General features: G+C 42.0%; 5 protein-coding genes across 8 annotated transcripts; all 5 read left to right on the forward strand.

Annotated features, from left to right (window-relative positions):
- Positions 1-5771: 5771 nt before the first annotated feature.
- On the forward strand, positions 5772-11557 carry dpt (dermatopontin). The gene is made up of 4 exons (XM_044044570.1): positions 5772-6118; positions 10110-10235; positions 10993-11100; positions 11185-11557. Exons 1-4 carry the CDS (start codon positions 5844-5846, stop codon positions 11249-11251), a joined length of 576 nt encoding a protein of 191 aa, XP_043900505.1. The 5' UTR covers positions 5772-5843; the 3' UTR covers positions 11252-11557.
- A 23140-nt stretch (positions 11558-34697) lies between these two features.
- zbtb11 (zinc finger and BTB domain containing 11) lies at positions 34698-42124 on the forward strand. Its single transcript, XM_044044837.1, has 10 exons — positions 34698-35218; positions 35943-36190; positions 36279-36510; positions 36595-37595; positions 37824-38138; positions 39128-39542; positions 39653-39770; positions 39847-40005; positions 40213-40388; positions 41196-42124. Exons 1-10 carry the CDS (start codon positions 34909-34911, stop codon positions 41729-41731), a joined length of 3510 nt encoding a protein of 1169 aa, XP_043900772.1. The 5' UTR covers positions 34698-34908; the 3' UTR covers positions 41732-42124.
- A 926-nt stretch (positions 42125-43050) lies between these two features.
- On the forward strand, positions 43051-60540 carry edem3 (ER degradation enhancer, mannosidase alpha-like 3). 3 transcript variants are annotated; one of them, XM_044043176.1, is made up of 21 exons: positions 43051-44533; positions 44630-44675; positions 45417-45517; positions 46042-46081; positions 46264-46376; positions 46533-46686; positions 47583-47717; positions 49647-49752; positions 49963-50060; positions 50524-50649; positions 50737-50820; positions 52749-52832; positions 53076-53200; positions 54025-54199; positions 54280-54425; positions 54548-54692; positions 55873-56064; positions 56317-56482; positions 56802-56987; positions 57393-57440; positions 59406-60540. In XM_044043176.1, exons 1-21 carry the CDS (start codon positions 44445-44447, stop codon positions 59753-59755), a joined length of 2709 nt encoding a protein of 902 aa, XP_043899111.1. In that variant the 5' UTR covers positions 43051-44444; the 3' UTR covers positions 59756-60540. The 3 variants fall into 3 exon arrangements, with proteins under 3 accessions (XP_043899111.1, XP_043899113.1, XP_043899114.1); XM_044043178.1 differs by having other exon boundaries at positions 43052-44533; positions 57393-57407; XM_044043179.1 differs by lacking the exon at positions 57393-57440 and having other exon boundaries at positions 43052-44533.
- A 1708-nt stretch (positions 60541-62248) lies between these two features.
- On the forward strand, positions 62249-94786 carry zgc:92140 (uncharacterized protein LOC447854 homolog). Of its 2 annotated transcripts, XM_044043181.1 has the most exons (7): positions 62249-62530; positions 80402-80531; positions 88479-88564; positions 90358-90422; positions 91703-91763; positions 93305-93383; positions 93663-94786. In XM_044043181.1, the coding sequence occupies exons 2-6, from the start codon at positions 80441-80443 to the stop codon at positions 93350-93352; spliced, it is 351 nt and encodes a 116-aa protein (XP_043899116.1). In that variant the 5' UTR covers positions 62249-62530; positions 80402-80440; the 3' UTR covers positions 93353-93383; positions 93663-94786. The 2 variants fall into 2 exon arrangements, with proteins under 2 accessions (XP_043899116.1, XP_043899115.1); XM_044043180.1 differs by having other exon boundaries at positions 80379-80531; positions 93305-94786.
- Positions 94787-108284: 13498 nt separating this feature from the next.
- On the forward strand, positions 108285-131108 carry LOC122780987 (procollagen galactosyltransferase 2-like; the record flags this gene model as incomplete). Its single annotated transcript, XM_044044457.1, is given in 9 exon segments — positions 108285-108597; positions 125147-125257; positions 126089-126205; positions 128760-128799; positions 128801-128896; positions 128997-129201; positions 130171-130290; positions 130844-130917; positions 131016-131108. Coding segments are annotated over 9 exon segments (1098 nt in total), but the record flags the coding sequence as incomplete, so codon positions are not given.

Below are 131108 nucleotides of genomic sequence, written 5' to 3' on the forward strand. Positions count from 1 at the left end.
GCTTACTTTGTGTTTCCTGCTTTATTTTGGTAACCCTTGTCTTGTTACTTTTCACTTCCTGTCAAGTTTCCCGCCTCTTTAATGTGTTGCTATATTTAGCGAGTATAGTCAGACCCCTCTAGTCACTCTTTTTCAAAAGCAGGAGATATTCACCCCCCCACGTCCAGACTGCAAAATGAATTGCGTGGAACCACCACTGGCTAATGATATAAATTATGATAATGAAATAAGTTAAAAAACCTAAGTAACTCCACCAAAGTGTCTCTTCTGGGTCAGATTTGAAAGTCCGGATAAAGGATGAGGGTTAGAATTGCGTCCTGCTTGGACACTTGTAATGATTGGAGTTTCCCATATCGCGCTCCCTGTTTGGCTTAGCATGCTGCTCGGTCAATCCAGCTAAAGAGCGGAGCCACCAGTGCCAAGTCTAGCTGCAATTCCATTTATTGCAATAAATGGTTTAATTATGGACACTCAATTGCCCGTAGGTGTGAGTGAATGAGTGAATGGTTGTTTGTCTCTATATGTGGCCATCAGTCCTGTGATGGACTGGCGATCTGTCCCGTCTTTCGCTCCAATATCAGCTGGGATTGGCACCAACAGCCCCTTGACCCTCATGAGGAGGATAAAGCGGTAGACAATGGATGGATGGTTTCATTATGAAAACAGAGTGATTGCTGAGGCAGCATCTTATACCACCACCTGAAACCCTTGGGCCCTGATTATTTTCATTCCTGCTCCACTATTATCACTCCTGTTTGTGAGGCTTATCTCTGCCTGCCTCACCAGTCGTGGCTCGAACTCGTCCTCCAAGCATCTACGACACATTGTTCTAATGAGGTTACGGCCAGAAGCAAAAGGATTTGTTTTGCAGTAGGTATTATTATGGTGGCCTTTTTGCTGGCCCCCTTAATTTCATCAGTGAAGCACTATTAAGCAGCAAAGGTCTCTAAGGGAAAAATGGACCGTGCTGAGAGACCTTTTGACATCCTCATAGTGGCAGTTGCGTAACCCTGCATACCAGAGATAATCATATTTTTAGTTAAATATTAAGCTATTGATTTTTAATTAGAGCCTCAGATGTGGCAAATTAATTGTTATTTATATATATAAATATATATATATATGTATATATATATATATATATATATATATATGTCTACTTTTTAAAAAAGTTATTTATATTCAAAAGATATTATTCAAAGCAGGCAGGACAACATAACAGGTATTGCATGTTCAATCAGGAGTTGGTATAGCAGTTGGTGAAAAGCAAAAGGTTTTAATGTAACAGGAATGTTTTGATCATCAGCCGCAATCAAGACGGGAATGTGTTTGCAAAGCAGTAAGAACTTTTTCCTCCTCCGAGGAACAAACAAACACTGTTGTCTTTTGTTTTCTCCTTATATAGTTTATCAAGTCAAGTCAACTTTATTAACAAAACACATTTAGAAACAAACTGCTTTACAAAATAAAAGGTACTACAACAACAACAACAACAACAACAAGGTACAAAACATAAAACATGATAAAAGTAAAACGGTAAAAATAATAAAATTACAAAATCGTAAATAAAAAAAAAAGAACATTGGATTATCTGTTTTATTTTGACACTTCCTGATTTGTTTACTCACTGCTTATCTCAGGTCACTTCACCACTCCCTGGTTTTTTCCCCCGCCTCTATAATGACCTGCTCCGCCCTAATTGGCTTGACCTGTGTCTCGTTGTCTCCCCATTCCTAGTGTGTATAAAAACTCTCCCATTTCCTTTTATGTTTGGTCAGATCTGGTCTGGTCAGTGCTTCATGTCCTGTTATTCCTCTGGTTTTGTTACTTCTTTCATTTTTCTCAACCTCCATTACCAGATTAAACTCCATACATTTTTACCTGCACATAATCCTGTGTTGTTACCTTCATTGCACATTGACAAGACTTTGTTTGGACTGCAGCCCAAATCGGATTAGTAAGCAAATCTGATCAGAATCAGATCTTATAAATTGTCACATTACATTTTAAAGTGATAAGATCCAATCTGCATTGTATAGTCTAGTCTTCCACATGGATTTCTATAGTTACAAGCCAAATATGATATGGATTCAACATGGGGACTTTTATTCTGAAACAAATGGACACTTAATGTGTTTGACTTCCTGTCAAAACGGAGTGACATAACAACAACGGAGTCAGTATACGACACAAATAGAGGCGGTGGAAGTGGATGCGTATTACTTCCAATGCCGCGACAGAGGCGCTACACGACGGATACAGAATCCCATTGGAAGACACTTTGAAATCCAATGTGAAGGACTGAGATGTTCAGATTGAAACAGATCTGTAAAAATATGATCAAAACTACATTTGAAACCACCTCCGTGTGTGGTTTGAATCAACTTTGGGAAAATCGCATCTCTTGTGTTTTATAGCTGTTCAGACTGCCAGAAAATCAAGCTAGATACAATCTGGATATGCTTAAAAATCTGATTTGGGCTGCAGTGTAAACAAGGCCAAAATCATCACTTGGGATATCGAGTTTTAACACATGTTTTTAAGTTAACAGCACCTGATCAGTAATCTATGCTGCTCTCTAAGGTCATAAAAATAGTTGGACTGGGTCATCACAAAAGGCCTCACAATACAAGTGTTGTGTGTTGATCTCACTTTGGTCTCGCATTTGTCTTCATGAATGTATTTATATATACATATATATATACATATATATATATATATATGTATATATGTATATATGTGTGTGGGACCCATGTATACATATAAAGAATAATCTCCATTTAAACGGAAATTCATATATTTTAAAATCCACCTTTTACGCAAAACAGACATTTGATGCAGTGAGACTGACTGCAGCAGATAGACCATAATGATCACAGACACACACATTACACATCATTTCCTTTTACAGCAGTGCTTCAAGTGTTCATGGTCAAATAGGCTTTTGACAGAAGTAAGATTATATTGCATGTGGGATAATATGGGAAGTATATTGTGAGCTTGATCTTGTGCTTGATCTTGAACCTTTAATACTTATATATAATACTTATTTGTCACATTTCTCTGTTTGCTGATTAAATATGTTCTCTCCACTCAAGGTAATGTCTTGATAACTGACAAACAAGATTCATTTCTATAATGACATGCCCCAAACAAAAATTGAAAAAAGGAGAGTTGTCCAATGTGTTTCATAATAGGAGCTTGTTGTGCTCCCTCAAGGATACAATCTCCAGATGACATACTGTATTTCTGAATGGGACACTATGTACTTGGCAACTCCTCCTGCAGCCTGATTTGAACACATACTTTACCACAATTAATGTCTCAACTGCTGAAACATGGAAGCTGTTCAGTGAGACAGTGTCTCTGTTATTACTGCTGTACAACAACTTGGATGTTTGTATTGGACAGTTGGATTGATCTCACACTAAAAGGAAGGTTTCTTTAATGAGGGGATTTTCTCTAGACAGAGGAATACCAGGTTAATCGCTATAACCTGTGCGTTTGCTTTCAACTGGCCACTTTTTCACCTTTTTCTCCGCCGAGTACACCACTGTCAACGTCCATTAACCCCTACCAAGTAAAGGTACTGTTCTCAGTCAAAATGACCATTCTAAACCATACCGTACTGTACCAAACCCAACCAGGATCAAAATATGGCCCTCGGGACTTGACATACTGTTGTACTTTTGCCCTTTGGTCAGCGAGCAGCATCCACTACTGGCTGAATTTGGCCCAGATTTACTCACATCAAACAACATATCATTTACAAACTGCAAGGAATGTGTTTTACAGGAACACAGTGTGTTAAACAGGAAGTCAGCCATTTTGAATTTAACTGCCATATTGCCATAAAACAGGAAGTGGCCTGTAACTTTGCCATACATTGACCGATCTGCACAAAACATCATACCTAAGACAAGAGACCCGGGCAAAAAAGTCAAGAGCACAGCGCGACTTGGCGGAAGCACGGAGGCTACGAGGGCCTACACAATGCTGTTTGCAGCTTTCATTTTAAGTTTTTCCTAAATTATTTAGAACATCTTAATTGAGGCGTCTTATTTATGTAGAGATAGATTAGAAATAGACATTTGTTTGGCAAAACCTGCATCATGTAATTGCATATGATCTGTAAGCAGTTTACATCTCACTGGTTGTTTAGAAGAGAGATATTTTATTTCAGGCTTCAGTCAAAGGCCGAGCTGCCTCTGCTGTGTGATCTTTGGCACATTGCTGCCTGTATACTGTATGTCACAGTTCTCATTCTCTAAGTGCCAACAGCACTGCTCTAAATAAAGATTTTTTTAAAAATAGACAATACTGCCTATTAATAACTTTGAGTTCTGCTCCATTTTGACTTTTGTGGAGCTCCTGGCGCAGTGACTGACTCACTGTTCCTGAACATGTGCTGTTAGATATTTTTAGATGCTTTCAGGATGATACATAAGTTGGGATCAGATTCTTAAGCATGCAGTCATCAAATGGCTCTCTCTCTTCCCTCAATCCATGTCTCACAAAGCAACCCTTTAGCTTACTGTACGATTACGGTCAGTGTAATCTGTTATGTAAAATACATTCATTTCACTACGTGAATTGGCTTTTCAAGTATCTCACCACACTTAATCCAAATAAGGAGCCAGAACTCCATAAAGAGGCAGTCCTCTCTCATGTGGTTAGGCTGAATGAAATGAAGGCTAATGGCAGCAATGCACTGGAAGTTAGTTGAAATCACTGTTTTAATAGAAATGAAAGATTTTGAAAAATCAAGGTGCTTCATTAATATTTAACAAAATATTTAATTTAATAAAACTCCACTAACCCTAACCCCCATGAATGTATACAGAATGTTCTAAAGCAACTTATTGTATCATGAGCACTGCTAATGAGGCACTGAATTTCATGATTAATATGGTCCACTGAAGCCTTCGTGATCAATATTTCATCAGGATATAAAAGATGGCCAAATCCAACACCTGCACACATTATTCCAACACCATGACTCTATCAATAATGTGATCTCATCTGTCAAAGCCCTCATTTGTCTGCAAGGCGACTTTTAAAAGAGCTCTCAGCTTCACAGCTCTTTTCCACACCTTCTCCTGTTCCTGTGAAACAGAGAAGAAAATGCACCAGTGAATATTCAGACATCAGTTTGTCTTTAGCTTCCACTGAAAGTCAGGGTCATTCTAGCACTTAGTGTGTAAAAGGCTTATAAGCTACAGTGTGTGAATTATTCTTTGTAATCTACTGGTATACAGCAGAAAAGAATGAGGATATGGATGGTGTTATTTTATGTTTTACATATTTACAACATCTGTCTTTCCTCTATCCTGCCCCAAGAGCAGTAGTTCTAATAATAGAGATGTAAATCAGGTCAGAAATATGTAGTTTAATTACTTAATGAAGCTAATTTGAGGTTTATGGACTGACTAGCTAAGTGAAGCTCTTTGATTTTACACTTCAAACAGAGGTAGATTTAAAAAAAAAGGGCCTCCAAGCTATTGGTTTTGTTAAATGTTTAAACATTTAAGAGTTGTTTAACAAGCTGAACAATTAGATGAAAAAAACATGAACACATTCTCCAGAGTCAAATAAAGCACCCCAAAAATATTTGAATTACATGTCATTTGTAAGAGTTGTGTTTTAAGGAACACCGTTGTCTATGATATGATGTTGTGAGCACTGCATCTCAAAGTCCACCTTAAAATGCCAAATGACTCTGGATTTGAGCCGCAAATTACACATCACTCCTGGAAACAAAACATCTGGACAACAAAAGGCTCAGAGGAGTTTTAACCGAGGCAGCTGTGAGAGAAGGCAGCAGTCCCACTCATTCCTTCAACATGAATCCTGCTCTGGTAGTGTTGGTGTGGTCACTGCTGGTCACAGTCGCAGCTCAGTCTCACGACCATCATGACATGGGCTGGATCAACCAATACCGCCAGGGCTTCAACTTCCAGTGCCCGCATGGAGAAGTCCTCGTGGCCATCAGGAGCTACTTCAGCGAGGAGGAAGGCAACGACCGCCTGTGGAGCTTTGAGTGCCAGTCTACACCTGAGGGTCTGGGGGTGCCCACTGACTGCTGGTGGGATGACATCAACCGCGCTGGGTTGGAGTGGTGGGTCCTCTAGTCATGTTTTACCCTTTTACTCACTTGTTACCACCTGTTCATCTACTTTCTCTTGACTTTTACAAGAGTGAGCTCTGGCACACTGGACGACAGTCACATCTGTTCAAGGTTACGAAAGAAACCTTGGCCGGAGTAGCCTTCATTTATAGAATACAGAGCACACTAAAAAGTTTAGGCAACCTGTCTGGTGGATTTATTATATTATTAACAATCCCAGGAAATATCATTTCACTGGCTGTCATGGTGAGAAATCCATCCTGGGGAACAAAATTCACTTTTTGACGAACTGTAATTAATCTAAGTGCAGCAGCGTTTGTTTGTGGCCAGTAGAGGTTTACTGTAATTAATCAATAATACTGAATGATGTACAACTTTAGTGATACAAAAATATACTGAAAGAGCTAAGAACTTGTTCTCTGTACAGCAACTGTGAAGAAGTTTGGGTTAGTTCAATTGACATATGATATTAAAATATGCATGAAAAGTATTTCGATTGCCGTTTGTAACTGAGGAAATCCACGATAGCCACGTACTATGCACATCTTTGAGTCAGTGAAGGAAGGAAGTACACAGATCAAAGATGGGGAAAAAAATGCTTTCAACTAATAAGTTATGGCCCTTTATCCTGACGCACACTGTGACGAGAAACACAGGCTCTTAAAGGTCACCGCTGGCAGACAACAATGGCCCATACAAGGCCTGTGTGCAGTGTACTGCTCCAACTGTTGTATGAACAAAACCTCATGTTGCAGGCAAGTGGGTGACATACACAAACGTGGAAGAACTCCAAAGCTCATCAGGAGCATAAACATAATACAGCTGCAACCAGTCTGTGGTCATTTGAGGACCAGATTACCAACATACATGCTGACACTCAAAGCCTCATTGTCATTTGTAAGAATATAAACTAGAATTTGGGCCTGAGGGTGTTGCTCTGTTAACAAGCTGCTCAACCACACAAGCTTGTGGAAAATGTTTTACTAAGATTTATATATGAATTATAGCAGGTTTCAGCTAGTTAGTTTCTGTGTAGCTAGTGACCGAACTGGCTTAGATGACACAATATATAATAGCTTGATTCTATATAAACTATAATCTGTTACTAAGGCCCTATCCACACAGAAACGGCACAAAATGTAGACAATCTTTTGAAAATGTTTTCCAGCATCGTTTCAGGAAATGTCTCCATCAGAACCCCCCCCAAAATGTGACGCTGTAATGCTACAACAACAACAACAGAGAAGAAGACGTTACGCACATTATAGCCACAGAGAGACAGAATGACCTGAGCAAGGGGAAAGAAAGGGAACTTAAGAAAGAAAAGAGAAGACACCACACTACAGTCTTAGTGACTTTATCACTATATTCAGTGACTTTATAGACCCCCGGCAACAACAACAACAGTTCTTGACAGTTCTGCTACACGAGTGAGCTTCATCTAGTTGTATTTACTGTGGGCGGAGACAAACACCGTGACCACACAGACAACAATGAGCTGTGGATGTGCAGTGCAGCAGACCGTGTGCGGTACAATCACGTATCACGTTTGAAGAACAACTTCCTCTTCTGCTGTCGCATTGTCAAGAAAATACTCTTGGACAGAAGGTGCTGCTAACACACTGCTTCCACTACAAAGGTTAACTTGAGTGAAACGTTTTTTTCCATCGGGCTGGTGGCCGTGCAGGTAATTGCACCGACTGGCTTAGTTGACAAAAGTCATTTTTATTTGATTGTTATCATGACTGTGGAGTCATATTGATCACACTGTTTAATAATTGTGTCACGTCAGAACATCTTTAACTTCATTCCACAAAAATAACATGATACCTAAATGACAGGATAGCATTGTCAGATATTTCACAAGGCATATTCCTGCTCCAGTGTTTCCACCTACCGCCCTCACCCCATCCCGGACCTTTCAGCGAGCTTTTTCTAATTATAGTGTTGTCAAAGACACCAAACTGATTTTTCAGGTTTTGTGAGGATCTCTTAAGCTGCTTTCAGCCCCAAAGTATAGTCTGCAGATTGAGTGAGTCTAAAGTGAGAAATCAGCAGGAAAAAACCCAGGTGATCCAAAGTGAGTGAATGGGGAGGGGGGGGGGAGGTACTGCACCATTCATCCCTTCACCTGGAACCTCCTGATAATATAGTAAATATACAGAAAATAGCAAGTTGAAAAGAATGCAGGATGTATTAATAATTCACTTATGAGTCTCGTTGCAAAAACTTCGACTTGAAGAAAAATCCACATGTGTATTCTTCTGTTTCTTCCATTAAAAAATTGAATTGTGTCCACTACTGATCCAAAGGAGGCCAGGTCCTCCTAGGCCCAAATCACTGTCCCACTCCAGTAATCATGAATATGTAACTCCAACAGATTGTTCCTTGGAACACAACTACCATACCTCATGCAAAACTTAACAAGATTCATCCAACATCCCCCGTCAGTGGCAGATACATTGGATGTGTCACTGTCTTTAAATGCCATTCAGAAAAGAGAGAAACTACAAAACCTCTGCAAGAAAGGAGAAAAAATAAGGTAATCTAATTTTAACCGACTCCAAATGCCAGTGCTCCCGTAAACGTGTTTGACTAACCATCAGCTGCACTAAAAGGTTGATCTAATTAAAAGACGACCTTTAGAATTCCTGTTTTCCAGTGAGAATTGTAGCCTGACATCTCTTTGTAAACAGCACCTTGAATCGTACAATTTAAACATATCTGCTCTACTTCAAATGACCTCGACTTGGTTTGAGCTTTATTTTGTGTTGAAATCGACTGCAGCCAGCTCACTAATTCGAAGACAATAAACACTCTGAACACTCTTTATCACAGCCACGCCTGCTGCCTGTTTGAATTACACTGGCCAGGACATTACCCTGAAGGATAACTACCCCCACTGGTTGAATGGCTGAAGGCTGTGCCCATGTTGCCATGACAAAAGTCTACACATGCTGCAGCCCCTGCTGATTGGGCCTGGTATTCTTGAATGTGTTGTGGCGACAGTGAAGAGTAAGGGCCATAAACAAACAACAATCAACATACCAGTATTTACCTAAAAAAAAAAGCGTGTTTAAATGCAGAAAAAATGTAGGTCAAATTGTTGTAAAGCAAATGTACAATTGTGGGATAAAAACTGAACAGTTTCTCTCCGGCAATCTGAACTAAAGTTAACATAACTCCTCAAATTCTAATGATATATAAATACTCTTCTATACTGCTTTTTTTTGTATACTACTTCAGAAGTATTTGCCTTCTGCAATGTTCTTTAAAATTCCTAAAGATAGAGGAAACAGCACCAGTTACTTTTCCCTTGCATTTCTTATCCAAACAATGTCAAAAATTGGTACAATTGGAAAAAACTTGGTAGTGCAGTGTGTGGGCTGTGTGTGGGCGTGGCATTATACTGGTGCAATGACAACAAACTACAACATTGAACGCGACACAACAGACAACAATGGAGGACATCCAGCAGCTCTTTTTTTTTTTCTCAACAAGAAGTCAGGCTGACTGTTGTGGACCGTACCATTTTTAGTCAAGGGAAGGGTGCCCAAAGACTGGAACAGTTGGGGCTGGTTATTTTGGTTCTATTCCTAATGGAAATACAAAACCCATACCGTACGTAAGTCTGTCAAGTGATCAGATAAAAGACAAACATCACTCACATTTCTTATTCAAACAAAGTCAAAGTCGACGCTGCACACACTGGTGAACGTTCAAAGTTTGTGATTTACCAGCATAGTTGCCACGGTAACCCACATACGGATCAAGGAAGACGAGGGCAGTGTCTGTCTCCATTCATTTATCCATGTGTCACGATTCTGCCGATATCTCTTGCATTTCTCATCCAAACGGCGCCAAAGACGACACACATTCTTAGACATTAAGTCTTAGACGTTTTGGATTCTTTGTAAACGTATGCTGTGTCACTTTACCCTTGTCAATTTTCATGAACCATGATGTTTTTGTGTCTTCGCAGGACTTCAAGTTGTACCCGTAACGGCCTGGTAGCGGGGGTACAAAGCAAGTACTTTGAATCAGTTCTCGACCGGGAGTGGCAGTTCTACTGCTGCTATTACAAACGACGCTGTCCTTACTCCTGCATGTATGTCACATGAATATAAGCATGTAAGCGGTTAACAGTTTCACAAGGGGGGAGATACACATGTTCACTTTCAGGTCAAAAGCTAATTACAGAGCAGGGAATATCCAGACTAGCCAAAAAAACGCAAGCTGAACTGTACATTAGTGTTTAGTTTAGTTTGTTTATAAAAATGCTTTAAAAATGATAACAATCACTTCCTGGTGTTAGAAAAACGTCACATGTCACACTTTAGCTATGACACCAGGACCTCACTGCTCCCGACCAAGGCTTAAGTGAACTAGTGGCACTTTTCCATTTTACAGTTCAAGCACTACTCGACTCGACTCGACTCGACTCGACTCAGTGTGGTGTGAAGTACATCGTTTTCCATTACTTCACAGTTCCTCCACAACGTGAGCAGCGTTGTCGTTGTTTTACACGGGAAACAAACACACAAACTGTTGTTTTCAGTGTACTGAATCATTAGAATCAGTTAATTGATTTGGTTTTATTTTGGAGTGAAAGTTTGATCATTTAGTTTTTAAACCCAAAGTCCTTAAAGTGGTTCACTTATTTGGTTCAATTCAGTATCATCACCTGTACAAAGTACACATTAATACAAGGCCTTTATTGTGATTTTACTGCCCTCTGAGATTAAAATAAATAAAAGTGAATATGTGTGCTTCCCAAAATGTCAAACTGTCCTGCTGAAGGTTTACACAATAATACTTATTATTGTAATAGTTTTTACAATAACGTGTTGTTTGTTATTCGCCAGGTTGACCAGTGATGTTCCTGAACACTACAGAGAAGAGGCAGAGATGGTGATTCCATTTTACGGCTACTTCATCCGAGGTGCCCAGACCACCTTCAGTGGGGTCCTGAGGTTTGTGCAGAAACATCTGCTTTTAGAATCTATGCAACTGATAACATGGGAACTGACACCATTTTGTGTATTACTGTGTTTCAGAGATCGGCAATGGAAGTACACCCTGTGCAGGATGACAGAATTTGACTGTGAATTTGAGAATTTATAGATTGGTATGCATGTTTCCTTAATCATAAACAGTTACAAAAACATATTTACTCGAACCTATAAGCAAACACATACCACTGGTATTACACAGAACTGCTCTAGTTCCTGTTTTTTAGTCAAGCATGAAAAATGACTGCTCATATCGAAGGTAACTGAGGATTGAAGAGTTTTTTTCTTTAGTAGCTTTGGCAACACGTGAAAGAGGTTTTTACTAAACAAACTCAATTACTTGATGATGGGAACTATGCTGGGCTGTACTGCAAGACCTCTTGTTGATGATCATAAAAGAAATAAAAGTATTCAGAGAGCTGCTGCGTGTGACTCATTGGGACGTTGTAATTGTGAATGTGTTGGAAGTAATAAGAGGGGCTTGCAATGAAATGTGTCTCACCTGCTTTCAATTGACATCACATTGCTACTGTGGTCTTGTTCAGTTAAATACTGTACCGAAACTCATATGACTGTGCTATTTATGTTGCAGAGGATTTTGCATTCAAGGTGCTGGATAACATAGTGTAGAATATTTCCAAGGGAAAGATTGTGGGAGAAAGGATAATCTTGCTGTGTGAGAGCGTAAACCTTCCAAAAGAAGATGTGCTCGGCCGTGACGATGTCAACAACCCCTTTGGGCTATTGCTGGCTGAAAGTGAGCTGAACTCTACATGTTGCCATAACAAGAAACTTGGAGAAAGTGTGTGTTTGTGTGCTTACCTGACCTGACATCAAGGATCACCATATCAACAGCTCATCAGTTATGTGAGATCCTGATATTTTTATGTGGATCTATATATAAACAACAGTTTCATGTGAGCAATCTTTAAACCTTTTAAAGAAAGAAAACTATGCAGGGAAAAGCATGTTTACATCGAGGCTTCACACAGCGCATCACAGCGCATCTTCCACATGTCTTGCCCAAGGACACATCGGCATGTGGAGCCGGGAATCAAACCAACAACCTTAGAGTTGGAGGAGGAACCGACCGTCATTTAAAAACGTGCTAATTCAATTTGCAATGAGGAAAAGAGAACTCTGTGGATTGTTTATATTGATGAAGCAAAAGTTTTCCAAATGAAAGTTTTCTCTTTTTCAATACGCCTAAAAGCATGGACATTCAAGGTAAGTAGTAACAGGAAATTCCGTGGCGAAAGTTTGATCGTGCCGATTTTGGGATATTTTTGATGACGTACTTTCGATCCAAAATGAGACAAAATGTGATTATTCCTCATTAGGCACTAATGAGGAAAGAAATATAGCGTCGAGGAGCCACTTTGACTTGATTTTCATTCTACTTACTTTGGAAAGGACAAGCACTATGTCTTTTCCAACTCTATGTGCTCTCCAAAGTGCTGTTAGAATCTATTCAAACCTAATGGAGTGAACGGGTGGAAGGTTAGCAGGCTCGCTGTACTGTCTTGAAAAGAGCTGGGGACTGGGCCAGTAGTTTTCAGCACTGTTTGTTTATGGCAACTGCTGTCGCTGGGCAGACGGCCAGACACAGCAGCGTAACACAGCTGTCCCCAGAGCCAGTGACCGGTGGCGAGCCACACGCCTGCAGAGGCCTCCTGCCCACAGGGATCCACTGTCCCTGTGGTGGAAGCCTATTTCCTGAGCTGGAAAAGAGGGGGGATACATTGTTCCGCTCTATCATCTCCGCCCTCCAACACATTTTCATTACTGCAGGATGAAAAGCGATCCTTTCAAAACAATATTCACACTGGCTGTAATTATAGTTCAGAAGGGGAGCCAAACTCTTCGCTACAATCACCTTTGGAATCTGTAGTTGGTTATCATATAATTAAGGGCTAAGGATACATTTATGACAACAATGTCCCATAGTAATGAGGGATTTAAGTTGTGACGAAAACTGGCTCCTGTTGAACACTGAGCTGCTTCAGCTGTTTAAATAGATTCTGATTTCACTGTTGTGGATCTACATTCCCAGTAGATGTGGATTACATGTTAGGATATTGCAATGTGTTCCTTAAAGGTCACCAGTCTTTAGGAGAAAAATAATAAAGGGAAGTCAGTCTCCGTATTAGTGGATGCCACGGTGGATTATTCTCAATTTCGAGCATCTCTCCTGTCCACATGTTTTACAATAAATACCCTTCCTTATGCAAACCTCACTATTTTCCCAGCTCTGGACTGACACAGAGATTACACTTAAAGCAGAACTATGCAGGATTTTATCCTAATTTAACAGCTTCAGAGTGACTGTGACGGTTAAATGTCTTTCTGTCTCCGTCCCTCCTACTGTCTGTTAGTGGAAAATCAGCCTTGCAACCCAAAGTCGTCAGAATCAGGAGGTCTTGTGAAGTCTGCTTCATGGCACTACACAAACAACACCATAGCCAGGTACCGGCTATAAGATCAAGGCAGTGATACTGTTGTTTTCAACGTTCATCGTGGCAGAACTCTGTTAAAAACAAGTGGGGGGAGTATAAAGCAGTAGACCATGGATGGATGTTTTCAGGCTGGATTGGACAACATACAACACATTGTACCTGATGCCAAATCAGAAGTACCACTCCTGGATATGATGTCCAGGCTTCAGGTTCCCAGGGCTGACAGACTTAGCGGTGGGGTGCTCATTGATGGAGACAGTTGCCTCCAATACCCTGGTGGAGATTTATGACTTAATTTATGATATTTCTATTTCTTATTAAAAATCGTTTTTGCTGGTTTGACAGGAAAAACACTTGTATGAATCATAGAGTTTACAAATTATTACACATAACAACCCCTGTGTTGCAATAATTCTATGTAAACACAAATCATCTTTGATTTAATGAGAGTGCACACGGTGTTTTTGTAGTCACAGCCAACCCCTGAAAAGCTGGTGCCGTAAATGCCCGAGTTCATTATCTGTGATCCAGTGAGTCTTCTGTGCAGCCAGAGCTAAAACCACGACCATAACAGCTTCACAGTGTGAGAGGGCCACGACACTCATAAACAACTTTTGCTCTGTTCTCAGAACTCACTGCTGCATTTTACTACACTTATCTTTTCATGGCTGAATATGAATGCAGAGACTCGGTTGATACTCGTGTTTTGCAGAGATTGTGACCTGACCCAGAACTTAATGTGCAGTTGATAAATGACAATAAACAGATATTGAACAGAGCCATCATTAGAATCAGCAGTTAGAATCAGTACATGTGGCGCTTCCACCCTCCTTTAAGTTTATTATAGACAATACGAAGCCGATTGGTTGTACTGGTTCTGAGTAGAAATGTCAAACTCAAGGAAAGAAGTAAAAAAGTAGGAAAAAAACTGTTCAGTCGTGGGTGGACACTAGGATTTTAACATTATAACACACTGTTCCATCATGATATCGCAATAAAGGTATTCATGATGATAATCACAGAATTTCAAAATAAAAGTGTTGTTTTTGATGATGTATACTTCACAGTAAAAACCTAAAATTAACTCAATAATGACACGCTTATATTGACGTTGAACGTAATGCACTTAATAAAGTGATAATTACCAACCAAATTATTATTATTATAAAAAAGTTTACTAACAAATGTATTTAATATTACGAAATTAGGAAATTGTACATGTGCAGAATGCCAAGTCTGACTCCAGCGTATATATGCATGTATAATCGTCACATTATCCAGGTCTGTTAGTGCGACTAAGACGAGCTCGATCTTAGTTTTCTACTGTATTACTGTCTTAGTCCGACTACAAATGGACTTTTAAAATGCATGTAAACACAATGAGTGTTGTGGAGAATAACAGGAACTCTGTTCTGCTTTCACACATGGTTTGAGTTTTCTAATGATGTCTGACACTGCAACGCAAACGTTAGATGAATATGAACTGTACTTCCCAAAATGAATCACTTGACATTAAAATGAGATGGGAAGAGGTGCTTGGAGTTGGAATGGCGACCCCCTTCAGAGCCGTCGAATCAGGCAGTGTAATTTTTCAGACTTCTGGACAGCAAGTTTTTCCAAAACACTGTTTTAACTCAAGGGAGGTGATCTGTTCTCAGCCAGTGAAGACGTGATGAGGGGCCATGTTTTGGACGTGGGCAGGGAGAACCAAAGTGAGTGTGCACCATGGAGTGTGACCCTGACCCAGCCCTGGGGCTGCACAGATAGCCTGTTTATTTTAGGGAGCCTCTGCCCGCTCTCACTGCTCTTACTTGAGGACAAAAACAGCTGCCTCTTTTCATGTCTGACAACAAGGGGCGCAGTGTAAGAGAGACCCAGCAGAACTCAGTTTGACCAAGTTTTTACTGCACAAATATCCTGCTTTTCTAAGAAGACGTTCACCGTACACAGTAAAGTATATCAAACTTTCGAGGGAATTTTAAGGGTAAACAAATCAAAGCTATCTTTCTCAAAACTATGAGTGGAATGTTATGTGTAAAGTAAAGCTCTAATGTCTTTAATCCCAACATTTTTTCACAATGACCTTGCTACTAGGGCCCCGCCATACTTGCCATGTTCCATGCGTGCAGAGCTGCTATGCATTTCCGCTTGCACATAGATGGCTGTGGTCCATGCATGAGTACTTAATCTTTTCATTTCATTCCAGTAGTCGACTATTCTCACGTGCAGGGATTTTGCCCACATTTGTATTCTTGGAGTGACGTGAAGGGTTGAACAGATGTGTGTACTAACAAACCTCCTCATAGCCTCTATTTAAAAGCAAGCGTCCATGCTCATCGTCTTCTTTGCCGTCTTTGACTAAAACAAGCGTGCGCCACAAACCTGTGTGGAAAGTTGTTGATAAATTTGACTTTAAATGGAAGTGAAATCCTTTGACTGCCTATAGCTACGGGCAGAGAACACTGGATTTGACGTTCTGAACATTTAATTGCTTCTCATTGAAGCAAGATGACGTGGTTTTCACAAATAAATAAATAAATAAGCCACAGGACAATCGCTCAGTGAATTTTTTTTTGCCTAAAAAGAAGATTTTTGCAATAAAAAGAAAAAATGTCTAACTTTGTCTAAGATGAAATAGCCTACGTTGAGCTTGGATTACAGCGGTTTGCATGTAATCCCCCATCATTGATTATGTGTGTGCAAATATAATACATTCTAAGGCATAAATTCTTAAATTCGGCTTAATCGAGTAAAGGAAGACTCATTTTAAGTAAACATTTCTTACATGACAGAATTTCTTTGCTTGTGATACATACACATTTCTTAAAATTTGGCCTGTTTTGTTTTAGTTTTTGGTCATTTTAGGGCACATTACAGTCTGAAAGTAGTTTATTTGACTTATTTCTATAGGTCTCACTCAGGGGGTTGGCAAAAGGGGGTGGGGCATAGTAGTAACATACAAACCAAAGTTGCACCATGTGACTTTAACAGCGGCCTCAGGATCACCACCACAATGGGTTTTCATTTAATGGCTGCCAGCCGACCTCACCTGCGCCACATGTGTAGACATGCACAGCACAGTACTGTGTGTTCTGTACGGATCTCTTTGTCTTTGTTCGGTGCAGTAAGATTTACAAATACAGAGGTTTTTGTGGGAGAGTCACAGAAGAAGAAAAAAAGCATGTGTAAACCTGTGGCATGTTGGGCACAGCTCAGGTTTACAAGTGTGAGGTGTGTCCTCAGGTGTGATTCTGCTCCAGGTCATATCTCACCAACTGTAAACACGCTTTTAAAGGTCCAGTATGTCACATTTAGGAAGGTTTCTATTGGCAGTAAATGGAATATGCGTCCTACATGTATGTTTGAGAGAGGGAATTATTGCTTTAAAATCAAACTTGTTTCACTTTTATAGCCTTTAGTGAAGCCTTCTAATGTACTTTAGGCTTTATGGAGGCTGCCATCCTCCGGCTGATGCATAAAGAGAGTGGAGACAGTTGTGCAAGAGTCCTCTCTGGTATGTAAAGGCCACCTATTGTTGCACTCTGCAGTTTCTTCATTAGATTTCACTAAACCAAGAAATTACCATCACTGTTTTATCATAAAAAAACACAACTTATTGACTTATTTATTGACTTATATTTTCTTTGTTCTGCTGACATGTGCGTGATGTATAGACTGACTCACACCACGACAACTCAAGCAATTTGTATCATGATTTGTACATAGACTGTACAAGTTTGAGTAGTTTTAAAATATCTTTGAAGATGAAAGCTAAAGATATCATCATGTACATCACATATATGTATTGATAGTTGTCTCCTTATTGTCTATAATGTGTTAGTATGATGTATGAAGTATGCCTTTTAGTTTCCACATTTGCAAATTAGCTGTATAGCTAACTCTGGTATAGGATTTGTTCAGTAGAATAAGCCGTGTAGAACTTGGTACAGTATGGCACATATTTTCCATTAGGAATAGTACAAAAATAACCACCCTTCCCTTTTGGTACCAGAGTAAAATGGTACGGGACAGTCAGCCTACAGCGGAATAATTGTTCGTTGCTGACTCTTGGGAAATATTCCTTGCATCGAGGATTCGAGCTCTGCACTTGTTTACATAGTCAACTCATGTTCGTCGTGTGATCTTAAATTAACGGTGTGAGATGAAAAGAAGTTGGTTGGGTTTTAAAGTTAAGAATAAAAGCTTATTCACCTTTTTTTTTCTATGGGGCAAAAAAGAGTTTGTGATTTGGGAAGGCAGCCAATGCATTGTGGGAACGAGAGGTGTAAGGCGAGCTCAGTGACCTACTGGTTCCCAGCCTTCCCTTTGGCTTTCTCACTCTCTGTGCTTACAGCACACCTCCAGACAAAAGCATCATTATTACTCTTGGATTCCTCACTGGTGGATTCTTGTGAGTGAAACAGCACTGAATAAATGAGATGCTTTATGGTCTGTGATGATGAGAGAGCTGAATGGATCCATCGCCATCAAAAATCACATCTGGTGTTTCCACTCATTCAGACTCTTAGCAGGAAATGTTACACCACAGTATTTATAATGGCAGCCTCTCTCATTAGCCATGATGAGCTTGTGGCTGCATTTCCTGGAGGACGACACCCAAAGAGACTGTATTCTGCTTTTCAACTGTATGTGCCTGCAGGTGAAAGGTCAAGACTGTGAGTGTAAAAGATGTACTGGGGCTTGTAGGTGTTTTAATCCGTCTGTTGGCCAGAGGCCCAGGCAGAGAGAAGAGCAGGACTCAAACAGCATTGTGTTACACATAACAGGCTCTTCTCACACCATCGAGCACATGCTCGTGTCTTAGTGGAGTGGAATCCAGCCGTGACCCAGAGTTTAGATACACTCCTGCAGCGTCTGAGGATATAGAAAATACATCACAAGGTACAGAACAATTCGCATGCAGGACACATGCTGGCATTCTTGACGTGACAATTTCACTCATGAGTTTCCTTTAACTGTACAAACTGCTACTCTAATAAATCTAAGTGAAAAGAGTCAGCGCTGTCAATCAGAACAAGAGCAAAGGAAATGCACATTTATGCTTCACATCGTTCACAAAGATAAGCAGTAGGTGGCACAAAATCCCACAGAGGAATAACAAGGCTTGACATGATGGTTTATATAAAGAGCGCCATGGTCAGTAGTAGTGATAAAGTTAATCTACTTCCTGTTTACACCAGCACATGCATGACCACTGGTTATGAATCATGGACATTGAATGTTGGTTTGTTCATGTCTGAGCCGCGGGATTTACTGTCCAGGTCAGTTCTTATCTGCCGGATGATATTTATAGCCAAATTCTAAAAAAAGAAGCGATGATGCATTCCTCCTATGAAAAGCCACAAGTTAATCTCCTCCCCCAGCCCCCCCTCTTCTCTCTCCTCTCTCCTACCCCAACCTGTCGAGGCAGGTGTCCGTACACTTTTGGCACTTTTCCATTCTACAGTTCAAGGACTACGCGGCTCTACTCGACTCAGTTTGGTATCAGGAATGTCGTTTTCCATTACTTCATAACACAGATGTAATGCCGTCTTATACACGACTCAAACAATGGAGGACATCGAGGTGATGAGGACGGACCACGGTGTATTTTTGTGGACACCATTTCTCCATGGAGAGATTAATTGGACACACTAAATTGCCCATAGGTATGTGAGATTGGATGGTTGTTTGTCTCTGTGTTGGCCCTGTGCCCTGCCCTGTACCCTTAGGTCAGCTGGGATTGGCACCAGCGACCCTCATGTGGAGGATCAAATGAAAGACAATGAATGGATGGATTTTTGTGTTAATGCAGCTAATGTTACCAATGACTGGATGCTACTGTGAGGTCATCTTTACTGTCGTGCTACATATTAGCATTTAGCGTTCTCCTTATCTTCTTTATCTTCAGTGCCAGTCATTCCTATCAGTACCTGTTGACAACTCTGATAGAAAGATGAAGCACAACACCTTCAGGGAAGGAGAAGATAGAGAATAAAAACCACAAGCGGGAACAGAGGTGCCCCAACAGGACAGTGCCCCCCCACCAATGTAAAGCCCCCTGTACATTTTCAATAAAACAAAGCCCACCAATATGCAGATCACCACTGTTAAACCCAAAAAGAGGCCCCTTCTTTATTAGGAGTGTAGTGCAGTGGCACTAACAAGTGGGCCCCCGAGAGCCGGTTGTCACAACCGAACAAGGACTTGAACCCAATAGCACGACTCAGAGACAACTTCCAAAAATACTCTAATTTATTGGACAAAGTAACAAATAAAAATCACTCTCAAAGGGAGGAAAAGTATCAACAGAAAATCACTCTATCGAGGAATCACTAGATAAGCAAAAGGCCAAAGTAACAAATTATAATCACTCACTGGGAGGAGACAAAAGGTCTAGGCAAGGTGCCAAATCAAAATCACTCTTCACGAGGAAAAAACTCTGATGGCTCAAAAAGGGACAAAACAAAGTAGCAACTAAGAAAAGCAAAAACCTTACAAACAATTGACGTGGCATGGATTGGCGTGGGTTCTCTGGCATGACAGACAAGACGAACTGACGCAGGGCAGAGGGAAGCACAGGCTATATGTAACTCAAAGTAAATGGGGAACAGGTGGAAACAATCAGGGCGGGGAAGATAATCAGACTGGCGGGAAAACTACAGGGGAAGGGCAAGTTATCTGAAACGAGAGGAAAGAGAGATGTCAAAATAAAACAGGAAGTCACAAAACAAATAGAAGGCAAAACTAAACATAACTTAACACAACTTTCTGGATATGACAGTACCCCCCCCTCTAGGGACGGCACCTGACGGCCCAGATAACTGAGGGTGGCGTCTGTAAAAGTCTGTGATGAGGTCAGGATCCACAATAAAGCTAGCAGGAACCCATGATCGTTCCTCTGGACCGTAGCCCTCCCAATCCACCAGGAACTGCCTGCCCCGGCCCCTGTTGCGCACAGCCAGCAGAGCCTTGACTGAGTAGACAGGGCCGCCGTCGACCATCTGGGGAGGTGGAGGGGGTGCGGCTGCGGGCACCATGAGGCTTTCCTTAACCGGTTTCACCCGGCTGACGTGGAAGGTGGGGTGGACTCTCATGGACCGGGGCAAACGCAGACGGACAGCGGAAGGGCCGATGACCTTGGACACTGGGAAAGGCCCCACGAACCGTGGAGCCAACTTCCTGGAGGCGACTTGGAGAGGCAAATCCCGCGTAGAGAGCCAGACCTTCTGGCCAGGCTTGTATACAGGCGCAGGTAGGCGCCTCCGATCAGCAGCCCTCTTCATGCGGTCCACACTGCGTAGGAGTGCCTTACGGGCGGCTGCCCAGATGCGGTGGCATCGCCGGACCATGGCATGGGCCGACGGGACGATGATCTCCTTTTCTGTCTCGGAGAAGACAGGGGGCTGGTAGCCGAAGACGCACTGGAATGGAGACATGCCAGTTGCCGAGGTGAGAAGAGAGTTGTGGGCATATTCCACCCACACCAGCTTCTTGCTCCAGGAAGCCGGATTCTGCGACACCAGGCATCGAAGACAGGTCTCTAACTCCTGGTTGAGACGTTCCGTCTGGCCGTTGGCTTCTGGGTGATAACCAGAGGTGAGGCTGACGGTGGCCCCGATGAGCTTGCAGAACTCTTTCCAGAACCTGGATATGAACTGGGGCCCCCGGTCTGAAACAATGTCTTTGGGAAAACCATGAATACGAAATACTTGAGTCATCATAATCTCTGCCGTTCTTTTGGCAGATGGAAGCTTGGGTAATGCTATGAAATGAGTCATTTTAGAAAACCTGTCTACCACTGTGAGCACAGTGGTGTTTCCTTCAGAGACCGGGAGCCCCGTGACGAAGTCGAGTGAGATCTCAGCCCATGGACGAGTGGGAACAGGGAGTGGCTGCAGCAACCCCATCTGCGCTCTGGAGGAGGTCTTGTTGCGGGCACAGATGGAACACGCCTCCACATACTCCCGAACCTCCCTCTCCATGGAGGGCCACCAAAACCTCTGGGAAATGACGTACATGGTCCTCTTAACTCCTGGATGGCAGGTGAGCAGTCCGGTGTGAGCCCAATGGATCACCTGTGGACGCATAACAACAGGGACAAACAAGCGATTCTCCGGACAACCACTAGGTGTCGGATTCTCACCATTAGCCTGCTTCACCTGAGATTCTATCTGCCAACTCACCGCTCCTACCACACGGTTCAGTGGTAGGATGGGCTCCGGTTCCTTGGCAGTAGGCTCGGGGTCAAACAGACGGGACAAGGCATCGGGCTTGGTGTTCTGGGACCCCGGCCTATAAGACAAAACAAAGTTAAATCTGTTAAAAAAAAATGTCCATCTGGCTTGGCGAGAGTTCAGTCTCTTTGCTTTGCGAATATATTCCAGATTCTTATGATCTGTCCATACAATGAATGGGTGCTGTGCGCCCTCTAACCAATGTCTCCACTCTTCCAAAGCTTTTTTCACTGCTAATAACTCACGGTTCCCAACATCGTAGTTTCTCTCTGCCGGCGAGAGTTTATGAGACAGGAAGGCGCAGGGATGAAGCTTGTTGTCCTTCTCAGAGTGCTGGGAGAGTACTGCCCCCACTCCATTATTGGAGGCATCCACCTCCACCACAAACTGCCGGCTGGGATCAGGAACTGTGAGAATGGGGGCAGTAGTGAATCGCACTTTGAGCTGCTGGAAGGCCTCCTCAGCTTGAGGGGACCACAAAAAGGGAGACTGAGGAGAGGTAAGTGCATGTAGAGGTGCAGCTGTGGCACTGAAGTTTCGGATAAACCTCCTGTAAAAGTTAGCAAATCCTAAGAATTGTTGAACCTTTTTGCGGCTATCAGGTGTTGGCCACTGAGCCACAGCGCTAACTTTAGCCGGATCCATTTGCACCTTTCCAGGGGCTATGATAAAGCCAAGGAAAGATACAGTGTCGGCATGGAATTCGCTCTTTTCTGTCTTGACATATAATTGGTTCTCCAGCAGTCGCTGGAGAACCTGCCGTACATGATGCACATGAGAGTCTAAATCTGGGGAGAAGATCAATATGTCATCTAAATACACGAACACAAAGTGGTTCAGGAAGTCTCTCAGTACATCGTTGATCATTGCTTGGAAGACAGCAGGAGCATTGGTCAACCCAAACGGCATGACTAGGTACTCGTAATGACCACTAGGAGTGTTAAAGCCTGTTTTCCATTCATCCCCCTCTCTGATCCTAACCAGATGATAGGCGTTTCTGAGGTCTAATTTAGTGAAAACCTTAGCTTGCTGAAGCTGATCAAAAGCTGATGACATTAGTGGCAGAGGGTACCGATTCTTAACAGTTATGTCATTAAGTGGTGCATAGTCTATACATGGTCGGAGTGTCCCATCTTTCTTTCCCACAAAAAAGAACCCTGCCCCCGCTGGAGATGAAGAGGGGCGGATAAGACCAGCCTTTAACGAGGACTCAATATACTCGGTCATAGCCTTCTTTTCGGGGCCAGAGATGGAATATAGTCTACCCTTAGGAATAGGGGACCCCGGGATCAAATCAATGGGGCAATCATAAGGCCTGTGGGGAGGAAGGGAGGTTGCCTTCTTTTTACTAAATACCTCACTCAACTCGTGGTAACATCTTGGGACTGAAGTCAGGTCAGGAGTTTCAGAGTCTGTGACATGAACAGAGGCAATGTTATCACTAGTTTTCACATTATGACAAGACTTTAAACACTTGGTTTTACATTCTTCTGCCCAGTTCAAGACCCTCCCAGTACTCCAGTCAATGTGCGGGTTATGTTTCTTCAGCCAGGGAAAACCCAAAATGAGAGGATACTGGGCAGAGTTATATAAATGAAATTGCATAAGTTCATAGTGGTTATCAATGATAACTGTGAGCAGTTCAGTCTTGTGCGTCACTCGAAAAATCAGACTGCCATCGAGAGCGCTGGCCTCTATAGGCTGAGATAATTGTTCTGTTTTTAGCTTGAGTCTCATGGCAAAATCCCAGTCCATGAGACTTTCATCAGCCCCCGAGTCAATGAGAGTCTCCAAACTAAGTGTGGTGTTGTGATGCCTCACCTTAGTCTGGGTTAAAGCTCGAGGAGGGAATTCCGTGGAGGAGAAACGTCTCCCCAGTACCCCCCTGTCGACTGGTGAGCCTGTGCCTTTTGCCGGACACGCTGCTAGCAGATGCCCTTGCTGTCCGCAATAGAAGCACCTGCCTTCCTGCAGGCGACGACGGCGCTCCTCTGTGGACAGTTTGGTTCGCCCCAACTGCATGGGCTCCTCCACCTCCTCGGATGGCCTCTCCCTCCGGGTAATGGGTGATGGAGCACGTGAGGAGCTCCGCCAACTGGGTGTAGTGACAGCAGCGCGACCCTGATGACGACCAGCTGCAGAGGCCATTCGGCTTCGTTGTAGCTCCTGTAAGCGGTTGTCTGTTCTTATGGCCAGAGTCATTACTGAGTCTAGATCAGAAGGCAAATCTAGGGGCACTAACAAGTCTTGAATTTGATCTGAAAGTCCCTTGAGAAAAACATCATACAGGGCCGTGGTATTCCATCCGCTATCCGTGGCTAGGGTGCGAAAGCGGATAGCATAGTCACAAACAGAGTCTCTATTTTGTTTGATGTTGCTCAACTCACGTGCTTTCTCTCGGTCGGATGAGAGGGGATCGAAAGCCTTCCGCAGAGCCTGTTTAAACTCCTTGAGGGATCCGCAGATCATTGAATCCCGAGACCATTCAGCCGTAGCCCATGCCCTCGCCCTCCCGGTGAGGTGGGAGATCATGAATGCCACCTTCGATCGTTCCGTAGGAAAGGCTGAGGGCAAGTGTTCATAATGCATATCACAGTCCACAATAAACGCCCGACATCCTCCTGACTCACCAGAAAACTTTTCTGGGGGGGAAAGGCGAAGAGTCGTGGCATGGGGAGCTGAGATCAATGAAGCTCTGGTATCCGCCGGAGATGGTGTGGTCATGGTGTCTGAGGGAGAGGGATCCCTTGTGAGATGAGCAAGGACTTGATGTACTTGGTTTGCCAGGAGGTTAACTTGGGCTGTCATAGAGGCTTTGAACTCCTCCTGACTTTTAGCCATCCCCTTCACACCACTGTGCAGAGAGGCCATGTGCTCCTCCTGCTGAGTCAGGCGGGTGTTCTGGGAGCGAACGGCCGCTGTCAGTTGTTCTGAGTCGGCTGGGTTCATGCTGGTCAGTTCGTAATGTCACAACCGAACAAGGACTTGAACCCAATAGCACGACTCAGAGACAACTTCCAAAAATACTCTAATTTATTGGACAAAGTAACAAATAAAAATCACTCTCAAAGGGAGGAAAAGTATCAACAGAAAATCACTCTATCGAGGAATCACTAGATAAGCAAAAGGCCAAAGTAACAAATTATAATCACTCACTGGGAGGAGACAAAAGGTCTAGGCAAGGTGCCAAATCAAAATCACTCTTCACGAGGAAAAAACTCTGATGGCTCAAAAAGGGACAAAACAAAGTAGCAACTAAGAAAAGCAAAAACCTTACAAACAATTGACGTGGCATGGATTGGCGTGGGTTCTCTGGCATGACAGACAAGACGAACTGACGCAGGGCAGAGGGAAGCACAGGCTATATGTAACTCAAAGTAAATGGGGAACAGGTGGAAACAATCAGGGCGGGGAAGATAATCAGACTGGCGGGAAAACTACAGGGGAAGGGCAAGTTATCTGAAACGAGAGGAAAGAGAGATGTCAAAATAAAACAGGAAGTCACAAAACAAATAGAAGGCAAAACTAAACATAACTTAACACAACTTTCTGGATATGACACCGGTCCTAATTGTATATTTTGCAGTGACATCCATGAAGCCCCTAAAACCCCATTAATATGCAGCTCACCACTGTTACATCAAAAACTCCTTAATGGGGCCCCATCTGACTTACCTCAGGTCCACCATGAGCCAGGAAATACTCTCAGGACTGGCTTGAACCTCTGTTGAACAGGAGGTCAAGAGATCTTTGGACTTTTGCTGCAAAAAGCTCACAAAACTGTACATTTAGATCCACTGTTTCTGGTCAGCGACAACTGTTTTAAGTGTGTGTGTTTGTGTGTTGTTCATGTTTAAAAATAAATGTCATGATGATTAATGCATTTGCATTTTTATGAGGGCTTAAGGTCCTGATAGACATGGCACGAAATGAGTCATCAATGCACAGGGCAGATTTTGGAACAGTGTGCTAAAAGCATGTTGGTGCACATGGATATGCAAGCCTTATTGCATATCTGGAAGTATACCAGGGCCTTTATGGTGTTGCCCTCCAGAGTCTAGGATCGCCTCTGTGTGGGAACTGCAGTCAGATAATCATATTCTGTTCAAGTTTAATATCAGCAAATAACAGTAATGGCAACTCATTTCTCTTTCCTTTGTTGCTGACCCTCTTTCAAGGGGGGGGTCAACGCATCTCTCGTCAGCCTTTGCGCATTATGAACATTAAATTCAGCAATTTGTTAACTGCTGCCAGGAAACTGTAGCTTGGAAAAAGATATTTGTGTGTCACCAGCTGTGAGCTCTGTGAGGACCGACACGACGAACCACATTCTCTCTGGTGACATCATCTATGACTTTGCTTCAAGAATGTGTAGAAAAAGGAATATTTACACACGTTCACTCTAGCAGATGTGTGTTTGTGTAAATGACTGATGCTGAAAATGTGAAGGGAGACAACGTTGCCCAAAAGTCTTTGTAAAGTGTAGAAAACTGAATACTCATGGTTTGTTTATGTTGCCTATTGTACCTAAAAAACGTGTTTGTTTACATGTATTTTCAAAGCCTCAGGTAGATCAGAGCAACATCTGCTCTTCTTCTTTATCTCGCCTTGTTTAGCAAACTTTAAATTGTTTTACTGATTTGTTTTGGCTGCTTTACAATGTGTCCACCAGTCAAAATGCTTCAACATATGTGGCCTTTAAAAGTTTTATTGTGTTATATTGTGCCGACTGTTAAAATCTGGTTTATTTACCTTGGAATTATCTATAAAATAATGTTTAACAATTTGGAAGAGAATCAGTTGATCTGCAAATCATCATTGATTTTTTATGATGTTTTGGCCACTCCTACTGTTAAAGTAATGGCTCTTTTCCATTATACAGTTCTATCACTACTCAGCTCGACTCGACTCGACTCTACATGGTATCAGGCATGTCTTCATAGAACCTCCTTAACATTCATGGTCCTCATAGCACGGCTGTATGTGATGTTTCTTTATGCACAAACACACAAACTAGTAATAGTTTTCAGTATGACTGAATCATTAGAACCAGTTTATTAAAAAAAGATTAGTTCACAGAATTGTTCAGTACGGGTTGTGATGCGACTCATAATCTCTGACTTTCAGCAGCGCTGTTCTATTATAATATTGAGATTTTTGACATTTCCTTGCTAAATGTTGGAGATTAACGAATGGATTTTTCAGTCTTTTTAACTCACCTACAGTTCAGCATTGTTCACTTTGATTCTTGTGTCGGACGTCGCGCTCGTGTCTCTTCCAGTGACGACACTCTTTGACCAATCAGTGGCCGGCACAGTTTAGTATCGGCTCACCAGAGCAGGTACCAAAGAAGCAACAGGTACCAGGTACTATTAATAAAGGAAAAGCAAAAAAACGAGTAGAGTGGAGCCGAGTAGTGCTCGAAGTGTATAATGGAAAGCCATGATGAGCTTTCATTCTTACTGTCAGTATGTGTTCGTTGAATCTACTCATCTCTAAAGGAGAAAAGCTATACTTTTGTTGAACTCTGCTCATGGACTGCCTTATTAAACCACATAAGTGAATGGTGTTTCCTCAGGAGTTCAGGGTGTTTTGAGGCCTGTTGAGAAACAAGTGTAGCAGTAACGTTACAGTTACGTCTCTAAAGAAGTACCCATGAAAAAACAGTGACTCGTAGCCAGCCAGACAACAAAGGTCTGAGGGAAATGTAAGTGGAGCAGTGATTGTGAGCTGTTACGTCATCGTTCGTCATCCTCTCTTGTCTCTTGACAAACTGTACTGATTGCATGTGTCCTTCCTCCACGTTTGACTTCCCTTCTTCTGCATCCAAAAATGATTTAAACAATAAATTATAATTACAAAAAAAAAACAGATCATTGTGTACAGATGTGCCTACAGTATCCGTGTGTGTGTGTGTGTGTGTGCCATAGTAACAGCTGGCACAGAGACTCTACTGAGGTCGGTGTGCGATGGAAAAGTACTGCAGTGCCAGAGGAGCCACAGAAAGCTCTCTATCACGATATCTGGCCTAGGGCACAGCAAGAGCAAGACAATGAAAGATAAGGCCGTCTCCACTCGCTTTGTTCCCCTGCTGTGTTTGTCCTCAGACCAACAGACGACTTTTATCTTGTTCGGGTGTCTGGGTCAGACACGAGATCGGTCTGACTGCCTCTGAGCTCCACTTCACAGTAATTACTGTAACAGGACAGACAGTAGATTACAGATTGAACCTCAGGCCAGTGATTTACTACTTGTAATTGTTCCTCCCGATCATCCATATGCATCGTGTATTTATGTGGTTTGGTTGCACGCAGTAGTTACGTTGTTTCAGCAGTAGGACTGGCAACATGTATCTTTGCTGCAATCGCTCACTATCAGTTAAATCAGAGGTGTCAAAGTGGCGGCCCCTCAATCGGTTACATGTGGCCCACCACTTAATATCATGTTATAATCAAAACATGGCCCTTGACCTCCTCTTGCTTTAAACACAGCACGTGTTGCCAGTAAGATGATAGAATATAAACAGAATATGATACTAAATATGTTTACCAGCAATAGTTTTATAATAGTAACAAGGCAAATCAGAGATGGCAGACTTCACCGCATTCACGCAACAAGCCTCTGTCGGCCTCTGTTGGTCATATTGGCAAGTGCAAGTGCGGAAACACAAACAGACAGACAGACACACAGAGCCACTAAAGTAATAACAGGACATTTGGTTATAATTATCACATTTAACATTAAATTACATATACTGTGTATGAGCTTGTTTGGTGTTTTAATAACAGTTTTTGCTTAGATTTTAGATTTATTTTATGTTTTTAATTTATTTTTCATCATCTTGTTTATATCAAGCGAATCTTGAAATTATATCTAAATGATATCATCATGAATAGCTTACTTGTGACATCATGATCAAATATACTGTTGTAGTTTTAAGCTCATGTTGCCCACACACACTGACCAGCTGTTTTTTTCCCTTGTTTTTGACCAGACTAGACGCTCATTGGCCCCCCAGGTCATGACACCGCTGAGATGAATAATTTAATTTTAACTTTTAATTTGTAGGAGCATTCTTGTTATGTGCATGTGTAATTTACCCACATTTTGTGTTTTTGGAGCTTTCATAAGGAGCTTTAAATGAAGCTGCAGAAGGCTTGGTTGCTCTAGTTGAAGAAGACAATATTGTCAGCATAAAAACAGACACTCGAGTGCTCATTTGTTTGCTTTTCAGAATACATAGTAGAAGCACCAATAGAAGAATGTGGTACACATTCATCAACAGGTGATAATTGATTTTTTACTTTTGTTAATGTTGATATTTAAAGACACGGAATGTTTCATATTGGCATTTATTTTTATTTTTGTTCACATACGTGCACTTGTTAATAACATAATTACATAATTGCATCATTATCATCGAAAAATGCCTGATTATCTCAAAACAAAGACGCTTTATCTTATTTTATATATACTGTATACCATACCCTTTATTCCCTTTTATTATTCTCTTTATTTCATCATTTTATTGTAATTATGAATGTTATTTCTGTTCCTATTTTAAGTATTGCTAAGATGATTGTCAGAAAACAAAAAAACAGTGGTAAATATTGTGGTTCTGCCTGAATTTACTTGGAAATCCAGACTTGTGGGCTGAACAAGAAACTAGAATAATTCAAATACGATTCAAAATGTCTCCTTCAAGGTCTTCATGTATCTACAGGAAGAAACAGCTGCACACGAGGATCAAATCTACCAGCGACATACCAGCTTCAAAAAGCACCAGGTGATGAGACGTGACGTCATTTAAGACACCAAATACCAAAGAAAATTGATTATAAGTAATTAGTGCACATAAATAAAGTGCAAGAAATAACTTGCAGTAAAGTATACATTATATATGAAGAGACATTACAGATACTAAGCTGGCTTTAAGTGCTGAGAGCAGATGAAAGACTAAGAGCCACACTTATCGATTCACTCTGTTAAAATGATCATCAACAAACAATCATGTGGATTTTTCACCAGAAAATCTCGACCGAGGCCTAATGCATTCATCCTGGTAACAACATAAACTGACCCTTGACTAATACGGGGGCAACAATTAATGGATTATTTATCGATTGATAAATTAACTGTTTTATTCCACTGTTGTCATTTTTTCCCCTAAATATTTTCAGCCACTATTTTAATTTTTTTTATTTAAGACAAATATAATACTGCTGCCTTTGCAGCAAAAGGACGGGGTTCATGACCCAGTTGTGACAAGGGTCTTTCTGCATGGAGTTTGCGTGTTCTCCCTGTGTGTGTGTGTGGGGGGGGAGGGACTCCCACAGTCCAAAAACATGCAGGGGTTAATTTGACACTAAAGAGTGAAAGTGAATGGTTGTTTGTCTGTCTCTGTCCAGGGTGTAACCCACCTTTCACCCAATATCAGCTGAGATTGGCACCAGTGCTTTATCCTCCACGACCCTCATGTGGAGGATAAAGCGGTAAACAATAAATGAATGAATGAATATGAATGTCCAAAGAAAATGTTCAGCTTCCTGTCTCGACCAGTGGAGTTACTGAATTGTGGACACAGACTCTCCAAATGGTGTCTTTTCTTATTCAAGGGCAGTGAATTTACGATGCCTGACAAGATCTGATCGTTTAATTTCAAGGTCAAAACTTAAGATTCAGGATAAACAGCTGAAGATTTATTCTTAGGAGATAAAAGAAAGGCTCTGTGAACACTCAATGGTGGCTTGTTTCAGCAAGAGAGAAGGAAAACAAAAGATTCAACAGCAAATATACAATGACGGGCTGAATGGCCAACCATGCGGGTAATAGGGGCACTGATCAGAACTATTTCTCTGACTCTAAAGCGCCAGAGGCAACGTTCACTTTGCTCTCATTTCAAGGTTAGAGAATGACGAGGACGTTACTTTGAACCATGTTTTGGCTGCAATATGTCACATAAACACGACAGACGGTTGAAAGACTGCAATAATGTCTTTGATGAGTGTGGCAGCGTTTGGAGCTTTAATACAGGCTTTCAACTCAAAATGGACGACTGTGGTTGGATATCACATGAATTGCAATTATGGGAGGCTTTTTATGAGAAACGTTTCCTCTCTGTAATCCAACATGAGAGTGATGGAGTCAGTGGTGAGGACGCTGAAGTGGGTAATGTGTTGTACAAATGCACACGAGAATTTGCTGCATGGGGAAAACAAATGCATGTTACGACACAGAACAAGTTACAGCTACTGTTAGAGACAGATACAAAGGTTAGTAACAATATAGAACAGGAGAAATCCTATATTGTAATACCTAAATATGTAGAGCATACAGGACAGGTCACTCCATACTGTTTTTTTTGCATAAATAGAATTGATAAAGTTGTTTAGAATTTTGAATTCCTGCGTTCGAATATAGGAGGCACCACCGACGTCTGCAGATAATCACTTTATCACAACCAGCACTTACACACAGACCTGCTGTAGGTCAAGTGTGACAATGTGCTGTTTAGAGATTATTTTAAGTATAAGAGAAAACGTTATTTTACCGTGTGTTACTCATGGATAATAGCTGTGGTTTTCCTGTGAAACATTTTTCAGTATGTGGATTGTGTAGATCTACATAAGAGTTTTAGTTCCCCTCCATTCCTGATGTACGTTTAAACAGATGTTACCCATGTGCTCTATACAAGGGTGTGGTTTCTGTGTGTGTGTGTTTGTTTTATCTCCAGATAATTGAAGTTTTAATAAATATGGTCTGAAAAGCACTTTTTCCAGTGCTAACAATGATAGACAACCTAAAGCTTACATTGACCTGGAAAAAAAATCCTTTTCATATGCCACATTTTCCATGTATCTCTGTGTGCTACAGGTCTATAGACATGATGGATTGAAAAGTAATGAACGATCGTATGGCAGTGTGACATCATCATGAAGTCACCATGAAGTCAGAAAATGATGTTGCACAGTGTACCGTGTAAACTTCAAACAGTAACATTGGAAGCATAATCTAAAGCTCTTATTGAGATAAACCAATTATTCATCATCACATGGTATAAATGATGTCAAAAAGATAGCATTGTCTGATTATAGCTAATGCCATTATGGCTTGTGACATAAACGTCACCTATACTGTGCAGTGTGGAATTCAACCAGTGGGTGGCAGCAGCTGTCCACTGACATTATGCAGTGCATATTTCAAACATTTTCATTAACCTTGCTGTTGTTGTTAATAAATGAGACACAGTAGTAACTTCTCAGTACATATGTTTTTTCTTTAATCTAACTGTGTGTTGTAATTTGAATCATCCTCTTTATCGTGATACATAACAAGCTTATACCCAGTCCTAATAGTATGCTAATAGTATGTGGCCGTCACATTTTCCTCCTCTTTGCATGTTCCTCAAACCCTCCACTTGAATACTTTTGTAAATTTGTACTTTTTTCCCTCTTGTGTTATTGAGGAACACATGCTGTCATCTTGGACCAATAAACCTGCACAAAAGACGGAGCAAATGAATGTTAATCCAAACACTTCCTTGGGAGGAAGTGAGACGGTGTGCAGAGTCGCTACTGAGCTGCTTGCAGTGACAGTGAGACGAAACAGAGGTCAGACATTTGAATGCACACAGGTTAGATTAAACATTAGAAACATCAGAGACAGAATCAAACACACTGTACATCTGTCTCGGCACTGAATCTTCAGTGACACGTGGTGAAGTGTCTGCCAACTGAAGGACTGAAGTGTTCACAATACTTTTTTTGTCTTTGCATATTCAAGTATGATTGAGCTGAGGAAGAAAGTAAAGCAGTAAAGCGGGAGTTAACGGCTGACGTCTGTGTTGAGCCGCAAGTTTATTCAGTGAGTCAGAGATTTGTGGTCGAGGGTTGAATTCAGGCCACTGTGGCAGATTCTGAAGCAGCTGAAAAGAGCAGTTAGGAGACTTTGGCTGACAAGACATGACGACAGGTGGACATTTGTTTGACTCTGAGACAGTGGACACTGGACAGAGAAGTGATTGCACAAGAGTGACTGTCTCCATGTGATCAGGATTTTTCTTTTCATTCCCAGGCAACAGTAAATAAAAACATAAATATGATGTTTTCATAATGCAGTATTTGATTCATTCACCCGTCTAGATCTGTGATGAGATGAAGACATGAATAATCTCTTTTTGCAAAAGGAAACCTACTGGAAACCTACTGCACTGAGTTGTTCCTTGAAGTTTTAGCAAAAGCAGAACAGTCATGTTTTTTCAGCACATCTGTAGCATCTGTGTGTGACTAATAGATGGAAAAAGTGAAGCTGATTCATACTCCCTTGGTTAATTAAATTGAGCAAAAATGCCAGACATTTGCTACTTCCTTCTTCTCTGACTTTATTATTCACATGTTTTTCCACCTCTATTTTATGATAATAAGCTGAATATAATTTTAGCATACTAACACTGAAATAGCATGGCAAACATAACAAATATTATTCCCTCTAGTGGACAGAACATATAAGAACAACATGCTGACAGTAATACACATTTTATTAAAAACTTATTACAATTTTAAAAATATTAGCCCTGCGTTGAGGATGATAGCATGTTCATGCTACATAAGCATTTTAAAGCAAAACCCTGCTTAACAGCTTCACAGAGCAGATATACAATACTACTAGTCCTGTTATTAAATATTAATTAATAAAACAATTATCAATAAATTGAATGTATGTGTTTCTCTAACATTAAGATGAAGGGATGGGTCTAATGTGACCTCCTTTCATGTTGACTGATACAAAAAGAACTTGTGAATGAGAGAGAGAGAGAGGATTTAAATTTCTACCAGTGCAGGAAAACCTGACAGTGTGATGTAAACTGTTCCACAGCAGGGGGCAACAATGGAAAATGTTCCCTAGTCCTTGGATTCTAACTTGGACAACAAGAAGGAGAAACTTCAGCAGAGTGTCCGTGAGGTAAATTGAGGTAAACTGAAGAGGTCAGAAAAATAAACAAAAATTACAGAACATGACTTTGAATAAAAGGCTGCACAGAGCAGTCACTGTGAATTTACTCAGTCGTCCTCCTTACTTACTTACTTACTTACTGTAGCCTACATATTCACTGTGGTTTGACATTCAGTTACCTTTGTCTTTCTATTGTAGGTTATAGGCAACTTTAATGTGCACATACTGTATAAGCATACATTTAGTGTGAGTGCACTGTTCAGAAACTGCAGGAGAGATGACTCAACGATTCTCTGTTTAACTCACACATGTATATGTGGCTGCCACCATGAATTAGACCAGTCATTCCAATGACTGGGATGAGACCCACAGGAATTTTGGGTCGTGAGACTTTGTTTTCCAGCGTTTTCAAATGTAAGAAATAACATATATGCATACAATTAAGTTGACATTCAGTGGACACAGTTATATCCTTTAGAAATGTCCATGAAAATTACAGTGAAAATTGTCATATTATGCACAAATGTACTCTTATCACAATGCACTATATTGAGAATTTGGTCCTCTTTAAACGGGTATAATAATAATGATAATAATGTGTTGTTATTTTTTATTATAATAGCATGTTATTATTATTATTATTGTTATTATTATAATTATAATAGTAGTGGGAACAGTAAAACGGCATTTAAATGAAACACATTAATGAGTTAAAATAAAAGTAAAATCTAAGGAAAATCAAAACAATGATTAATGAAATAATTTTTAAAAATGGAGGAGAAATGGAGAAACACAACAGAGTGACTCGTTCTGTGGCCAATTAGTTCGTACATTGCGTCCTCTTGCGGTGGACAGTGATGGCAGTGTACTTCCGTCATTGCTTACGCAATATCCGGTTGTGATGCAGCCATTTTGTCTGCTCGGGTAAGTCTACCCCGACGGTAACGAACTGAGTTCCACCCTTAGAAACAATTTTAAATGTTGTTGCCGCTTTCTCAGTTTGCGCTTTATTTCATCTGAATAAAGCATAAAATTTATATATCAATTTTACATGTCAGAAGAGGGCCCCCCTCTTTGAGATAAACCCTTATTATACGGAAAACCCGTGTGTGAGCGGCGTAGACATGTCGTGTGAAGAAAGCTACTTGGCTATCATTCGCTATCTGACTGATGAGCGGGAGCCGTACGCGCCGGGGACGCCTGGAAACACCAAGAGGAAAATACGCAAAGCAGCGGCCTGCTACGTGGTGAGGAACGGAACTCTGTTTTATCAGAGGCGCTTGAAGGGCCAGAATGATTTCACAGAGCTGGAGGTGGTGCTGCAGGACGGCCGGAGGAAGGAACTCATCAACCAGGCGCACATCACGGAAGAAGGGGAGCATCTGAACCAGCAACTCACCTGGGAGTGCATCTCTCAGAAGTACTGGTGGAGAGGTGAGGCACACCGGCTCTGAGTTCGGGACCTGTTGTCACCGGGAGGCAGATAGAGTCACTGGTGAACTGGTGTTTACTTACGTCAGGGATTAATTTACACGTTGACCACCAGCACCTCCACCATCACAAACTAAACTTCTCTCGGTCTCCATCTAGTGGTTGAAGTGAAGCGTGCTCTTTCTGTGTGTCCATATTTTTGCTGTTACCTTTTCATAATTGCATGTGAACGAACCACTTCCTGTTTCTTACTTTCATTTAGAGACCAAGCAAATAATTAAAACTAATAATGTCAATGATAGAGCTTTTACAGCCCCACTAGGAATGGATTTGAAATATTTCAATCCAATATTGATAAAGAACACATTATAAAGCGAGTTAAAGTGTATTTTCAGACTGTAAAAATGGTATATCAACACATATTTCATTTTTTTATTATATCAGGATAAATATTTTTATTATCTCCACGAAGAAGGTTATGCTTGGCAGCGTTTGAGTTGCTTCATGTAAACGCTAAAGGAAAGACAGATTTGGATGTAAATTTATGGGGATATAGAGCCATGGAGGGAATAGTAAACTAGACTAGTAGATTTTGATGCTGATCCGGTTTTGGATTCTCTGCATTTGCCCAACCCGAAGCCTTGCTATGATTTAGTTGACCTTTGTTGATGTATCTATACTGGATGCAGTAAAACTCATTGGTACATTCCTTTTTGTGATAATGCAGGTATCCAAAAGCATGTGAAAGACTACATCAGAGAGTGCACTCAGTGTCTGAGCAGGAGGACGACTGATGACGGTTCTGGACCTCGACTCTATTCCCAGGGGAGGAGACACAAAGGGAATGCCAACATGAATGAAGAGGACGAGGATGAAGAAGAAGAGGACGCAGAGGATGCTTTAGTCTTCTCTGACTCTTCCTCTCACCTGAGATCCAAGTTGTCCAAAACGCCGGCCAAGCATGAACTTGTGTTTGTAAGAAATGTATTTTCCCCCAATAACAAAAATGGTGGGACTTTTTTAAAGGTCTCTTGTTAATGTTGTGGGGCTATGTGCTTTCCAGGTGGACAGTAAGGGCGAGGTGAATCAGTTCCTGCCCAAACATGGTCAAACCATATTAGGCAAACTCAACCAGCAACGTCTCAGCAATCAGTTCTGCGACATCACCCTGTTGATTGAGGGTGAGGAGTACCGAGCACACAAAGCTGTGCTGGCAGCATGCAGCGAATACTTCCACGAGCTCTTTTTTGAGAAGGGAGCCGCAACCACACATGAAGCTGTGGTTGACCTCTCTGGTGAGTTTCACTTTGTTTCATTCTGTGCAGATTTTTCTGTTTGTCGGCTCACTTTTTAAACTCCCGCCCCTTCTCTGTCTCCAGGTTTCACCAAAGCCAGCTTCCTCCCACTGCTTGACTTTGCATACACTTCCATGCTCACGTTTAATTTTTGCTATATGGCAGAAATTGCCAGCCTTGCCCGGCATTTGCTGATGACTGAGGTGCTCCAGATTTGTGAGTCTGTACATAAGCAGGTGGAGGAACAGAAGCTGACGGTGTATCAAAGAGGAGACGTGCATACTGTGGTGTCGAGCCAGCTGGCTCCTGAGGAGGGCGCCAAGGATGAGTCTGGTGCGTACGTTGTGGCTATAGAGACTGACGACAGTGGAGTGGTCACCCACAGTGCTGTTGCTGTAAGTGGCGAGTCCTTGGCTTTTGTTACACCTTCCAAAGAGGCTTACATCGAGCAGCCACTGGCAGTTGTTACTGAAGCGATAGAGGAAAGTAAAGTGCAAGGAGGGGAGGCGGGTGATGGCGAAACAGTGACTCTGATTGCTCACGGTGGACATGCCGAGTCGGGAGAGACTGTCACTTTGATCTCACGCAGTGAAGAAGGAGCAGAGGGGGAGACGATGACTGTGGTCACCCACAGCGGACAGGCCGGAGCCAGCGAGTCCCTCGCCATGGTGTCGGCCTGCCTGGCAATGGAGCAGCCACAGGTCGCTGAAGCTGAAGCCTTTGTACTGAATGTGGAGGCAGACAAAGTTAACCCCTCAGAGGTCATCAAACTGGCAGCTGAGGCAGCAATATTGACTCCAGAGACGGTGGATTCAGCGCCGACCCCTCAGAAACGCAAACGAGGTCGTCCAGCCAAGGCCAAGAAGGAGGTTGAGTTTGAGGAGTATGTACCCATGGAGGAGGAAGACCCTTCTGCTAACGAAGGCCTTGCAGACAAACAAGGGGCGGCGTCAGATGACCCAAACAAAAGACGGCTTCGTCAGCGATCTATCGGCGAGGGTGGTTATGCTCGTCTCCATATGGGGCTGGAGGGTGAAGAGGAGGTGAAGATGAGCACAAACCTGCCTCGTGCCACAACCCCTAAGGTACATAATTACACTATAATACTCTTACCATTTACTCAATGTTGTGTTTTGTTCTGCAGATCAATTGCAAAGTTAATTGAAATGGGGACAGAAGTAAAAGAAATACAAAATAGTAACCTCTAGATTATTAGTGTAAGCTTCCTGTTCCTGTTGTTGTTTTCGTTTTTCGGTACAGCGTAAAAGAGTCATTTTTACACATCATCACATTTTCACATCATGTATTTTCAGGTCGGTCCAAAGCCTGGGAAGAGAGGAAGACCACCAAAGCAACCAGCTGAGATTCCACCTGAAGGACAGTCTGACTCTGGCGCGGAACCAGAGGCCAACGCAGTGGAGAGCATGGTGGCTGCAGAGGTGATCACAGAAGAGGCTGCAGCAAAGTCGACAGAGCCAGAGACTGAAATGAGCCACGACCAGCTCCCTGCAGAGAGCAATGCTGATGGAGCGCACACATGTTCTGAGTGTGGCATGTCCTTTCAAAGACGCTACTCCCTGATCATGCACACTTTAAAGCATGAAAAGTCCCGTGGATACAAATGCAGTGTAAGTACCGGAATTTGGCAGCATGTCATAGGGCTTTTACTTTTTCCAAAAATAATACTTGAATGAATATTATGTGACACACTATTCCACCATTTCACTCACACACGTACAAACATCATATTATTTATATTCTAATATCACAAGTAATATAAATATCATGTTTATAATACTCCTAGAGTGGAACTTTGCAAATGTGGTTGGCTTTTTGGCTTTTTCTCGATGAAGCTCCTCCTTGTGTCTACTGCTTTATTCTCACTGTTGTAAAAACTCACCTCTGATGCTCCCCCATTCCTTCCCCTCTCTTAGCAATTATTACTTGTTGTTATTATTATTATTATTATTGTTATTTTTCTCTTGCCATGTTTTTGGTGGCTCTGTGTGTGTGTCTGTGTTTCCGCAACATGAGCAGCAGAGGCCCACGAATTTTGACCCCACAGAGTCTGTTACACATAAAAGCAGACAGAGGCTTGTTGCGTCTGTCTGCTGAGGCAACATGACATGTAATGTTGCGTGAATGTGGTGAAGTCTGCCATCTCTTGTTTGTGTGGTCAGACAGTCATTTTCTCTTCCTCGCCTCCTCCAACAAGACCCGAGACTTTTTAAGACCTAACAGACAGTAGGGGGATGGAGACAGCCCCCAATCTCCCCACAACAAGCAATTTAACCATCACAATGACTCAGAAGCTGTTAAATTAGAGTAAAAATCCTTGTGCTGCCCATCTGTGATGCTGTGTACTGTGGTGGAGCGATACAGTAAGCAAACAGTTGACTCTGATTGTCTACTTGGGCCAAGCAGCACTCACAGCACCTTCTTCTGGATCATGTGATAGTTACTTGGAAGATCTGATGCTCTTCTAGGCTGTATATTTTGCACTTGAATAGATTTTTAAGGATCAAGTTCAACCGATAAAAGGTGACAGCTATGGCGTGCCACATTTAAATAGCTATTACCGCAGTTTCACACTGTCATTTCTTTTTTGTCCCTTCAGCTTTGTAGTAAAGAGTTCCAGTATGCTGCCTCGCTCCGCGCCCACCTGGCTCGGCACAAGCAGCAGAGCAGCCAGCGAACTTCCATGGCCATAACTGCTGCACACCAGAGCTCTGAGGCGAAGGTGGACGGCAATTTGGATGATAAGACTTCATCGACGCCCACCAGGAGAGAGTTTGTGTGCGACATCTGCAACAAGACCTTGCCTAAGCTGTACTCTCTGCGGATCCACATGCTGAGTCACACGGGCGTGCGGCCTCACTCCTGTAAGGTCTGTGGGAAGACGTTCACCCACAAACACAGTCTGAAGATGCACCGGGCACTGCATGACGTCACCAAACAGTTCCGGTGTGAATTCTGTTTGAAGACTTTTGTGAGCAAGAGGAACATGGAGGAGCACACCACCCTTCACACAGGTACTTACACACTGTGTTGTTGTTTTTTTAAGGACTAATTCAAATTATCTGATAAAGAGATGATTTTTTGAGTCAAACCGTTCATTGCTTTCCATGAAATTCATCTGTAGGTGAATCAAAGTACCTGTGCAACACGTGTGGAGCAACGTTTCACCGAGCCTCAGCTCTGAGCAAACACATGAAGAAGCACCAGCCCAAACCAGACGTCCGTCCATTCGCGTGTGCTCAGTGAGTAACGCTTCAGCTTCACATCCATGTGCTTAAAACTGTATTGTACTCATTCGTCTTCATTCCCCTCCTGCAGCTGTGATAAGAGATTCTATGAAGCCAAAGATCTCCAGCAGCACATGAACAAGCACATGGGCCTGAAGCCCTTCCAGTGCCAGGTGTGTGGGAAGTGCTACAGCTGGAAGAAAGATTGGTACTCCCATGTCAAGTCCCACAGTGTAGCTGAGCCCTTCAAGTAAGTCTCAAGATGCATACGGACATGCACTGAAGTCCAGATTTTGAGAAAGCAAAAGTCACTTTGTCAACTTTCACATCATGTACATCCTTTACCAGTAGTGCTGTATCAAACCTTTTTAAGTTCACTATACATGTGCTTCTACACTTGGAGTGGTCAGTCAAGAACGTCGCTTTAATATCAAACATGTATGTCTGGTGTCTTCAGGTGCAATGTGTGTGGGAAGGAGTTCTTTGAGAAGGCTCTGTTCCGGAGACACGTCAAAAAGGCCACGCATGGGAAGAAGGGCCGAATCAAGCAGAACCTGGAGAGAGAGTGCGAGCAGTGTGGAAGAAAGTTCACTCAGCTCCGAGAGTACAGACGCCACATCAACAACCACCAGGGTAAGATTCTGACTTCCTTTGTTTCTGTGACACCAGTAATCTGACGACTGACCTTATTCCTATAATACTCTTTACATCTCACAGAGAAAAGTCTGATTAGGACTTATAACTCTACATTTCATTCATTGCTGATATGATAATTAAATTTAAGACAAGTTCATACTGCAGTCTTCAGTTCCAGGTTTTTGCAACTTGTGTATGAAATATGAAATATTCAAATAGGCGTCTCGCAGAGACATGCAGACATGTCACACACACTTGATCTCTGCCTGATCACAGCCACTCCTGCCAATCAGAGAGCAGGATGTGGTAACAGCAGGAATACAACACTTGTTCACTGGTTAAGAAGAGTGAGAATGAAATAGAGAAATACAACATTAAATAAACAATGGGACAAAGGTCAAAGACAGCACTGCTACAATAACAGAAGCTCAACAGTCGACCTGTAGACCATGCACCTGGTTTTGCTCATCCTTCCTGTGTCACTTTGCTGGGGCTTCACCTGCTGAAAGATTGTATAATGTATATGATTCCTTTGACGCCAATTCATGTTGTGTAAATGACCGAGCCCTTCTTCTGTCCACTGTCCACTGACCGTGATGATTGTTTGAGTTAGGTACTACCCTGGAGTCCATCATGTCTGTTTGTTAAGTCACGGCACAAAATCACCTAATCTGAAGATTGTGTTGTTGGGATTGATCAGATCAGCCAGAGAAATTGTTTTTATGGCAATCAGAAAACGCTGTCGTATGATCATGTATGTGAATTGTTTTTGGTGCTGATTATTTTTCTTGCCCCGCTCTCTAGGGGTGAAGCCATTTGAATGTCTGACCTGTGGCGTCGCCTGGGCCGACGCCCGCTCCCTAAAGCGCCACGTCCGCACGCACACGGGAGAGCGGCCCTACGTGTGCCCCATGTGCCAGGAGGCGCACATCGACGCGCGCACTCTGCGTAAACACATGGCCAAGTACCACAGTGACAACCTGCCCAGCAAGATCATGCTGGAAAAGGACACCCTACAGTTCCACAACCAGGGCACACAGGTGGAGCACGCCGTCAGCATCCTGGCGTCCGACCTGCCCCCTGAGCTCCGCCCCGCACAGCAGCCGCCCGCAGAGGAAATAGAAACAGTGCTGATCACAGAGGAGACGATCGAGGCAGTGGAGGCTGTTCAGGCCGCCAGCGAAGGCTCAGTGGCCACACTGTCCGATCAGGGCATCATGCAGGTCGTGAACTACGTCCTAGCACAGCAGGCGCTTACGGGGACCAAAGTCGAAGAAGAAGAACCCGAGGTTATTCAGACCATGGAGGTGGAGGTGGCTCATGTGGCCGAGGTCGAGTAGCTCTTTGCCAGAGAAAAAGATTCTCTCACCAAGACTGATCAGCATTTGTCACATTCTGTATAAAGTGTAACACAGTGTAAAAAGATGCTTATTTTTCTGGACATGTACATAATGTAAGTGAACCATGAGCTTTGTATTTACTCAGACCTGTATGATTGATGAGCTGACATTCACATTCTGGTGTGTGTGAATAGATAAATGGTAACAAAGATTGTTCATAAGCAATGAGCTGATGAATTAAAGTTAGAAACAGGAAACAAGGTTTTGGCCTAAATGTGTTTCACCTCAACACAGAAGAGCTGAGGTGTTTCGTTCTATTAAAGCTCACAGCATGTACTCCCTCCTGGTGTCAGTTTGAAGAATGAGCAAATTAAACAAAGTGCTTTATGTTTACCTCGATCATCAACATTTCTTTCCTCCTCACATTTGACATTTAAGAATTTTACAAAAAGATAACCACATTTTATAGTTATCTGAACAATATCTTTACCAACTATTTTGTAAATTTTACCCAATGTGGGGCCCCTTTCAAAACTCTCAAGGTTCTTAACAGTAAAACAAACAATGCAACATGACAACAACATGATAACACTAACCCAGCAAAAACTTCTAAAATGTAACAAAAGTTCAAAGCCCATCAAATATTTTATGTACGTTATACAATTAATGTGAGTTTTAAGCCAATATGTAAACGCTGATATAGGACTGAATTTAAAAGTAGCTCCCTCAAATTGACAATTTTAACCACTTTATTAGGTTTGTTTCTTAATAAACATTACCTTGGTATAGTTAGGCATAAATTAAATGAGAAGTGTGAATACAAAAAGCTAGAAAAATGAGTATCATACTCATGATTTAGGAGAAAGAAAGGCAGTTATTACTAAGGCATAAACATGTGGAATGTAAAGAAACAAACAAAACATATGAATTTTCAAAAGCATAATAATGATATAGTAGTGACATTATAGAAAGAGTGCACGTCTGTCATAAAAAAAAAAAGTAAGCACTTATGAAACTTATTTTTCCGAGCTTTCCCGAAAAACACAAATGGCAACACGAGTAAAAAAATGGGATAGACGGGTGTAAATGGGCTTTTGTTTTCGAAGTGTTGTCTTGCAGGTAAAACCTCCCCCTTGTCGTTTAACTATGTCAGAAAGACCACTAAACAACAGGTTTATTGGATTCTGGTTGTACGTTTATCGCTGTGGTTACAGTTACGTGCTCACATTCAATCTATCAAAGGACAGGCGATTTGATAGTGCAAGAAAATGTCACCTGTGAAACACAGCTCAGGACAAAATAGCGTCAATTCTTTTAACCGGAAGCGGATGTTGTTGTCGTGATCATCGTAGCAGCATCCGGAATTGAGAGCTGCCTAGCTTGACCAAACTGCTGCTAACGGTGAAATGATCCACTTCACACCTGGAAGAACAGCGCGGCGGTAGCGAATGGGCCTGATACTCAACAATGGCCGCGGTTTTTGTCGATTCGTGTCGTGTTCTTAGTCTGTCCGTGGGCATCAGCTCGACCAGTTAGCACGGCGGGCTAACTGGCCGATTAAATACTGACAAGTGCTCTCAAGAGGTGACGGGGGAGGAAACCTGTGGTAAGAAGAGAAAATCATTAACTTTATACGTAACGTGATTTTCTCTTCTCATACCAGGCTGATAACTGGAACTAGTGTGATCGGGAACTTCTTTATGAGGATTGTTGTCTTTGTTGGCTTCTGGTTTTAAATGTCTGTAGGTGGTAGATGTAGTCAATGACCCGATGACACAACAGACAAGATAACGCGACGCTGCTCTGCTTTGGTTTTATAGTTTGACTGCGGGCTCTTGTTAACGGAAGTCTCCCCTGGTCCGTGAAGTCTACAAGAAGAGAATATGGATATCTTAATGATCATGTTTACATAGCTGATGAGTGATTGCACCTGCACCTAACCGGTCTGCTCTGGTTATATGGGTGATTCGTGTTTTGAATGTGAACGTGTGACATGTCCTGTGTCGTGGATAAGGTCCGGGTGACAGCGTGGAAAAGCAAACAGGTGTGACAGAACATCCTGGGTAACATCCCAGTAACTTCATTTGTACGTACTTACATTTACATATTATCTGCTTACTTGAATTCAACATTCCTTTAGAGAATATTCAATTGTGATTTGGATTAATGGTGCACATACATAGTCCTGTTTATTTTATGTCGGCTGAGAAACAGGTAGATCCTAACTGACAAAATGTGTACTTGTTCTTCTTGGATTGTTTTGTAAGCTCTGTAGATGGATTATAGCTTAAATGGGTTGCCGTAGGTGAGTTCTTTTGGTGTAACATTAGTGCTGTATGGTTACGGTGGTCAGTGGTAAATGTATAAGACATTTAGAGAAAAAGGGATTTTTCCTATCTTTCCGATATTGTGATTTCAATTTGTGATTTTCTTTACAATACAAACGTCACTTCAATATTCAGTGCATTATACATTGAAAAGGTGGTGAGGCATTAATGCAAGGCATCTAAAAATAGACTCTTTTCACTAAGGCAAAGAAGTGAAACTCGTTTCCAACATGTTATTTTTGTTTAAGCTGATGTAGAGCACAGAACATTTTAATTGCAGCCAGTGCTATAGGCTAATTGCTCAGCCCTAGTAATGAGTGGGTATTAGCGCAGTGACTGACTGAGAACCAAGTAGTTGTATGCTGTGACCTTGTCTACCTACCACAATGCCACCGGTACTGTTCTTACTGATGCTGTCCGGAGCGATGTTCACTCTTGGACAGGCCATGACTAGGGAGGAGAAGCAACAGTTGAGGTGAGTTCAACACAAACACAGCACTTTAATACATTTTTTTCCCTCCTGTGACGATGCAACACAGGCTGACTAATATCTTCTGCACCCTTCTCGTAGGAACCAAGTTGTTGAGATGTTTGACCACGCGTATCAAAACTATATGGTAAGCTCTTGTCCTGAACAAAGTCAAACTGAGATGTTTGATTTTCTTCTGGCCTTGCGTCTTTCAAGCTAGTATTAGGTCTGTTACCTAATCATCTAATCACAAGTATTCATTATTTAGACGTTAGTTCAGTGGAAGGTTGTGAGTTCCCACCTCCGCTCGTCTTCATGCTGACGCGTCCTTGGGCAAGACACTTAACCCTATGTTGCTGTGAATTGGTATATAGATTTGTGATAGAAAATGCACAGCAAATACAGTAGATGTCTAAAACTGTGAGTGGATGGGTGAATTGCAAAAACTGTAGTGTAAAGCAGTTTTGAGTGGTCATCAAGTGTAGAAAGTACAGACCATTTCCCAGTGTAGCGTTTCTGCTTATGCATTCCCACGATCATTTGCAATGTAAAAAAAAAGCAACACTCTGTGTCACCACAGACACGAAAACAAAATACTGCTCTACTGAGAAACACAGAGTCGTGTGGAGCTGATGGTCTCAATCAAGAATGTGTGAAATCATTTGACAACGATTTAGATGTAACAGACACATTACAGCTTTAAATATAAGATAAATCTCGAGGCCCCTCCACTCACTAGGTCAGTCTCAGCAAATATGTTTTACTGCAGCTGTGTCAGCCTTCAGATTGCTCATATAATGTGTATATTAAAATGCTTGTGATGAAATTCCTCAGACAAAGAGGAGTGAAGAACTCGGTAAAGAACTGTGAGTTTGTTTGTGTTTCCCAGGACCATGCATACCCGGCAGATGAGCTGATGCCTCTGACGTGCAGAGGAAGAGTACGTGGGCTTGAACCCAGTCGAGGTGACGTAGACGACGCTTTGGGAAAGTGAGTGACAAACTACACTCGTTTGTGGGATTGAAATAATTAAAGTAATGGTTTGACATAGCCGTGACAAGAGTTTAAAACCACAAATACGACCTCACCTGCTGTAGCTTTTTTTCCCTCACTCATGTCTTCTGTGGAAGCCAGTTCAACGTGTCCATGACAAAAAGGCTTTGGTGTATGATTCATTCCATTAAGTAATTACAGACTCGTAGACAATTAAAAAACCAGTACATAGGAAAACACATACATTCCAAAAGCACAAAAATGAAAAGGCATTTGAACCACAGCTGGGTCTGATATGAACACTTCTGAAGGTGATGTTAGAAAAAGTTGAAATTCAGCTACGACACCAATTGCATCATGTCAGCAATTGAATAAAAATAAAAGAAGTAGGAATATGCTTTTATAACTCAGGCAGGTACAGTTGCCTTTGACACTTATGACCTGCACGACTGAGTACTTTCATAGACAAAATGCTTTTATAGTTATTAAGTTATAAATAGTTCATCTCTGTCCTTTTCTAGGTTCTCACTGACCCTAATTGATACTCTGGATACTCTGGTGGTGAGTGTTTTGCATTTTGTTGTCATTGCTGTTGTCTCTTGGTAGCGCTACATTAAAAAAAAAAAAAGAATGTTGAAAGAATGTTGTGAGAAATGTCTTTTTAAAAAAAGGACGAGGACCATGAAAGTTTCAGTGAGCATTAGTCACTGTACATTGTTGTTTGTTCTGCTTATGTTTACCAGCTTTTAAATAAGACGACAGAGTTTGAGGCTGCAGTGAGGAGAGTCCTGTCGGACGTGAGGCTGGATAATGACGTTGTTGTGTCAGTCTTTGAAACCAACATTCGAGTCCTTGGGTAAGATTGGACTGTACTGTCAACAAAATATGCTGCAGCGTATGTCAACTTTGTTTTCCGATAAGAACTAAACAAAACTGTTGAGGTTAAAATTAAGCGAAGGAGAAAGGAAATCTGTGCATTGTGTTTAACTTCGTTGCTTGTGTGTGTGTTCAGAGGTTTGTTAGGAGGCCACTCCATGGCTGTGATGCTGAAGGAAGGAGGTCAGAGCATGCAGTGGTACCAGGATGAGCTCCTGCATATGGCCAAAGACATGGGTCTTCGACTGCTGCCGGCCTTCAACACCAGCAGTGGCCTGCCGTATCCTCGGGTGAGAATGAGACACACCCACAAGCACTGGTTTCAGGTTTTGTTTATTTGCAACTTGTGAATATAACAATGAAATAAGGGTGATGAAAAACCAGGACACTCGGGGTAGAATCTAAGGACAAAAAGACATACGAGATCAGCATTTACATGCATGTTAAAAGTCTGATTTTAGTCAGACTAAGACAATAATTTGGTTTTCTGAATGTCATATCAACACGTTAGTCCAACTAAAATTGAGCTAGTCTTAGTCAGACTAACAAACCTGGATAATGCGATTCATAGTCCTATTACTCCTGCATGTATACGCTTAGTCACACTGGAGTCGGACTTGGCGTTCGATATAAAGAGGTAATCAAGGTTGAAATGGCACAATAATATTTATGGGAAAAAAGTTATTCATTTATATAGAGTCAATTTAGGGCTGCTGGATGTTATGACCAAAACATTATCTTCTATTATATTATATTGCTATTGAAGAAATTGTCATTGGGACTTATATTGTTATTAAATGTTTGCCCAGGTCCTAAGTCTAAAGTGATACTGCAGTTAAACTACTTTATTGTTCTGATTGGAAGACGAAACGTACCCCTGATTGAGTCATTGTTTGGTAAGGACCGATAAATATTATGATGTATTGTTGAGACACAGCCCGAGTCTGTATGTTGAAAATGATTGAAATGAATATAAATTCTTTAAGTTAGTTCAAATATTACACATTTGCGTTGACATTTGCTCGCAGTGTGTCTATGTTTCCATTTTCTGCTTCATTACTCTGCACACACGCTGTCACTCACCACCTTTAAATGCTTTTTTGGCTGACTAGTTTTCAGACACATCATCTCTTGGCAGTCCAAATGCATCTCTAAAACGTTTCTTTTATTGTCATCTGATTACCAGGTGAATTTGAAATACGGTGTGAGGGGTCCTGAGACTAGAACGGGCACAGAGACGGAGACTTGCACTGCGTGTGCAGGAACCATGATCCTTGAGTTTGCTGCCTTAAGTCGATTTACTGGGGACCCAGTGTTTGAGGTATGTACATTTTCATACCTACGTTAAAATGTTGTTGTCATTTTGTTTTTTGAATTTTTGTCACTGCAAATACTTTCACCCTGCTGAGAGGAGAAAACCATTAGAAATATCCACACTCATCATTGTGTTATGTAAAATATCAGTATTTTAATTAACAAATGAATGAGCTCTGAAGTAAACAGTGTCGTGGTTGGCACTCTTGCCTTTGCAGCAATGAGACAGAAAGACGGAAAAAGGGAAAAAGTTTGCATGTTCTCCCCGTGTGTGTGGGTTTTCTCTGGGTCCTCTCATTTCCTCCCACTGTCCAACAACATGCAATATGGGGATTAGGTAAAATTGGACTCTTAATTGACCAATCATGTTTAAACTGCAGGTTTTGGTTGTAGCATGAAAATAAAATGCTGAGAGAATACATTAACCTGAATTGCATCAGTTATCTGGTTTTAAATGTATCTGCATTAGAGTTGTAGTCGGGCCTTGAAAGTTAGACCCGACGAGGCCCAAGCCCAACAGAACTCGGCCCGAGCCTGACCAGTACATTTTGATTGACATCTTTTTAAAAGCCCAAAGCTGAATGAGTCATTTATACATTTACATAGGCCAACAGAGAAATAAAATAAGTCCTCTGTTAACACTGTAACATCTCAGCATTCTAAATAGCCCTAGGAGGAGGAGAGCTCTGGGTCTCAACTCTCCACATCTGGTGCACCTGCAGCCATGGTTGCAGAAGAGTGCGGGCATGAGCATGTACGGCATTCCTGTCTGAGTTGCGATCCTGTGCAGGTCCTGTATTATCACTTTACGACCAAACCCGTCGGGTCCTTCAGCTCTGATCTGCATATAGTTTCTATAATTAGAAGTTAGTCAAACTTCAAGTCTCTATTTACCCTTCAGGGAAAGTGCTACATTCAGTTGCAATTCAATTACTCTCTCTAATTCTTTTTTTTCCACTTGATTACATTTTTATGAGCAGAACTGTTGAAATATTGAAACAAATAAAAGATTGGGTTTCCTGGAATATGTCTTCTGCAGAAAGGTATTTCCCTATCACCACTGTCAACAAACTTTTAGCTTATTAATTGTTAAATTTCCATCAGCTATTTAAAGTAGACCTTTATCAGCTCCATGTTATCTGTAGTCCAGGTGAAATCTCTCTCTGAGAACCTTTGTTCTTGTTTGGTGGTCAAAGCTCACCGTACTTTTATAAAAATGATTGAAGTCAAGTATTGACTTGGTAATTATGATAGCATTATTCAAAGACTTCAAATAACCTTCAGTAAACTGCCATGTTAATCTGGACAGACAAATTGCAGTGTCACTGGTTTACGAAGATAATTTGACCACAAGTCAAAAAGTCTAGTCTTTGTTTAAATATTTTATAACATGTTGTGTAACTGAGCACTGACAGTTGTTTTATAATGTCTGTCTATTTTTGTCTTGGTAATTCCTTACTCTAAAATACGGATTTGAAGCAGAACTTTGCACGTCTGGTTGCTTTTTCGGCTATTTCTCTCCACGGAGCTCCCCCTACAGTTTCGTAGTATCAATATCTTTCCATGATGAGTTACCAGCAAAAATAAAATGCCTTGCAATTACCTCAATGGACTTTGACCACCATCAATCATGTAGTGTTTGTCAAAACATCTACTGAAATATAAAAGCTTCCTTGTGTCAAACCTGAATTAAAATTAATGAAATGAGTGCATTTTCTTCAAGAGGATTTAATGAAAACTAACTGTGTTTTTATATTTCTCCCCGTATTACTGCATTAGAGTGTGGGGCTCATTTATTTTCTGGCAGTATTGGACTGCTGAACAAGCATATAGTTAATCACAGTAATCATTCAGTAAACTGTGGCCAGCGACTGCAGATTTACTTTTTTACTTTTTTAATCAGTTTCTTCCCTCCCTTTCACACACACACACACAGGCCCATGCTCGTAGAGCCATGGACTTCCTGTGGGAGAAGAGACAGCGGAACAGTAACCTGGTTGGGACCACCATCAACATACATAATGGAGAGTGGGTCAGACGAGGTGAGAGCGAGAGAGAGGGCACAAGGAGGGTGTGAGGGAGATGAAAGGTGAAAATGCAGACATTATCTGTGTTATTGTCCTTGCGTTTGGCGAGACAGGGAGTGAGGGGGTAAAAACAAACAAACAACACTTTTTTTGTCATCTATTTTGTCTTATCAGATGAGGTAACGTGTGATTTATTTTTTATTATTTTTGTTCCTGCATCTGCAGACAGTGGAGTCGGAGCGGGAATTGACTCGTACTATGAATACCTTCTAAAGGCCTACGTCCTCTTGGGAGATGACCTCTTTCTGCAGCGGTTCAATATCGTAAGAACACACAGCGCTTGTAATTCGACCTCCTCATAAAGCAGTGTTCTCTATTTCCATGTGTGCAACAGGATTCTGTGTAGTCTTACAGCACATGAACCTGAACACGTCTTTTTACAGGTTCATTATTTTCATTTGGTGCGCTAATAGAATAGTATTTATAAAGGCTATCATTTTTATTGAATTGAAATGTTCAATACATGTACATGTACAAGTTGTGGCATTGAATCATTTCCCATAGAAAATCCCCTGCACCCCTACTGCCATACCATTCTGATGAGCATTTTATTTAATATATGTGAGCAATTGTATTAGAAATGTAAATAAAAAGGAAACGCCTGAAAAACACAATATAATATGTACTCTACATTCAGACATTGCTTTTATTTTCAGAGCTTAATTGAACAAACATTTTCTCTTCATGTCACAAACCCTGATAAATCCTTGTATACGTTTATTCTAGCACTATGCATCTATAATGAAGTACATCAGCCAGCCTCCTCTGCTTCTGGATGTCCACATTCACAAACCTCTGCTTCCTGCTCGGACCTGGATGGACTCTCTGCTGGCCTTCTTCCCTGGACTGCAGGTAAAAACTGGTTCACACTGGATGACGCTCTTTCTGTCCCCAAAGACTCCAGTATCTTTTTCACATTTCATATTTTGCATGTCCCAGGTGCTGAAAGGAGATATCCGTCCTGCGATCGAGACCCATGAGATGTTGTATCAAGTTACCAAGAAGCACAACTTCCTCCCAGAGGTAAACTCTTACAAAATAAGTCTTATGTTCTCCCTGCCCCACAATGAGTTGACTTCAAAGGATAGTTCAGGACCTTCGGAGCAGGGTGTATGAGGAACTTACACATTTAATTCTTCCACACAGGTGATTGTGCTCTGCCTGTTCCTTGTGTGGGTGTGAGTTTTATAAAACATTTCTGTGACCAGGAACAATGAGAAAAAAAGTATTTATCCACAATCTATGTCAAATGTCTCAACATTATGTTTATTGCTTTACCTTTTTGTGAGACAGCCTTTGTAAAACATTCACCCCCCAGCACCCGTGTCTCATTTATTTTACACAAGACACAAGAGTTGCTGCTCTAATGCTGCCTCAAACAGTATGTTTGGTCAGAGTGCCGTCACAGGAAGAGGCATGAGCAAAAGTCTCGACGCAAGAATCAAACAATGAACGACCAATGCTGAACTGTAGATCAGTTAAAGAGACTTAAAAATCCTGAAAACGTGTTAATCTCCAACATTTATCATGGAAATGTCTAAAATTTCAAAGTCTGGTGTATTTGGTGACAGCACTGCTGAAAGCCTGCGATCGTGACTGTGTCAGATCAGGAAGTTCTGAACAATTCTGTGAACAAACCTTTTTAATCAACTCGTTCTAACGATTCAGCACACCGAAAACAACTGCTTTACAAGTCACTAGTTTGTGTGTTACGTGCAATTTCATGCATCTGTGCAGTGTTGATGTACTATAATGTAATGGAAAACCAACCAAACCGCGCAGAGACGAGCCGTGCCCAGGCGAGGTGAGCTGGGACCATTTAGTGGAAAAACGACATAAATAACGAAGTTTAAATTAGAGGTGGAGGCAACAGTTGCCCAACAACTCCTGGGTTCGGTTTTTCGGCCCCATCCTATGGAGTCGCTTTCCATTGTTTTGTTGATGATGTGCAAATTTATCAGCCACTAAAATCTCTCCAGCTCTTATTTGACTGTATCAGTGATATTAAAACATAGACGACTATAAATGTCCAAGGAGAATAAAATAGAAGTCATAGTGTTTGGACACCCTGATCGAGTGGATGTTGGTGCGTTGGGTCCTTCAGCCCTAGAAATCCACTTGTCAGCTAAGAGCCTTGGTGTCCACTTTGACAGTGCTTTTAAATTTGATAAACAGATCTCATCAATCGCCAAGTCTAGCTTCTTCCAGCTAAGGCTTATCACCAAGGTGAAGGCCTGTCTTCCTGGTTAAGTGTTTTGTCTCTTTTTATTAAGTTGTTTTTTTACTGGCTCTGTGAGGTAAAAACACAGTTTTTGTTAGTGTACTCTGGTGCTGGGAAGCATGTGGTTTACAAAATGACACAAAATTCACTCTCCTGTTGAAAAAGGCTGTATAATGGCACAATAAGTCGGTGAACATATTCTAAATGCTGCTATATGTAAAATGTAAAACTGCAGCCACTAGTGTTTAATACAGGTACTGCAACCACAATTCCCTGATTCAAGGCCCTCGCTGGTTGCCAGGAAGTTTCCAAAAAGATGGAAACAAGAAACTAAAGTTGTACCTGATTCTGTGTGGGGGTGGGGGACCGGTACCCTATGTGCGAAAACATCATGGTCGCAATGGTCGCAAGTTCGATTCCACCCCTCGCCGATTGTACTCAATTCCATTGTAAGTCGCTTTCGATAAAAGCGTTTGCTAAATGACCTGTAATGTAATGTGTTCATGCACATGCTCCTAATAATCCATATTTCTATTATAGGTAATGGACAACTACATGACATTAATACCTTATATGACCCTACTTCTAAAATGGCAAAATACTCCTTGTTTTAAAGTTAATCAGCCTGAGTTTCATGCAGCACGGCTGCATTTTCGCTTGGCCTTTCTGGTGTAATTACAGCGCTTGTGATCGTGTCTTCACCCCATCTTTCGTCTCCATCTGTCCCCAGGCTTTCACTACTGATTTCAGGGTCCACTGGGCCCAACATCCCCTGAGACCTGAGTTTGCAGAGAGCACCTACTTCCTATACAAGGTAATCCATCAAGCAAGCTTCACATACAGCAGATTTTTCTCTTTTCATCAACACATTCCACTATCTCAAAATGTCTTACTGCTTTTAAGCACCCTCTAGCAAACAGACTGATTAATTAATATTCATAATTGTCTTGTATTTAAATGGGGAACATGGGGAACCCTGTGATAATATGTCTAGTGCCCTTCAGAGCTGATGTACTGTCCTCTGTTACAACCACAGTCTGTCTTCTCTTTCTCCAAGGCCACAGGAGACTCTTATTACCTGGAGGCAGGGCGCACCATCCTGGACAACCTCAATCGCTTTGCTCGTGTTCCCTGCGGCTTTGCTGCAATGAAGGACGTGCGCACAGGCAGCCACGAGGATCGGTGAGAAAACAAGAGCTCAAGATCATTTATTGGAAGATAAAAACACATTCAGAGTTCAGGTGGTACGAGGGCACATATGGTGAAAATGACTTGGTGTACTTGCACATAAAAAAAGACTTTATCATAAATATATATAGGCCTATTTTCAGTGTTAAATATGATAACGACTTGCTCAACAGACTAAACTGCAACTTTATAAATTAAAATACAACTGAGATGTGCTTGATGTACCGTAGCATCAGATTCACCGTCCTAGAAATAATGGCATGTAAAACATTTTATTTATATGCAAATGAATTGATTGAATTGATGAAGTGTTGTTTATTGCTTACTGGATACAAAAGACCTGAGACCAGCTAATATTAATATCTCAAGACTTGTATTTAAGAAATACATGTTCAACAAACATGAGATCAGGACAGATTTCTGTTTAATGTCGTTAATTAAAGCTGTGATATGCAATAATTCCACAGTGACTTTTCAACATAATGTAAATCAAGTGATCTGAGGGAGAACTAGACTTACACGCCTCCTTTAATGAGATCAGAGAAAGATGATGCCTCCCATTGGCTGTTCTACTAAGCATCAGCCCGTACATGTCACATCAGTGGAAAGGTTGCTCTTCCAGCATTGGCAACAACAACCTGTGCTGCAACCTGAAATATGAAAAAGGTCAGACGATAAATGTCAAGTATTTAATGATCTGGGGAATTCAAATTATGAACAATTTTTCTAGTTGTAAAGGTTTTCGTGTTGACATTTACATTAAAACGCAGCTACATTTATAAATATGACTTTTTATACAGAAGGTTTTTTTTCCTCAGGATGGACTCGTTCTTCCTCGCTGAGATGTTCAAATACCTGTTCCTGCTGTTTGCTGAACCCGAGGACCTACCTTTCGATGTGGAGGACTACGTTTTCACAACTGAGGCCCACTTGCTTCCTCTGTCCCTCTCGGCCGCAGCCTCTCACTCTTCATCCGTCTCATCAAACGGAACGGTAATCAATGTGATTCAGTGTCAGAGTGATGAAAGTGATTATTCATTCCTGTATTGAACAAAACCTTTCATACACTTCAGTCAGAGGAGGAGCTGGACGACTCGAACTTTGATTGGACCTGCCCTAACACCCGCCTCATGTTTCCTGACCCCGCCTTCCCTCGTAACCTGAGAGACCCGATCCGAAGTGCTGTAGACAAGAGCTGCCCACGTCCTCCTACTAACCGGTATATAGTATAAATGAATACAGACATTACCTGGTTATATTATCCGTTATTGTCCATTTTCTCCTGACTGCTGTACCTCTTCATCTTTCATAACCTCTTCTTCCCCCTCGCCTTCGTCACAGGGAGCCTGGTATCGGTCGTCCTCCTTTGAGGGCTCAGGACTTTATGGCTAACAACCCCGAACATCTGGAGCTGCTGAGGAGGATGGGAGTCAGTCTCATCCACCTGAAGGATGGCAGGGTGCAACTGGTGCAACATGCTACACAGGTACAACCATAGAGAAACAAGGATAACCAAACACAAATACACAAAATAATTCTTAAAGCTGCAACAGACGGCTTTTTTTAATAGACTTAAGTTGCTATTTCACAAATTTGAAATATGTTGATCCTTGTTTTGCCCCACTTTCATTATGTCAACCTCTTTGCTACAGAGATGACCTTTTTTTTACAGTACCTTTTACTTGGTAGACGGGGTGCGGGCCTTGTCGGTGATATACTGTATGTTGTGTGACATCATACTGATATGACGTCAACAGAACAAGACACAACGGACAATAATAGAGGAACAGCTCTTTATTTCCTGCTCAGTTTGTGGCTGTTTTAGCTTTGAATGAGAATAGACTGCGGGCGTTTGACTCGATTTCCATGGGATATTGACATTGATCGCAAGGGAGTGACGTTTTCCTGTCACCCAATCAGCCGAGTGTCGGGGGTGAAGGTGGTGTAGCTCCACCCTGACTGTATCATATCATTTTACTCTGGTGCCCCGAGGGCAGGGTGCCAAAGAATGGAAAGGTTGGGGCTGGTTATTTTGGTACTTTGGTACAGGGAAACACAAGGTAACGGATTCCACTTATGTAGTGATCACATCATGTACAGAATCCAACACTAAATATCTTTAGTATCTTGTGTGTTTTACACACTTCCGTTGTGATGTGTTCTTTGGAGGAGAAGAATAATGGAAAGTTAATCATAATTTCAAGATGTGGAGTGACTGCAGGTCTGGGATAATGTCCTCTCTGGCATCAGGAGGGTCACTTATGGCGTATTTCTACCAGCTCTACTTGAAAATTGAAGAATATTGTGATATATTATTATTATTATTATTGTTCAATTATGAACTTGCTTCTGGAAAATACAAAGCCTGCATATCACGTTGTTGCATTTGCCTCGAGCAGCTGGTTTCTGGATCAATTCCCAGTCCAAACCATTCACTGTTTGTCTCACTCCTTATCTCTCACTCACCTGTCTCTCCTTCACTGTGGTCTATTAAAAACAAATGCAAAATGACACAAATTCATCAAAACATAATGTGCTTCTTGCTTTTAAATGTTAAAAACAGCAATAATAACACACAGTGACCCCACTGGCAACCCTAGTTTTCAAGCTGTCATTCTTCCGTCCTGTCCTTTCAAACATCTCTCTATCGTCCTCTCCACACCTAGGCGGTGAGTGCGGTCGCAGCAGAAGATGGCGTACGTTTCATGCAGGAGATGATGGAGCTGTCCAGCCAGCAGCAGAAAGAGCAGCTGCCTCCCAGAGCCATTCAGATTGTCTCACATCCGTTCTTTGGCAGAGTCGTGCTGACTGCCGGCCCAGCTCAGTTTGGCACAGACTTGTCCAAAAGTTCCACAGGGGTAAGTGGGTTTTCATAGCTGCATCAAGCTGCCAGGCTGGAAATGGGCACTTGACTGTCATCCCATTTGTTTTTCCTAAGAGTGCCACTCACTTTTCCGCTGTGTTTTTGAGAGGGCAGAATATTTTCCTACATTTAAACAGGAGGAAAGATGACTGTGCTGTTTCAGCACAGAGGTGGACACGATGAAGGATCAGACTGCAGTTCTTCACACCACTAAATGTCAAAATCATCATTTCCCTCCTGTCCTTAGGTACGAGGTTTCGTGACTGTGGCTGAACCTTACAGCGGCTGCTCTGAGATCACCAATGCCGAGTATGTCCGGGGCCACATCGCTCTTCTCCAGAGGGGTCAGTGCATGTTTGCAGAAAAGGCTCGACACGTACAGAAGGCTGGCGCCATCGGAGGCATAGTCATCGGTGAGTGAACGAAGTTAAAGACGGAAGATGACTGCTCACTGACTAGATTAGTGCTCAATAAACTGATTATCTCAAAGACAGACTGTCGAAGGGTCCTGCATGTCACATGATGCCTGAATAATAAGGCAGATCTTCTGCCTCATTAACCTTTTAAATCCTCTGTCAAAATATTAGTAATTATTAATAGAGTAGACTTTACAGTATCAGGTTTGTTGTTTTATTGTATATTGTTGATTATTACAGACCAAAAGCAGAAAGCTTTTTTTTAAAGGTTATGGTTATTCATTATCCTTAATTAAATCTCTCTTGCCTCTTCCAGATGACAACGAGGGCAGCAGTAGTGACACCGCTCCCCTGTTTCAGATGGCCGGGGATGGCAGGAACACAGAAGACATCACCTTGCCGCTCCTCTTCGTCTTCCACAAGGAGGGAAACATCCTGCTGGAGGCACTGAAAGTGTACAGGGAGGTGGAGGTGCTGCTGAGTGATAAGGCCAGAGACCGAGGTGTGACATTAATCCCTCATATGCCTGTATAATGTGCGTTTTTTTTTTAGCTCTTCTATTTGTTTCACTTTATCTCTCTGGGTGAGATGGATCACATCATTATACCAACAACTCTCGACTGACCGAGCCCCAGTACGTGGTTGGCTTTATGAAATAAAGATGAGCTGTGGGGGCATTATCTCAGATAATCGTGACTCATTCCAAAGTCGACCACCAGCTGGGGTTTAAATTGAGTATGGTGAAGATTTATACCTTTATCAGTATGACGTTGTCACTATTTTCCTCCTTTTCCCCCATTTGCCAAATCCCTCTATTCCCTGTGGTGGACTGTAACAGTGCCTTTCCTCTCCTCTCTTTCTTGGTTTTTCTACTGTTGTCATAACCCTCACCTGTATGGAAAAGCAGCAGCCATATTTAAAGGTAAACCTCTTCCTGGCAGCCTGATCGAGGGCAGTAAGTATTATCTCCCTTTTTCCCCCCCCTTTCTTTGTCTGTTACACAAAGTTTTTGTCCCCCCCCCCAGTGTTTTCTCTCCTGGTGTTACATTTCTCCATTTCTCTCTTCCACACTTTGTTGTTTAACCACAGGATTCTGTGTGTTTGGTCGTGAAGCTTAGTGCAGGCACAGTTTTGTCATTTGTTATTTTTCCCCGTCTCTCCTTTCCTTCTTCTTCCCCTGTAGTGAGGCTGGACAGTGTAGCAGTGTTTCACCGCACAGTTTCCACCAACTGAAACTCATATTTCTTAATCAGGTTGTTTTTAGGGCTGCAACTATTGGTTATCTTTATTGTGGGCTAGTTTCTCCATTGTATTTTTGTCCACAGAATGTGGAATGAATATATTCTGACAAAGGACCAAAGAAACCACAAAATACCATATTATTATATTTATATATAATATTTAGGAAGCTGAAATCGGAGTTGATGAATTGTTGCCTTACTTGTCTTGAATTTTTCCACATTTACTTAAGAAATGTTGCAATTATAAAGTCCTGTTTATTCTTAAGTATTAGAGGTGGAACAGGATCACTTAAAAAATCTGTCCAGTTTGGTCACATGTCACAGGGTTCAGGGCATGTGTGCACCGAGGCGTGTAGGCTAGTGACGGAAATAATGTTTGAGACACACATATCGATGGAAAATGTAGAGCTGGAGTTCACCCTGCACCAGTAACACAGTGACGTTGTTGTTGTTTCATTTATTTTTTCGTTTTTCGCGACATGACCTCAAGAATACCTGAGTAAAGAAATCGGTAAATGAAGGATTAAGCTATAGATCTGATGCTGGTTTATGTAAAGATTTAAGTTTTTGTTTTTTGAAAACTGTGACAGGAACCAAACCACCTAATAATAAGTGATGTGGACGGTGGGTTAATCAGCATGTTTTTGTCATTCCTGATCAAAAATTCAATAATAACCTTTCAGCTTAATGTAAATCTAGTGATTCTCGAGAGCATGAGACTTCCGCACCACTATCAGACTGTTTCCAACCTTCAATCCAATCCCAACCTTCCAACCCAATCTGCCTGGTGATAGGAGATTTTGACCAATCACAGGGCGGTTCAGAGAGGGAGCGAGCTCCCCTTGGCTGTTCTGCCAAACACCTGCATGCACGCATCCCTTTTGTTGGGAAGTCTAAGAGAGCGAGACGTTAAACAGGTGTCAGTATTGGCATTTCAAAGATGGAGAGATTGCCTCGAGTCACGTGTCTGAAGTAAAGTGCATGCATTTAGTCGTGCTTATCTAGCAGCAGGAGCTCAGGACAGAGAACCTTCATCCCACAACATTAGTCTTTAATCGCCTATGGATGTGACTCAACAATTAGTTACTATTGTTCTGGCTTAAAAAAGAGTGACTGTTATTATGAAAATCAACATTGCTCTAATACAATCTGGCTTGCTAAAAAGGGCTCATGACAACAATTCCTGTGGTTTATAGATATTCTCTGTGGCCACAAAGCCACTGTGACACAGTAGTGTGTCTGCAGTCATTACATACCACTGGCTCTATTCCTTTGTATCATTCAAAAGCTCAGACTTGTTCCTTAACACATTCACAGTAATGGAAGAAGCAGCTCCGTTTTCAGTAACGGATGCAACAGATTAAAGTGACTTGTTTTAACCAGATGACTGCAGAAATCACATTTTTGCCAGATTTGGTTCCTCGGTTGTTTCTGGCTGTGCGGTTATGTGTGAGAGAGGCTTCGTCCTGTGGGAAACATGACTCACCATCAGCATCGTGCTGTTATGGTTGACAGCCTCTTGATGAAAACTGTTCTATTTTTGCCTGAGAATGGTCGCCGCGGGGCATGTTGTATAGATTACCGAGTGCAGAGGAGGGAAAATTGTGTGTGTGTTTGTTTCCTGGCACATTTTTCTTGTATCAAGCTGTTCCGTCTCAACGCCCCTGCTTCCTTTTCAGGTGTGGATGTGCAAGAAGCAGAAGAGGACTGCGTAACGGAGGCAACGACTCCCACCTCATTTGAATCCACCACCCAAACGAGTGCGGTGGAGCTGGATGAGTCTGTGTCGCCGGAGGTTACACCGTCACCGGAAACCAGTCCTGCAGAGGACACCAGTCCACCTGAAGAGGAAGCTGGTCCCGCAGAGGCGGAGCCTGATCTGGCTCAGCCCAAGGAGGAAAGAGACTCTGACAGGACAGAGGACTCGGAGGGCGACACAGACTCGAGCAGCCAGTCGGTGGATGAGCTGCTGGCTGACTGGCGGGAAGACTTGGAGGCTTTCCAGCAGATGGAGAAGGACGAGCTCTGACAGTAGTCGTTGCCTGTGACTGCGGTTTGAGCCCACGGTGTGAAGAAGTCCCACCAGGGGAGTGCTTCTTCTCACCAACCTCAATCTGATGAACTTTAACGGAAAGTGGGGAGGTGGTACCTCGTGCCAAGGCAGACCACATACTGTATCTGTGTCTCTGGACCATGACAAACGTGTCTCTCAAGCCTGGTAGATAATAGTTGAGAGATCAGGGCTCTTACCTCACTTTCTCACATTTTTGCTTGGTCTCTATGCATTTCTGGCTCTTTTATTTTCCTCTCAACTGAGCACTGGTCCAACAGCCACGTTGTGATTAATGAATTAATCCCTTGACCAATTTATTTAAAGGTGATGATATAATTACGTGCTGTCCCTCGTGGTCTCGAGTCTTATCGTATGTACACAGTGATGTGACCTGAAGACTCATGCGGGGACGAAAAATAAGCTGCAGGATTTTTTTAATGGCTTTATGTTAGAAGAACTTAACACCAACTCTCTTTCTCTCTCTGTCTTTGAGGTACATGAAGTCAAATGTCAATGTAAATATGTAATTGTCAAGATATATATGGACTGAAAGGCTATTAGTGCTGTTCACTCAGGTTCTGGTTCTCCTCAGCCAACAACCTCTGGACCACATCAGGTGGAGCGGTCACACCCTCAGCAGCCTCCACAGACTGCCACAAGGGGGCACTGTATGTTCTGTCATGCTGTAACACGCTGGCAGAATGGAAGGAGCAACAATGTCAAAAGCCAATAAAATGAACTTGATGAAATTAAATTTAAAATATGAGAGGAAAATGGTGAAGACTTCGCTTGATTCTTTGAATTCTTGCTGGATGTTTGGTTTAAATCAGTGGTTCCCAAACATTTCACAGTCCCGTAACCCTTCACACAACTGACCTCCAGCCATGTACCCCCCACTCCCACACTTGTCTGTGTGTACCAGTTTGGGAATCACTGGTTTAGACATAAATGTTCAAAGACAAAAAAAAAGATCACATCATATGACGGTGCCTGTGGAGTTTCAGAGGTAATGGGTGACAACTTTCACTTTTACAGGAACATGGAATAAATGAGTTAGAGGTGCGAGGTTATTTTTCAGCACACCCGTTTCTGTAAACAGTGGGTGGACGTCCACGTACAATAAGGTGACTGGGAAATTCTCTACAGAGCGTCACAGTCAATCTGATTAAAGGAATAAGTATATCTATATTTTTCATTATGCAAAAACACAAATACACTTAAAAAAATGTATTAACATATTTTTTTATTATGACAGTAATATAATTTACAAATCATTTGTAGCTTTACATTGCTGTTTATTGTTATTTTTGTAAGCAAAAAGACCATGTATAATGTATAAATATACATACTAATAAAAGTGCACCATCATGTAAGCAGTAATATTTAAATAAATGAAAACAAAAATAACCATAATAAATATTGCAGTAATAACAGTATTGGTAAAGTGCTAAAAATCAAATGAAATTATTGCTATTATTTCTTAGCATATTGTATTGTTTAATATATATACAGTACTGTATGCATTATATAATATAATTATAATAATACAATGTGGGTGGATCATTTTGTTCAGGTGATCAACTGGAACCTGGTGTGTTTAGATCTAATCTAAATTGTGTTATTGGGTTTTATTTTGCTCACTTAGTGCACAATTGTTTAAAGTTTTAAAAATCATTGAACTGGTTTACTTATTTATTCAAATCCATGGAAGTATACCGCACGTATAACAGCGTCATCAACGCACAACACACAGGCTGCGTGTGCAGCTCAGATTTTGGAACCACACGCAAAGAGTGCGTTGGGTGCGCATTGACAGCACATGCGCAAACAAAGCAGCCTATAAGCCCCGCCCACCAAGCAGAAGAAGTAGTCGCCAATGATAGTCCTCCGAGCCTCGAACGTGGCATGTGCGCAGAAGTATACCAGGGTCTTTAGAGCTTCACTTTGAATAAGAAAATGCAAATTATTACTAAGACACTGTGACGTTACTGCCCTCTATGGTTAGAAAAGAAACAAAACAATTCATGCAATTTATAGTGTTACATTTGTATCAATATTCGTCAAGCACTGGCTACTCCGGGGTGGTGGGAAGGGGCCCACAATCAAATTCTGCTCAGGTCCCGATAAAGCCTTGGGCCGGCCCTGCTCCTGGTTTAAATATACACAGAAATACAGAAATAAATATTATCCTGGGAGCACAGACTGTATCTCCACTTGCACCATTATCTCACAATGTTACTGAAAACATTCATGAATCTACTCCAGTTTTAAATGTAGAACTCCTTCCTGGGGTCAAATGTCACATGAAGCTGAGTTTGTTTGTGTGAGTGAAGAGTGAACGTGCTGCTGCAGTGAAACACAGTCTGCGAGGTAATAATCATAATAATGATAATAATAATAAACATCACAATAATAATAATAATAATAATGATAATAATAATAACAGAGGGAGAGCTCGGTGATTGGTGAGTCGCTGGGACCCTCCTCTCCTCGGTAAGATGGCTGCTGCTCACGCTGCTGCTGCTGCTGCTGCTGAAGAAGTGACGCAAGCCACGGTTTACGCTCAGTCCTCGAGCTCCTGAGCTCAGCAGCTCTCTCTCTCTGTCTGTCTCTCTCTCTCTGTCTGTCTGTCTCTCTCTCTCTCTGTCTCCCTCTCTCTCCCTCCAGCGCAGATCCCGCCCGACTCTCAGCCGGAACTAGACCGCCGGGCTCTCCTCCAGTCAGTGGACCGAACGGAACCGGTTCCTCCGAGTAAGTACCAGCGTGAATCAGTGTCACGTCTCCTCCAGGTGAAAGCCACTGGAGCGTGACTGTCTCTCTGTCTGTCTGTCTGTGTGTGTCCGCTCCTGTCTTTTGTGGCTGTTTCCTGAGTGAACCGTGATTCCCCGGCGCTTCTCTTCGCTTCGCCCGCAGCTTGTCGATGTTTTTATTGTTTCTCTCTTTGCGCCGTCACTGCTGCTTATTGTGTGTGTGTGTGTGTTGTAGTCTTAGCGCCAGTGAGGCTGCTGTTGTGGAGACAGATGTGGACATGAAGTGTGAGTCAGTGTTGGACAGTGTTGGACAGCGTTGGCACTGCTTCACTTTCAAATTTCCTCCACATCCTGGTTGGTTGTGTCCAGGGCTCGAGGTGCGATAATATGCGATATTATCGCGATAGAAAAGCACTCGCGGTAACTTGATGAGGGTGAATTTTCACTTTTTGAATAATTTGTGAATGTTTCACACGAGTCTCTTGTAAATGTTGTCTCACATACATGTACAACGTCCAGTGCTATTGATTTATTTTGAAATGCCACAAGGGGGAGTCTGCGTTTCTCCAGTCGTTCTTGAACAGAGGTGTCAAACTGGTGGCCCCCAGGCCACATGTGACTCCCCAATCGCTTACATGTGGCCCACCACTTCATATCATGTAAACATGTAAACATGTTTACATGTTCCTTTAAACACAGCACGTGTGGCTGAGACACAGCTGCCAGTGAGGTGGTACAATATAAGACTAAATAATCATTATATTAAATTATATTAAATGACATATATATGTCAGCTTGTTTGGTGTTTTAATTACAGTTGGCCACGTTATTATTTACTTAGTATTTATTTCTTTGATTTTGATATGAATAGATTTATTTAGCATCATAAATATGTTGATATTGTGAAACAAGCATTTTTCTGTGAAATGGCATCATGAATGTCTTTATCTTTATAACGTCATCATGGAATGTTGTGTTATCATTTTAAGCCCATATATTCACACACATTCATATCATCATATTTTGTCTCTTGACCAGACTCGATGCTGATTGGCCCCCAGGTCATTTGATTTTGACACCCCTCTTCTAGAACCTCATGATTTACATTATTTCAATCAAGAGCCAAAACATTTATCATGATTGTCTTATTGTTGAGCTTTTATTGTGACATGACAACATTTTGAAATGCTTTGTGGTAAAGTCATCACTGTTCTGCGTAACATTAAAGCTGCAGTGCGGAACTACCTAGCAAGTGGTCTGTCTCCCAAAGGGTGGAGCTTAACACCCTGCAGACCACTGATTGGTCCTCACAGAACCATCACTTCTGGTTGACAATGGACCTGTCCATGGTGGACCTGTCCAGGGTGGACCCCCGTCTTTCACCCTATGCTTGCTGTGATTGGTGTTAGCCATGCGACCCTCATGTGGAGGATAAGGTGGTAGACAGTGGATTGATTATGTCATGCATTATGACACAGAGACAATTCAAGGCTGTTTATTGTCAGCACGCAGCTGTGTTGACTGCGTTGTGTTTGTCGTCTTTGTTGAATTAATTGGCAGGCTACAGTGTGTCACGCTGGAATGATGTCACACTATTTACATAGCTGATGCATCAGGGAGACAAACTGCACTAAAACGCAGCTTCAGTTCATCACTTTCTTCTGTATCGGTGAGCTTGTGGAAAATGTGTTGGGTTATGGACAGTCGTCTATGTCATTGGCTGATAGATTGATTGATAGATAGATACTTAATTGGAAATTCAAGTAATAAAAAATGTAATTGTACTAATGAAGGTTACAACAGCAGTCTCCATGATGACTGGATTTTGACGATAACTAGTTGCTGTCCTTAAAAAATGTGATTTTGTGAAAATGTGAAGTATTATTTCCTTTTAAACTTTACAAAAAAATAAAACAAATATAAATATAAAGACTTATAGCTGATCAACAGTGTAGAAACATTGAACTCTGGGTAAACATTCAGATACACTACTATAAGGTAAATTACTAATCAATCAGAAAACTATTTCAAAGACTTAGTTGCAGGTCTGGTGTCTCCATGTTTTCTCTCTATCAGCATAACCACATGTGGCTAACCTGTGTGGCAGGGAGGATGCTGGGGAGAGGTCATGTGATCACGTGGGCCCACTAGTGGTCATGTGACACTGAATCCTGCTCACTGCTGTCAGTGTGTGTCATTTAAATACTCGATAATGTCAATTTGCACATCTTCAAAACAACAATCACAATATTATCTTAGACCACCCCTAATTGGAGCATATTTTCACACGTTTAAATCACAGTTATTTTGATTAGGTCATTTGATAATCGTGACAGAAAATCTCTCATGCTGCTGCTGCTGCTGCTGCTGCTGCTGTCGTCGTCGTGAGAAGGCTGTGTCATTGTGGGGAAACACTCAGCAGAAGGAAGGGGGACCCGGGCTGACATAAGCTACAGGCCGTTAACCATTGTGGAAATCAAACTGTGTGTACACACACACACACACATACCAATGTCTGCAGGCACACTCTGCCCACAGCGCTGCCTCCCCCTGTGGGAAACAAAGCACCCACTGTCTCCCCCGTAGCACAGCTGGACACAGCTGTTGAGCAGAGCTGCAGCTTCTGGATCAGCAGGACCGAGTTCTCTGACTGGACCAAGAGGCTGCTGCTGCTGCTGCCGCCGCTGCTGCTGCTGCTGCTGCTGCTGCTGCTGCTGTACCGTCTGCATGTTTACCCGTGTGTCTGTCTGTGGTCGTGAGAACGTTGTTGTCAGCTGGGACATTTTGGCCAGTCCTCACACCTTCAAATGACCTTTTATGGATTAAGACTTGGTTGTGATGCTCTTGCCCTCAGTGAAAACATGGCTACCTCTGCAGACACTGGGACAAACCACTCTGCAATAGCTCAAGAATATTGCTGCTTAATATTGCTTAACATTCCCAGGCTGGAAAACTCTTTCTAACTTTCTAAACCACTCACTCCACACACCAAAGTCGTTTTACATCCCAGCACACATGATTTGTTTATCCACTGCTGCTTTCACCAGGTCAAATGTGTCATTGTGTGACTTGGGTGAATCCAAACGAAGCATTTCAAACACCAAAGTCACACAAACCTTCCAAACTAGGCAGCAAGCGAGCAGCAACTCCTGTGTTCCTGTGAGCTAATAACATTGATTTCATTGATGGACTTTGGTGCGGGAGAGTGAGCGGGTTACAAACTTAAAGGCGGTCTCATGGGGGAAGTAAAGCAACAAACTCTTATTCTTAAGGGACAGTATATTTAGTGTAGTTTTTATTAGGTGAGACTTTTGTTAAGTGCATGAAATCTGTTTTACTTCATTTAATCACACTGAACGATGACTTGGTGATTTGACTTGTGTGAGGGTTAGAATTAGGTTAGGGTTTGAGTTGAGTCGGTCACTTAGTTAGGTGATTAGGGAAAGAACTCAGGTGCTGTTTTGTGTATACAAGTGTCCTCTAGGACTGGTAGTTGTTTGGTCCACAAAATGTCCATTGGTGTTTCCCAAACCTTGAAATTATGATTTTTTTGTTATATAGACCAAAGAAGCCAGAAATTTAAGCTGAATTCGAGTATTAATCTCCTGTATAATCTTCTGCGGCTCTTCCCTTGTGTTGATCCTTACATATAATTAGGGTTATGTATGGGAAAGAATCTGGTGATATTATACATGCATATCCTGGCACAGAGGGGAATAAACAACATATTGTCATACTATACCTTATATATACAGTATGAATGAATGATTTCCCTCCCAAAATAGTCTATGTGAAGAAAAACTTTCTTTGTCTTTCTTTCTTTGGAGAGCGTCTTTCTGCTCTGATTTGACCGGTGGACTGTTGGACTCTTGTAAGTCACGCTCCCGCCTCAGAGTGAAACAGACACTGCTTGATCATTTCAGGGAGATTCACAGCAGCCAAAATTAGATTTGAGATACAAGCTCATTTGCAGCTCATTAGTTAAAATTTCCCCACTGTCTTAGACATTATTGCATTACCTCACCTAAATGGGCTTCATATGCTGCGTTTCCATCATGGTATAGTTTGGTTTAGTGCAGTACGGAAGCCCTGGGTCAGGGTTGCGGTACCTTGTGATTCGTGGGCTGTGCCCGATCACATGCCACATCAGCGAGGTGCGTAGTGTGACATTGCACCAGTGCGATGACAACGAACGATGACATTGCACGCAGACAACAATGGCTGGCTGCTGTTTGCTGGCACCTTCTGCTTATTCTTCTTCTCAGCGGTAGAGTGACGTTTTTAAAATGGTCTCGAAGTCGCAAGGGAGTGACCCAATCAGCTGACTGTCATAGGTGGATCCGGTCTAGGGAAGGTACTGTACCAAAGCAAACGCGCGATGGAAACACCGCTATAGTTTTCCAAATGCTTCCCTAGACTAGATGCTGCGTCTGAATGTTCCGTATGGCTGTTATAGATTTCCCTTATGTGATCAACAACAGACCATTACATCCATTTTCTGAACCTGGTGTGATAATGGGCTGGTGTGGCTGGTCACGAACAGCAGCAGCAGCTTCCATCATCAGTGTTACACAGGTTGTCATCAAGCAGCAGAAATCCTGTGAGTGGCTGTAACAAGCCCCACCCTGTTTGATTTATCTGTCTGTCTCCATCCATCTGCCCCTCTCTTCTCTCTCACCCTCCCTCACTTGCTTACAGCATGTGTTGTGATGAGTCGTTGCTCACATATGGCTTTTGTTCCGCTCGCCAACAGACAAGACTGAAAAGCAAGAGTCTCACTCCTCCTCATTCCCTTCTCTTCCCTTCTGTCTCCTACACGGAGGCAGGAGAATCTATTCTTACTCATCCTCTCTCCCTTCCTCTTCCTCTCAATCATCATCACCTCGTCTTTTGACCCTCTCCACCTGGGGCCTCTGTCTACCTTGATCTGGTTAACTGCAGTTGAGGTGATTTGTTTGGCACCTGTTGGGTGTGATCAGGGCGGCTACGGCTGATATGGTCCATAAATATTATTTAAATATTTTTATGTCCTGATGTACGACATGTATCTGGATATAAAGCTGGACACATGAGGAGTTTTCATTTTAGATAGTTGAGCTTCTCAGAGGAAGTGTTGTAATACACTTTAGAACTAAATAATATATATATGTATATGTGTATATATATATATATATATATATATATATATATATATATATATATATATATATATATATATATGTGTATATATATATGTCATTTCTGTATATGATAGGCTACTACATGTATTGAAATAAGGTTGTCACCTGTCATTTTAGATGATATTCTTGACTAAATACCATAACATCAGTACAGCAACATTCTTAAAAACCAGGAAACAACATCACAGATGCTGTATCTTGATATGATATCAAATATCCAAGGTAACTCGTGATGCAGTGACTGTGATATCACCAGAGTTGCCATGGTTACTACTACATGGGTGTCTTCTCTGTCTTGGCGTGGGAGGGAGTTCCCGTGACGTCTCTGACATCGTGTGTGTGTGTGGGTGGGTTTGTGTCCTCGCTCTGTGGCAGAACTCCGCACTGTACCGTGTGGATGAGGTCGTCTGTATTGTAGCGCAGGAAGCACAACGCCAGCGCAACACGATCCCTCTGCAAAATGCTTTGTCCGCCTGCACTAAATAATCTGAGTCCGAGTCGACAGTCGGATCAGTGGAATCCTTCACGTCGTCTGAGTCGGCAGCGGTTGACTGTGAAGCCTGAGTGCACGTTCCTTCTCCGTCTGTCACATGACACAGCCGAGTGTCTCTGTGTCCCTGACTGTGTTTACGGTGCACGTGAGTCCACTCAGGGTGAAACACACAGACAAGGTCCACTACTGACTTTATTTTATTCCCTTATCTCTTGTTGTCAGTCCTGTGCTGACCATGTGAAAGCATGTTTTTCCATGTCGTCCACAGATAAGAAGGTCTGTGACAGGATCTGTGCAGTGCAGGCCCATTCCTTCACTATGTAACACTCAGTCATAGTCTAGTCATTTAATACAGAGATGAATGATAGTGGAAACAATTCTCTGCTTTGATATGTGTCATTGTTAACGCTGCAGTGCATGTTGTGATGATATTATTCTGCCTCTGTTTGGTCTTTGTAAACAGAAATGATGCAACATTATTAGTCCTTCATCTGGAAACTTACTCTGTCAGACCTGACTGAAGGAGCGTTTGTTGTGTATACACTTGCAGCACAATGGCACGTGGTGGCAAGAAGCATTAATCTCATGAAACTACTGAAGGGCAGGAGTAATATTCACTTCTGAAGTTTATTTGTGTTTTCAGTTCTACTGTGTCTCACTTGTATGTGCATGTGATGTGTAGTGCAGTGTTGCCTCCTGTGTACAGTTCAACAATGTCGGGCTGGGTGACACAAGCTCTTAAAACTGCTGTACTTGTTTTTGTCTGGGAAAGTCTGGTCACTGCTTCTCCTCTGCCGCGCTCCCCCTTCACTTTCATAGTCAATGTTTTTCTGACACCGTTGTAAACATCCATGCATCCATTGTCTCCTCCTTTACCATCACTCCTGGTCATGGATCAATGTCAGTGCTGTTTGACATGCTGTTGCTTCTGTGTTTTTCAATCCTTGCAAATTCATGTGTGAATTGTCCTCATGTCCCCACTTTTCTCACTTGGTTTTCCACCATTGTTCTTTCAATGACGCACTCTGCCTCTTGCTTCTTCTGCTATGGTTTAAAAGAACATGAATGAGATTTAGTGCCATTAAATGTGACGTAAATCTCCAGTTGCTTGACTTATTCATGAGACTGGTACGAACATCATGGTTGCATTAGTTTCAAAGCCCAACACCACATCATCACTGAGGGAACATGTTGGGGTTTAAGTATTTATTTATTTATTTATTTATCATTATTGTTATTATTATAATATTTTTTTTGATTAGACTAATAGTAAAATTATTAAATTAAATGAACAGAAGACAAATCATTCATTTCAGTTGCTCTAGGCGTTGCTCAGTTCCTCAACACAAAGAGAATATTTAATAATAATTTTACGTAATAATAAGTAATAATAATAATAACAATAATTCACCTTTTTTTTTACTTTCAAGGGAATCAAGTAACAACGTTTATATTTTAGTTAAATTTCACAACTAAACACAATTATATAATTAACCAAGTTTCTGGAGGAAAGAAATGTTTCGCGATAGAAAAAAAAGACTTTTTTTGCACACAGTGATTTATTCAAAAATAACTGAAATTTAACCTTAATGCTTAAGCACAACTCCTGTCAGGTGGCTCTAAATCCAAATGTGTTTTGTTTCTTTTTAGTCTAAAAACTGTTGAAGGGTCAATGGAGTGAAAGGTTTCCTTGTTTCGTAAGATCAGAGAAAACACTGGTTTGCAGCTAAAGAGAAGAACACAAACGTGGGTATATGACTTTCTTCTGCTGTGGTAATCTCAAAGAAATATTAATGATGGCTTTCTTTTATTGTTAACAATTCAGATAAGTTTGGATGAGAGAACATACGTAGGGTTGACATTGTGTGGCTGCTGTGTAGGAACAGATCTGCTCTTTCATCCACGTGACAGTCGTGTTAAGGCCCTGGACACATCGCGCTTAACGTCCATCAAAGGCAAAGAAGGACGACGAGCGTCTTCACGTTGACATCTGTTGGGGAAAAGTTGCACCCGTGAGCTCATGAGCAACCAGCATGTTCTGTTCTTCTGAGGAAGTAAATTATCTTCCGTACCAGCGGGTGGCAGTAGACTGTGTCCGTCCATAGACGACATACATAAAGTTGACGCGCTCTTCCAGTTTTCCGGTTGACGACAACCTGGAAGTAAGAATATAGTGAATAGCCACCAGGAGGCAACTCAACTGTTTACAAAAATAACTTTTATAATAGAAAATGGGGAAAACAAGCTTCTCACATGATTTATAATGTCAGTAAATATTTTCCCGAGGAGTTAATGGTCTTAGTTGCTAGTTTCAGGTCTCCTTTAATAGCACATGATGTTAATTTTGGACTTGGTGTTCCAGTTAACAGGAAAATAAATGATAAAACGTCTTCCAAATGAGCCTCAAGACATGAGTTGAGATTCCTATGGTAATGTAACTTGCTTGGTGAAGCGTCTACGTGATAGTTTTGATGGATGTTTTGATGATTGGTAATCTCCTACAAACCAAGTCCAACAATACATGTGTTAAATCCATTTTAAGGTTCCACATGTATGTAAATAAAAAGAAGCTAATCCTTGGACGAGATCCACAAGCTATTAGTTGACAAACAGATTATAAGTCTCTGTCTGACTTGGTTGTGTGTTTCATGTCTGTGCAGGATGAAGTCATGATATCATTAAGCAGTTTTTCACTCACTCACTCACTCGCTCACTCGCTCACTCTTCCAGTCGTTGGATCCTGCTCCTCACCCACCGATCACCCCAGGCTCTGACCTGCTTTTACCTCTGTCACGACTGCGAGCAGCAGAACAGAGCGCTGCAGGAGAGAATGAAACAAGCACGACTTCTTGCTTTTTGCTCTTTTAGGGAATCTGTCTCGCTCTTGAGAAGTTGGTGGTACGAAATGCCAGCCGTCAGTAAGCCTCAGAGGAGACATTTTATCCTGTCGCCAAGTCTGTATTAGTGGAACAATCCATTTTTATATGGTCTGGTTCTTCCTGCAGCGAGACGAAGCTCAGTGCAGCTCGGATTTCAATTAGACTACTGTGCACACTCTCTGAGGTCTGACTACTAATAGCAATCTGAAATGTTTTTGCTCACCACTTTACACTTTCTCTCCTTTTTGTTTTGTCTTCTGTATTGTGCCGACCTTTTGAAATTTCAGCTCCACCGGTTTTTATGAACCCAGAGTAAAAAGAGTGGCCTAGTGATTGTGTGTGTGCATCAATCAGCTCTGAGTTCTTGAACACCTCATGTCTTTTATGTGATATGTGAATGCCCCTTCATTGTAAGTCAGATGGCTGTGCAATACAGCGCGAGAGAACAGAAGGACTTGTGTACCTACAACCTTCCGCTGCGACCATCTTACATGACCACTGAAGCCTCATTACAAGAGTGAGAAAGAACAGCACACAACAAGAGAGAGAGAGAGAGAGAGAGAGAGCAAGAGGGAGAATTGAGAATTCACTGTCCATCTGGCCTGTGTGTGTTGGCACAGGTTCGCAGGCTTGTCAGACTGATGGAGTGTTTCAAACTGGACATGAGGAGGAGAGATGCTGCATTCGCTGCATGGTTAGAGCAAATACTGTGGCGTGTTGGCCCAGGAGTTCTTCTGAAACGTACTCGTCACACTGCAGCACTCAGCGCTGACTAAGACCGTAGCATTAAAAAAAACAAAAACAATAAGTTTGTTAAAAGTAATGTTGGCGATCCTGAAAACACTGAATTCAAAAGTCAAAGCCCCTTTCTTCAGACTTCCTTCGCCTCCAGAGCACTGGATTCAGTAAACTTTGGTACTTTTCGGTGATGCTAAGGTTTTTGTGTACTTGTTCAATGGACAACGTGATGATGAAAAACAACAAATACTCTAAAAAGCTCACAAAGACATGAAGTCAACCTACCAGTCCAGTAGAAACAGGGCCACCATGTCAACACTTTGCAGCCTGTTCTGGGCACCAGTTGTCGCCACCATTCAAATGCAGCAGCGATGTTCACTCAGGTCTTGTATCGCTCTGCATCAGCAGTAGCTTTCCCAAAAAAAAAGGTCTTTCGTTTGTAACCAACTCCTGTTGTTTTCTGCCATAATGTTGATGCAACTGTCTCGTTGGATTTAGCAAGCTAGCATAAGCTCTGGGGTTGTCTTCTGATGACACTAAGAGGGTTGCATGGGGGGAGGAGCCGGGCGATGACAGTTTGATTGATGCATCGCGATGCAATTCATTTGTTCAGGCCGTTCAATATGATTGGATGGTGTTTTTACAGCTTTATTATTTTATTCTTTGTGACGATGCATTACCTCACTGGTTACAATCGGGTTGTGAAGAGGATTTCATGCAACACAGTCAAAAATGCTCCACACATGATCTCCCACTCTAACTTTAAAGAAATGGGCCAAAATGTTGTCATGGCAATAATTCATCAAGACTTGCGTGATATGATTTTTGATATGCTGTCGATTATTTTCTCGATTAATCGGTTGGTTCCATAAAAAAATATTGATCGGTGTTTGTCAAACCTGGAAATGATGATGATGTTCTCAAATGTCTTGTTTTGTCCACAAACCACAAAACTGTCCACAGTTTAATGATTTCTTTGTTATCCAGAGCAAAGAAATGAAGAAACTATTCACATTTTAGAAGCTTAAACAATCGAAAATCTTGTTTTAATCGTGGAAAAAGCTTCAAATTTAAAAAGCTTTTAATTTAGTAATCGATTCATTGATGAATTGTTTCAGCTCTACAATTGGACTACACAGAGATGATAGTCAGACATTTCAATACGGCACAGACGGACATTCACTTTGATTTCAATATTGATTTTAAAACATTACCAAACCATCATGTGCACTAACACGGTGACCTGTATTAAAGTGCGGCAGAACCTTTGCTCTACATCCTCCTGTCTCATGATGACCGTGTTCTAAGATTGGAAGGTTAGATAGCGTGTCAAATATAAGCATGAAACTATGATTCCAACCACAGACATCATGCTTCGTGTTTGTGTTACTGTTTCTCAGAAGTGCTGACAAAGTACTGATGCGTTGATTGACATGGAAGAAAATTCTTTTGAACTCATTTAGAGATGAAATATTCAGATGGTAATATTTTCGTGGGTAATTCAGATAAAATCATCATACTTGTATAAGTGAAGGTGGCAGCCCTGTTTGTGATTGTGACTCTTATTTCTCTTTGGTTGGAGGCTTCCTGTGTGGAGTCTGCTTGCTCTCACCATGTGTGCGTGGGTTTTTCCTCCCACAGTCTACACACATGCAGATTGAGGTTAGGTTAATTTGAGACATCTACTAAATTAATTAATTGTGAGAAATGGACTGATATATTTAAAGGTTACATACACACTACTAGATTTAGATTTAACAATGCATACATTTAGCTGTGGTGACCTGCATGCACTTCCTGAATGTGTGTTTTTATTTATCAGTAGTGACTTTACCATCAGCTGTAGTAAAACTCTCTGAATCCAAGCGAACAAGTGCAGAGGAGAGAACCAGCTTCACATTCAAAGCCTGTATTTGTAGGTGTTTGTGTATGGATGCAGATCATTTGCAGTAGTGTGGATGAAGCCTGTCTTACCACCTCAGCTAAGTATTTTTCTGGGAGTGGCCGAGCATTTCTTTGACCAGCTCTGTCACTCCAGTTTAATACAGAGCAGCAGAGCCGGGCTCAGCTCAGAGGGGTGAAATCTTCTCTGTCACAGAGTCTGCATGGGTCACACCTGTTATAGAAGACGTATAGAGACTCAGAAATGATACACAAAGAAGGAAATCAAATCTTTCTAAAAAAAAAAGTGGTGCCGCATGATGCCTCCCTTAACGTCTTCTTTCACTTTTGCCCAGCCAGTTTTTCAGGCTCTGTGGTCTCTCTCTTTTCTGCCTCTGGCACAACCCTGTGTTTGAGAAACCTGTGCACGGGCTGTACACTGCTCAGCCTGTGTGCGCAACGTGTGTTTATGCAAGCATGCACGCTCACATTTCCCCCCCTTGAGTTGCTCCTTCGACAAACTGACTTGAAAAGGAGGCTTGTTCACACAACTGCGACTAGGTCATGTCCCTCCTCCAGATATGCAGGCATGGACAAGTCTGTGTGTTTGCCAAATCCTGTTCATTTGAAGGACTTGGGTGTTTGCCATGTGTTAAGGAGGCATCTTGGTCTTAACTTGCAGTGAAAACCAGTTGGAGCACCTTGTGCCTCGTCAGGTTTATGTTATCATTTTTGATACTCCATGAGATGGCTTATGGAGTCAACCCTTGTCAGAAGGCTCTCTGCCAAGTGTGTGTCGCCCGAGATGATGAAAGACCTGTTGACTGACATCATGGCATTATTCATATCTCTAAATTAGGCTACAACTTGGCTTTTGGGACTCTGCCCTGAGATGAATGTTAAGCATCTGGACCAAGTTGCAAGGATTGAGAGGTGGTAGTATGCCAGTTGGTATTAAGTGCTCCTATCCTCCTCAGGTTTTTTCAGATCATGTTGGCTCAGCTTGTGTGTGTGTGAAGGTCTTAGCTGACTTGCCAGACGAAGCTTGTCCCATTGACACACTTTGGCGTCTGCAGGAGCAGACGAGCCCAGAGTAGCACAGTCCAGCTTTCCTGCGGGTTAAACAAACACCAAGAAACGCCCCGCTGTGGTCGTGCATGTGGCACCGAGTGTCTCTGAGTAGAGCTCAGTACAAGCGAAATGTGTACGCTCTGATCTCATGAGATAATATTCCTGATCCTTTACTTATTATTCTTCCTTTATTGTTTTTATGTTTTGCGTCTGTTATGTGAATCTTAAAACTCAAGTTTTGAGTTGTACATTTCAGTTTCATTTGGAGATGTTTTTCTTAGGCCTGTAAAACTCTGTAGATTCTACAACCATCGGAGAAATGAACACGGCTTTGTTTGGCAAACGTTTGTGTTTTTGTACTATTTTGTACACCAGTAATCACCTTGGCTTCTTCAAACCACACAAAACACCTGTCTAACTGCACCCTGTCTAACTTGCAATGACAAACTTAATAGGAGTGGGTCTAACCCGTGACTAATCACATGACCAAAAGTTTGAAAAACAAAGTCATGAATCAGTTGTCTGTTTATTATACATTATACAAATTACTTGAAAGAATTTACTTTTTTAAATTAGCGCCAAAATCCTGAGGGAACACTCGACTATGAGTATTGGGCTTAATTGATTTATTGGATATTGGACTAGTGTCAACAAGACTCCTGCGTTATCTGATGTACTTATGAATTATACATATATACTAATGCAAAGCGTGTTTACGCACGTTTGTCCTGAAAATGCTGATGCAATTAAAAGTCAGGTTGTAAGAGCACACTTTAAAGCAGAAGTCTGACTGGATCTAAAGACACAGTCCGTCGACGACAACCGAATCATAAATTCTCACCATTAAACTAAATCAGTCTCATGTGACTTAGCGCTCAATAGCAGCAACCAGAGCTCTGGTGTCAGAGTTGATATTGGCAAATATACAAATACTGGAAGTAGAGTGGAGTGTGGGAACTCTCACAAGTATTTAAAGACTTCACCTGGACTTCTTGAGCGTATTGTAGAGAGACTGTTGCCGTCAGCGTCAATTTTTCTTGTTCAGTACCAATATCAAAACCTTGAGTATTGACCAATAGTGACATCAGTTTTACACACTTATACTCGTCTGTTTTGCTTTTTTTTTTTTTTGCTCTGTTCTGACCAAATGATCATTGCGTCATTCTGCACATCTGGTCACATGACATTGGTGGCACACATATCTCTACAGCCTGTGCTTTATGAAGCCTGCGTGTGACATTTAGGGACTTCCCTTCCCTTCAGTACAGATACTGAAGATCGTAGCGGCTCATCTCCAGTTGTGTCATCCCAGATGACGACCAGCGTCTTTCACAACAACCAAGTCACGAGCTGCTTGTTGAATTTCAACACAGAACTGCTTTTTTTGTGTCACTGAAGCGCGTCTCCCTGAATCCTGATTACAGACCTAAATGTATTTATAGATGTATTTGGTTTTGTAGTAGTCTGCCTACTAGCTGCAGCTTATACATGTATACCCCAAGTAATAGCAGCTTGGCTTGCAGATTCACACAGCCTAGCATTATCCCTTCACACAACAACAGCTTTAGGACTGCCGGCTGTATTTTTAGCTCGCTCCCACTCACAATTTGATGTTTCAATAGACGCAAATCAAAGCCCTTCAAACAGATGCTGCCCACGTATACTGGAGACCCTTTGAAAGTTAAAGTCTATGGAGGCTGCTGCTCACATTTCTCAGGACACTTCCTTCTGAGGTTTTCAGGAGGGAGTCCTAATCTAATATTCACTTCACTACGTACACTAATAGCTCCCAGTTAAAAGCTGTTCCCTCCCTGCTGTTTGACTGTCTGTGCCTCGTTTTACCATTTTTTTTAATTTATTTTCAGTCCTCGGCACAGAATCCATCTTTGAGCGTCACGTTGAGAGGCAGATTATGGAGGATGAGTTAGTTTTTGTGTCTCCTTTTGACATAAAGATTCAGAATCAGAATACTTTTATTATCCCGGAGGAAATTGTTTTGTTACAGTAGAAGAAAAAAAATAGCACACAAGTTAAAATTAAAAAAAAGAATTAAGACAAAAATGTGTACAGGATAAACATTATCAATGTGATAATGAATAAATGAACCGGATCCATCTACAGTCTGATGGTCACAGGCATGGAGTGGATGGAGGTTGTTGTCCAGTATTGTCCTTAACTTGGACAACATTCTCCTCTCTGAGACCACCGTCAGAGAGTCCAACTCCACCCCCTCGACGTTACTGGCTTTGCGGATAAAGATCTCCCAGCTCTGTGTGTGTCTGTGTGTGTGATATGATTAAGTTGTGGCAGTCGTAGTAAAGAGCGTCCCAGGCTGCCTGAAGCACACTGATAAGATGCTGTTCCCATCAGGTTACACACTCAGGCCAGAGGTGAAACCATACACAAGTACACACATACAAAGCTTGTGTGTGTGTGTGTGTGTGTGTGTGTGTGTGTCCTGTCATAAACACCTTGTCAGGACCAGTAGTCCTCATGGTGACCAAAACCTGGCAGAACCTAATTACTGAGGAACTGGTTAAGTTTCGGATTTGAATTGTAAGTTAGTAACACAGAGCATCAGTGGCTTCTTCCATGACTATGTTTAAATGTACAGTTTAATATAGAGAGGCTGTAAGAATGTGCAATATAGAGTGTCTTATATCCTGTTTTTCAGCACAAGCTTGACAATCTCATGAAAAAGAAAATTCATTTTCGCCAACTATAGAAACACACCTGAGCAAAAAGTACTCAAATGTTTAAAATTGGATTGAATTTGTGAAATATGAGCTTTTATGAACAAAGAGAAAAGAAAAACGGTTTATGTCACTTTATATCACTATTAAAAAGGTGACGTAAGATTCAGAACTTTGACTCAACAACAAATATTCAGGCTTTAAAAAAACACATTTTTTAAAACCTAAGGAATTGTGTATTATTACCATGGCTGCACCTGTGGCACATATCTGTGCCGCAGGGATGCGCTAAGGGTTGGGGTTAGGCATTGACTGGTTATGGTTCAGGTTGGGTAAAGTGCTATTTTTAGGTTGTCCGAATACATGGAAGTCAATGCAATGTCCCAAGAAGAATAGAATATCCTTTGTTGTTGTCCTCATCTAATGATATATATCCATTTAATAATAACAAATGGTACTCAAAATGACGTCAGTTAAATAAACATTTCTTGAGCAACACTCAAGGTGCATTTTGTGTCTGCATTCCAAACAAACTAAAGTTAATAAGTTATTTATAGATGTACTTTATTTGTAAGCTTTGGATTGTGTCTCCAGTCCAACAGGAAGTACAGGTTGTTTATCATGTAAAATGTCTTGGAGTACCAATTTTAAGTGCATACATAAAGATTAAAACTCTTTCTTTGATATATCAGTACCAGAAATATTCATGTGTATATTATTATTTTTCGAGTTATGTAAAAATAATGATTAAATAATAAATATTAATGGGACAGTAAAACTCTACGCTGCTTGTGTGGCACACGATAATAAGAAGTGACAGGCAGCTAAGTTAATTGCTGAGACCTGTGAACGTGGTGTCACCGCTGTAATGAAGTCAGCCTGTGTGATGATCACCTTCATGCTCTGCTTCTCTCCCGGGAATAAAGTCTCTGCAATTACTTATCAGCTGTGACTGATGGGGGATGATGGTGAAATAAATGGAATGATCCTTTTAAGGTCTAGTGTTGGGCTCAAACAATTACTCGGATTAATCGATTACTAACTTAATCGTCAGCTATTTTGATAATCGATTAAATGGTTCATTTTGAAATAGCATCTCATTATTATGACACAGCATCTCATGACTGTGAGATACTATTTCAAAATTGTGATTTAGTATCTCATAATAATGACCTATCATCTTGTGGTGCTTCTATACTACTGTAGTGTAATGTACAGTGTTGACTGCAGACGAGGTAAAAGTAACCCAGTGAAATCATGTGACCAGGGAAGCTGCACATCCTGTCACTTCAGTCTAGACTCACTGATCACCTGTAGCTTTGTGTTGCGTCCAGAGAAACAGAGGCTGGTGTCCTCTTCCCTTAGCTTCAAACGCTGTAATAATCAGTGAAGGAGAGAGGAGGGGCAGGTGGCGGCGGCGGCGGCGGCGGCGGTCATGATGGTGGCGGTGCTCTTTTGAAGCTCTGCACTCATCTCTCTTGCCATCATCCACCTCACTTATTTTCCATCCTTTCATTTAGCCCGTCCCCCTCCTCCGCGCCTTTGTCGCCAGTGTTTCTGCGTCTCCTCCCCTCTTCCTCCGCTCTTCCTCCGCTCTTCCTCCTCTCACTTATTCCACCACTGCTGCACATTTCGTTCTGGGTGATGGGTAAATCACCGGCTGCCTCTGTTCAGTGTCTGTGCATTGTTCGCGGCAGCAGTCAGATGGGCTCTGTCAATGACGCCGTTTGGCATGTGTGAGTGACACGGAGACTATGTATAGTCTGTAATAGGTCTGAGAGTGTGTGTGTGTGTGTGTGTGTGATTGAGTGATTGACAGTGGCGTTCACACCCTCGTGTCAGCTGCTCTTCTACTTTCCTGTTCTGAATCAGACATGTTAAATTTACTTCACTCAGGATGTGAAACAACAAGCATTTGGTTTAAGAACACGTAACTGATGTTACGTGTTCTTAAACGTGTGTTTTTTATAATAAACATTAGTGGGCTGAGGAATTGACACTGCTTTAGTATTTAATTTGTTTTAAAGCTGCACTAATCAGTATTGTTTTATATCAACAATGGATCAAATATCAAATTATAATAGAAAGAGAATCGCTTGTTGTGATTAACCCACAGAGAATTGTTCTCTAATTTAATTGGATAATTAATTCGATTTTCTAAATTGATATTTTCTGGTTTCATTGGTCCTGTGAGAGTAAATCATCCTTTGACTTTTTGGGAAACGCAATCAACCAATTTTCTGACATTTTGTCGACCAAACAACTAATTGATTCGTCTGGAGAAAATCAATAATAATAACACATAATACAATAGGTAGTTGCAACTCTGCATTACATCAACATATTATTGTAATATAGGCTGGACAGAAGAATTAACAATAATTGTTGTCATTTAGTGATTTAAAAGCTGTACTATTCCTTTTTTATTATATCAACAATGGCTCAAATAACAATATGTAATGGGAAAATAGTTTAATAGCCATTGTATTTGGAGAAGTAGGGCTGTTTTTAACTGTAGTTCTTCCAATATAATGTTGCATTGCATTCATTTTCTGACCAGAAACAAGTTTAAACCCACAATCTCCTGGTTTCCTTTAACTTTCACTCACAAATAAATCTTGAATTATCTAACATTTTTGTGATCGTTGTCAATATTGACTGATTGAAAGCATTTTGGCCAGCGTTGAAGAGTTTGCAGACGTGTTGGTCGTGTTTGCAGCTTCGTTGAAGAGCCGTCTCACTGTTTTGACAAAACACTGCACATTTGACATCGACTGACCCACTTTATTTAAGTCTGCTGGCACCAGTGGAAGCCGCGGTAGCCCAACAAACAGTGCGACACCTTTTGGAGAGGTGGTATCTTTATAAAACCTGAATATCAGCGTTGTTCATTTGATTGTGTTTGTCTTTAAAGGCTCGCTCTCTGTCCTTCACCAGGTGAGAGTGCGATGAGGAGAAGTTTCAGAGAGTGAGGCCATGGGCTGCACCTCGGCCAAGCAGGTGTCGGCCGTGCCCAACGATGAGGAGGGACGCGGCAAGGCCTACAGCAATGGAGACCTCTTCACAGGTCAGTGTAGTCTCACACACACACACACACACACACACACACACACACACACACACACACACACAGGGGATGTCAGTAAAAGATCCACGGCTCCATTTCACTCAGTTAATTGCTCGGCGTAGACTGATTGCCCTGTCTGCCCCTAACAATATATTTCCTTCATTACAGCTCATAGTTCTCCAGCAGAGTATTCACTTCTCCATTTCAGACAATAACTGTCATATAATAATAATTACACTGCAGGCAGTTTTATTATATGGACTCATCCATGTTCGAAGTTTATGTGGGAAGGAGGAAGTAACAGGTTTTTGAAACTGTGGCGTGGTGTCTCTCTCTCTCTCTCTCTCTGTCTCTCTCTCTGTCTGTCTCTCTCTCTCTCTTCCTCAACTAATCATTTTCACTTAGAAATTTGCAGATTTGGCACAAAAGAACATTTCACAGAAGCTGCAGTTTAAAGCAGAACTATACATGATTTTTACACTAACGTAACAGCTTCAGAGTCAAAAAACAGCTGGATAAAGAGTTAGATGATGGACAGATGATAGATGTTTACACTGGTGTCGTAAATAATAACTTATGTTTCAGTGTACAAGACAGAATGTAGAGTAACTTTGACGTTAAGAGATCAGTCAAACTTATTTGACTGAATATGATGACGTTTACGGATTAATTTTGACTGGAAAATAATAAACTGTAGTGAATATATATATATTATATATATGGCTTTAATTATAGCAGACTGTTGTGCAGAGGGAGAGGAATGAAAGTGAAAGTGAGAGAGAGTGAGCGAGATGACGATAATGATGGGTTGAGGGATTAACAGCGATTAAGAATTAGGAGTAACACTCTGGTGTAACTGCTCACAGGCAGATGGATGTGGCAGATGATGATCCACAGGAGGTCCCCCCCCCTCTCTCTCTCTCTTTCCATCATCATCCCTCTCTCCCTCCCTCTGTAACTCTCTCTGTGTCCTCTCCTTGACTCGCTGCTCTCTCTCCTCTGTACGACACGTTCTTCTTATCCTCTCCCCTCAATCGCTCTGCTCTCACGTCTCATTTCCCTCTACGTCAGAACGAGGCAGGAGTTGAGAGAGTGTGAGAGAGAGAGAGAGACGGGAGGAGTGGACTGTTTTCCTTGAGAGAGGAAGGGAGAGTGATGTGTGGTGACGCTGATTCTCTTCTCTTCTTTTTCTCTCCCTTTCCTCAACTTCACTGTCTCATTCAAATTCCTTTCCACCGCACAAGGCCTTGTTCTTCACTTCCTCTCTCTGTCTCTCTATTTTAGGTCTCTGTACCCCCCCAACCCCCCCTCCCCGCTTTTCCTGTCTTCATCTCCCAGTGTTTCTTCTCCAGTTCTTTTCCTCTCTCTCTGGCACAACATTAGGTCAGAACCTTGTGTCCTTTCTCCCTCCTCCTCCTCCTCCTCCTCTTTGCCTCCCATCCTATCCCCCATTCTTGCTGTCATTTATTTGAATGGTAATCCAGAGTTGAGGATGACCTGGATAGTATGGATTAGAGTTATCTCAGGCCACAATAACAACAACACCTCCTTTCTTCACCCTCTCCTCTCCTCTCCTCTTCTCTTCTCTTCTCTCCTCTCCTCTCCTCTCCTCTCCTCACACACCATGCAGTCATTCATTCCCACTTAACTCGCTGCCCTTTCCAACCTCAGCTGAACTTGCTCACGACATCCGGTGTACTTTTTATGATCGAGGCAGAAAAGATTAGTCGGTTCTGGTCAGTCCGCACGCCTACGCACATTAATCTTAGTCTTAGTCCATGCATGATCACACGTATGTGTGTGTGTGTGTGTTTCCATGCACATGTGTGTGTCTCATGTTGGCATATTTAGTTCAGACAGAGAGTCCTCTTCTTGCTTACACTGATCCAGCAACAACAGATTGTCTGCCAGTCAGGACAGCCTGACTGCTGTGTGTGTGTGTGTGTGTGTGTGTCCCAGATATTCCCGGCTTCCCACTCCGTCAGACTCCAGCCACTGACCCTCACCCCCCCCTCCCCCTCCTCTCACGCACAATAACCGGAAAAGGCCGAGCTCCATTACACAAACACTGGAGGACGAAGAAGGAAAATAGCAACACTCTCCACTACATCATGCTATTGATGTGTCTGCAGTAATCGCAGTCGGAGGAGACTGGAGTGCAGATGGAGTCTGGATGAGAGTCTAACATGCACGGTTCACTGTTTGTACGAGCATTAGCGTTGTTTGGAGGCGATGGAGCAGCTGAGTGGTCGCTCACTGAATACATGCGTTCAGGCCACTTCTTAGTTTTTCTGTCCACACGTGCCTTTAAAATGTGTCTCTGACCACGTGTGACCGGATCTCACGAAAACTAAAACAATGAGGTGAAAAATACGATGAAGGGCTTCAAGGTCATGTGTGATCATTCTTTATTTGACATAGAGGATCATTTGAATATTGTGGACACATACATACTGTATATAGTGACGAGTAGAGTTTCCACCGATTGGAACAGTTCGGTTCAGTTTCTAGTAGGAATAGTACCAAAATAACTGGGCCTAACCGGTCCATTATTTGGCACCCTTCCCATTGAGGTACCAGAGTAGAATGTTACGCTACAAGCATCAGCAGTCAGCTGATTGGGCGACAGAAGAACGTCACTTCCTTGCAGTCCCATGGAAGTGGAAGCCAAGGCCTGCAGTCTGTGACGTCTTGTTGAGACAAACGACCACAAACCAAGCAGGAAAAATAGAGCTGATGGATGTAGAGCTGAAACGATTAATCGATTAATCCATTACTAAATTAATCAACAGCTGTTATGATAATCGATTCATCTGTCTGAAGCTTTTTTCATGATTAAAACAAGATCTCCGATTGTTTAAGCTTCTTAAATGTGAATATTTTCTTCATTTCTTTGCTCCGGAGAACAAAGAAATCATTTTGGTTTGTGGACAAAACAAGACATTTGAGAGCGTCATCATTTCCGGGTTTGACGAACACCGATCCACATTTTTTTAAGGTTTTCCTAATTTTATGGACCAAACGATTAATCGATGAATCGAGAAAATAATGGACAGATTAATGGATTATGAAAAGAATCGTTAGTTGCAGCTCTAGATGGATGTCCACCATTGTTGTCTGTTGTGTTGTGTTCATTGCATCAGAGACAGCTGACATCCCGTTCTCTCACAAACCTGATGAAGGGCTTTACCGTCCAAACCGCACCGTGATGGAAACACAGCATTAGTTAAATAGTTCTTGGTCTAATGGTTGAATAAAGGCATTTGCTTCAGTCAGCCAGTAACAGATGGACTATTTTTAAGATGGTCCCACTTTATCTTTTTATTACCGCAGGCAGAAGGCATGACATTTATTTCTGTTCCGAACATTATGCACAATATTAATATTTCTGTCAAAGCCGTTTCCAACTTAATATGTATGACTCTGTGTGTGTGTGTGTGTGTGTGTGTGCATGTGTGTTAGAGCAGGTGTAAATATCATAGCCAGGCTGACGATGGCCTGGAGCCAGAGTGGCTGAGAGGGAGGACACACAGCGTGGAGGACACAGTGACATAGCCGCAGGCAGACAGACAGGCAGGCAGACAGACAGACAGGCCAATGAGAGCTGTGAGAACACACACACACGTTTGCACAGCTATTTTTCCTCGGACACTGCATTGAATTCCATTCATTGGGATCAAGAACCTTAACCATCACCAGTAAATACCCAACCTTCTTAGCCCTCAACTCCTCCATGAGGACTACTGGTCCTGACAAGGTTCACGTCTGTGCCTCATAAAGGTCCTAAAGAGGTAACAAATATAAGAACACACACACACACACAGAGAGGAGAATGTATATGAATCATACCCATACGAGCATAAAACAACACAAGTGTTGATTCATAGACCAAGCTTTATCAGGAATAGAAACAGATTTGTGCACACGCACGCGTGCACTCGCAGTGACGGATGGTACCTTCAGGTCAGAGCAGCACTCCAACCTCTAATCAGTGATGAGAAAGATGTCCACATCACAAAATCATGGCTTCCTAAAATAGTTCTCCCCATTTACCCTTTCATCTACTCTCTCTCTCTCTCTCTGTGTCAAAGCTAACCCAGCATCAGCGTGACAAACACACAAAACACCCCTGTCATTTCTTGCCACACACAGTTTTCAGTTGCATCTAAATTGAAGCGAGGTCTGTGATGTGATGAGTCTTGATTGGTGTAAGCCGGGTCACTTTGATCTGTCCATACTTGTCACAATGACGATTCCCTCACCAGGAGCGGAACGTCCGGCGTGCCGAGCTGCAGCTCACGCAACGATAAAGATGACAGTTGCTGCCTGAGAGTGATTTATATGCAGAGTTGGAGCAGCTAACTCCATATTCATCTGCAGCCATTGGCCACCTTAAAGGGACGCTCCGTTTCTTTCAAGTGTGATTCTTGAGGTGTTGATACATCATCAACACTGACAGTGCTTGTTGCATCACCCTGTGCGCTGCCTTTCTGTGGAGCCACCTGTGAGCCACACACACACACACACACACTGATAATATGGCTGCTGGCAAATGGACAAAAAGATCACCCGATAAAATCTGGCCCTGCTAAATCTGCCAAATCAATATCTTAAAAATATGTTCGTTAGACAGGGTTTGTGGCTCAGTGGGAGGGAGAGAAAGAGAGAGAGAGAGTCGTTTTTCAACTGGATGGTTGTAGGTTTAAGTCACGGCTCTGCTGCTGATGTGTCCTTGGGCAAGACACTTAAAGGAATACATCACTGATTTGTATTTAGCTTTGTGTTACTAGAACTTGAAAAATTCTGCTTCCCAACCTCAGGTTCCCCTGAGCAAAGATGGCGGACACTGTTTACATTCTGGCAATCAGGTCCCGACCCTCAGTTTCAAGGGTCACTGGTGGGCATGTAACCAACAAAAAAGAAAAATGAAGATATTTCTCGACTCAGTGGAAACTGAGGTTGTGAAGCACCATTTTTCAGAAATACTACCCCTACGTTATACTAACCCATTACTATTCTAGTAATACAAAGCTAAATCAGTGAAGTATTCCTTCAACCCCACGTTGCTCCCGGTGGCTGTTCCCACCACTGTTTGAATGGTATGAAAAATGTGTCATCGAAAATATGCTGTATTTACTTTATTTACTTTATTCTCTATGTAATGTAAGAGAAATCCTGACATTTTGTTTTCTTCAGTGAGACAGATATCGTGCAGTATGAAGAGTTTCACAGAATCATGGTATTGTGATATTATTGGTATAGTGGACCATGCACCACACATATACATGGTCCACGATACCAGTAATATCACAATACCATGATTCTGTGCTCATCATTATATCAAGACAATCATATGGCAAAATGTGTGTAGAAATACGTCACATGAACACAGACCATTCACCATAACTGCCACAGAAAGTAAAACCTCTGATTTTACATTACGGCACATGGGCGTTGTTAATCCACTGCTGCCTCCATCAGTAGTTCAAATATGTTGTGAGTTTGAAATCCTTTGTTCAGATTTACGTGACGCAAACTTGCCAAACGAGGCAGCAGCAGAGCAGCAGCTCCCGCGTCCCTGTGAGCTAAAGAGTGAGAGAGTGATTCTTAAGATATGGTTGCATTGTATCTTTTGTAATGTGGCTTAAATCTGCTTTTCCTTCTGTCCATGTCAACAAGGCATGTAGTCAGTGAGAGGGCGTGTCCACAGAAACGCACTCTGCAAAGTCAATGTTGATAATGTGTCAATACGTCATATCAAAAACTGGAACTACCCCTTTAATCTACAGGTTAAGTCGCTTGGAACATTTATGTGACGTGAAAAAAAGAGTGAAGGAAATGTCTCTCCCTTCAGTTTCCTGCATCCACGCCGTATGAGCTGCATGTTTACCGGGTCAATCTGAGCTTGATGAGCCTGTGTAGTGTTATAAAACCATTTCTGTGTACGTGCGTGTGTGTGTGTGTGTGTGTGTGTCTGTCTGTCAGCATGTTCAGACAGGAGCCGCTTTGCGCCGACAAGTTTACATTCCTGAGACAAACTGCGTGAGGTTCTGTCTTTTCTGTGTCTCCTAATCGTTGCCAGATTTTCTCCTTGTGTCTCTCTGAAATGATTGTAAAGCTGTGGCATTAATCTGACACGTCGAGCTCATGTTCGGCTCAGCAGTGACGCACATGTGAGATGGAGAGCGACTCAGCACAGAGACAAACAAAACACACAGGTGATCCGGGTGCAGAGGGTGGAGCGAACTCTTCAGCTGGGTGACAGATATACTGTTCTGTGTATAAACAGACAGACAGACAGACAGACAGGCTGCTGATAAAAATGAGTCCAAAATACAGAGCAGATAAGGTTTTGGTTGGACATTTATGTGTGCATCAGCGCATTGGTCGCTGCTCTATCAGCCAACTGTGCAACAGTCGTGTCGTCAGTGAGATTGCGTTGTTAGGTGTGGTTTGGTCTCAGGTAAAATTGCTTTATGTACAGATTTTATCTTCTTAGGGTTTAACCCTCTGGGGATGACGACATAAAAATAAATGATAATTATAACGCTTTGATCAGCTGCCAACGTGTCTGCCTTGTTTATCGTCAAAAGCACAAAGCAGTTTTTTTGAATTGACTCATCGATAATTCAATCAGGCTCTGTCAGCTGGACTTTGATAAACATAACCTCTGATTGTCACAACACCAGTTGCATGATTTGCACTTTTGTGGGCTGATTGATTAGTTGCATATCACAGGTTATCTTGGCTATTAGTCTGATATTAATGACATTATTGTTTTATGAGTAACCTTGGACCACACGGAGAGAGACAAGCTCAGTTACAGGCTTGTTGCTAAACTGTTCGCCTCAGCAGGGATTCAGGATTCACAGCTGTGTTGGTTGTGGTGGCAGTTTTCACAGATGTGTTACTTCTCTCACTCACACTGTGCTGGCTCTCACGCTGTCATTGAAACCTAGAAGCTCTTAAACTCGTCTTTAATCTTGTCCTGCTTGCTCCCTCTTGTCTCATCTCCTATGTCTTCTCGGTTTCCACGCATTCTTTAAGTATAAACTCACCAGCGACTTCATTAAGTACACAGAACTTCACATGGAAGTGGCAGGAGTTGTATCTAGTGTGTGTTCTGCATACCTTTGGTTGAGACAAGTGGTTATTAAGGTAATTTTGAAGCAGGCTGACCATTCTACTCCTCAGTGAATCCTAGAGATGGTTGTGTATGAAAATCCCTGAAGTTCCTGAAATAGTCAGACCAACGACGTGCCACGTTCACAGACACTTAAATCATCTTTATTCCACATTCTAATGCTCAGTTTTTGCACATTAAACTGCAACAGGTCGCCTTAATCATGTCTAAATGCTCCGATGTGATTGGCTAACTGGATATTTAATTAACAGCAGTTGAAAAGGTGTACCTAATAAAGTGACCAGGAGTTTATATTGATTGATTAGGTTGAGATTATAGTATAAGATTATCTTTTGTTCGTCCCGGGCACATGTGCAGTGTTATCAGAGGGGTGTACATGAGTGTTCTCTCTCTCTCTCTCCCTCTCTCTGGTTCATACTATCTCTGTTGCTACGTCGTTCCTGAAATGGAAAGAATAAGAAGCGTCTCCTCCTCTTTATACCTCAGCTGTCGTGCCCACTTTCTAAAACACCGTGTCAGGTCTCAGTTATCGGATTACCGTGGACAAATTAGAGCTAGAATCAATAGAACAGTCACTGGTTTTGTTGATGTAGTGCAGTGGAGGTACAGAGGAGATGATATGACATGGATTGGTTATTTTGGCCCTTCACATTACACAATGACCAGAGTGAATAAAGAGCGTCTGGTCAGTGTCTCCTCTCGGTGCGACACCCTTATAAATACATGTCCCTGCTGCGTCTCTGTCCCATCTTTAATCATACGCCTCTCTCTTCCCTTCTCTCCAAACCTTACTGTCTTCTCAGATGAATACAAGATGAAAGGAGTGGAGGAGGTGAAGTACATGAGGGGAGAAGAAAACCGAGTGAATGCACGCAACCAGGAGAACCTGGTGAGAAACAAACACACACACACACTCTGACAGCCTGTCATCCACAAGCAGATGTAGACCTTATTCTGACAGTTCATCAGCTCATGCCTGTGTCCAAAGGCTGCTCACCAGACGATAGACACGCACACACACACACACACATACGTGTATTGTCTCCTGCACAAGTGCAAAAACACACAAGGCGGTGCCTCACATGCAGGTAGAGACAACATGCTAACATGTATGGAATGCTGATGGCTTGGTTGACTCAAAAACACAGTGTAATGTCATCACAGAGGTTATTTGACTGTTCGCTGCATAATAAGTTGAATAATTAATAAGTTGAGGTTTTCTATTTACCCTCCACAGGGTATGAAACTGACTGGAAGGTGTGGTAGTGTGCAGGGAGAGTCGGCTTGTTTGTTCAGTAAATCAGGTCATTCGACAGAGGGTTGAAACAATAACCATTGCACCTTTTTCAAACTTGATTTAATACCAAGAAACAGTGCCACCCTGCAATAAGTGTTATTACTACAGCTCAGCAAACATGCATCTGGACTTGTTGGAAAGGGCTAAGACATGCAGCCCCAAGGTGCATTCAAAGACCCTGGTAAATTAAATCAGTAGTCCAGGGTCCACAGTGTGTTGAGCTAAGAGAAGCGGCCCCAAGATGCATTCAAAGACCCTGGTCAATGTCATCAGTAGTGCAGCATCCACAGTGTGTTGAGCTTAGAGAAGCAGCTACATGATGCATTCAAAGAGCCTTGTAAATTAAATCAGTAGTCCAGGGTCCACAGTGTGTTGAGCTTAGAGAAGCAGCTACACGATGCATTCAAAGACCCTGGTCAGTGTCATCACAAGTGCAGGTTCCACAGTGTGTTGAGCTTAGAGAAGCAGCTACGTGATGCATTCAAAGACGCTGGTAAATTAAATCAGTAGTGCAGCGTCCACAGTGTGTTGAGCTTAGAGAAGCAGCCCCAAGATGCATTCAAAGAAGCTGGTAAATTTCATCAGTAGTGCAGCGTCCACAGTGTGATGTGTTTAGAGAAGCAGCTACGTGATGCATTCAAAGAAGCTGGTAAATTTCATCAGTAGTGCAGCGTCCACAGTGTGTTGTGTTTAGAGAAGCAGCTCCAAGATGCTACAATATGCATTCAAGAAATCTCGTAAATGACACTTCTGCAAACACAGATGCAGTCCACTAACTAAATGCTTGCTGCAAGCATTTTTCCTGTTCTGTTTAATAATATAATCACATTTATTTGACATATTTTATTTATACCCTTTCTATAAAAAGTCACAATGTCAGCTTTTCCCCCAATATTGTGCAGCCCTTATATTCTTGTATTTTAGACTCTAACTAAAATAAAACTTGTACTGCCGTGTGTGTGTGTGTGTGTGTGTGTGTGTGTGATACTGAAGTTACTAGTTTAGTACAATACTGAACTAATGTATTTAATTTCAAACTTCCAGTTGTTTGCTCATACTACAACATGTACACATACATATGTATATGCTGTGTCATGTGTATAGTATATAGTATATGCATGTACACATACATGTGTATGTGCTGCAACAACATTAAAACAGATAAGTGGTAATAACATGACTGGTGTATTGACATGTGACCCAGGTCATAGGACAGTGGTGCAGTGCCAGCTGGGTGTGGAGGTTATTAGATAAGACGGACCTGAAGTGGTGGCTCTCGCTGTGGCTGTGTGCTGATAGAAGTTGTTTGTTTGTTTGTTTGTTTGTTTGTTTGTTTGTTTGTTTGTTTGTTTGTTTTTGAAATAATGAAATTGTGTGTGTTTCAGGAGAAGAGTAATGTACAGCACAGGGGGAAACAGAAAGAAGTCGCTTCGGCGAACATCAAATCTAAGTAAGTGTGGAGCAGCAGTCCATCTCTGCACACACACACACACACACACACACACGATAATTAAATACACAGAAACAAACTTGGCATTGGACAATATAAAAATTAAATATAATGATTATCTTCTCTAAAATAACTGCGATTTACAGTATTATTGCAATTATTATAAAAATATACTTTCAAATCTTAACCCTAACTTCTATATTGGCAAGAAGCATGGGGGTTGCATCGTAGATGGGACACAATGATAAAGACTAGAAAGATGCAGGCTCCCCCTTGTGGCACCTCAAATAAATCAGTTGGCAAACGAGACGCCAAATATTAGCAATTTTCCTCATTCACCATTAACCACATATAAGGAACTCACCACACTCAACTTATTATGAGTGTTTTTATGTGATGTACGACTCAATCTTTTATGATACCATTCCTAATTCACACATACAGTATGAACTGTCTGTATATCCATATAGTTTCATCCTTATATTTGAAATAAACCAACATGGATGTGGTTTATTACAGGCAGTATTTCTTCCACAGATGCCTGTTCCAATGATTATGTGGTAATTATGGGACCATTAATAAATCAATGTGAAATGTGCAGGGCTCAACAATTAGTGTAAAATATCTATTTGGGTGATTTAGTTCTTGTTTTTGAACATGTTTTGGTTTGCTACACCAGAACATTATCACATGATATCAAAATATTAACTATTGCACTCTTACGCAAGAATGACAATTTAAAGATATTAACAATTATGTATTGCTTTTCTTAAATTGGTGTAGAATTATCAAACATAAAATGAATAAATGACAGTCCTTGCAATTTGCATAATATGATTTTAAGTAATATTATTTCTTTGTGTCTGGTTTGGTAACAATGTGTCGTGTATGTGTGTGTGTGTGTGCCCGGATGGAAACATTGTGTCACCGACTGTGTGTGTGTGTATATATATATATACTGTATATACACAGTATGTATATGTATACACAGCATGTATATACACTAATGTGTACATAGTTTGTGTGAGTATTTTACTTCTGGATGAGAGATTGAGTAAATACTTAATAAAATAATTATTTAAATTCCTCCGCAGGCTAACAGTCATGGATTTCTCACACTGCAGTACGCACTGTGCGTGTGTGTGTGCTGTGCAGGGGGTGTAATGGAAAATTCTCATGATGTATTCCTTGCCTCCCTTCTCCTTCTCCTCCCTCTCCAACTTCCTCTCTCCACCTCCCCCACGCGTCTCTCCCTCTCTGTTTCCCTCTCTCTGTCTCAGTATTCACACGTCGGAGAGCCAGCAGGAGTTTTTCAGGATGCTGGATGAGAAGATTGAGAAGGTGAAATGTGTTATTGTAACGTCACTGATGTACCGTACGTTAAGTCCGTTGGAAGTAGACATTCAAACACACAGAGTTTGCTCCACATGTGTGAGCGGGAGGTTCTGAATGACTGAGCAACTGGTTGTTGCTGAATATGCACGAGATTCCAGATTCAGCTGTGGGATTGTGATATGATTCATAGTTGTGTTAGCTCTGAGATATACAACAATATCACAGAGTATGAATACCTGAAGCTGGGGTAAGAGCGTGTTACTGAGGACCATTTATACTCCATATACGCGCAAAAGGAAGAGGCGGACGGAGCCTTTCGTCCATATCAACGAAATGGAGCGATACCACCGGAAACTGTGGGGGCAGCATAGAGCAAATGTTTCAATCAGTCAGGAAAACGCAGAAGAAGAGTCTCTATGGGTATTTAAAACTGGCGCCCAGAGATAGTAATGTTCCCCATTCAGTGGTCTTACATTCCTGCCACCGTGAAATCCACTTTCATTTCTGTCTATTTTGTTTTCTCTCGCCCAGTCAGCTGAGGGTGGAGCGCTGGTCTTTCTCCACCCTGACTGTATCATACCATTTTACTCTGGTACCCCAAGGGAAAGGTGCCAAACACGTGAACTAATTGTGGTAACAATGTGTCGTGTGTGTGTGTGTGCGTGCGTTGTTTTTACTTCTGTGGCCAAAACCTTTCCATTCAGTGGAAACATGATTGGATAAAGTGATGAACTGAAAAAGTTTCTCCCTCGATATACTGTGAGACTCCAGTAACACGCCACTATGATATATAATATATAATATATACACAATACAATTAAATGGAAATATGGCTTTTAAATGCTCAGTAGAGACTCATCTATACACTCATAAATAAATGTCCTTCCCGACGACTTTCTCAGGGAGTGATTTGTTTTATGTCGAGACAGACGGAGGCAACAGCAACGTTGTGCTAGTAAAGTGAGACGGGCCGCACACACAAAGTGTCAGAAGTGAATGTTACTGCTCGTGCAGCAGTTTGATGGGATAAATGCTTCTCGCCTCCCCGCTGCCCTGCTGCTGTATACACACAAACGCTCTGTCAGTCACATCTGATGGATGAAGGACGCAGCATGCAAATAATGTTGTGATTGTTTCTGTTCAACAAAGACCAAACAGAGGCAGGAGAATGACAGCAACAACAATCACGGTAAAAAAAACAGCAACAACCCAGTAGTCTGCACACTGCTGCATTAAAACCCCGTGTGAAGATGGAACGTCGACACAGACCAGCTGTTTCAATCAGCTCTTTAGAGGCGAACAGTCGATTTAGCTCCTCATCACGTCTGGAGAAGCGACACGACATAACTGCCCACCTGTCAGCACTTTCACTGCCTCATCCACTGTTTTGCAAATAGACGAGGTCATGTTACAAACGTGACTGAGTGTCGTGTGTGTGTGTGAGATTTAAGTCATTTAAAGTACGCTTTGACTTAAATGCACTGGGAACAATTTGATTGGGGGGAAAGGTCCTCATTTTCTCTCTCTCTTCTTTTCTTTTTCTGCAGGGGCGAGACTACTGTTCAGAGGAGGAGGAGGAGGAAGATGGGACATAGCACAGAGGCCCCCAGCATTCACCCCCGCAGTGTATGTGTGTGTGCGTGCGTTGGTGTGTGCTTCGTGTGTGTGTGAGAGCAGAATCAGTGTTTTACCTGTAGGATTGTTTATATGATAGGACACTATGTGTTGGGATGAGCAAATGTGTGTTTAATGAAGACGTGGCAAAGATAGTATTTTAATCACAAGTGAAAGAGTGTGTGAGGGGGCGGGGTTAATGAATGAAAGACGGAAAGACAGACCGAGAGAGTGAATGGGATCTTCAGAGACGGCCGACAGCCCTCCTCTCTTAACTCCTCGTCCTTTCAGGCCTCTGAGGTGACAACACAGACGAGAGGGAAGGAGGAAGAGATGGAAGACAAAGTTCTGTGGATAAGGAGGACCGGCCTCTGTCGGGTCAAACTGATTTCTTTTCTCCACGTCCCTCCGTGTTTGTCCGTCTTGCCTTCCACGGTCTGATCCTGAATATTTAACCCTTGCATTTTGGACAAAGGAACTGCGCAGATATGGAGGCCGTGTGAGGACAAACACTGACGTTGTTTCTGTGGCTGTGTGGGGGACTGAGTGGACGCACTAGTGGAGAAGGAAGGGAGAAGATGCTGTAAGCAGAGGAGTTTCGTAACGCCGCCCGGATCCACACAAAACCTTTTTTTCTTCTTTTTTTTTTGGGCCAGCCGGGGCCACAAGGGACTGAGAGAATGAGTGAGTGAGGATGAGGAAAGAAAGAGGGAAAATTGTGGGATATTTTAATAAAACGAGAGTAAGGAGCAAGATTTTAGCAAGTCTAAACTACCCCTGCCTTCTGAAGTCAAGGACCCTTTTGTTATTTCTTTTTCTTTTTTTAAATTCACTTATTTCTTCCCTTTTCTGATGTTTCTTCCTCTTCACTTTGTTTTTCGACTCATGGCGTCCTACACACTGTATCCTCACCACCACCATCATCATCATCATCAGTGTGCTCACCTTCCTCACCACCACAGCAGGCAGACATACTGAGGCTGTGTCTCAAACCGATCCGCCCTCATTTACACACCGTAACGCAGCACATGCTGTCGTGTTTTATTGTACAGATTATTACACACACACACACACACACTCTCTCTCCGACACGTCTACATGTACATACAGCACACACACACACACACACACTATTGTATTCTTTAATTTCATCAGAAGACGTCATGTGCGTCGATCAGAAAAGAAACTTTAAACCTCTGTATTTTTGGTTTGTCTCAGTGTTCTCACACACACACACACACACACACACACACGCTTAGCCACTGATGCAGCAAAAGTAAGTGAGGATACGTGGTTGCCGTGGAGACACAGACCTGATCACGTTTTTGTTTTGTTTTTTAATTGTCATCTATACTGGATACGTTCTGTTGTATTATTTTGAATACCTTTTTTCTATTAAAAATACAAACACAGAAGCTCTTAAGGATGGACTTTGAGTAAGTGTGTGTGTGCGTGCGTGCACGTGTGTGTGTGTGTGTGCGCGTGCGTACTGTCATGCCAGCAGTGCAGACTGAGTGTGAAGTCAGTCCATTTCCCTGTGGTCATGCAGTCAGAGCTGACTCACTCAGCAGCAGCAGGGCTATGTTCTGCCACCTGCAGGTACAACACAAGCACTGCAGTATGAAAGCAAACGAGTGTCTGATTCAGTCAAACCATTATCGCAGTGTTTGTCTGGTTTTACTATATTTCCACTGACAAACTAAACTGAAAACTAATTTATTTGACAGTTTATGAAAAAATAATTATAATCACTTTCTGGTGAACTAACTCACCAGAAAGTGATTCTAATTATTATAAGGCGACAGTATTATCTCTTTAAATGTACTCATCCACTGTAACTTTTAGCACAGAATGCAAAAAAAGTTCAATTGCATACAATATTACATGCTACTGGCCTCATAAAACAGCATGTTTTGTCTGAAGACCTTCCTTTCCTTCCGTGTTTCATGTCCAGAGTAGAGTTGAAACAATGAATCGATTACTAAATGAATCGACAACTATTTTGATAATCAATTAATCGGTTCAAAGCTTTTTTCATGATTAAAACCAGATTTCGGATCAGGTGCAACAGCATTTGTTTCTCTTTGAAGTCAGATACATACATGTTATATGCCAGAGATCAGCAAGTAAATGTGGTCGTAATTGAAGTAATTGAATATTTGGCAGGGCCACACGGTTGGTGTAGTGGTTTGCACTCTTGTCTTTGCAGCTTGAAGACCAGCGTTCGATCCCCGTTTGGAACAAGGGTCTCTCTGCATGACGTTTGCATGTTCTCCCCGTGTGTGCGTGGGTTCTCTCCGGATTCTCCGGCTTCCTCTCACAATCCAAAAACATGCAATATGGAGATTAGGTAAATTGGACACTCTAAATTGACCATGGGTGTGAGAGTGAATGGTTGTTTGTCTCTATGTGTGTCCCTGTGATGGACTGGCGATCTGTCCAGGGTGTGACCCCGCCTATTGCCTTATGTCAGCTGAGATTAGCACAGCTCAACCCGTGACCCTGGATGGATGTATGAATATTGGGCCAAAACATGGTACCTTCATCAGACAAAGTGTCTTCAAACAAAAACCCACGTTTGCTGCCTTTAGCTAACAATAGAATAAAAGCTCTGTAATAAATTTGTGAAGATAAGCAAATAATTTAAGGTCAGATTTTTAAATCATCTGCTGGGCCAGATCCTGACACTGGCGGGCCAGTTTTGGCCCGCGGACCACCAATTACTGACCACTGTCATATCCCTTTAAAGTCCCTTTAAAGAATAGTGCTGCATTCAAGGTCAGTGCTACTGTAGGAATGTATGAGTGTTTTTCTTGTTTTTTTTCTCAGTGTTTCTGGGACCACAGTCTGGGCCACTAAGGCGTTGCTTTTGGGCCACATGTGGTCCACGGGCCACCATTTGAATCGGCTGGAGACACCATATATACTCCTTAAATGGTATTTACAGTTCTGTTTGTGGCACGACGTCACAGCGCATATTCAAATATCCTCAGAATCACTGTATCTGCAGCTTCTGGTGATGAGTGATCATACGTCGGCGCCATTAATGTGAGTAGCAGCAACTTCACACTTATTCAATAATCTAAGAAGGACGCAGATTATTTGTCTAGTGGAATAAGAACAACACTGACAATAACAGCACAGATGCTGTGTGTGTGTGTGTGTGTGCGTACATGTTCTTGTATGGGCGTCTTTCTAAGGACCAAAAAAACTTGTATAACTAAGGAAGTGAGGACATTTTGGCAAAGTGAGGACATTTTGGCTGGTCCTCATTTTTTGACAAAAATGGCTTTTATTGTGTTAAGACCTGGTTTTAGGGTGGAGGCTAGGTTAAAGGTTAGGGTTAGACACTCAGTTGTGATGGTTAAGGTTAGGGTAAGGGGCTATGAATGTTATACAGCTGTGTGTGTGTGTGTGTGTGTGTAAGCTACAGTAGTAAAAACCACAGAGTTTAGACCTGATATCTGTTTATATCTGTTCTAATATACATCCTATTGGGACTGGATCCTGAGATGCTGTGAGTGTCAGTGGTTGGACTGATTTTCAGTAGCCTGACTGCTCCTTAATGAAGCGTACGCAAGCCACACACTCATAAACTCCTTCTTCACCTCACATGACTCATTCACAGGGACACATACGGTTCCGATCAGCAGCCTGTGAGACTCCCTGTGGACTGGGTCCCACAGCAGAGCTGAGCTGAGCAGAGCTGAGTTCCCCCGCACAGAAATAAAAATGTATTGGAAGCAGCTGAAGAGAGCGAGGTGGGCACGGTGGGAGCGAGAAAACAAGGAGGGATGAGGGAGTTTGCAAAAGTGAGAATGTGAGAGACGGGAGAGGGGGTGAGACGGATGTTGCCCGTTAACCTCAGGCAGGAATATGGACCTGAAAATGTTCTTTCCACCCTGACGCAAGTGCACCATTAAAGAGCCCACACCTCCCTTTGTGTGTGTGTGTGTGTGTATTTGTGCTTTGTGAGGACATGTTGGCAGGTCCTCATGTCTTTAAAGGGCTTTTTGGGGTTTAGGACCTGGTTTTATGGTTAGGGTTAGGGTTAGGCACTTAGTTGGGATGGTTAAGGTCAGCGTAAGGGGCTAGGAGGTAATACATTATGTCTATGAGGGTCCACACTGTGAATGAAGCACAAACACGTGTGAGTGTATGTATACTTGTATTTGTTACCTTTTAGGATATTTTCTGGCATATAAATCCTCAAGTTTGAGGGGGTAAGGGATTAACTGGTTATGGTTAACGGTGACTGTCATAAATGAATGCAATTCAATGTGTGTGTGTGTGTGTGTGTGTGTCGTTGCTGTTGTTGTTGTTGTTAAGTGTGAGCGTCCTTGTTGGGTACAGCCTGTTCCTGCTGGAGTGTGATTTCAGTCCTAAATCTTCTGTTAATGATGAGAAATCTCTCGTCTGAATTTCCAGCACAAATACATATTTTATACATGTTAATATTTAATAAGTCAGATGCATTATTTGTTGTGGAGTCAATCTGCATAATAAAACACCTGCCAGTCAGTGTAGGAGTCTGTTTATACTCGTGTAGGTCTTTAGGTGTGAAATGGTTCATAGATACAATAGCATAACTTAAGTAAAATAAAAAGTAAAAACAAGAGAAAAGGAGTTGAAGGTGAGGACTCGACAGTCAAACTGTTCATATTAGTTATTATTGTTTAGATGTTTATACATTTACTGGTGTTTTATGATGATTATATTAGCGCAGCAACAATTCATCTAGCACTCAATGATGGGTTAGTGATGTTGTTTTGGTTGGTGGATGTTAAATTGTATTATTGTCGGACAATTTATATCAGTAATTTATATCAGTGTGGGATTTAGTTGTTCCTTAATCCAGGGGTGTCACTAAAACGACCGGGGGCCCAGACTAGAGGAAAAGATTGGTGAAAAAAACTCTGGGTGGACAATATGAGCTTAAAATTATAACACAATATTCCATCATAATATGACAATAAAGATATCCAGTTTGCTACTTCTGCCTTAATCCCTTAATCTTTGTAGCTGTATATTTTGATATTCAAACAGTTTGAGTGTTTCTCTCTAATCTCAGCTTCTCACATGTGAATGTTTTCTGTTTGACAATAAACTGAATATCTTGTGTTTTTTTGGACAGAATAAGACACTGGAGGACATCCCCATGTTGAGGTTTGGGGATTACGATCAACAGTTTTCACCACTTTCTTCTAATTTATGGACTGGAAATGAACTCATTGACAAGTGAATCCATACTAAAAAACACAGCCCTAGAATTCTACATGTTAGCCCCACAGGAGCTTTTTTCTCTTCATGTTTTTAATCCATTCATATAGAGTCGGTGTGTCCATGCAGCTGTAGCAGCCTCCACTCTTCTGGGAAGTCTTTCTAAAACATCTTGTGGTGTATTGGTGTCATTTTTGCCCATTTATCCATTAGGACATTACTGCTCAAAGTGGAGGTTGTGGGCCAAAGTTGGCTCGCCTAAATGTTTCATTTGGCCCAACAGACTCTTCTTTTTAAAAAAGTAGTCACTGGTATTGCAATTGGTCATTTGTGCAGTGATTCTCAAAAGTTTATACCAAGCACCACATAAAATACTGAGTACCACTAATGTTGAAATACAGAGGTGTAAATAGACATTTCAAAGGAGGCAGATTTATTACAGGTTTGCCATTCACCCATTCACATTCACTCACACAGTGTCTTTCATAGCATTCACACACTGCCAGCACAGCTGTCAGGAGCAACGTTAAGTCGACTAGAGGAGCTGGGAATCAAACCCGCAACCTTTCCAGTTGAAAGACGATGAGCTACATTATGTACCAACACCTATCTATTCATTCCTCTGTTTCGTCTGTCGGGAGCAGAAGAAACACCACAGACAGTTCAGCAATGAGAAAAACATCAGAAATAACATTCAATACTTAAGAATAGATGGTTCAGGGTGAGCAACACCACGGCTTAAAAACACAAAATAAATAAAAATTAAAGTGCTGGATTAACTGGATTTAAAATGGATACAGTGTAGGGGAGAAAATAAATTCATAAAATAAACTAGAGAGGGCAATTTGTGCGGAAATTGCAGTGGGATTTGTGCCCGAGCTGAAGCCAGTCTGGCACGCTGCAGTCAACTGGTATGAACGAGAAGCTGCAACGATGAGTTCAAGTTTCTAACTGACAGAAGCTGAAAAGTGGTGCAAATGTGCAAATGTGCATGGCTTCAAAATGCAGAGGAAAGCTGTATTCAGACGGGAGAGGCTCTGTCTGAATGTGTCATGTAATCATTACCGGACAACGACTTTTACCTTGGGTAAATAGTTCCGGAAAAGTGACCCCAGGTAATACTAATCCCATGCAAACAGACCAGCTATACATTTGTGTGTGAATTATCCAACATATCGTGTTTACAAGTAGTTTTCTGCAGATTTTCAAGCATGGAGGCACTTGAAGACACGTCGGTGCAAAACCTTGAGAGCTTTCGGCATATGACAACCACAGTTTGGAACAGGTCGAAAAGCACTTGTCAGAGGCACGGGAACTTCCGATTGCTTTAGGTAAGTGCCTATAATGACATAAGCACCAGTGTTCCTCAGTCCTGGTCCTTAGGATCCACTGTCCTACGTGTTTTAGATGTTTCCCCGCTCCAACACACCTGATTCAAATAATCAGCTCATCAACAAGCTCTGCAGAAGCCTGATAGCGACCCATTTATTAGAATCAGGTGTGTTGGAGCAGGGAAGCATCTAAAACAAGCAGGGGAGTGAGTCCAGGAGGATCAGGATTGAGAAAATGCCAATGACATCAACCAGTAGGTTATTAGTCAGTTAATATTAATTCAACCATATCTAATCTGTTGTAGGAGCAATTCCTGTGTTATGGATGTGACAGAACATGACATCATATGTGACAGGAGGTGACGGCGGTGCATAAATCCATTGTTCCCTTCCTTGTCCTGACATTTCTAATCCCGTGTGAACAGGCGGGTAATATTACAGATGTCCTGTGGTAAAATGACATTGCTCCACTAATCCCATGTGAATAGTGCTTATGTCCATTCTGCTTGATTTTTTTGGACAACTTTATTCACTGACAGCTCCTGTGACACGAAGAGCACGCCAACAAATACGATGCCTGGCTTTAACTCGCTGAAGCATGGCTGCTGTAGTTTGTGTATTTGGTGTTGCTGTCGTGCTGTTTTTCCTCTTTTGTTGCTGGAACAGGTTTTGGGGCATAATTATTTTTACAAGCTGAAACAGTGTGTGTGTGTGTGTGTGTGTGTGTGAACATGAACTGCCCACGCAGACAGTATGAGTCACTTCTGTGGGGGAAAGGGATGGACGACTGCCTGGATGCCCAGCAGGCCTTTGCTCAGTGTCTCAACTCTCTCCAGTAGAAGTTCCCGGCTGCTTAATGCCCACTTTGGACTAATCTACCTCGAGCAGCTCTAAACACATTCATTTACAAATGTTGTCAGCTCCAGCCTCTTAACCGCGGCCGTCTGTGTCAGTGTGGAAAATCTTTCCATCCATCTACTGTGTGCTTTAATCAGTGATTCAGCACTGGGCTGAATCAATGATTAAAGCATTATTAAATTAAACACAGAATATTATCATAAAGAAATCATTAGAACTGTGGACACAACAAGACATTTGATAACATCAGTTAGTCACCGCGTCTTTATTTATTGAACATGAGTGATGTGATCATTCATTCATTCATTCATACTGCTTTATCCTCCACATGAGGGTCGTGCAGAGCTGGAGCTGATCCCAACAAACGCAGGTCGTCCTGGACAGTCCATCACAGAGCCAACACACATTTACACCTATGTTGACTTAAGATTGTCCAATTCACCTCTACACTAGTCAGAACATGCATCTGCATGCAGAGAGACCCTTGTTCTGAGGTCGGGAACCTGGGTCTTCTCGCTGCAAAGGCAAGAGTTGCTTTGTTAACATTAGGCGTGTATGTTGACCGACTGACATCCAACATCTCCATGACGACGCCTGTTACAAGCAGAAAATATCGCTCAAAACATGAATTTTGATGCACATATTAACATCAGCAAATACAGTGACACCTTTTATTCTTTGTTCAGATATAAAAACTTAATTTTAATACATTTATTCATTTATATTCAGTGACATTTCACAGCCTACCTGCAGTACCGTTACGGTCCAATAGGGGACCGCGGCCCCCACTTGCTATGACTATGTTTTTGGACTGTGGGAGGAAAAAGAAAAGCCTTCAGCTGAACCGGATTTTGAACCTGCGACCTTCTTGCTGTGAGGCAACAGTGCTAGCCACTGGCCCACCGTGTATCCCCATGGTAACAGTTTCTGCCATGATTCAGCAGTCAACCACAAGACATGGATTGAATTCCCTGCTCTTTTTTGACCTAATGGCCAGCATGTGTCTACAGCTGGCAAACAAAGGACGCTTCAGCTAACTGACGCTGACACACTCAAGCTTCTGCACTTTCCAAAATAAAGAAAAGGAAAACGCTTGCAGTCATTAAATGAGATCCCGTTTTAAATCCTCGAGTGGACGAGTCAGACCTTTCAAGTGGGGAGTGTGCACATGATGACTGAAAACCACCATCCACCTGTATGTGGAGCTTCTCCTGCACATGATCCATACTCTGGTTCACCCTTAGGACACAGTAGTACAGTAGAAGCATTTGCATTCATGCTGCACACTCACAGAAGTGACCCACTTAAATCTCAGGAAGCTCACTGTTTTGTTTTTCCATGAACAAGCACCTGGACACATCTGCACCACATCAACAGCACATAAGTGTGACGGTTCAGCTGCATCGATTAAGTGACCAGCACACTCAGAAGGATGGAAACTTAAAAAGCACGATTGCCTCATGGTTTGGCACTCGGTCTTGTATTTTAGTGCAGTGTCCAGTAAAGTGGCTCTGACTGAGCTGCAGGAGATGGAGCTGTTTTAAAGAGGAACTACTTCAGTGTTCTCAACACTCTGAGCAGGATGAGAGGTTTCCTCTCACACTGTCTGGACTGAAGGAGCGTGTGAGAGTGTCCTTCAGGGATGAAGCAACAGCTCCACCTGCTGGTTCAGGGTTCATGATCAGCCTATTGTCTATTAAAGCTGTGCATCACAGTGACAGCCAGACGCAGAGGCATGAAGTCCTGAATCTCACGGACACACACACATAAATCATCATCACACGAGGGCACCCTTGGTCTCTAAAGCCTCACCAGACTCACTGCTCTCTCCATTATGGAAGGATGGATGGATGGATACCACTTTTTCACGTCTTATAACAAAATCAGTCATTTTTTTTCTCTTCTTTTATCCCAAAATAAGTCCACGTGACTCATGTCGTCCCTTATTCACATTCAGTCACGTCTCTTTCTTCATGTTCGATAAAGACGTGGTTGATACTAAGGGTGGGAGGGAAAGTAATACAGTGTAAAATAACGATATTTTACATGCTGATATTATATCGCTTTTAGGCACGAGTATGACATTTTTTTTGGATACCAACAAATAACATTTAACCTTTTGTTGATTAGCATTAAAAAAAGAAATCAGTTGACGTTTTCCGTCCACTAGATGGTGCCAAGTATCGCAATATCGTCATTATATCATATTGTGGTGCGACAGGCTCTTTATTTAATACTGGAGCATTTACGTTAATATTCATAGTGAAGCATGATTTTACATTATTATCTGTCCAATGTCTGATTCAGTGATTTGAACCTCAGTATCAGACTGATCGTCTCAGCTTTTCCCTAAAAAAAACCACACCAGTCAAGCACAGGTAACTCTGAGGTGGTGGGAGGAGGAGGCCCCTCAAATAAGATTCTACTTTGGGCCCCATAAAGTCCACAGACATAGATGTGCACCTCTGTATAATTATGAGTTTCTGTATGATCTATGATTGATTAGATTTTTGTGTCGTACTACAGGAGAACATTTCATTTTCTTGAATGTAAACTTCAAAGTTTCTTCTGCTGAGAAGAATCTATGTGATGCATATTTATCCCAGAGTTTCTCATCTGACATATTCCTCTATTTATTGACTCTACTCATGAAGGATCACAGCCCTGAGATTTAAAGGTGGAGCAGCCATTTAGTCTACACTTCCTCTACTTTCTGTGCAACCACAGTTTAACAATCCAAAAAAAAAAAAAAAGGTTGGCAGCTCTTGGATCATACATTTATCCCAAACATAAGTAGAACAAATGGTACGGTCCTGCTCTATCTGTCATCTGTACGTAGCTCAGTTACAGAGACAAATGGCTGCGTGTCAACAACGCGACCAAAATTACAAAGCAGACAGAGGAAGGAGAGCATGAGCCACTGCAATAATGAGAATGTATCGTAGACCGAGCGAGTGCTGGAGTTTGATCCTGGGCCAGAAATGAGCAGAGAGGCTGAGTTTTGTTTCAGTGCAGAACTAAAACACTTTTCCTTTTTATTGTTTAACGTTGAAGTTTAAATGGAATCAGACTCAGTTCTATTAAGAAGCTGACAATGGTTAAATAACTCTTTTATCTGCCGGCTTTTGTCTCAACTTTTTACACTTTTATTCCATAATTTGGAATCATACTCTAATATTTTATCCCTTTTTTCTGTCACTATTTATTCCTTTCGATGTGTTTTGCTTTCATCTCTTATATCTTTCTTGGTGGTATATTTTAAGAATCGTAGACGCCTGAAACTGTGCTGCTGGTTCTCCAGGTTTGGTCTATTTATCTCTCTATTTCCTCCCGTCAGAGGCAAACTGAACTCACCATAACGAAAACATCTAACCGCTGTGCCAAAACCAATCTGGCACCATAATACAAACATGCAATCATATTCTTTGTCTTTCAAACCTGTGTTTATTTAAGTGCAATATAAACAGATTTTTTTTCTGAATAAAAATTCATTCATTTCAATTATGTAAGTGTTTGTTTCGCCCTTTTTCCATTCCAGACTTCTGTCCCTAGAAATCTGAAAAGCGAGTCAGGACATGGTCAAACTCCTCCAGTCACCTGTGAACTCCTGATGATCCTGATCTCTAACCTCTGCTGTATAAAAGTCAAAGTGCAGGTTAGAAAAACCTTCCTCCAAGCAAAGTTATCTCTCTCTCTCTCTGTGTGTATGTTCATATTATGGTGTGGAATGAGTCTGAGCAGGTTTGTGTGTAAATGAAAGCTATGATTTTGTGGAAAGCACTAGAGGGAGCTGAGGTTCACGATGAGACAGAGTGAAAACATCTCTCTCCTCTTCAGTGACTAAGAGCATCCAGCAGCACACAAACATGGCTGCAAACTCCAATTACCTCAGAAAGAGAAGAGGGAAAACATTACCAGGTGGCAAAGATCCCAGCTTAAATAAACAGAGCTGAGTTGAGACAAGGACGCAAGTGAGCTGGCTTTAGTCGCCTTTACTCGTCTGTCTCATCGTCTGTCCCCAAACTATAATTAAAAAAGGTTACTGGAGGGTTACTGTAATCATATATGAGAAAACAGTGTCATATTATAATAGTGATGGAGGGAGCAGGAGGTGTTTATCTGTCAAGAACAGACTCTGTAATGCTGCAATTAAGTGGAATTCTGATTTTGGAAGGTGCTTTTTTTACTGGTTGCACGTTTGTATCACGGTGCCAGATTGGTTTTGGCACAGTTACATGTTTTCACTGTGGTTTGATAGACGTACTTTATTGATACTGAAACTGGGAAATGTTTTTCATCAAGAAATATATCAGAGATGAATGCAACATACATGAAGACAGGAAGTAGAGGAAATATTAAGAAGGAATACATAGCTCTGCAAATAGTATAATATAATATAAATAGTGCAAGTGTGTAGTTACAGAAGCAGATTTACAGCAGCAATAATGTTTACTTTTCGGTAAAACATTTTATTTGAATATTCTGCTCAGAAAGAAAAAGTTTGATATGACGTTTTGGCAAAATGGTTCCATGTGTGTCACGTCAACACACTTCCCCAGTGATTTGGGCAAAGTTCTCCTCAGGAGTCGAGAGCGTTGGTGGTGGTCATGTGCAACATAGTGAAAGACAGACACATTTGATTTTTGACAGATTCTTTGTTGTAATAAGGACATTCCATGGTGTTTTAACCCCTTGACAGGAGAGTTACAACAGGGTAAGCAAGACAGACAAGAGCCTTGGGGGCCCCGACCTGAGAGGAGCCCATGAGAGCAGCTGATTATAACTCTGTGATTGGCTGTTTCAAATCTTGTCCTTCTGTTATTTTTTTCCACTGTTGATATTTCTTTTGTTTATGTAAATGCTTGTATGCATATATGCAAATGAGAACATTTATGTTAAGTCATTTTAATAACGCTCTGGTTTGAAACCTTCCAAATAATCCCAATGACACTATAGTGTAGTTGGGTTTGGTGTAAGACTCCTGGTCTCATAAATTCTCCTTTATTGGAGGATGTTGTTGCTATGAGGACAAACCATGATCTATTTCCAACTAACTGCAGTCTTATGCAGGACATGGTGACCATAAGACAAGAACTTAGACATGTGAGAAACATCACCACCTCTAAGAAAACCACTAACTCCTGGTTATTCTAGAGAAGTTTCTCATCCCATGAAGACATTTTGAAGGATGTTGTGTTATTAATTATAGAAAACACCCTTTAACCTTTCCCTGAAAGACTTAATGTTTATTTATTCTGAATAAATCCAAAGCTTTGTTCCCAGCTTCAGAATAGAGGATTTAGCCCCTTCAGATAAATGTAATAAAAGCTTTTTCAGTAGCTCTAATATGTTTAGAAAGGAAAAAAGGCTGAAGTCAGAGATGGTGACTTCATGGTCTCCAGTTCAGCAGCTTCCAAGAGGCGTTCAATGCTCAGGACTTGATGGAAAAATTTAAATGAAACACTCAGGATGGAGGAGAACGGAGGAGAAACAGCAGACGAGCAACAGAGAAGTCAAATGAGAACATGGTGAGTTTCAACTCCAACTGTGATTAATAATAAGAAGAAAAGCTTTACTGTCATTGCACATAATAGTAGCACCCTATAAAACGCAATATACACACATCAGCATCAATAGATACAAAATATTACACAAAAATGTGTCAACGTTATTCTGTAACGTACACATGACAACAGTGTTTGCACATATAAGATAAACAGAAAGTGTTTTAATTCTCAGAAATGATGATAAAGATAAATCTATTTCGCTTAACATGGTTTGTAGGGTATAATTATTATAATCCTAATAATAATATTCTCTTATTTAACCTGAAATAAATCCCACTGAGATTAAGATTCAAATAAATAAATAATGTAAATGCATTTATTTAAAAGGGACATAATTGATGAACATATATCAATGTAAATATGCCAGAATTAGCCAAAAGGCTACTTTACATCTGTCGTCCATGGCAGTTTCAGACAAAAACAACAAATAAGAAAAATGACCATCAAACAATCGACAACAGTTTCAATGTGACACATGTTGGCACAACATAAATAGTCACAGATCTGATTCCTCTTCATCACTTGACATGGGTTTTGAATGGATTAAAGGTGCATTCTCTTTATTACAGCTGCAACATTATTCCAGATCTCACCTTTGACTGATAACTCCTGTTTACTGCAGGTCGTACGTCTGTGAGGTTTTGCACCATCGCCTCCAGTAGAGGCTCTGGTTACTTTTCCACTAATATATGATCGTGCCATGATGAAATTATCCAGTGTTGTTGGAGTTAGTCCATGTAGGATCTCATAGATGGAACAGTATTGTATTTCTAATGCATGAGACAATGATGGAAGGAAAGAGGCTTTCTATCTAATACGTTTAAAAGCTTTTTAAACAGAGATTCTGTTGATTTTAAGGTAGTCATGTTTGCCAGTGACCAGTTCGTGAAACAATATTCAGTTGCATTACTAGCTCTAAACTAAAAACAGTGACGTCTCAGAGAAAAACACGAAACAAGGACGTTTCTGCATGGAGTTTGCATGTTCTCCCCGTGTGTGCGAGGGTTTTCTCCAGGTTCTCCAGCTTCCTCCCACAGTCCAAAAACATGCAATATGGGGATTGTTTGTCTCTATATTGGCGTGTTTCCACTAGTGCTACTCAACTCGCCTCAGCACGGCACGGCAGGGTTATTTTGCTTTTTCATTAGCCAAAGTACCTGCTGCTTTTTTTAGTACCTGTTCCAAGCGTGTGATGTCATCAGACTGCCGTGCACTGATTGGTCAGAGTGTCGTCACTGGAAGAGTCACACGATCGTAAGCGCCGTGCTGTGTCACAGACCCTGCTGCTGTAATATTTAAGGACTGAACTAATGTTTTTAATGAACTGATTCTAAACGATTCAGTTACACTGAAAACCACTGCTTTGTGTGTGTGTCGCCTGAAAAAAGAAGTCACAGCGGTTTCATGCAGCCGTGCTGTGATGACTCCGCCCACGTTGAGGAGATACTATAGTAATGGAAAACCAACCAAACCGTGTAGAGGCGAGTGGAGGCGAGGCGAGGCGGTACTACAGTATGTAGAGGAAAAATGCCATTAGTGTCACTGTGACTGGAATCTGTGCAGGGTGTAACACTTTTTTAGGCCTTTCGCCCCAATGTCAGCTGAGATTGGCATAGCGCCCCCTGCCTTAATTAGTTCATTAATTAATGCAACTTAAAGTGTTACATTTGGCTACTCTGGGGTAGTGGGAGGGGCCCCCAAAATTGAATTCAGCTTAGGGCCCCATTAAGGATTGGGCCTGCACTGATATCAATTATACAGTATATAGTTCTATGAATAACAATGTGGAGATAAAAAACAAAAACACTGAACTTTCTATAAACCAGCAGGAGCGTAGAAAGTGTAAAAGAGTCCCCTCTTTTTCCCCTCCCTCGCCATGCTCCCTCCCTCTCCCACTCCCTCCCTCTGGTTCTCCCTCTCTCCCTCCCTCCTCTCGCACAGCCACTCTCTCTCTGTTACTCGGGCTCCACACTTTGGAGAGAATCGCGGCGGAATCGTGGAAGTGAAGATGCGGGTGGTCGCTGCCGCGGGACTCGGTGTGCTGTGCGCGCTGTTGGCCGCTCTGGTGCGCGGCGGCGGCGGCGCGTCGTTGGAGCAGGAGACGCTGGTGCAGCAGGTCAAACCCGAGTCTGTCCTCCTCAAGCCGAAGGTTCTGATCGCCATCGTGGCGCGTAACGCGGCGCACAGTCTGCCGCACTACCTGGGCTGCATCGAGAGGCTGGACTACCCGAAGGAGCGCATAGCGATCTGGTGAGAGAAAAGTTGACTTTTCAAGTTAAAGCTGCTTAAAGACAACGTGGTGCAAACACCTGAGCGACTATGACAACGTGGAGGTATCACATGAACGCAGGTGCTCATGTGATAAATAAAAACATAACATTACAGTGGCTTGTAATTAAGTCAGTGTAATTATGTGTGATCAGTTTATAAAAGGAAAGCACGATATGCTGATGAGCCGGTAAACGATTCCATGATATAGTTCTAGCACTACTGGATTTGACTCTACTCAGTTTGGTATCAGAACCTCCTCAATGTGGGCGGGGTCTGCGTGAACCTGCAGTGACTTTATATTCGACACAAACTAGTGACTTGTACAGCAACTGTTTTCAGTGTTGAATCATTAGAATCAGTTCATTCACAGAATCGTTCAGCACAGACTCTGTCTGACACTGAACTGAAATACAACTGAACAGCTGGTGATTCTGCTCACGATCGCCGGCTTTCAGCAGTGCTGTCATTAAATACACCAGACTCCTCTGTTAAGTGTTGAGATCCTGTGACGACACTCTCTGGCTGTCTGTCCACGTCACATTTTAGTATCGGCTAAGTTCACTTGGAACCTCAACACAGCAGGTACCAAAAAAAAAAAATCATTAGTCTCTTCTGTAGTGAAATGAACATAATATTTTGCATGCTCATGTCACAGCAGAGGTAGATAGATTTTCTTTATTGTGCAAAATAAATAAACAGAAAAAATAATAGCAAAGGGTGCAAGCATAAAAGTCAAGGAGGCAGCAGCGTATTCAGCCTACTGGTTTAGTCATTAGTCATTTCAGGGGATCTTGGCAGGTTTGCAAATATCCTGTAATACATTTTAAAGCCAACGTCGGCCATTGCCTGCAATAGAGTGCAGGCTGAATTCGGATTTTCCACGGAAATCTGAAAGATGAACTGTTATGCACGCATCACATGCCTCAGGTAAACATCGGGGGGCTGAGTCAAGCCCAGTGTTACTGAGGCAGTGCACAGCAAGTAGCGAGTGAGTTGTAGTTTGCATAGGAATGGATTCTGCTAACGTCAACAAACACTCTCAAGCTCAGCCGGGCAAACAGGAAAGTGACTGACACTAAACTGTTGTGACCTCATCACTGTGCATCATGTCTGCAATTAAAATACTGACATTTATAATCAGTGCTATAGGCTCCATAAAAATATCTATATATATGTACATATACATATACATACTGTATATGTATATATCTATATATATAGATATACATACTGTATATGTATATCTATATATCTATATATATAGATATACACATGTATATCTATATATCTATATCTATATATATACATATACAGTATGTATATGTATATCTATATATATAGATATACATATACAGTATGTATATGTATATCTATATATATAGATATACAGTATGTATATGTGTACACGCAGAAGAACTTGATAAAAACAGAGGTCAAAGGGCAGGTGTTTGCACGTCTGTGATGATTTGAAAGAGGAAACGTTGTCTCGGCTGTGTTCATGGTGGTCTGCGTACAGGAGCGCGTGGTAATGAGAAACAGCGTGTGTCCACAGATTGTCAGTGTTGGTCTCAAAGACCTGTTGCCACTGTTGCCGCCGTGTTTTACGACGCACTTATTCCTCGTGTGTCTGCCGGCGTCTAAATTGCACGCTGTGTGGAAAGATGAAAGAGCTGCCGTGTTAGTCTTTAACCCTTAATCACCGCTGCCTCCGTCTGATTCAGCACAAACCTGCGGAAAACAAGGCTTTAAAACAGCAGGGCTGGCAGGTACGATGGCGGCTGAGTGGGCGAGTGGGCGAGTGGGGGGCTTCGGGGTCTCCAGGTTCAAGGTCCTGCGGGTGTGTTTGGCCTCGTCGGAGCAGACTGAGATAATATGAAGCTGGGCTGTTGAGGAGAGAAGCCTGCAGGTAGAGGGATGAAAGGAGACACTGAGTCGGTCTGACAGCAGGACTTTAGAGGGAGGGAGGAGCTGAATTCTTGGAAGTTAGTTTTAAAGGCCTGTGTGTGTGTGTGTGTGTGTGTGTGTGTGTAGTGACATTGCAACAGGGTAAGCAAAGCACAGAATAGCCTGAGGGTGTGAGGCTTCATCCACATGACTCTTTTTCTTCTTTATTTTTCTTTAAAAATGCCTGCTGTCCACCCCACACCGGCGTTTTGTTGAAAACGTTACTGACTCAGCTGTAGAGTGAAGGTTTAGGGTGAGCCTTTAAAAATAATGACGCCGTTACCTGCATCTGATCCCCCACAACCTGCTCATCAGCTTTTAGTTACAAGTACTTTCTGAAAAGAAGCAAACGACTGCAGGAGAGTCTCTACTGGCCCTTTTCCATGATACAGTTCTAGCACGACTCGACGCGACTCGGTTTGGTGTCAGTCACGTCGTTTTCTCTGCTGTGACGCTGTGGCGGACAAAGCAGGAGCACAGAATCCGTCTGACACAGTCACTGAACTGAAACCCAGCTAAAGGGGTTGTGATTTGGCTCAGCTGTGCTGTCGCTAAATAAACCAGACTCCTCTGTTAACACCGTACTGCACCAAACCATATGTACCATGATGGAAACACAGCATGTGAGGACACAAATGTTTGCAAAAGCTCTTTTTGCAGTAATCAGTCAAATTTGAGGATTTCATACATTTCCTTGCTGTTGTGAAAGTGTCGTACAATCCCCCGCTGCATTTCTCATCTGTAAACAGAACACTGTTTTCTGTTGTGTGGACTAAAAAGACATTAGTCCATAAAAATGACACGTTTTAACGTTAATAATGCTTAATTATCATGTTTTTAGATTTGTATAGGGCCTTTGATGGAACTGAAGGCTGCTTCACAGAGCAGGGAAAAACAAAACAAGAATATAATGATAGGAAAACTTGGGATAATGACTCTAACAACAGCAAATTTATAAGCATTTGCTTTCAGTTTTGGGGCGGCGTGTGGGTTTGGGCTGGTTTGATGCAGGGCCCCCAAGGACTCTTTTTGCCCGGGACTCAGAACTGCCTTGAAATACCACTGTGAGTGTGTGTGGACATGTGTGTGAGCATGTGTGTGTGTGCACACGGCCCTGTGAACGGATGGATCAGACAAAATCTGCAGAGATTTCTGTCTGGAGGCAGATTGTTGACGATGGAGTGCAGATGAGACATGTAAAGAATTTGAGAGGACATTTCAGTCACACAGTGGTGCATGTTTGCAAAGCTGCACCTTCCTGCCATTGGTTTGTTCCTTTGCTGAAAGTCCTACAGAGAACTTCTGAGGATAAATGTGCAAAATATGCATGTAAACAAAAATAAATAGCTATACAAGGAATAAGTAAGTTAAAAATACAGAGATGCACGGGGGGCCCGGAGTGCTGGCGTGGCTTTGTGAGTGGGTTTAACTAACTAGCGGCAGGGCCCCCAACTGGAACGAGGGGCATCTGTGTCTGTGCTGCAGTCAGAGCAGCCGCAGAGAAATCACAGTCTATGTTTAAGGCACATAATCCCCATGAGAAACACGAGTATGGAAAATGGCAATCACAAAGAAATGCATTGTGGGCACTCAACATCAGCTCCTGCTCCCAACACATTGGCCTCTAACATAGAAGTCTTACCTCTTTTTTTTTAAAGGTGCAAATGATTTTATTTCAGCAAACATGTCTATGGTATGAGAAAGTATTCTGAAGTAGACTTTGGCCTGGTAGTAATAGTGTATTTGTCATTATTCTGCTCCCATTGCAAATTGTTCTCAGACATGACCAGAAAACTGAAAACTAGCCTTTTTAAAGGTCCAGTGTGTAACATGAGGAGGGTTTATTGGCAGATGTTGTATAATCACTTAAAAATACTTTAATATAGCCTTAGAATAAGCCTTTTATATTATTAGCTTCCGCACGCTGCACATTGGCCTCTAACATATAAGTTGACTTTTTTTTTAGAGGTGCAAATGATTTTATTTCAGCTAAAGTATTGAAAGTTGTACCTGGTGACATAAATGTGTGTATGAACTCTGGGTCTTGTGCATGAGGTTTTAAGCTCTACTATGGGATGCTGATTTGTTTCTGTGGTGATTATAAATATGAAGAGTTGGAAACTGTGAAAAAGCATTTAATGATGCTTCTGTTGTTAAAGCGGGTTTATTTGTGGTTCATTTTCTGCTCACCGTAACTCATGCGTCGCTGTGCCTCGTTGTTTCAGTTTGTCGTCATTATGGCTCGACGCGTGAGCCAAACCGCGGCACAAATGCCAAACTGCCGTCCCTGTGTCCATGTCAGATTATGTTTACCGCGCATTACGGAGCCGCAATTACACGTAGAGACAGTGGATGAGTTATGAAAGAGTGGGAACAATAAATCCACTTTCGTTTAACTTCTAAACAACAACAAAATCAGATTATTCTATGTTGCATGTTTGACTTTACATCACTGCAGAGAGCAGTAAGAAGCCAGGAGGGGAGCGACGTGAGTCCGGGGGTCTCCAGCTGGACTCCAGCCAAAGACTCGGTGGTTATTATGGGATGCATGTCATCGCCCACGAAGTAGCTGTGCTGATTTACAGCGTGGAAATCATGAGCATAACTATTGTAAGGCACGTAGGAAAGTATTGAGCATACATATAGAGCGTAGTAGAGCTGCAGTGTTTGTGAGAGGAAACTCTTCCTGACTCATAGAAAATCTCCTCTCTGGAGGATCGGTTTGAACACAATGAAGGAGTGTTTTTCCTCTTCATCTCTCCCGCAACTAATTTTAAACACGCAGAACAATGGAGACAGAGCAAGGTGGAGTAGAGAAGAAGAGTGGAGATGATTAAGCGTGGTAGTGATGGTGTTTGTGTCATTATTATTCTGCTCTCAGACAAATGAACTTCCTGTACGGTCACTGTCGTAAACCTGCAGATACTTTTCTTAAAGCCAGTGAAAGGCTGCGTGAAAATGAAGTTAAACTCCAGGTAAATACTGTTCACATGCAGAATAACACACATAGATGGAGTCGTGATTTTTCTGGTCCTGGTGGCTGTAAGAGAATTACAGTGAAAGCAGAGGAGTAATAACAACATGGATGGTGTGTTGTTTTTTCTCATAATTTCACTGTGCAACATCATGGTGACAAGTTTAATTCACGGTGTGAGCTTTAATGTGAAACATGTGAAACAGTAAGATGACATGACAGTTAAAACCGTAAAAGAAATAAAGATTATTGGGGCGCACGGCAGTGCTAAGCCAGTCTGAAGAAGAGAAATATTCCAGTCTGAGCCTGTTCACAGGATAATCTGCAGTGATCAGCGTCTCCTCCACCCTGTTTCTGCAGCTATGACTCACACTGACAGTCGGGATGGCCGCTTAATCAGTCCTTCAGGAGTTTCTCCCCCTGCAAGTGGGCGCAGGTCCCACAGGGAAGTGGCAGAGCAGTGACAAAGACTCTCACCCTGCTGTTAAGAAATGAAAGAATGTGTGGAATTAGGAGAAAGAGTGAAGGGGGGATGGTTGGGCAAAGAGAAGGTGGTCAACAATGCTGGGAAAATTACCCTCAGGGCCTTTTAACACTTTGGTTAATCTGCATTCCCACAGTGGCAGCTTTCCTTTTCCCTCCTTTGTCCTTTTGTTGCTTCTTCGTCTCCATCCATTTGTCCTTGGTGTCCACTGTAAAACACAACAAGACTCAAGAAGAGAGAGGTTAGCTCGCATTTGTAGTTTGATGACTTGTTTAAACAAGTGTGATCTTGTTGACATCTTGTGGGACATTTTTGTTCATGATCTTTTGAGTTGTTTGTGGCTTTGAAAAACTGAAATCTGCTGCACATCTAGGAGAAAGTAATGGGTTTAAAATGTAAAATCTACAACCATGTGTCCTGTTACAACTGCTCTGTTTCCTCCCCGTCTCTCTTCTTCTTTCATTCTCCAGTGCAGAAAATTAAGACCCAAGGCCGAGGCCACGTAGTGTAGGAACGACAGATTTCGCAGAATGAGCAGCTAGAAGGCACTGAGGTGATATTCACTGAAGTGACAGACAGCTGATAAAAGTGGATTAGACAGTTTACTCCTTATTCTTTGTGTTTGTGTACGTGGGCCAGGTGGAGGTGTCGTGCCCCATTTTTGTTTCTTACACTCGTGCATTACATTACTAAGACTAAGACAATAACTCAGTTTTCTTAATGTCATGTAAACTCATCAGTCCGACTACAATCGAGCTAGTCTTAGTCGGACTAACATACCTGGATAATAGGATTCATAGTCTGATTACTCCTGCATCTTAGTCGGACTGGAGTTGGACTTGGCGTTCTGCATTTCCTTCCCAGTCTTTTACCTGGAAGTTGAAGGAGACGCCGTATAATCAGAACTGTTGCTGGAAAACAAACAACACGATGGCATCAGAGGGAGCAAAAGCTACGAGGAGACGAGATTCATGCTGTAGAACAAGAGCAGGATCCATCTCACTGTGACGTAAAGGTCAACAAGAAACTGATTCCATACGCAAGCTTGTAGATACATACAGAGGACGTACATGACCGATAAATCGATTTTCTCCTCGGCAACACGGACTCAGCTTGACTTAATCAGACTACAGCATTAGTTCAATTAAACTGTGCATGTAGTGATTTGGAACTTGATGTCGCCAAAGGCTGAATTTGAGTTCATTTATTGTTGCGAGCATGATCATTATGTCCTGGAGACACTGATTATTGATTATTTGAGAACACAGATGACTGAATGTTGCCTTCAGGGTTTCCCCTGTGCCAGGTGTGTTCCTCTGTGGGAAGCACACATTTCTTTCCTGGCTTTGACACATGGGAAATTTGGCCATGCATGGATTGAATCATTTGTGTATTATCTGGTGCAGGCACTTCATGATTAGTAGCATGTGCCTTTGGTGTGTGTCAACATGCATTAGATCACGGAGTTGGCGCCGTGTGTTGAAATGTGTTTAATTTTCTGAAGTGTAGTTATTACTCACAGCACAAATGCATGTGTGTGTTGTGTGTCTTTAAAATACTGTTACACAAGTAATGAGTGTGTGGTTCTTCTCCCACTCACACCCAGTTTTCCACTCACTTTCCCTAAAGAGACCATTTGGCCCACAGTGAGGCAGGACTTCCTGTGTAGAGTAACAGGACACACCCACTTCAGTATGACCGTAGCTCATCTGTCACATCTGTCACATCTGCTCAGGGGTTTGACGCCTCTCTGCCACCAGCGTTGGCAGAGAGGTACACACTTACAATTTGCTTTGACAAAGTGAAATCATAATCAACAGCTGATGCTGCATTATTATGATTGGCAACAAGTCAAATCGATAGACACGTCGTCATTGACAAAATATTTGACATTGAAACCACTGACTCAACTACGGACGTGAAAACTCTCACATCTGCAGTGTCTTGTCGCTTCTTTGCAGAGACACTTTTACCAGGTCTTCCTGACAGTTTACACACGCGGCTATATTCTCCCAGGATGCAGAAACCACACCCCTCAGCCCATAATAAATCATGATACCCATTTTACCGAAACTCAAACCTGTTATATCTGAGGCTAGTGAGGAACTACCTGATGTTAGCTTTTAAATAATAAAGAATTTCTTCATTTTTGAAGAAAAAGAAAACTCATATTTGAAAACTACAAACTAAAAACTAAAATGAGTAATAATGTGTCGTGGGTAATAATGGGTAAAGAAACATTTGAAACAGTCAGGCAGTTTTAAACAGTTATTAATATCTTCAGATGTGGATTCTTGCACACTCATGGTGGTCTGGGTCAAAGTGTTTGATCACTTAAAAAGAACTTGAGTCCTAAACATTATTTCTTGTTATTTCTTTTCATACAAACTTTATTTATTGATGCTACTGGAACATCTCAACAAATAACAACAACATTTTTGGACTCAAGCTTGAAGTAGAGTATATTACGTGGCCCTGAATCCAATTGCTAAACCCAGAGACTGGAGCTTTGGCAGCTCTTCATTCAGACTCCACCAACCAACTCTGTGAAGTTGACAGGAAGCAGCTGACGATGCTGGACCTGCCAAACAGTCCAGCTCTGTCTCAGTTGCCCCAGAGCAAAGGTTTTCTCTGTGGACCTGGAAGTCTGTTCAGTCAACTGCACAAAACAGACGGAATAATCCCTGAGCCATTTTAATCTGTCTTCCATTTTGGCCTGGACTCTTGCATTCTTGCTTCCATGCCCCCCGTGTTCAGAGCTTGGCAGCACAGCATGGATAGAGACACGGTGGCATCTTGGTACAACGACTGTCTCACCTGGAGTGGGTGGTGTTGGTGGTGGACAGGGAAGATGTAGAATGAGATTAGATGAAGTTTGTTTTGGTTTGAAGGGAGTGAGGATGAAACTGAGCCACCGTTCATCAGTCAGTTCAGGGCAGTGTTTTCATCCACAGTGGAATATTCATCAGAAAGACTCGTGTATTCATAGTGGAAAAATAATTTTAGCACCATCCATCTGTCTCTGTGTATGAGACCTCATCTGTCCCTGTGTGTGTCATCCGTTTGACTGCGTAACCACTGTGCTGCCCCTCCCTCTGCCCCTCCCTGTTTCTCATTTCCCACCTCGCCCTACTCTCGTTTCCTCCATCGCTCATTAAATCATTTGTTATTTATCTCTGTCCTCTTTGTTTCATATCATGAGTTTCTATATGTGTGTCTGAATGTTTATAGTCTGTGAAATGCTGTTACACGGAGCCACACATGCTGTCTGTCCAAATCCTCTTCATTCATTCATTCATTCATTCATTCATCAGCGGGGGTTGCTGGTGCCAATCCCAGCTGGCATAGGGTGAAAGACGGGGTACACCAGCAACCTTCTGGCAACCGTGTTCCTGTGAGGCAACAGTGCTAACCACGTGCTCCACTGTGTGTTCCCCTAACTGTCAGAATATCAAAGAAAACATCAGATAAGCGTAAAAGACGAGACTCATGATGTCACTGAATCGTCTCGTTGAGGTCAAAATGTCTCATGTAAATGATGATCAGGTATTGTTGTTGGTAACTCGTGCCAAATTAAAATCTTTTCCACAGAGCACGACTGGTCTTAGCGCTCAGGTTCACAGGTTCATCGTGTCTCCTACCAACACTAGCTTTCTGTAATATTTAACTTTGCATATTTCACTCCAGTGTGAGTCCATCAGCCTACGGCACCTTTGTTGACCCTGAGAGACATGAGGAATTTCAGTCAGGAGGTCCAGTCTCCTCAGCCCCTCCCCTTTTTCCTCCACCTTTCTGCCCGTCTACCTCCACCCTTCTTCCCCTCTCTCCTTTGCCCCGCTGTTCCCGTGACATGCCTGCAGACGATACTATCAAGTCCACACACACACAAGCATAGTTATTAAGGCCTCTGCTCAGGTCTGAAAGAGGCATTCTTCCTTCTTAATTATGTGCAGCAGCCAGTCATTATTGGAAGTGATACCAGATAGTTTATTGAATCAAGAGTCAGCTGACACTGGCCTGCTGGGACCTTTCAAAGCTGTGTTTACCTTTTAGAGCCGGTCTGAGAGACGAGCCTGTGTGTGTTTAAGGCCAGATGTCAGACTGCAGTTGATCACCTTCATGACACACTCACTGTAATCTGACACACATGAAATGAGGTGATGGAGACCTTTAACTTAAATATTTAGTGTTGTCATCGACGGCGACATATTTTGATCACCCAGCACTCAACACCGGCTCAGTGTGTCCAGATTTCAGCTTATCCGCGCAGAAAACTTTGGCGTCAGTTGGGAAATCTACACTTTATTAGGACTTTGATATCATAATAACTATTATTTTGTTGTTTTTCATTCTCTGTTTTTCATGTGTTCCTGGTCTGTTTCCCCGTATTTCTGATCCTTGTTGTTTTTAGGTTTGAGTTTTACCTTTTTCTTTTGTTTCTTTTGATTTTTAACTGTGCGTCAGTTGGGAAATCTACACTTTATTATGACTTTGATATCATAATAACTATTATTTTAGCTGCCTTTTCATGTAGTTTGACATCCTGTTCTGACTGTTGTCTTGTAATAAACCAGTAAATGACTTATTTCCTGCACCACAGTCCATAGAACATATCAGCAATTTTACATCACAGCACAACTGTTAGGTTTAAATGTGTTGTTTTCATGGAGTTTGATGGCAACATAACATATATTTACCGTAGAGTTAAGAAAAGCTAAAATCAGTTTCTCCTTGTGCCCCCACTGGCAGCCATGTTTTTAATCATCAGAGGTGACAGACAGAAACCCTGTGAGAATAAAGTGGATATTATTCAGCGATTGGACGAAGGTGCAGTGGGATGTGTAAGTGAGGCCCCTGCAAGCATGTGTTGTCCAGATGCAGATCATAAAGATGGAGCAGGATCTTAACCCTGCAGGCAACCGAGTAATGAGGCTGCAGCTTATAATGTAAACTTCAAAAAAAGAAATGAGGAGACGCAGGAGGCAAGTAAGAAAGAAAGAGATGCAGAAGTACAGAGGGATGAGGAGGAGGAGGAGGAGGAGGACAGGGTGTACTGATATCCTCGGTGCATATCACATAATTGCTGTGTGTCTGCACGCCAAGTCCTAATAGTTTCATGTATTGGAAAGAATCTGCTAAGGCTTCCTGACCTCGGGGTCCAGCACAGGACAGTTGAGCTGTCGTGGCTGAACATTAGGACAATGTTGTGTCCTCCGTCTCAAATGTAAATAAGACAAAGAAGAGGATGTCTCAACATATCAACAAAAGCCTTTTCCTCTTCCACATGCACTTCCCTGTTACATCATTACTGGCCACATTTCCAGAAATCAAGAGGCATGCAGAGCTGTGATGTCGGTAATGGAAAATCACACAGTGTTCATCTCGGAGAGGCTGGGGCGTCCAGTGGGCGGGCCATTCTTTAAAGACGCACTCAGGATGAAAACTATACTTGATCATCCTGAGTGAACAGATTTGATCACGTTTACTGTGTCTGAGCTACAGAGCTGCAAAACCAACGCTTATCGGTAAAATGTGCCGATTTATTGAAGTAATTGATACCATGTGTCATTTTTTCAATCATCCCTGAGACACGCAGACAAACTGCAACCTCTGCCGACCGATGACCCGCCGCTGCCAAGACGAGGCCCTTAAAATACGCAGCGATTTTCCAGCGATATTTTCATTTATATTTTCTCATTAGCATTTTACTGCTGTGTTGTAAACAAAAACAATTGTTGATTGTTTATTGATTTTGGAAGAGTTTGTGTTTAGCAGGAACAATGAATTCCTTTTATCTCTTGCTCTCTCTTTCATTATCGCACTCTCACTGCAGCGCTCTCATGAAAGCGTTTACAGGTGTGTGTTCATACACGTGGTCCTGGTTGTATTGAGTCTGTGGTGGATGACATGGAGGAGCACATGTATATCCCTCAGTGACAGTGCAGTAAATGTGTGTGCAGCTCTGTTTATTACCACTGACGCACATGATAAAAACTACAATTATCGTCCTGTGGGTTTTTATGTCGCCGCTGACAATGCAGCTGTTGAAAAGAATTGAATGTTAAAGACGCCAAAAACATGTTTGCAAGCAGGTAACGTGTGAGTCAGCTTGAACCACATTAAATGCCAAATTTGAAAAGATTCTCTTGAGGCTTTTTATAGACAATTCTTTTGAGCTCAAAGTCATTTATGACCAAATTCTAATGTCTTTCTTGAGTCCAAGTGAATATTTGGTTGTTTGTCTCTATATGTGTCCCTGTGATGGACTGGCAAATGTCCTGGGTGCAGCCTGCCTATCGCCCTATGTCAGCTGAGATTGGCACACGACTCTCCTGTGGAGGATAAAGTGGTGGAAGATGGATGGATGGATGGATGGATGTGTGGTTTTCAGCTCCTGGTTTCCTGTTTTATTTTGAAATTTTCCTTGAGTGTCCCTTGTTCTCTGACTTCTGCCCTTGTATACTTCTGCGCACATGCACGCAAATCGCAGACCCTGGTATAAGTATACCAGGGTCTGGCTCCTGTAGTATCTGATGTCACCATTGGGTGGCGGTATAAGTCTGGATGCTAGGAATTGGCTGGTTCGAGGGTCAGATGACCATCCTTGGCGACTTCTTCTGCTGTCAATGGGGCGGTCTTTGCGTGCGGTAACAAAATCTGAGCTGCACGCGCAGCCTGCACGATGATGCCGCTATTCACTAGTGATGTGTCGTTCGTGAACGATTCGTTCAAAATGAACTCATCTTTTGTATGACTCGGGAGTAATGAGTCATCTCAGTGAGTGATTTGTTAATTTTCATGCAGTACCTTCCTTCGCCACATGGCAGGCAGCTGCATAAGTTCAGTCAGCAGGACAGGAAACAGAAATGATTAGTTCGGGATTCACAGCTACCTAGTTATCGTCGTGCCGTTAAACAACAATGGCAGGGAGGATACAGGACACAAGTTTACTTTATTGTGGTGTGTATTTGCTTTCCTGGGGTTTCATATGGGTTGAATAGCTTGTGGCATTTTGTTTATTATACTTTGTCAGCGGAAGCAAACCATGTTGCCTTCAGTGTTAAGTGTTTAAGAACCACGGTCCTCACAAGAGGGCTACAGCGCCACCCGCTGTAAAAATGAACGAAATGAACACAATGACTCAAAAAAAGATTAGTTCAATTTACTGTCCGAGAGTAAAAGATCCGAGTCAGTAAAAAGAGTCGAACTTCCCATCACTACTATTCACATCATGCTCATGGTGTGCACGGACGTATGAGTGCCTTTAATGGGTTTGACCTGTGTGCGATGTGTCTTCATTGGTTCATTGTGTTCATTTCATCATGTCACGTCTTTCGCTTCCATTTCTTTCATGCTCTGGCTTTCATGTGTTCCTGGTCTTTTCCCTGTATTTCTGCTCCATGTTGTTTTTAGGTTTGAGTTTGACCTTTTTTCCTTTGTTAGTTTGATTTTTAACTGTGTGTGTGTGTCCTGCATTTTTTACACTTTGAATGAGATGCAAAGACATTTCCTACAAGGGTTTTCAGTAAAGCATGTAAATAAAAAACAACCCCATTTTGTTCCATCTGTAATTCCAAGTGAACATTTGCACCATGTGTGAAGAAATGACCACAAATTGTCCCTGTTAACACGTTCAAACATGTTTATCGCGTGAGGTCTTAATGAGTTCAAGAGAACGTTTGTTCCATTGATATTTGAGCGCCAAAGTCTAATCACTTGACCCCTACATCCAAAATAATGTTTCTACTAAATTTGATGAAACTCCTTAAAGTTGTTTTTGAGTGAACAAGTTCACAAAAATACAACGAGTGGATAAACAAACACTCAAACACTTACTCATTCCTCATCTTCCTATTAATACACTTGCAAACTTTGACAACCACTTCACTTTGCTGTGAAACAAACCTCCTCCTAACCCACGACACAAACATCTACATCTGTATATTTCAGGACACACCTGCAAGTGCACACACACACACACACACGCACGTGTCGTGCACACACATTATTAAAGTTATTGAGCGTTCTGTTTCCTTCAGGCTTTCACCAGCTGCTGATTATGTTTCATGAGGAATTTATCCATCTGGGATTCCATGCACAAAGTGGCTCGGCCTCCTCCCGACACAGGACCGTGCATGCGCCTGTGTTATTTGTGTGAGCTCATAAGCATGTGTGCACTCAGTGTAAGTGTGTTGTTAAAGGAGAACAGGTGTTCCTGTGCTAAATGTGGGTTAAATGACGAGCATCAGCGCTGTAATCTTCTTCTTCTTCTTCCTCGTCATGTACTTACCTGAAAGTATTGGGACACAAGTGCGCGTTTGCGCGTGTTTCTTTAATTGGGAGTTATTTTGGAGCGTGGACAGTGAGGAATATTACAGAAAGCAGTGGAAACCTCACTAAAAGCGTGTGTTTGTGTGCACACTTCTACCACACGTTCTGTTGACCTTTCCTCACTAAACTGGGACTTTTTTTTATCCAGAGAGACAGAAACAGGTGAAATTTAGATTCCCGATGGATCCCGAACGTGTGAAGTGATAGCAAACAGTGATGCAGACTTTGTTTACAGTTTTAATTTGCACAAATCTACACACACACACACACACACTTCACCACCACAGACAGAAGCTCAGTGTCTCAACTGAGGCAACTGCACGAGCTGAAGTGGAAATCTCTGTGGAGGAACAGAGTATAAACCACAGTGACTAACAAGCATCTGTGGCTGTGATTTAGACAGAACTTTTTGTACTGATGATCCAACTGTTGTCAGCAAACCTTTAGTTGTTATAACTAATATAATACTTTCTTTCCACAAAACATGAAAACACGGTCATGGTTCATGTGTCGATAATATATATATAATATATAATATATAATATTATATTATAATAAATGACGACAATAACTTGATCATATATGGTCCTGATGCGAAAGGACATTTTCAGTCCGATGTGTTCACACCAAGCGTTTTTGCATAAATTGATTCTCTGGCGTAACAATAAGGACGAATATGGACGCAGGGAATAGGACACGTTCCTACCAAAGAAGAAGAAGAAGAAGAAGAAGAAGTGAACGATGCCCATTGAGCATAGGAGTCGGGGTGTCTTGGTTTCCTCCCAAAATCCAAAAACATCCAGATTTGGGGACTAGGCAAAGTGTCCCTGTGATGGACAGGTGACCTGTCCAAGGTTGTGACTCCGCCTTTCGCCCTGTGTCAGCTGGGATTGACACCAGTGCCCCTGTGACCCCTGCGAGGATAAAGCGGTAAAGATGGATGGTAGGAGCAGAACCGCTATCATCTGAGTCTGGGGTTTTGGGCTAAAGAAATACAGTTCAAAAATCCCCACATGTTGGCCCCTTAATGTGGTTTTTGTCTCTATCTTGATGAGCCTAGTTTCATATGAGGCAGTCTCTCATCACTAAGTACTAATCTAGCAGCTGTTATTAGTCTGGTTTTAACCACTGAGAATGGACTTGTGATCTGTCTCCCGTTAAACACATTCTCAGGGACGCTGACAGTGTCTCACCCCACCACTCACTCAACCGTCTGTCCCAAATACAGTTTCTTACATTTCCTCTGTAATCCAGTTAGTGTCTAGTACCAGTGCATTATTTTACATGGAGTGAATTTACTCTTGACAAACTTTCTTGTCTTCTTCATTCATCTTTCTGACATATTCCTCTCAAACTGATGATTCAGTTGTCCATTAATCAGTCAGTAGAAGATTGAAGCATGAAGAGATTCTGTTGATCCATTTGTTTTCTTTGTGTAAGACAGCTCCTAATTTAGAGCTACCACTTCAAAAGTGTCCTTTCCTGTAAGAATCTATTTCTTCCTCCTCCATGTCAGATATGACTCTGGGATGTTAGAAGAATCTTAGTGTCGACCGGCTTTTCTAATGTTGCTCAAGGTTGAATATTTCAAATTGCAATGACTCTCGACAAACTCATCCATACAAAGAGGATCAGTATGAGCTCCTTGGACTTGATTGTTAGCATAGTTTGACCCGCGGTGTGATGTCTGTCTAACAGTGACGAAGCTTTTCAGTTCTCAGACTGTGACTGTGAGACCGTAATGACACAAAATCTGAAAGAAGAAGCCTGTCGTCATCTTCCACAACCAGCTGTCTGGATGTCAGTGGACGTCAGAGTGTAACAGTCTCTTCCATTTCACCCTTAAAATATGTATGACTGCACATCCAGACATTCTCTTCTTTTTTTCTATTGTTGTTTAAAAACTTAAATTGAAAAAAACGGAGGAGGGAAAGTGTTGCACACTCTGGCTCCAGATACTTTTAGTCCTTTAGGCGTGGACACTGTGTCACAGAGAACAAGCCCCACACCATATAAAGTCAGAATTATTACTTTTTTATTTACAGATTCATTTTGCTTCATAAATTAAAACATTTTATTGTGAACTATTTTTCGTTCCATATCCAGACAAAAACTTTTATTTTGAAATGATTAATTATTACTATAAAATATTGTCTCAAATATCATTATTACTATATATTATGTTTGTTTTTTTCCCCCTGACCAGATTAGACACTTAAGTTGAGTTTGGACTGGAATGTGCACCACTCTTTCATCTTTTCTCTCACCTCACATTGTTCTCCTTGCAGTGTCCTATTATGGTTTTATTTATTATCTGTTTTAGAAGTGTGTTTATTATTTATTAAGATTTCCTGCTGTGTTATTTCTCTGTTTTAAAACGGAATTTAAACAAATCATTAGACTCAGTTTCCACCTCCGTGCATGATGAGTCACTCAGCCTGTGTGGGTTGGGCTAATCCAAAATAGTGAAAACAAGGGGGTTGTTCTCTCACAAAATAAGTAATTAAAGTATGTATGATTCGTGCTGATATCGCATCGGATCAATATCGGTTTCGGCCAATAATCAAGGCTGCAATATCGGTATTGTATTGGAATTGAAAATCGGGACATCCCTTAAAGAAATTAAACATTTAGAGATTAGAGGTGAGTTTACATGCAGCACTGTGCTGCCGTGGTGAGGACTCGTCGCTGGAACACGGTACATGACACATGTAAATGCTTCTGTCTTTGAGGACGCGTGGTGAAAGCTTTGCCTCATTTCACTCACACTTTTGTTGTCTGTGTTTGTGTTTCAGGGCAGCAACAGACCACAACGTGGACAACACCACTGCCATGTTGAGAGAATGGTTGAAAGGAGCTCAGCGAGTCTACCACTATGTGGAGTGGAGGCCGATGGAGGAGCCGAGGTGAGACTTTTTAGCCTCATTTAACAGCTTCAGAGTCATTGTGATGGTTAAATGTCTTGTTGCGTGGGGGGTTTAGGAGCTCTCCACTGCCCCTACTGTCTGTTAGCGGAAAACCAGCCTTGCAAGATCAGGGCTGCCGGAGTCCTCAGAATCAGGAGGTCTCGCGAAAATAACACAAATTGCTTCAAGACACTACACGCGCAGATCAAGGCAGTGAAAGAAGCAGAGGAAGGGCGTGAGGAAGAGGAAACAACTCTCTGACCACACATGAGTAAACATCAGAGCGGCTTTTTTTCAATGGCGAGAATTAAAAAACACAGAAACATGCAAAAGGAATGACTGGCACAGACATGACTCCACTGAGTGCACATAGCCACCGATGAGTTTTTACAACAGTGAGGATAAAAAAAACTATGTACCCTGAAACTGTAGGGGGAGCTCCAGAGAGAAACAGATTTGTAAAGTTCTTCTTTAAAGCCGTAACTTTTAAATATGCATTTTAAATAAGTGCCTGTTACATTCTAACCATGTTTAAATTAACTCACACAATCAACTCAACACGACTGTCTCTGTATCTGTGTCTGTGTTTGTGTACAACCGCAGTGCTTTTCTAAATAAACCTTTTTCTTTCTTCTTTTTAAATTGTTAAAACAGGATTTTAACGTGCAGTAAATTGTAAATAACTGTCAGACATTGGAAGTTATTCTGGACGAGAGCAGGACATGCTCTGGTCCTTTTATGGTTAAAAAAGGCTTAGGTGTTATATAAATAATCACAGTTTGTCATGGTAAAGATAATAAATAGAATATGTTTACGTTTATTTATCATCAGATCCTACACAGACGAGTGGGGTCCAAAGCACTGGCCTCCCTCCAGATTCAACCATGTGATGAAGCTGAGACAAGCGGCGCTCAAGTCTGCCAGGGAACGATGGGCCGACTACATCCTGGTAACATATTTATTCACCTTAACTTAAAATATGCAATAACAACTTATTAAGATATTGTTCATTCGTTGCTCGCTGTGGTTCATAGAAAACGTTCCCTTTTACTTTACCTTTTTAAACTGTCCGATTTTGTTGAAAACACAAATATTAAACTGTCGATAAACAAGACTCAACAACGTGAGATGATGGAGGTGAAGGGAGCTGACGTTTGGCTTGTGCTGCACACCTGCATGAAAATAACTCGATATTACGAGACAGCTAATAGTCGCTCAGATAAAGTGCTTTCAGACATGACCTGACGTGTGTGTGAAATGATCCAGAGGGCTGTACAGTATGTGAGAGTTCTTCTCACATGTACACTTTGTGTGAGTGACTGTGAAAATGCAAGCTCCACATAATTCAAAGCGAGTTGTGTCCTGCTTACTGCATGTTGAAGCCAGCTGTGCGCTTGCAAAATAGGAAACTTTCCATGGGAATGAACAGGAATGAACTGGGAATTTTGAAAACTGAAGGTTGGGAAAATAAATGTGATGTGATAATAATAAACTGTAGCATAATCAGATTTGATGTAAATACAGTTGAATATCAGTGCTATTCCTCAATCACAGGCACATACAGTAGCACACTATACTTACTGCAGGGCTGTTGAGGCCACGCCCCCTACATGCACTGTGATCATTTCCACAAACCTCAACTATTGAAGCCGCACATTTGAGCCCAAGGACTAAATAAAGTCTTGATGATATTATGAGGTAGATATTTGATCAGGGAGTTGCTTTCATTTTATTGTTCAATTAAAGAATTGATTGTTCATTGAAATAATTAAGCACTAAAGATAAAGTTCTACTCACAGCTAACTGAATCTGTGTCATGTTTTTTCATTGGTATCATTATCATGCATGACATTGTGTATGACACAGTTTCTTTAAACTATACAAGTGTTCCTGTTAATTCCCAGATATTCCAATAATAAACTTCCCAAACACAAGTTCCCATGTAAATGGCGACATTCTCCTGCTGTTGAGACAGATGCTGTAACGCATAAATAAAACAGCTGATACTAATAAAAAAATGTTTTATCACGGGTATAGGTGACTGGTAAATAGTGTTATCACTATGGCATATTGCATACTACAAAACAAAGCTAATGTGATAATAAATTAGTGTAGGTTATAGAATTATTTACTTTTGTTTGTTTGGTTTTCTTTTTTTTTATTATTCAACTTGCTTGTTGGTTTCATTGAGTCTCGATCTCTAAATTTTTATTTGTAGGGTTAACTTATATTATTTGTCCTGTCCTGTTAACTATGTTGAAGTGTTTTTGAATCTTTCTTGTTGTTAAAATAAATAAACCACAAGGCTCTGACACTAGTGAAAGTGTTTTAGCTCAACATGAGGAGCCACTTTTTAAAAAAGCCTGTCACGACCCAAAGAAAATAGAAATCATGACGAGAGCAACATTTGTGCACGATGTTGTAAGTGTTTGGTAAATTAATTCAAACTTGTATGTTTATTTTGTTTTATTTGATTTAAAACATACACCCAGACATCTTAACTAAAAGAAAAATTATGCAAAAAGAAAGTCTTTGAGTTTTTGCTCATTAACGGATGAGCGACCTCTTCTTCTCTTCTCTCCTCTCCTCTCCTCTCCTCTCCTCTCTCCTCTCCTCTCCTCTCCTCTCTCCTCTCTCCTCCTCCTCTCCTCTCCTCCTCTCCTCTCCCTCCCTCTCTCTCTCCTCTCTCTCTCCTCTCTCTCCTCTCTCTCCTCCTCTCCTCTCTCTCTCTCTCCTCTCCTCTCCTCTCTCCTCTCCTCTCCTCTCCTCTCTCTCTTCTCCTCTCCTCTCCCCTCCTCCCTCTCCCTCTCCTCTCCTCCTCCTCTCCCTCTCCTCTCCTCTCCTCTCCCCTCCCCTCCTCTCCTCTCCCCCTCCCCTCCCCTCCCCCTCTCCCTCTCCTCTCCTCTCACTCCTCTCCTCTCTCCTCTCCCTCTCTCCCTCTCCTCTCCTCTCTTCTCCTCTCCTCTCCCCTCCCTCCCCTCTCCTCTCCCTCCTCCCTCCCTCTCCCTCTCTCCTCTCTCTCCTCTCCTCCTCTCCTCTCCTCTCCCCTCCCCTCCCCTCCTCTCTCCTCCCCTCTCCTCTCCTCTCCCTCTCCTCTCCTCTCCTCTCTCTCTCTCCTCTCTCCTCTCCTCTCCTCTCCTCTCTCTCTCTCTCTCCTCTCCTCTCTCTTCTCTCCTCTCCTCTCTCTCCTCTCCTCTCCCCTCTCCTCTCCTCTCCTCTCCTCTCCTCTCCTCTCTCTCTCTCCTCTCCTCTCCTCTCCTCTCCCTCTCCTCTCCTCTCCTCTCCTCTCCTCTCTCCTCTCTCCTCTCCTCTCTCCTCCTCTCTCTCTCCTCTCCTCTCCTCTCCTCTCTCTCTCTCCTCTCTCTCTCCTCTCTCCTCCCTCCCCTCCCCTCTCTCTCTCCTCTCCTCCTCTCCTCCTCTCCTCTCCTCTCCTCTCCTCTCCTCTCCTCTCCTCTCCTCTCCTCTCCTCTCCTCTCTCCTCTCCTCTCTCTCTCCTCCTGTGGTTTGCCGACAGTGATAACCTGTTAGCCGAACCCTCCGTCCCTCAACCTGATGATGGCTGAGAACTTGACGCTGGTGGCTCCTATGTTAGAGTCTCGCTCCCTCTACTCCAACTTCTGGTGTGGCATCACTCCACAGGTACTGTTTGAACTTTAACTTGTCTGTCTGCCTGCCTGCCTGTCTGTCTGCCTGCCTGTGCATCAGCTGGATTTACCTCATGTTCGCTCTTCTCTGTCAGGGTTACTACAAGCGAACGCCAGACTATCAGCCGATCAGGGAGTGGAAGCGACTGGGCTGCTACCCTGTTCCCATGGTGCACAGCACCTTCCTGTTAGACCTGCGGCGTGAGACCAGCAGAGACTTGGCCTTCTACCCTCCTCACCCGGACTACAGCTGGGCATTCGATGACATCATGGTGTTTGCGTTCTCGGCACGTCAAGCAGGTGAGTTTGAAAACCTCATGACTGCTTTACTTCACACACTCGTTATTATTTAATTGTGAGTCACACATGTGCGCCAGTGTAACACTGTGTAATACACACATCAGTTACAAGCAGATGAGTGAGCACATGCAGGGATAAATGGAGCCGTGTGTGTGTGTGTGTGTGTCCTGATTGTACACGTGGCTGTTTTTAAGTGTGTAACAGTGTCAGTGTTTGTTGGTTTTATGTGTATGTGAGTGATGACCTAACCATTGTTCTCTATTTTAAACCCAGTAAACAGTAAACTTAAGAACAAAACAGAGAGTGCATTTATCACATCCTTCTAATTAGTTTCATTAAATAAAATTGTTTAACGTTTGGCACGACTCACCAGAGGAAAATAACTGGCGGTGAGAAAGAAGTCAATGGCCCTTTTTATGCAGGTTAACTGTTTTGTAGCTGGAAAACTTTATCCATTTTTATATACAATCTGTGGATACAACCCTCTCCAGACTACTTATACTACCATAATAATTTAGAATTATGTTAATGTTAATGTTAAAAATAAGACATGGCCATGCGGACAGGAATTGGGCTTGTAACTTGAGATTTCCTGGTTCAAATCCCTGTCAGGTCAGGGGCTGGGGTTACCCTTAGCAAGGTACCCAATCTCCATCAGACAAACAGAGAGGGAGACGCTGAAAGGCCACATGTAAACGTATAATCGCTGCATCATGAGCCACTTAATGCAGCTGGTTTGAAATGTCACTTGAAGTGTGACATAAACACACTTGTGTGAGTTTGTTTTAAAGTGTGAACGGGCCAGGACTCAAAAGTTGTTTTTTTACGGTCTGCCACGTTTATTCTGGACATTCTCCTGCCCAACACTGGGTGTCACATCATTCCAACAGAAACACTTGTTCTTTTACTGGTTGAGATGAATGTATCATATAATATAATGTATATATATATATATATAATGTGTTCCAGGTGTGCAGATGTATGTGTGTAACAGAGAACACTACGGTTTTCTGCCGGTCCCTCTCAAGGCTCAACAAAATGTTCAAGAAGAAAGTGACAGTTTCATACACACAATCACTGAGGCTTTGAGTGAGTATGCACACACACACACACACACACACACACACACACACACACACACACACACACACACACACACAGCCACAATAATGCATTCCCTGTCTCCTTACCCTAATCTTAACATTAAACTAAATGCTTACTAACCCTAGACCGGGGAATTCCTAACCCGAACCACAATTCAGCCCTAATTTACCCCAAAACTAAACCAGTTCCTTGGACATTAAGTCATACCTCATGAGGACCAGGTTTTGGTCCCCATGAGGACTAGTGGTTCTGACAAGGGCAGTGTTTATGCCAGTGTAATACAAGCACAGACATACATGCACACAGGCATCATTAGGTACTTTTCCTGTCAGATTTGTTTCTACTCCTTGACCCACTTGACCTTCCTTGATTACATCCTGTCTGCCATATTTGCCTCAGTGCCACTCCTCTCCTCTATCTCTCATCTATCCAAGCTCCACCTCCTCTCTCTGACAAACCACCTGAAGAAATATAGAAAAGAACCCTTTTTTGTTTTTGCTGTTCTAACGTGTCCCCTCCTTGTTCCCCCCGTCAACAGTCGACCATGACATTGACACGTCAGAGTACCTGAACTCCTTGTCGTCACCATGTGATAAGATAGGCTTTGAAAAAGTGAGTGATGAGCTTGAGACACTTCCATTTTTACCCTCAGCTTTAACACAACCAGAGCAAACTAATGTATCGCCATGGTTTCCTGTTGTCCTGTTTAGATTTTCCTCATCAACCTGAAGCGACGGCTGGACAGAAGGACCAGGATGTTGAAAACAATGACCGCCATCGGTCTCCAGGCGACACTGACGGAT

The sequence above is a fragment of the Solea senegalensis genome, linkage group LG14 (assembly GCF_019176455.1).
Source record: "Solea senegalensis isolate Sse05_10M linkage group LG14, IFAPA_SoseM_1, whole genome shotgun sequence".
In the NCBI taxonomy this organism is placed as follows: domain Eukaryota; kingdom Metazoa; phylum Chordata; class Actinopteri; order Pleuronectiformes; family Soleidae; genus Solea; species Solea senegalensis.

Excerpts from the sequence above, each read along its gene's own strand:
- dpt (XM_044044570.1), top strand. The coding sequence starts at position 5,844 with ATGAATCCTGCTCTGGTAGTGTTGGTGTGGTCACTGCTGGTCACAGTC. Across the intron at positions 6,119-10,109 it reads AACCGCGCTGGGTTGGAGTG|GACTTCAAGTTGTACCCGTA; the intron begins GTGGGTCCTCTA and ends GTGTCTTCGCAG. Across the intron at positions 10,236-10,992 it reads CGCTGTCCTTACTCCTGCAT|GTTGACCAGTGATGTTCCTG; the intron begins GTATGTCACATG and ends GTTATTCGCCAG.
- zbtb11 (XM_044044837.1), top strand. The coding sequence starts at position 34,909 with ATGTCGTGTGAAGAAAGCTACTTGGCTATCATTCGCTATCTGACTGAT. Across the intron at positions 36,511-36,594 it reads AGCTGTGGTTGACCTCTCTG|GTTTCACCAAAGCCAGCTTC; the intron begins GTGAGTTTCACT and ends CTCTGTCTCCAG. Across the intron at positions 40,389-41,195 it reads CCACATCAACAACCACCAGG|GGGTGAAGCCATTTGAATGT; the intron begins GTAAGATTCTGA and ends CCCGCTCTCTAG.
- edem3 (XM_044043176.1), top strand. The coding sequence starts at position 44,445 with ATGCCACCGGTACTGTTCTTACTGATGCTGTCCGGAGCGATGTTCACT. Across the intron at positions 45,518-46,041 it reads GTAGACGACGCTTTGGGAAA|GTTCTCACTGACCCTAATTG; the intron begins GTGAGTGACAAA and ends GTCCTTTTCTAG. Across the intron at positions 56,483-56,801 it reads CATCGGAGGCATAGTCATCG|ATGACAACGAGGGCAGCAGT; the intron begins GTGAGTGAACGA and ends TGCCTCTTCCAG.
- zgc:92140 (XM_044043180.1), top strand. The coding sequence starts at position 80,441 with ATGGGCTGCACCTCGGCCAAGCAGGTGTCGGCCGTGCCCAACGATGAG. Across the intron at positions 80,532-88,478 it reads CAATGGAGACCTCTTCACAG|ATGAATACAAGATGAAAGGA; the intron begins GTCAGTGTAGTC and ends CTGTCTTCTCAG. Across the intron at positions 90,423-91,702 it reads TCGGCGAACATCAAATCTAA|TATTCACACGTCGGAGAGCC; the intron begins GTAAGTGTGGAG and ends TCTCTGTCTCAG.